At 44.7% G+C, this 144,179-nt stretch overlaps 1 protein-coding gene and 1 pseudogene across 4 annotated transcripts in view; both read right to left on the minus strand.

The window, feature by feature from the left end:
• Positions 1-12,841: 12,841 nt before the first annotated feature.
• On the minus strand, positions 12,842-116,144 carry LOC115101359 (spectrin beta chain, non-erythrocytic 1-like; annotated as a pseudogene).
• Positions 116,145-135,514: 19,370 nt separating this feature from the next.
• LOC115101360 (latent-transforming growth factor beta-binding protein 3-like) overlaps positions 135,515-144,179 on the minus strand; it is a 55,760-nt gene continuing 47,095 nt past the window's right edge. For 2 of the 4 annotated variants that reach the window (XM_065004858.1, XM_065004857.1), the window contains exons 16-29: positions 143,657-143,779; positions 143,352-143,474; positions 143,076-143,195; positions 142,321-142,449; positions 142,027-142,197; positions 141,563-141,646; positions 141,294-141,422; positions 140,495-140,632; positions 140,231-140,371; positions 138,714-138,842; positions 137,519-137,680; positions 137,289-137,378; positions 136,890-137,021; positions 135,515-136,613 (exon numbers count right to left, since the gene is read on the minus strand). In XM_065004858.1, the coding sequence (XP_064860930.1) occupies positions 136,438-136,613; positions 136,890-137,021; positions 137,289-137,378; positions 137,519-137,680; positions 138,714-138,842; positions 140,231-140,371; positions 140,495-140,632; positions 141,294-141,422; positions 141,563-141,646; positions 142,027-142,197; positions 142,321-142,449; positions 143,076-143,195; positions 143,352-143,474; positions 143,657-143,779 (1,847 nt within the window). In that variant the 3' untranslated portion in view covers positions 135,515-136,437. The remainder of the gene's footprint in view (positions 136,614-136,889; positions 137,022-137,288; positions 137,379-137,518; positions 137,681-138,713; positions 138,843-140,230; positions 140,372-140,494; positions 140,633-141,293; positions 141,423-141,562; positions 141,647-142,026; positions 142,198-142,320; positions 142,450-143,075; positions 143,196-143,351; positions 143,475-143,656; positions 143,780-144,179) is intronic. The other 2 variants (XM_065004859.1, XM_065004860.1) reach the window with 2 other exon arrangements.

Genomic DNA, 144,179 nt, shown 5'->3' on the forward strand with positions numbered 1-144,179 from the left:
GGTAATGGAGGTAGAAATATACAGTGAGTAATGATAACCTGGCCGTACACACGGCAGTGCCGAGTGGATGTGCAGGGTACGAGGTAATGGAGGTAGAAATATACAGTGAGTAATGATAACCTGGCTGTACACACGGCAGTGCCGAGTGGATGTGCAGGGTACGAGGTAATGGAGGTAGAAATATACAGTGAGTAATGATAACCTGGCCGTACACACGGCAGTGCTGAGTGGATGTGCAGGGTACGAGGTAATGGAGGTAGAAATATACAGTGAGTAATGATAACCTGGCCGTACGGCACGGTGGAGTGCAGGGTGAGTGGATGTGCAGGGTACACACGGCAGTGAGGTGCAATGGAGGTAGAAATATACAGTGAGTAATGATAACCTGGCCGTACACACGGCAGTGCCGAGTGGATGTGCAGGGTACGAGGTAATGGAGGTAGAAATATACAGTGAGTAATGATAACCTGGCCGTACACACGGCAGTGCCGAGTGGATGTGCAGGGTACGAGGTAATGGAGGTAGAAATACACAATGAGTAATGATAACCTGGCTGTACACACGGCAGTGCCGAGTGGATGTGCAGGGTACGAGGTAATGGAGGTAGAAATATACAGTGAGTAATGATAACCTGGCTGTACACACGGCAGTGCCGAGTGGATGTGCAGGGTATGAGGTAATGGAGGTAGAAATATACAGTGAGTAATGATAACCTGGCCGTACACACGGCAGTGCCGAGTGGATGTGCAGGGTACGAGTTATGGAGGTAGAAATATACAGTGAGTAATGATAACCTGGCTGTACACACGGCAGTGCTGAGTGGATGTGCAGGGTACGAGTTATGGAGGTAGAAATATACAGTGAGTAATGATAACCTGGCCGTACACACGGCAGTGCTGAGTGGATGTGCAGGGTACGAGGTAATGGAGGTAGAAATATACAGTGAGTAATGATAACCTGGCCGTACACACGGCAGTGCCGAGTGGATGTGCAGGGTACGAGGTAATGGAGGTAGAAATATACAGTGAGTAATGATAACCTGGCCGTACACACGGCAGTGCCGAGTGGATGTGCAGGGTACGAGGTAATGGAGGTAGAAATATACAGTGAGTAATGATAACCTGGCCGTACACACGGCAGTGCCGAGTGGATGTGCAGGGTACGAGGTAATGGAGGTAGAAATATACAGTGAGTAATGATAACCTGGCCGTACACACGGCAGTGCCGAGTGGATGTGCAGGCTACGAGGTGAGTAATGATAACCTGGACAATTCCTATGACCTCATGGCTTGGTTTTTGCCCTGACATGCACTGTCAACTGTGGGTCCTTATTTATATAGATAGGTGTGTGCCTTTCCAAATCATGTCCAATCAATTGAATTTACCACAGGTGGACTCCAATCAAGTTGTAGAAACATCAAGGATGATCAATGGAAACAGGATGCACCGAGCTCAATTTCGAGTCTCATAGCAAAGGGTCTGAATACCTCTGTAAATAAGGTATCAGTTTATTTTCTAATTTGCAACAATTTCTAAAAACTGTTTTCGCTTTGTCATTATGGGGTATTGTATGTAGATTGATGAGGAAAATTAATAATTTAATCTATTTTAGAATAAGGCTGTAACATAACAAAATGTGAAAAAAGTCAAGGGGTCTTAATACTTTCCGAATGCTCTGTACATACAGTATAGGTAGGGGTAAAGTAACTAGGCAACAGGATAGATAATAAACAGCATATGTGATGAATCAAAATAGTTAGTGCAAAAAGGGTAAATGCAAATAGCCCAGGTAGCTATTTGGTTAACTATTACCAGTCTTATGGCTTGGGGGTAGAAGCTGTTCAGGGTCCTGTTGGTTCCAGCCTGTGGGTGGATCGGTACTGCTTGGCGTGTGGTAGCAGAGAGAACAGTCTATAACTTGAGTGGCTGGAGTCTGACCATTTTTAGAGCCTTCCTCTGTGCCTTGTTTAGAGGTCCTGGATGGCAGGGAGCTCTGTCCCGGTGATATACTGGGCCATACGGACTACCCTCTGTAGCGCCTTGTGGTCAGATGCCTAGCAGTTGCCATACCAAGCGATAATGCAGCCACTACTCTCAGTGGTGCAGCTGTAGACTTTTTGATGATCCAAGGGCCCGTGTCAAATCTTTTCAGCCTCCTGAGGGGGAGGAGGCATTGTCGTACCTTCTTCACGACTGTGTTGGTGTGTTTGGGCCATGTTATTTCCTTAGTGGTATGGACACATAGGAACTTGTATCTCTCGACCACTACAGCCCCATCGATGTGGATGGGGGCGTTCTCGGCCCTCCATTTCCTGTAGTTCACGATCAGCTTCTTTGTCTTGGTGACGTTGAGGGAGAGGTTGTTGTCTTGGCACCACACTACCAGGTCACTGACCTCCTCCCTATAGGCTGTTTCATCGTCATCATTGACCAGGCTTACCACCACTGTGTCGTCAGCAAACTTAATGATTGTGTTGAAGTCGTGCGTGGCCAAGCAGTCATGGGTGAACAGGGAGTACAGGAGGGGACTAAGCACACAACATTGAGGGGCCCCCATGTTAAGGGTCAGCGTGGAGGATTTGTTGTTCCCTACCCTCATCACCAGGGGGCGGCCCGTCAGGAAGTCCAGGATCCAGTTGCAGAGGGAGTTGTTCAGTGCCAGGGTCCTGAGCTTAGTGATGAGCTTAGTGATGAGTTTGGAGGGTGCTATGGTGTTGAACACTGAGCTGTAGACAATGGACAGCATTCTCACATAGATGTTCTCTTGTCCAGGTTGGAAAGGGAAGTGTGGAGTGCAATAGAGGTTGCGTCATCTGTGGATCTTTCTTGTGCATGTTAACCTGCTTAAAGGTCTTACTCACATCGGCTACAGAGAGGCAGCTCTAGCCTTTAGCTCAGTGAGGATGTTGCCTGTAATCCATGGCTTCTGGTTGGAATATGTACGTGGTCACTGTTGGGACGATGTCTTCAATGCACTTATTAATGAAGCTGGTGACTGATGTGGTAAACTCCTAAATGTTATCTGATGAATCCCAGAACATATTCCAGTCTGTGCTAGTGAAACAGTCCTGTAGTATAGCATCCGCTTCATCAGACCACTTCCGTATTGAGTGCATCACAGGTACTTCCTGTTTCAGTTTTTGCTTGTAAGAAGGAATCAGGCGGATAGATCTATGATCAGATTTGCCAAAGGGAGGGCAAGGTAGTATCCATTTCTGTGTGTGGAGTAAAGGTGACCTAGAATTTTGTTCCCTCTAGTTGCACAGGTGACATGCTAGTAAAATGGATTTCAGTTTCCCTGCATTAAAATCACCGGCCACAACAAGTGCCGCCTCGGGGTGTGCATTTTCTTGTTTGCTGATGGCCCTATACAGCTCATTGAGTGCGGTCTTAGTGCCAGCATAGACAGCTATGAAAAATATAGATGAAAACTCGTTAGAGCGTTAGAGATCGTGCACCAGTTGTTGTTAGAAAACTTCTTCGGGATCTGTGTCCCTTTCACGGGACGGTTGAGCTAATGTAGGCTAATGCAATTAGCATGAGATTGTAAGTAACAAGAAAGCTTAAATTCAAGAAAGCTTAAATTCTTGTTAATCTAACTGCACTGTCCAATTTACAGTAGCTATTACAGTGAAATAATACCATGCTATTGTTTGAGGAGAGTGCACAATTTTGAACATGAAAAGTTATTAATAACCAAATCAGGCACATTTGGGCAGACTTGATACTACATTTTGAACATAAATGCAATGGTTCATTGGATCAGTCTAACATTTTCCACATACACTGATGCCATCTAGTGGCCAAAATCTAAATTGCACCTGGGCTGGAATAATACATTATGGCCTTTCTCTTGCATTTCAAAGATGATGGTACTACAAAGAAATATATACAAAAGAACGGTTGTTTTTTTCTTTGTACTATCTTTTACCAGATCTATTGTGTTATATTCTACTACATTCCTTTCACATTTCCATAAACTTCAAAGTGTTTCCTTTCAAATTGTACCAAGAATATGCATATCCTTGCTACAGGCAGTTAGATTTGGGTGTCATTTTAGGCAATAAAAAAAAAGGGGCTAATCCTTAAGAGTTTTTAACAAAGAGACACACCCCTCCCCCCTCATCTTACTCAAGGCTGCTGACCGGTCTTGACAATACATTGAAAAACCCAGCGAGATGTATATGACCAATGTCCGTGTTCAGCTACGACTCTGTGAAACAGAATATTACAGTTCTTCAGGTCCCGTTGATAGGATAGTTTCGAACGAGCTCAAAACATTAGCCATGATTTAAGATAAGAATAGTGATTACCACTATGTGCTCTTTTAGCAACGACAGCAAACACGTGGTGAACATGAGGTATAGTACAATGACGGCAGCATTTGAAAAATGCAACAACCCTCCTCTGATAGCTATTTGGGCATTGATTCAACAAACATGTCATAACGTCTGTTTTTAATGACATCTGAACTTCAACCAAAGCATGTGCAGGCCATTTCTTAAGGATTTCATAACCTGTAAAAACAAAGCTATTCATACAATCTGAGTATGGGTTGAAGCAGATTTTGAGTAGAGGCCTAACTAACAAGGCTGTAGAGGGAACAGTTCTGGTCCGGATAAGGGCAGACTAACTATTGTATTTTCCGCTACCTCCTTTCCATACAGCCCAGATGTTGGGGAATGTTTTTTTCACCAACCTGTGTTCATGCGGTAGCCTGAGCTTTAGTCCTTTCAGGATCTGTTCTTTTAGTTTCTTTCCCACCAGGTCCTTGGATTGGTAAACCGAAAAAAGACATGTGTACTTTCAGCTCTCCTGTGTTCAGACTGTTTTCATCTCCCCTCCCAGTGCTTGCCTTGCTGTCATGCATAATGCATAAGAGCTTAAGCAAGAAAAAAAAGTACTTTCAATTGTTGGGAAAGGGCTCGTAAGTAAGCGTTTCACGATAAAGTCTACATCTGTTGTATTCAGCGCATGTGACAAACACAATTTGATTTGAAAGTCATGCAAACACAAGCCTACACATTTTTGCTAACTAGAGAAAGTATGAGTGATTATGAAACCATTTCAATCAAAACAGTTAACTAGGTTTCTGGAAAATCAAAACACATTTTATAAATCCATTTACACTCAAGAAAACAATGTTTTTCAGTGTGAGATGATAAAAAGGCTAATTGCATAACTCACACAAGCTTTCTCAGAGCACACAAATAACATTATGTATGATCATACTCTAAACTCGCTTACCAGTTTGATTGAATAGGATCCTGAGTGTTCAAAACCCAGTCAAAGACACATTCATATCATCATCAACCTTTCATGAAGGCATGAAAAACAAGAGTTAGACAACTTACTGAACTATTTCATTTTTTAACTCCATTATACAAAATGTATCCCGTTTTCTTTTCTAATCATGTCAAAGTTTTTAAATGTTGATATTCGGTTGATCAGTACTATGCCAAAGGTAATTTGTTTGGGAGAGCTGAATCCTTCCACAGCAGTGTGACCTCCTTGTCTTTTCTCTAGGAGCTTTAACGGTCGCTGGGTAACAGGCCATTGTTAGGTTAATAAAGTGGGGACCTAAAAGAAGGGGGGCTCAAGCACTTTTTAAAATTGCCTCAATATATTGTAGCTAGTTGCCAAGTTATTCAAGACACTTGATTAATTGAGGTTGTTAATGGCCATTGACAGAAAGAATGAAGATTGAAAAGTGACAGTTTAAATTAGAGTTTATATCATGCCTACAAGCTCTTAGAACACCATGTAAATGCCATTGACCCTCCTATTCCCATCAGAATTATGAAGCAGAGAATGAAGAGTCTTCATTCGCTTACTCAAAATAGAAATCATCCAATGTATGACCACCGCACTTAAATCAGTCCTCCACATACTGGTACAGTTAAATAAGCTATCAACTGAGAACGCTCAAATATTATATAGACCCCTAATACTAACTGTGATCAAACAAACTCAGTTCCTGCTCTTCTCAGTCTTCTCCACGGGGCGGCAGGGTAGCCTAGTGGTTAGAGCGTTGGACTAGTAACCGTTGCAAGTTCAAACCCCCGAGCTGACGAGGTACAAATCTGTCGTTCTGCCCCTGAACAGGCAGTTAACCCACTGTTCCCAGGCTGTCATTGAAAATAAGAATTTGTTCTTAACTGACTTGCCTGGTTAAATAAAGGTAAAAAGCTCTTTACAGCTCTTTACAGGTCTCTCCAGAGATGTTAAATTGGGTTCATGTCTGAGTTCTGGCTGGGTCACTCAAGGACATTCAGAGACTTGTCCTGAAGCCACTCTTGCGTTGTATTGGCTGTGTGCTTAGGGTTGTTGTCCTGTTGAAAGGTGAACCTTCGCCCCAGTCTGTGGTCCTGAGCGCTCTGGAGCAGGTTTTCTACAAGGACACCTCTGTACTTTGCTCCGTTCATATTTCCCTCGATCCTGACAAGTCTCCCAGTCTCTGCCGCTGAAAAACATTCACACAGCATGATTCTGACACCACCAGGGATGGTGCCAGGTTTCCTCCAGAAGTGACGCTTGGAATCTTGTTTCTCAGGGTTGGAGAGTCCTTTAGGTGCCTTTTGGCAAACCAAGCGGGCTGTCATGTGGCTTTTACTGAGGAGTGGCTTCTGTCTGGCTACTCTACCATAAATGCCTTATTGGTGGAGTGCTGCAGAGATGGTTGTCTTTCTGGAAGGTTCCTCCATCTCCACAGAGGAACTCTGGAGCTCTGTCAGAGTGACCATCGGATTCTTGGTTACCTCCCTGACCAAAGCCCTTCTCCCCTGATTGCTCAGTTTGGTCGGGCGGCCAGTTCTAGGAAGTCTTGGTGGTTCCAAACCTCTTCCATTTAAGAATGATGGAGGTCACTGTGTTCTTGAGGACCTTCAATGCTGCAGGATTTTTTTTGGTACCCTTCCCCAGCTCTGTGCCTCAACACAATCCTCTCTCGGAGTTCCACAGCATTTCCTTTGACCTCATAGCTTGTTCTTTGCTCTGACATGCACTGTCAACTGTGGGACCTTTATATAGACAGGTGTGTGGCTTTCCAAATCATGTCCAATCAATGTAATATACCACAGGTGGACTCCAATCAAATTGTAGAAACATCTCAAGGATGACAAATGGAAACAGGATACACCGGAGTTCAATTGAGTGTCATAGCAAAGGGTCTGAATACTTATGCAAATAAGGTATGTTTTTATTTTGAATAAATGTGTAAGAATGTATAAAAACCTGTTCTCGCTTTGTCATTATGGGGTATTATGTGTAGATTGACGAGGAACATTTTTAATTTAATCCTTTTTAGAATAAGGCTGTAACATGACAAAATGTGGAAAAAGGAAGGGGCCTGAATACTTTCTGAATGCACTGTATGTTTGATGTGTTTGATATGGTTCCATATATTCCATTCCAGCCACTACAATGAGCCGGTCCTCCTATAGCTCCTGCCACCAGCCTCCTCTGCACATTGACCTGGTACTGTTACTCCCTGTATATACAGTGGGGAGAACAAGTATTTGATACACTGCCGCTTTTGCAGGTTTTCCTACTTACAAAGCATGTGGAGGTCTGTAATTTTTATCATATGTGCACTTCAACTGTGAGAGATGGAATCTAAAACAAAAATCCAGAAAATCACATTGTATGATTTTTAAGTAATTCATTTGCATTTTATTGCATGATATAAGTATTTGATCACCTACCAACCAGTAAGAATTCCGTCTCTCACAGACCTGTTAGTTTTTCTTTAAGAAGCCCTCCTGTTCTCCACTCATTACCTGTATTAACTGCACCTGTTTGAACTCGTTACCTGTATAAAAGACACCTGTCCACACACTCAATCAAACAGACTCCAACCTCTCCACAATGGCCAAGACCAGAGAGGGTGTAAGGACATCAGGGATAAAATTGCTACAGGACAATAGGCAAGCAGCTTGGTGAGAAGGCAACAACTGTTGGTGCAATTATTAGAAAATTGAAGAAGTTCAAGATGACGGTCAATCACCCTCGGTCTGGGTTTCCATGCAAGATCTCACCTTGTGGGGCATCAATGATCATGAGGAAGGTGAGGGATCAGCCCAGAACTACACGGCAGGCCCTGGTCAATGACCTGAAGAGAGCTGGGACCACAGTCTCAAAGAAAACCATTAGTAACACACTACGCCGTCATGGATTAAAATCCTGCAGTGCATGCAAGGTCCCCCTGCTCAAGCCAGCGCATGTCCAGGCCCGTCTGAAGTTTGCCAATGACCATCTGGATGAGCCAGAGGAGGAATGGGAGAAGGTCATATGGTCTGATGAGACAAAAATAGAGCTTTTTGGTCTAAACTCCACTCGCCGTGTTTGGAGGAAGAAGAAGGATGAGTACAACCCCAAGAACACCATCCCAACCGTGAAGCATGGAGGTGGAAACATAATTCTTTGGGGATGCTTTTCTGCAAAGGGGACAGGACGACTGCACCGTATTGAGGGGAGGATGGATGGGGCCATGTATCACGAGATCTTGGCCAACAACCTCCTTCCCTCAGTAAGAGCATTGAAGATGGGTCGTGGCTGGGTCTTCCAGCATGACAACGACCCGAAACACACAGCCAGGGCAACTAAGAAGTGGCTCCGTAAGAAGCATCTCAAGGTCCTGGAGTGGCCTAGCCAGTCTCCAGACCTGAACCCAAATAGAAAATCTTTGGAGGGAGCTGAAAGTCCGTATTGCCCAGCGACAGCCCTGAAACCTGGAGGATCTGGAGAAGGTCTGTATGGAGGAGTGGGCCGAAATCCCTGTTGCAGTGTGTGCAAACCTGGTCAAGAACTACAGGAAACATATAATCTCTGTGATTGCAAACAAAGGTTTCTGTACCAAATATTAAGTTCTGGTTTTCTGATGTATCAAATACTTATGTCATGCAATAAAATGCAAATTAATTACTTAAAAATCATACAATGTGATTTTCTGGATTTTTGTTTTAGATTCCGTCTCTCACAGTTGAAGTGTACCTATGATAAATTAGACCTCTACATGCTTTGTAAGTAGGAAGACCTGAAAAATTGGCAGTGTATCAAATACATGTTCTCCCCACTGTAGCTCCATTCTTGTTTATTTTATTCCTCGTGTTACTATTGTATTTTAATTGCTTTTAAACTCATAAGCAAGCGTTTCAAGATAAAGTCTACAGCAGTTGTATTTGGCGCATGTGACAAATTTGACCTGATTAATAATGAAAGACCTGTAAGGTAACTTGGGCCTCTGACATGCATTGAACTGAGTGCCTCAGACGCCACTTTAAGAGTACACAGAGCAGGGCAAGCACAGCCAAGTAATTTTTTTATCAAGAACAAGAGGTGTGTTTGTTCCAGGCCAGCCAACGTGAGACAGGATATATCGAAAATCCCTTTCCTCCCTCAGCTCTCTGCGTCAGCATGCTGTGTACTTGAGGATATGACTGTATTTTCCCAATTCTGCACCTTGAAAGTACATGGACAACTTTTCTTTTACCAGTGCTCAATCAGGAAGGATTCTGTATGCAGGAATGGTCTAAGATCCCTCTGTGTGTTCTCCAACTCATAAATCATTTAAGAAAAAGGCTCAGTGGCGTTATCCTCGCAAGGTGAGGTATTGAAAACCGGGTTGTTAATCATTTTGACCGCTACCTTTCTGACAAATATAATTAATACTTGTTAAACAAAATCTCCTTCGGACCCCACAGTAAAGTATATAGCACAGAATGCACACATCAAAAAGTACTAGTGTTTCAGTGATGAAAGTTCATCCTCACCTGGACACCCTGCATCTCCACAGGCCTTGGAGGGGTGTCGCCAAAGACCATCTGTCCAAGATTAGATGTGTTCGCCACTGATCTCAGGACTTAACCTTCAGAAACATACACAATACCTTAATACATGCTTTAGTGATAACACTGTTCTTGTTTTCCTTTAAACCATGTTTTATTATTCCTAATATTAGATGTAGATACACAAGTCAACAAACATTATTTTCGATCTGTAATGAAAATGCTCCACAGCACACTGACATCTTGTGGAAGGGTCTGGCATTACAGACACGTACCTGAAAATGGACAGCAGTTATAGTTGTAGTTACAAATATGTTGCAGTATTAAGAGTAGTAGTAACAGTAGCAATAATAATAATTAATCATAGTAGTGGTATTCACAACTCGCAATTAGTTAAGTCACAGAAGAAGGAAATGACGTTATAAAAAAAGGAAATGGCAGTGGGTGGAAAGGTTTATCAAACGCTGCAAAACAGATCAGACTACTGGATGAGAAAATACAAGAACCCCGTGAGACATCTCCTGTCTAACTCTAGAAAATGGAAGCTCAAATTTGCCATCAGTCCTCTGGTTAATGTATACTGTGTTTCTTTTTCTCTTCAAATAAGAGACCAAGAAACCTTTTTAGGTGTTCCACTAACTTTTTAAACCAAAATGCTCAAAACCCTCTTAGGCTCTCTCTCACCATCAATAATACAGTCTATCCCTTTATGCTCAACACTCACCAGTAACACACAGACTGCACAACATCAACCCAAATCTGGCACCAAATCACAATCAGCTCCACATCTTTCTGCTTGACTGGAAGGCCAGGGTCATTCCACCTTGGTATATCTGTGTGTGGATATGTGTGAGTGTGTGAGAGTGTAAGAGAGAGGAGAAAGCAAGAGAGAGGTAGTGTGTCTCCAAGTATGTCCATCACATGACCAATTTGTCCAACCCATCTTAAAAGCCATTAACATTAATAAGAATTCATAGTAGAATGGGCCTGAGGAACCTGCTCATGTCTGTGTATAACCTGCCCAGGATTTGAACTGGGTCACTGTGGGAGCAGTTCAGCCAGTAGAGGGCAACACGAGCTACTTTTAGAAGTGCTATGGCCGATCTGGCACCAACTGCCCGATAGTAGTTTTTCACAGTGAATACCACAGAGCGAGGCTCACTCAGCTCTACTCTTGAGCATCGCAGACTTTGTTGTCTCATTTAACAGGTCAGTGGGGTTCAAACTGTAGGCTGAGATCAAGAGCTTAGGCTCACAGCTGGGATACAAACCAAGGCAGACCAAGTAGTCTACAGCCTCTTGTATGGCTTTACTGCTGCTTATTTACCCCAAATCATATGAACTGAAATGGCAATAGTCTTGCCTGTTGAAAAGCTTCACATTTCTGACATTTATTCACTGTGGTTCTTTCCCTCTCTGGTATAGGGTGAGCCATCTCAGTCAAACAATAACCTAACTGGGCTTTGGTAGGCCACACCCTTGCCCCAGATAAGCCTACCACCGAGTAACAGATACCATTGGCTACAAGAAATTAGGATTTTTCTGTGTTTTGAGCAGTTTCTTGTACAGAAACCTTCCACTCATCTCAGACACTAAAATAAATCACTCACTGTGCCAGGACCCGACGTCGCTGTAAATGTCATCTTTACTTTGATTAAATTATATCAAATAATAGTATTTTCTTTTTGCCCAATGTGAATTCTTTCCAAACTGCTGGGGAGGGGTACTAATGATACACCTGGGCATTCTGGTGTAATACACCACCTTCCACAGCATGGGCTTCATGGTATCATGGGCTTCATGGTATCATGGGCTTCATGGTATCATGTGCTTCATGGTATCATGCCATGCTGTACATCGCTTACGGGTGAATCTCATGTACCAATAACATCAAAGTAGAAGAGAATTGGCGACAACAACGAGACACATACAAGTACAATCCTACATGAAGTCATGCCACATATGGAGGAGCTCAAAGCCCTCCAGAAAAACAATTTAAGACTATTCTCTCAGTCACCATCAAGTGAGGAAAGCTCTCCATGGTTACGCCTCTTCCAATCCAACACAGCTATGCTAGCATTTCTCTTCCTTCAACCGCTGATGCGGGTGAGCCTGTCCGTATACGCTCAATGGAACCTGGGTACAGAATCCATATACATACACTGAGTCAATGCCAAGGGGCACATATTAAACATTCTTCTGAGATTTGTTTTGTGATCGATAAAGCCTCCTTTGTGATTAAGCACTATTCAAATAGAAGGAATCTCAGCCCTCAGCGTCCAACCCTACCCCATCTGAAATGAACCCTCCACCCTCCTCTTCCTACTAGCCAACCTCTGCAACCCTATGCCACATTGATGTGCTTCTGCTTACAATCCTCACTAGTGTTTGGCAATGGCAGTGGTAACCAACAGTGATAACCTGCCCCAGCCATCCCATTAAAAAACAACAGAGGGATCAGGAGGAAGTATGTGAAGTCTGAAAAGCATCTAGAAGGAATGTTTCATTAATTAGCATTGTCATCTACATATTCAAACCAAAAAAACAAACAAGAATCCTTAAAGAAAGCCATCCCAACAACTTCTTTGAGCGTTTGTGTGTGTATATATGGTGAGTGTGTGTGTGTGTATATATGGTGTGTGTGTGTGTGTGTATGTTAAGTCAGAAAAGCAGCATCCAACTGGACGCTTCGGATTTAGAATAACCAAAAAAAAATACACATGCAAAACCCATATCACCATAACTCCCACTCTCACCCTTACTAGAAAACAAACTCTCTCTGGTTTGAATAGAAACAACAAAATTCAAAATCAGAAATAATCCCTCAGCAGAACAAAATCAAATACAGGCAAGATCCAAGTTAAAATAAAACCACTTTAAATATATATAATTTCCCACTGGTGAAAATCACTTACTGCACACTGCTAAAAGTTACTGAGCATTATTTTAAACACCTCAATAACGGTCTTTCCTCAACAAAAGAAACAAGACCAACATGGTCCCGTAGATCAAACTCTTGTTTTGCTCTGCAACATGACTAAAGAAATCTACTGACATACTCTTTAAATTATTTATTTTAATGTTCCCCCTCAAAACCTGCAACAGCAAAAAGATAAATAATAATAACACCAAAACCAAAAAAAAGAAAAGATATGGGGCTTCCCAAGGAGCATGATAGAGAAAAGGAGAGACTGGAAGAGGGGACCTGGGGACAGCACTCTTTACAACAGTTTCTCTGTTATTGGTAAAACAGCATTAAAGTATTTTGCTTGTCTAAAGATTGGTTGAGCCGGGACTAATTTAAACCAACAAATGATCCAGTGTGGGTGAATGAAAGAGAATTGACTTTGAGGGTCCTCTTAGCCCTCGGTTCTAATGCTAACCAACCCCTGCCCTCCCCTCTCCCAACAAACCCCTTGGTTTCCCCCGATGATGAGGCCAAAGAGAGTTCTTATTAGTGACTCTGATCAACAAACGCTGCGTATCGGCTGAAAATGCAACTAAAGCTATGGACAAGGGCTTACATCGGTAGGATGAAGCCAAATGTGAGAGATGGAGAAGGAAAGAGAGATATAAAAGAGAAAGAGATGACAAATGAAAATAGAGAGGAGAGAGCGAGAAAGAGCAAACTCTGTGTGAGCCAGAAATAGACAAACCCCTCAGGACCCCGGCCGACAGCGATGCGTTTATGCAACAAGAGTGCTTTCATTTCTGCCTGTTTCAGTTTGTTGGAATTTTGAGGAATATAATTTTCCTTGATGTTGTTGTTTTACAAATGTTTTATTTCTTCTTTCCAAAGAAGCTGAACCTCTTCTCCCGGTCCCTCTCCTTGCCCTCCTTGTTGCGCATGGTGACTCCGGCAGCGTCTGCTGAGCTGGGGGAGATGGGGGCATAGTCATGGCTCGGCTCAGGGCCCTGGGGCCTCTGGGGGAGTGGTCTCCTGACCCCCCTGCTGGGATGGAGCTATGAATGGAGTGGATCCACGAGGCCATCTCCGTCTGGGACAGACAACACAGGGTTAGTCCTCAGTAGATCACATACATCAGAGGAGCATCAGAATCTTGTTTGGTTTGAAATGTGACACTCACCTCATCTTTAGCTTGGAACAGGAACTCCTTACCGTCCCCTAGCCTGCAGACACACAATGTAGAACAGAAAACTTGGGTCAGTATAGATGCATATCACACTCCCTTGCTTTTAAGTTAAGTTTACAAGACTATTCTCTATTCAAACCGGCCAGTTCCCCCTCCCTCTCCTCTCACCGTAACTTGAAGACGTGTTTCCTCTTCTTGTAATCGTGTGCCACCTCACACACAGCCTCTCCCAGGCTGATGGGGACTTCTCCGTGGTAGGGGATCCCGCTGGAGGCGCTCTTCTGGTCCTTGTAGAAGCCAAGGCTGCCCTTACGCAGAACACAGTACACATTCTGCCAGGACCTATGGGAAGAGAGAGAGAAGCTGTTGGCGGAAGGCATGCAGGCATGCGCCTGAAAAGGTTAGGGACATCACCAAAGAGTTCATGGCGACACACCACATACAAAATGTAATTTTCTGAAACAAAAGCATGTAAATTTCATAAATTCTATTTAAATTGAACTTAATCTTAAATTGATATTGCATTTGCTTAAATTAATCCCATCCTTCAACAGAAGTCTATATGAACTAGGGCTCTCCATTTACCCTTCAGGGAACTCTCACTCTCCCTCCAAGACGGCCCTCCATGCCCCCTGCCCCATTCCCCTCCTGATGTCTTACCTGCTAGCTGCCTTCTTGGCATGGGACTCCATCTCCTGCTTGCGGTAGAGCATGCCCTCCATGGCATCTGTGCCAGGGTCAGCTCTCTTGCTGGGTAGCGTGGCAGACGGGTCCAGGCGTGAAGACGCCAGCCCGCTGTCTCTCCCGGACCATTCACAGAGTCAGAGTCAGAACCCTGTTGTCCAAGATGGAAGACACACGGCAGTCAGAACAAAACCATTCCAAAAGCCTGTAAGTCCAGTCCATTGACTGTCGGTCTGAAGTTGACAAAATTATCAATGTTTTAGGGACACCAGCAAAATGGCCATATTCATATGGTAGCTTTGAACATGGTGTAGAAAACATACAGGACTACACAAAGACTGACACAGAAACACACCAACAGACACATGGAGAACAGAACAGCTACAAGCCCACAGATGGAGGGTCAACCTTCATCTGGACGTCATATCCTGCCTTACAGGGCAACTGAGAAAAATGTTGAAATATATGTTTACATTTTTACAATCAAGACTTGAACATGACAAAAGCAGCACAACGTGTTCCAATGGTGTTGCTATGATATGCTTAAAGGGGGTGTGGCATTGTTATCTTCGTTTCCTGGCACACAACATCAAATTCATTTGGAAAGGAAATCAACATTTCCTCTCGTCAAGAAAACTTTTCCTACTAACATCGCTTTCAAAACCACCCACCCAAGCTAGGCCCACACCACCCATGGACCTGTTATGTAGGAGACAGCTATGGTTTCCAATTTAGGACAACACTCACATCGTACTAACAATAGCTTGGTGCTGAAACTACTACAGCAACTAACTGCTCTTACAAACACTCATGTCCTGGTCCTTTTGAAGATGAGCACAAACGGAACAGCACCCAGAAAGGCTTGAGAGCCCAAGATTCCTTCATTGAGACATAATGACATCATTATTGTAATCTGTGTAAGGCATGGAAGCCTGAACATCAATGGGACTGTGTGCTTTTCCTCAATCAAATAAAGCAAAATGGTACAGCAGTGACAGACTGATGGCGCCCTCTATTCGGCCATGCTGAGGTACTGCAGTAGACCAGGAGCTGAGTGAGGGCAGTGATGGGGGGGATGAGGAAGCTTGGCTAGGGCTAGGATAGGTACTCACACGCGGCGGATGCTTTGGCTTAGACACAGGTTTAGAGACAGGTTCACATTTCTCTTTCTTTCCCACTGACACTGATGATACTGATAAAGACTGCAGGTAAAGATGCAACAAGACATTGTTAAGAAGTCCTTGTGCTTGAAAATAGCATGCTACACTATGCTAACGTTTTTGAAAGAGACCCTGACACACACACATACACACACAAATAGATATTACAATTTGACACACACACTTATATCATAAATAGACAAACAGTGACTCACGTCTAACGTACAGTACCAGTCAAAAATTTGGACACAGCTACTCATTCAAAGGTTTTGCTTGATTTTTACAATTTTCTACATTGTAGAATAACATCAAAACTATGAAATAACACATATGGAGTCATGTAGTAACCAAAAAATGTGTTAAACAAATCAAAATATATTTTATATTTGCGATTCTTCAAAGTAGCCACCCTTTCCCTTGATGACAGCTTTGCACACTCTTGGCATTCTCTCAACCAGCTTCACCTGGATTGCTTTTCCAACAGTCTTGAAGGAGTTCCCACATATGCTAAACACTTGTTGTCTGCTTTTCCTTACACAGCCTGAAGGTGCGTTGGGTCATTGTCCTGTTGAAAAACAAATGATAGTCCCACTAAGCGCAAACCAAATGGGATGGTGTATCGCTGCAGAATGCTGTGGTAGCCATGCTGGTTAAGTTGTGCCTTGAATTATAAATAAAATTGGCGACAGTGTCACCAGCAAAGCACCCCCACACATGACACCTCCTCCTCCATGCTTCATGGTGGGAACCACACCTGCGGAGATCATCCGTCCGCCTACTCTGCGTCTCTGAGACACTGCGGTTCGAACCAAAAGTCTAATTTGGACTCATCAGACCAAAGGACAGATTTCCAGGGGTCTAATGTCCATTGCTCGTGTTTCTTGGCCCAAGCAATTCTCTTCTTCTTATTGGTGTCCATAATTATTGGTGTCCTTAAGTAGTGGTTTCTTTGCAGAAATTAGAACATGAAGGCCTGATTCACACAGTCTCCTTTGAACAGTTGATGTTGAGATGTGTCTGTTACTTGAACTCTGTGATGGATTTATTTGGGCTGGTAACTCTGGGTCCCTGGTAACTCTGGGTCTCTTATCCTCTGCAGCAGAGGTAACTCTGGGTCTCTGGTAACTCTGGGTCTCTTATCCTCTGCAGCAGAGGTAACTCTGGGTCTCTTATCCTCTGCAGCAGAGGTAACTCTGGGTCTCTTATCCTCTGCAGCAGAGGTAACTCTGGGTCTCTTATCCTCTGCAGCAGAGGTAACTCTGGGTCTCTTATCCTCTGCAGCAGAGGTAACTCTGGGTCTCTTATCCTCTGCAGCAGAGGTAACTCTGGGTCTCTGGTAACTCTATCTCTTATCCTGCAGCAGAGGTAACTCTGGGTCTCTTATCCTCTGCAGCAGAGGTAACTCTGGGTCTCTGGTAACTCTGGGTCTCTTATCCTCTGCAGCAGAGGTAACTCTGGGTCTCTTATCCTCTGCAGCAGAGGTAACTCTGGGTCTCTTATCCTCTGCAGCAGAGGTAACTCTGGGTCTCTGGTAACTCTGGGTCTCTTATCCTCTGCAGCAGAGGTAACTCTGGGTCTCTTATCCTCTGCAGCAGAGGTAACTCTGGGTCTCTTATCCTCTGCAGCAGAGGTAACTCTGGGTCTCTTATCCTCTGCAGCAGAGGTAACTCTGGGTCTCTGGTAACTCTGGGTCTCTTATCCTCTGCAGCAGAGGTAACTCTGGGTCTCTTATCCTCTGCAGCAGAGGTAACTCTGGGTCTCTTATCCTCTGCAGCAGAGGTAACTCTGGGTCTCTGGTAACTCTGGGTCTCTTATCCTCTGCAGCAGAGGTAACTCTGGGTCTCTTATCCTCTGCAGCAGAGGTAACTCTGGGTCTCTGGTAACTCTGGGTCTCTTATCCTCTGCAGCAGAGGTAACTCTGGGTCTCTTATCCTCTGCAGCAGAGGTAACTCTGGGTCTCTGGTAACTCTGGGTCTCTGGTAACTCTGGGTCTCTTATCCTCTGCAGCAGAGGTAACTCTGGGTCTTCCTTTTATGTGGCGGTCCTCAGAACAGCCAGTTTCACCATAGCGCTTGATGGTGTTGGGTTCACCTTGGGGTCATGAGAGGGGCTCTACCAATTGTTTGATGCATTATAATAACTGATTATGCCTATGTGGTATTAATAGAAGGGAAAGGGTTATAAGACTCTTTACATTTATAGGGTCCTAGAACTACAGATGAATAATATATATATGCATTATAAGGTTTAATATTGCTCCACAGTTATTTTCTAGTCTCTGCCTCTTATAAAGAAACGGTCTGAGAGATGTGTGAGTTATGGCAGTCAAAACAGGGTGTCTGTGAGAATGAATCCTGCAGGGGAGTGAAAGAGATAAGAGACTAGTCAGACATTCCACTATATATCAACTTGGGGAGTGGACGTTCACTGCTGAGCCTTTAGATAAAACTGAAACTCTTGTTTGTATAGCTGTGTAGGCATGGGCTTGGCCTCATGAGTCGAAGGTAATGACGTAGGCAGTGACATCACTAAGGCTGGACTTCGGGCTTAATAAAATAACTTGGACCCTTTACTATTTTGAAGAACTTACTAGGAAACATGCATGCTATGTTCCTGTTGTAAACTTCTGTCTGCAATTGCATTAATAAGTGAATAATTGATTTACTTAAAGATATTGTCTGAATGCTAATTTCCCCAATAAGCAAATGATTGACAAGGAACAAGGAACGAACCCCAACAATGGTTTTTGTAACAGCACTTGAAGAAACTGTCAATGTTCTTGACATTTTCCAGATTGACTGACCTTCATGTCTTAAAGTAATGATGGACTGTCATTTCTCTTTGCTTATTTGAGCTGTTATTGCCATAATATGGACTTGGTCTTTTACCAAATAGGACTATCTTCTGTATACCACCCCTACCTTGTCACAACACAACTGATTGGCTCAAACGCATTAAGAAATGCGGACACCTCATAGGTAAGGAAAGAAATTGCACAAATGAACTTTTAAAGAGGCACACCTGTTAATTTAAATGCATTCCAGGTGACTACCTCATGAAGCTGGTTGAGAGAATGCCAAGTGTGTGTAATGCTGTCATCAAGGTAAAGAATCTCAAATATTTTTTGGGTTACTACATGATTCCATATGTTATTTCATAGTTTTGATGTTTTCACTATTATTCTACAATGTAGAAAAAAGTAAAAAATTAAGAAAAACCCTTGACTGAGTAGGTGTGGCCAAACTTTTGTATACTTAAAGGTTTGGATCCAGTTATCCACATGAGTTATACTAAATACATTCTCTCACACATAGAACATAAAAAAATGATTTCATTCAAATCTCCTCAAAACATATGGACAAGACAACATGAAGAGGAACAAGACATAAAACAACACTTTATGGACTTACATTCGGAAAGAATTCAGACCCCTTAAATTGTTCCACATTTTATTATGTTACAGCCTTATTCTAAAATGGATTAAATTGTTTTCCCCCCCACATCAACCTACACTGAATACCCCATAATGACAAGGCAAAAACGGTTAAAAAAAAAAAATGTTTGCAACTGTATTAAAATAAAAAAACTTAAATATCACATTTACATAAGTATTCAGACCCTTTACTTAATACTTTGTTGAAGCACCTTTGGCAGCGATTACAGCCTGGAGTCTTCTTGGGTATGATGCTACAAGCTTGGCATACCTGTATTTGGAGAGTTTCTCCATTCTTCTCTGCAGATCCTCTCAAGCTCTGTGAGGTTGGATGGGGAGCGTCGCTGCACAGCTATTTTCAAGTCTCTCCAGACATGTTAGATCGGGCTCAAGTCAGGGCTCTGGCCGGGTCACTCAAGGACATTCAGAAACTTGTCCCGAAGCCACTCCTGCGTTGTCTTGGCTGAGTGCTTATAGTCGTTGTCCTGTTGGAAGGTGAACCTTCTCCCCAGTCTGACGTCCTGAGCGCTCTGGAGCAGGTTTCCATCAAGGATCTCTCTGTACTTTACTCTGTTCATCTTTCCGTTCATCTTTCCCTCTAAAAACATTACCACAGCATGATGCTGCCAGCACCATGCTTCACTGTAGGGATGGTGCCAGGTTTCCTCCAGATGTGACGCTTGGCATTCAGGACAAAGAGTTCAATCTTGGTTTCATCAGACCAGAGAATCTTGTTTCTCAGGGTCTGAGAGTCCTTTAGGTGCTTTTTGGCAAACTCCAAGCGGGCTGCCATGTGCCTTTTACTGAGGAGTGCCTTCAGTCTGGCCACTCTATCATAAAGGCCTGATTGGTGGAGTGCTGCAGAGATGGTTGTCCTTCTGGAAGGTTCTCTCATCTCCACAGAGGAACTCTGGATCCCTGTCAGACTGATCATCGGGTTCTTGGTCACCTCCTTGACCAAGGCCCTTCACCCCTGATTGCTCAGTTTGGCCGGGCGGCCAGCTATAGGAAGAGTCTTGGTGGTTCTAATCTTCTTCCATTTAAGAACGATGGAGGCCACTGTGTCCTTGGGGACCTTCAATGGACCTGCAGAAATGTTTTGTACCCTTCCCCAGATCTGTGCCTCGACACAATCTCTCAGAGCTCAAAGGACAATTCCTACGACCTCATGGCTTGGTTTTTGCTCTGACATGCACTGTCAACTGTGGGACCTTATATAGACAGATGTGTGCCTTTCCAAATCATGTCCAATCAATTGAATTTACCACAGGTGGACTCCAATCAAGTTGAGGAAACATCTCAAGGATGATCAATGGAAACAGGATGCACCTGAGCTCAATTTTGAGTCTCATAGCAAAGGGTCTGAATACTTATGTAAATAATGTATTTCAGTTTTTTTTATACATTTGCAAAAATGTTTAAAAACTGTTTTCGCTTTGTCATTATGGGATATTGTGTGTAGACTGATGAGGACATTTAAAAAAATAATAAATCCATTTTAGAATTAGGCTGTAATGTAACAAATCATGGAAAAAGGGAAGGGGTCTGAATACTTTCCGAATGCACTGTATAATGTGGTGAAAATCTGGAATATTTAAATACGAAGTTTAATAGGGGGCTTTTAAATTGTTTAATTTGAGTATATTAAACAGGAGGTAAGAATATTTGTCTAGATTTGACTCAATATGGATATTCTGCCTCGCAATGTCCTCTCTCACCTGTGAGGTGTCCTGGTCGCTGTGGATTCCATTCACTGATACTGACTGGTTCAGTGTGGTCTGGTCCAGGCTGGTCCTGGGTTACACAGGAGGAGGAAAGGGAGTGAGAACGACATCTAGCGGGAAAATATGAAGGAAAGAAAACCATCAAATATCTCTGGTTACTAGGAGTTCCTCCAGTCTTACCTGGCATCATGTGTTTCAGCCTCAGACGGGGCCACCTCTTCTGTAGGTGGTGGTGTGGGGGGTCGCCTCGCCCTCTCCTCCTCCTCTCTCTGCCTCTGGATCTCCTGCTCCTCTAGCTAAAAGAGAAGCCCAGGTTAGTGGCTGTTAGAGGAGACACTACCCTACCTTCCTAACAATGCCAAGCACATGAATCCTCCCAACTCCTACCCTGGTCCACCATCATCCAATTTACCACCTCTTAATTAACCTTGACCCATTTTCTCCTGCCACTTGTTCCCCTCCTCCCTCCAGTCCTGCCCAGTCCCCCTCCTCCCTCCAGTCCTGCCCCCACCCCGTTGCCCTCCTCTCACCGTAGTGAGTTTCTCCAGCAGGGTGAAGCGCTCCTCCCAGCCGGCGGCTAGCTTCTCAAAGGCCTCGTGGCGTTTGATCAGGCTCTCCACCTCATCCACGTTAGAGCCCAGCTCGGCCCCTCGCACCAGGGGCTCCTGGCCTGCCAGCCATGTCTCTGCCACATATGCATCCCGGCCAAACTGCAGCACCTCCAGAACTGAGACAGAGGGACAGGAGAAAAAAAATGAGTAACCATGAAAGGACCCCTCCCTCCCTCCCCACAAACACAGCTGAAACACAAACATGCAAACACACACCCAAACACACATGCTAAAACACACCTGAACAGACAAGCACTAACACACGCGCGCTAACACGCGCGCACACACACACTTGTAAGTCGCATCTGCTAAATGACTAAAATTAAAACATTTAAAATGTATTACAAACACAAACAAATGAAGAAACACCACCACCACAGCCTGAAGTACACATACCGATCTGCAGGTGGTCCATCTTGTCCTGCCATTTGTTGTTGATCTCGTCTCTCTTGCCTTGGAGCTGGTCCAGTTTCTCCCGGATCTGAATTGAGGCAGATCAATAACACCACATGAACAAACTGCACAATACAAACCCTACTCACACGTTGCGTAAACACACCTTTGACATTGGATTTAGTCCTAATCCCTTTTTTAATGTTTATTTCATCTTTATTTAACCAGGTAGACAAGTTGAGAACAAGTTCTCATTTACAATTGCGACCTGGCCAAGATAAAGCAAAGCAGTTCAACACATACAACAACACAGAGTTACACATGGAGTAAAACAAACATACAGTCAATAATACAGTAGAAACAAGTCTATATACGATGTGAGCTAATGAGGTGAGATAAGGGAGGTAAAGGCAAATAAAAGGCAATGGTGGCAAAGTAAATACAATATAGCAAGTAAAACACTGGAATGGTAGATTTGCAAATGGAAGAATGTGCAAAGTAGAAATAAAAATAATGGGGTGGAAAGGAGCAAAATAAATAAATAAATAAAATAAAATAAATACAGTAGGGAAAGAGGTAGTTGTTTGGGCTAAATCATAGGTGGGCTATGTACAGGTGCAGTAATCTGTGAGCTGCTCTGACAGCTGGTGCCTAAAGCTAGTGAGGGAGATGTGTTTCCAGTTTCAGAGATTTTTGTAGTTTGTTCCAGTCATTGGCAGCAGAGAACTGGAAGGAGAGGCGGCCAATGAAAGAATTGGTTTCTGCTGGAGCGCGTGCTACAGGTGGGTGATGCTATGGTGACCAGCGAGCTGAGATAAGGGGGGACTTTACCTAGCAGGGTCTTGTAGATGACATGAAGCCAGTGGGTTTGGCGACGAGTATGAAGCGAGGGCCAGCCAATGAGAGCGTACAGCTCGCAATGGTGGGTAGTATATGGGGCTTTGGTGACAAAACGGATGGCACTGTGATAGACTGCATCCAATTTGTTGAGTAGGGTATTGGAGGCTATTTTGTAAATTACATACCAGTCTAGGATTGGTAGGATGGTCAGTTTTACAAGGGTATGTTTGGCAGCATGAGTGAAGGATGCTTTGTTACGAAATAGGAAGTCGATTCTAGATGTAATTTTGGATTGGAGATGCTTATTGTGAGTCTGGAAGGAGAGTTTACAGTCTAACCAGACACCTAAGTATTTGTAGTTGTCCACGTATTCTAAGTCAGAGCCGTCCAGAGTAGTGATGTTGGACAGGCGGGCAGGTGCAGGCAGTGATTGGTTGAAGAGCATGCATTTAGTTTTACTTGTATTTAAGAGCAATTGGAGGTCACGGAAGGAAAGTTGTATGGCATTGAAGCTTGCCTGGAGGGTTGTTAACACAGTTAACACAGAAGGGCCAGAAGTATACAGAATGGTGTCGTCTGCGTAGAGGTGGATCAGAGACTCACCAGCAGCAAGAGCGACATCATTGATGTATACAGAGAAGAGAGTCAGTCCAAGAATTGAACCCTGTGGCACCCCCATAGAGACTGCCAGAGGTCCGGACAGCAGAGAAGTAGTTGGTGAACCAGTCGAGGCAATCATTTGAGAAACCAAGGCTGTCGAGTCTGCCGATGAGGATGTGGTGATTGACAGAGTCGAAAGCCTTGGCCAGATCAATGAATACGGCTGCACAGTAATGTTTCTTATCGATGGCGGTTAAGATATCGTTTAGGACCTTGAGCGTGGCTGAGGTGCACCCATGACCAGCTCTGAAACCAGATTGCATAGCAGAGAGGGTATGGTGAGATTCGAAATGGGATTTGAAGACCTTAGAAAGGCAGGGTAGGATAGATATAGGTCTGTAGCAGTTTGGGTCAAGAGTGTGTCCCCCTTTGAAGAGGGGGATGACCGCAGCTGCTTTCCAATCTTTGGGAATCTCAGACGACACGAAAGAGAGGTTGAACAGGCTAGTAATAGGGGTGGCAACAATTTCGGCAGATCATTTTAGAAAGTAAGGGTCCAGATTGTCTAGCCCGGCTGATTTGTAGGGTCCAGATTTTGCAGCTCTTTCAGAACGTCAGCTGACTGGATTTGGGAGAAGGAGAAATGGGGAAGGCTTGGGCGAGTTGCTGTGGGGGGTGCAGTGCTGTTGACCAGGGTAGGGGTAGCCTGGTGGAAAGCATGGCCAGCCGTAGAAAAATGCTTATTGAAATTCTCAATTATAGTGGATTTATCAGTGGTGACAGTGTTTCCTATCTTCAGTGCAGTGGGCAGCTAGGAGGTGTTCTTATTCTCCATGGACTTTACAGTGTCCCAGAACGTTTTTGAGTTAGTGTTGCAGGAAGCAAATATCTGCTTGAAAAAGCTAGCCTTGGCTTTTCTAACTGCCTGTGTATAATGGTTTCTAGCTTCCCTGAAAAGCTGCATATCACGGGGGCTGTTTGATGCTAATGCAGAACGCCATAGGATGTTTTGTGTTGGTTAAGGGCAGTCAGGTCTGGGGAGAACCAAGGGCTATATCTGTTCCTGGTTCTAAATGTATTGAATGGGGCATGCTTATTTAAGACGGTTAGGAAGGCATAAAAAAATAAATAAAAAAAAGGCATCCTCTACTGACGGGATGAGAACAATATCCTTCCAGGATACCCCGGCCAGGTCGATTAGAAAGGCCTGCTCGCTGAAGTGTTTCAGGGAACGTTTGACAGTGATGAGTGGAGGTCGTTTGACCGCTGACCCATTACGGATGCAGGCAATGAGGCAGTGATCGCTGAGATCTTGGTTGAAGACAGCAGATGTGTATTTAGAGGGCAAGTTGGTTAGGATGATATCTATGAGGGTGCCCGTGTTTATGGCTTTGGGGAGGTACCTGGTAGGTTCATTGATAATTTATGTGAGATTGAGGACATCAAGCTTAGATTGTATGATGGCTGGGGTGTTAAGCATGTTCCAGTTTAGGTCGCCTAGCAGCACGAGCTCTGAAGATAGATGGGGGGGCAATCAGTTCACATATGGTGTCCAGAGCACAGCTGAGGGCAGAGGGTGGTCTATAGCAGGTGGCAACGGTGAGAGACTTGTTTTTAGAGAGGTGGATTTTTAAAAGTAGAAGTCCAATTGTTTGGGTACAGACCTGGATAGTAGGACAGAACTCTGCAGGCTATCTTTGCAGTAGATTGCAACACCGCCCACTTTGGCAGTTCTATCTTGTCTGAAAATGTTGTAGTTTGGGATGAAAATTTCAGAATTTTTGGTGGTCTTCCTAAGCCAGGATTCAGACACAGCTAGAACATCCGGGTTGGCAGAGTGTGCTAAAGCAGTGAATAAAACAAACTTAGGAAGGAGGCTTCTAATGTTAACATGCATGAAACCAAGGCCATTACGGTTACAGAAGTCATCAAAAGAGAGCGCCTGGGGAATAGGAGTGGAGCTAGGCACTGCAGGGCCTGGATTCACCTCTACATCACCAGAGGAAAAGAGGAGGAGTAGGATAAGGTTACGGCTAAAAGCAATGAGAATTGGTCGTCTAGAACGTCTGGAACAGAGAGTAAAAGGAGGTTTCTGGGGGCGATAAAATAGCTTCAGGGTATAATGTACAGACAAAAGGTATGGTAGGATGTGACTACAGTGGAGGTAAACCTAGGTATTGAATGATGATGAGAGAGATATTGTCTCTAGAATCATCATTGAAACCAGGAGATGTCATCGTATGTGTGGGTGGGGGAACTAATAGGTTGGATAAGGTATAGTAAGCAGGACTAGAGGCTCTACAGTGAAATAAGCCAATAAACACTAACCAGAACAGCAATGGACCAGGCATATTGACATTAAGGAGAGGCATGCTTAGTCGAGTGATCAAAAGGGTCCAGTGAGTAGTGAGGTTGGTTGGGGTCACGGCGATTCAGAAAGCTAGCCGGGCCATCGGTAGCAAGCTAGCATAGGATGGAGGTCTGTTTTTAGCCAACTCGTGTGTTTCCGTCGGTAGGATTAGTGGGGTTCCGTGTGGTAGAGGGGATCAATCCAATTCGCAAAAAAATAGATATAGTTATAGAGGCCCAAGAAAAAAGAAAAAAAATTGTCCGATAGGTCTATTCAGATAGCAGCCGATAAGACAGCTAACGATTAGCGGACCGCAGATGGGCGTTCAAGTAACGTCGCGACGGAGGAGCCAGCTGAATAACTCCCTCGGGCAGATAACATCGGTAGTCCAGTTTTGAAGGCCCGGTGGGGCTCCGCGTTGGCAGTAAAATGGGTCCGGATAGGTGATTGTAGCTCAGGAGTGACTGACGGAACTCTTCAGCTGGCTAGCTCCGGAATAATTGATGTTTGCTCCGGAATCGACGTAAGCCGATAGTCACACGGATAGCAGCTAGCTAGCTGCGAGATCCAGTTATAAATGTCCAGAGCTTGCGATTGAAATCCGGGGACATGGAGAGAAAAATAGGTCCGGTATGTTCCGGTCCGAGATGCGCCGTACAAAACTGGCGATAGATTTTCGAGCTAAAGGATAGCTGATGACCACAAACCGTGGTTAGCTGAATACTAACGATTAGCCAGTAAAGAAGCTAACTAGCTTCTGGCTAGCTTCTGGTTAGCTTCTATGGATGATTACAGATGAGGTAAATAATATATATATATTTTTTTACATATATATAAATTGGTGATGCGGGTTGCAGGAGAGTGTTTTGAAGATGAGTTTATGGAAAGGAAAAAATATATATAAAAAAGGTATGCGAAGAAAGTTGTAAATATATATATATATACGGGACACGACAAGACGAGGACAAAGGACGTCTGACTACTATGCCATCTTGGTGACAAAAGGATGACTTGACTAAATACTAGTGTGTGTGAATTGACGGGAGTGTGTACTGTACTGTATGTGGTGTAACGGTGACATGCCCAGGCCCATACCTCATCAGCTGCATAGTGGTTGTTGTTGATGAGAGAGTGTCCCATCTCATTGCAGGCTGTGAAGCTGTCTGCCCGGGTCTCGATCTCAGACTTGATGTCCTGATGGTTGGCTATGACCAGCCCTGCAGAGGACACGTCCCTGAGAGAGAGAGAGAGGATTGGAGGGTGGGGCGGGGCGGGGAGCGGAATACATTGGTGAAAGGGATTTTAAATTGGGGCCCTAACCATTGACCTTAATAAAACTAACATTGGAGAACAACAATGACACACAACAGAAAGATGATCAGGTCTGACCTGGGGCTGTCGTGGGCGTCGATCTGCAGGTTGACCCCGTCCATCCACAGCATGAGGTCACGCACCATGTTGAAGAAGCGGAACTTCTCCACGGTGTCCAGCAGGAGGTGTCGGCGAGCCTGGCCGGCCCCCAGCAGATCCTCCCAGGCCTCAGTGACAGAGTGCTCACTCCGGTGGATCTCCTCAGCCTTCTCCCCAGCGTAGGCCTTCTGCAGCCGTGCTGCGTCGTCCTGCACCTGGTTCACCTGGGGATGGAGAGGGACAGGGCAGACGGGAGCTTAAAAACCATTAACCTTTTGCTCTGACAAATTGCTAATATCACATAGTGTCTGCATTAAATCTAATATTTTAGTGTGTTCAGAGTGTGTGTAATGACTGGTGTTCCTGTAGGTATCCCTGTACTCCCGTTGTATGGTGCCAAATGAATTCAATGCAACTTCTTTATTGTCCCTGAAGGGAAATTCATGGTGCAGTCAACAGTTAAAAGCAGCAGGCTACCTGTCCACTGAGGGCCTGGATGTCGTGCTCATAGGCATTGTGCTGTCGGTGGAGGTGCTGGACGGTGTTGAGGTCACGGCCCAGGTCAGAGGGCAGCGCCTCCTTCTTCTCCCGGACCCTCCCCATGGCCTCACGGGCGTCCTGGTGGAAGCGGTGCAGCTCGTAGGAGGCGGCCAGCATCTGGGTGCGCGTGTCGATCAGCTCCAGCAGGTCGGCCCACGCCTCGTTCAGCCCGTCCTTCCACTCTGCCACGCTGGCGTTCTCAGGGTGACCCGACTTGTCCAGCGATGAGGTCATCGGCCTGACCTGACTTGTCCAGTTAACGTCCAGCGCATCCACGCGAACATCCTGGCCAATGGTGCTGGTGTCCATCTAAGGAGAGAGGGATTACATATGGTTGCAAACTCCAGCAGCATCTAAAGAGAGAGGGATTACATATGGTTGAACATCATAACTTGTCCCTAAGGAGAGAGGGCAGCATCTAAAAAGAGAGAGGGATTACATATGGTTGAACATCATACTGACTTGTCCAGCAGCATCTAAGGAGAGAGGGACTACATATGGTTGAACATCATACTGACTTGTCCAGCAGCATCTAAAGAGAGAGAGGGATTACATATGGTTGAACATCATACTGACTTGTCCAGCAGCATCTAAGGAGAGAGGGATTACATATGGTTGAACATCATACTGACTTGTCCAGCAGCATCTACTGACTTGTCCAAAGAGAGGGGATTACATATGGTTGAACATCATATCTAAGGAGAGAGGGATTACATTGGTTGTGACCAGCAGCATCTAAGGAGAGAGGGACATATGGTTACATATGGTTGAACATCATACTGACTTGTCCAGCAGCATCTAAAGAGAGAGGGACTACATATGGTTGAACATCATACTGACTTGTCCAGCAGCATCTAAAGAGAGAGGGACTACATATGGTTGAACATCATACTGACTTGTCCAGCAGCATCTAAAGAGAGAGAGGGATTACATATGGTTGAACATCATACTGACTTGTCCAGGATTACATATGGTTGAACATCATACTGACTTGTCCAGCAGCATCTAAGGAGAGAGGGATTACATATGGTTGAACATCATACTGACTTGTCCAGCAGCATCTAAGGAGAGAGGGATTACATATGGTTGAACATCATACTGACTTGTCCAGCAGCATCTAAGGAGAGAGGGACTACATATGGTTGAACATCATACTGACTTGTCCAGCAGCATCTAAGGAGAGAGGGGGATTACATATGGTTGCACATCATACTGACTTGTCCAGCAGCATCTAAGGAGAGAGGGATTACATATGGATGAACATCATACTGACAAAGAACAAAGTGTTGTTGGTGAGAAATCAGTGCCTGTGTGTGTTGTGTTCCTAAGTGTATGTTGTGTTCCTAAGTGTGTGTTTGTTTGTGGATTACTAAGTAATTGAAGGTCAGTAATTGATGCTCTACAGATGGTCATACTAACAAACTATCTGTTGATAAGCAACTGCTTGCTACGGTTACAGTTAGGTTTAGAATAAGGGTTAAGGTTAGTGCTGGGGTTAGGATAAAGGTTAAGTTCAGGGTTAGGGCTAGTAGATAGTTGAAATGTCACTGATAGTCTGCAGAGTAACTACAGTAGAAAAGTGTTACTCACTGTGACATGTTCGTAGTCCTGTCCCAGCTCATGGGATCCAGCCACCACCTCCCTCTCAGCGATCCACTGCTCTAGGTCGTCCACCTCTCTCTTCAGCTGGGTCAGCCTCAGCCTCTCCTGGAGACGCCCACGACGCTCCTCAGCCAGGTCCTTCAGCCCTGCGTACAGCTTGTCCACCTGGGCTTGCCGTAGGTTGATACGCTCGCTAATAGTAGTGGCGAATAAGAGAGAGAGAGTCAGGCCAGTTGTAATGAGAGAGTCAGGCCAGTTGTAGTGAGAGAGTCAGGCCAGTTGTAGTGAGAGAGTCAGGCCAGTTGTAGTGAGAGAGTCAGGCCAGTTGTAGTGAGAGAGTCAGGCCAGTTGTAGTGAGAGAGTCAGGCCAGTTGTAGTGAGAGAGTCAGGCCAGTTGTAATGAGAGAGTCAGGCCAGTTGTAGTGAGAGAGTCAGGCCAGTTGTAATGAGAGAGTCAGGCCAGTTGTAGTGAGAGAGTCAGGCCAGTTGTAGTGAGAGAGTCAGGCCAGTCGTAGTGAGAGAGTCAGGCCAGTTGTAGTGAGAGAGTCAGGCCAGTTGTAGTGAGAGAGTCAGGCCAGTTGTAATGAGAGAGTCAGGCCAGTTGTAATGAGAGAGTCAGGCCAGTTGTAATGAGAGAGTCAGGCCAGTTGTCATGAGAGAGTCAGGCCAGTTGTCATGAGAGAGTCAGGCCAGTTGTCATGAGAGGAACATTGTGACTGTAGTTAAATCATATTGTAAACTTTTAGCTTTACGTATTGAGCTATTAAAGCATTTTTTAAAAAATGGTCACATACACCGTATATGTGCAGTGAAATGTGTTGTTTTACAAGGTCAGCCATAGGAGCAAATTGGGATTACGTGTCTTGCTCAAGGGCACAGACAGATTTTTCACCGTGTCGGCTCAGGTATTTGTACTAGCAACCTTTCGGTTACTGGCCCAACGCTTACTTGGTTACTGGCCCAACGCTTACTTGGTTACTGGCCAAACGCTTACTTGGTTACTGGCCCAACGCTTACTTGGTTACTGGCCCAACGCTTACTTGGTTACTGGCCCAACGCTTACTTGGTTACTGGCCCAACGCTACTTGGTTACTGGCCCAACGCTTGCTTGGCTATTGGCCCAACGCTTACTTGGTTACTGGCCCAACGCTTACTTGGTTACTGGCCCAACGCTTACTTGGTTACTGGCCCAACGCTTACTTGGTTACTGGCCCAACGCTTACTTGGTTACTGGCCCAACGCTTACTTGGTTACTGGCCCAACGCTTGCTTGGCTATTGGCCCAACGCTTACTTGGTTACTGGCCCAACGCTTACTTGGTTACTGGCCCAACGCTTACTTGGTTACTGGCCCAACGCTTACTTGGTTACTGGCCCAACGCTTACTTGGTTACTGGCCCAACGCTTACTTGGTTACTGGCCAAACGCTTACTTGGTTACTGGCCCAACGCTTACTTGGTTACTGGCCCAACGCTTACTTGGTTACTGGCCCAACGCTTACTTGGTTACTGGCCCAACGCTTACTTGGTTACTGGCCCAACGCTTACTTGGTTACTGGCCCAACGCTTACTTGGTTACTGGCCAAACGCTTACTTGGCTATTGGCCCAACGCTTACTTGGTTACTGGCCCAACGCTTACTTGGTTACTGGCCCAACGCTTACTTGGTTACTGGCCCAACGCTTACTTGGTTACTGGCCCAACGCTTGCTTGGCTATTGGCCCAACCCCACATTATTAACCTGTTGTGTTCTCTCACCTCTCTGGGTGTTCGCTGGTCATCATGGTGCGGCTGCTGTTGGCCAGCTGGTGGATGGGCTGGGCGTAGTCCTCCAGGGCCTGTTCTAGTGTCTGGTGCTTCTTCACCATCACCAGAGCACTCTGCTCATCCTGGGTCACACACATCACAGATATGGAGTCAGCATCATTAAGCAAAGGATAAACAAAGCAATCGAGTGTGCAGAATGGACATCATTATCATCATCATTAACACAGAAAGCTTTTTAACTACAGCCCGTCTTTGCTACAGCCCGTCTCTCCACTCACCTTGGCCTTGTCCTCTGACATCATGTGTAGCTCCTGCTCTCCCATCCAGGCCTCGGCCTCGGCAGCGTCAGTGTAGAACTGCTGGGCGCGGTTAGCTTCCACTAGCCGGGCGTGGCGCTCATCTGTCTCAGCGATGAGCTGGGCCCAGGACTCCCGGAGCTCCACCAGACGTTGCTCCAGAGCAGACTGCCACTCCCCGTCCACCTCCTCCTTCCCTGGGGACATCCCCCTGCGGTGGGTCTGGATGTCATCAATACGGGGCTGGTGGCCCTGGATCTCCTTCTGCAAAGTCTGGGAGACAAAACAAAGGTTTAGCCAAATGCAACTTCTCTTCTCCAATGTGAATTATTTCCTCCCACTGTCCTTTCACTCTGATAGAAGTCCAGACTTCCTCCCTCATCTTTGCACCTGGTTCTTCTTGATGAGCAGCTGTACACTGGGCAGGTCCTTGCCATGGTCTGTGGAGGTGGCGAGGGGCATCCTCTCCTTCACCCACAGCTAAGTGACGGAAGAAAGTAAACAAGAATTACAAACAGGAGAAAACTGTGCATACACATGATGATTCAGTATTAAAATCTCTGAATTTAGAGTCAGGTGGTCCCACTCACAATCTCATCCTCCAGGTCTCTGTTGAACTGGTGGGCCTCCTTGGATGCCAGCAGTTGCTGCCTCCTCTGGTTGAGGGGGTCCTGGAGCTGGGAGAAGCTGTCAGTGACTCTCCTCTGCTGGCCGTCCACCTCCACCACTGCCACACCAGCATCGTCCTGGGACAGCGCCAGCGCCTGGGACTGCAGCGACTGCACCTCTTTCTCACGCACCTCCATCTGGTGCTCCAGCATCTACACAGAGACACGGGAGAAGGAGAGCATGTTTGTTATTACCTCTTTTATATTGAAGTGACACTTATCCATTCAAATGGTCACAAAGGAGTATGACAACTGAGGACTTGAAGTGGTAAAGATGATGCTTGGACTGGACAGTGTAATGTCACCCACCTGGTGCTTCTTGAGCAGGATGTTGACGGATGTCAGATCCTTTCCGAAGTCGTCACTCTGCAGCTGTCCTGACAGGTTCTTCAGCCAAATGTCCAGGGCAGAGCAGCTCTGGGTGAAAAGCTCTGCCCTGTTGGCATCGAAGAGGCACTGTGCCTTGGCGCGCGTAGTGCTCTCTAGCTCCTCCCACTGGCTCTGCAGGCCTTCAAGAGTCTGTTGGACAACAGGCTGCAGCTCCGGCTTCTCTGTCACCAGCACTTGGCCCTCCTAACGGGGGAGAGGGGAGAGAGAGTCAGACAGTAAAATACTGGCACACACACCTTTTCTGATTTATTTTTCAGAATATTGAATATTGAATATTTAATCCTTCATAGTCATACTGTACCTTGTCGATCTTGTCCAGCCAGTCCTTGTTGGAGGCCAGCTCAGCCATGAAGGCCTGGTGTTTCTGCCACTTGCTGTGGAGGTTCCTGGCCTCGTCATATGACATGTCCTGAGCTGTCAGCATCTTCTCATTGATCCACAGAGTCAACTGCAGAGGAAAAGGAGAATGATATTACTCAATGAACTGTACCTCAGGTTAATTACCTTGACTACTGATTTGTCAGATTTCTGAATACGGGACAAAGAGCGTCTCAATTAAATGTATCACACCACCATTATTATAGTAAGAGTTAGTTGATGGTTTGTACCTCCTGTCCGTCCTGCAGGAAGTGCTGAAGTTCACGGTTGTCCTTCAGTTTAGAGAGGAGTTCATTTGCAGCTTCCCTATTCTTCTGATGTCTCTCCTGGATGGAGTCGGCCTTCTCCTGGATCTTGTCAGAGTTGGCGTTGAGGTCGTTGACCAGACGGCGTCCAGCCTCCACCACGCCCGTGATCTTCTCCTCGCTGGCCTCCATGGTGGTCAGGAAGTCCTCGTGCTTTTTGATGGCCTCCTCTGCTCCCTGCAGGCTGGAGGGCATCTCAGTGTGGGACAGCACATACTCCTACAGAGGGAGAGAGAACTATTAGTAATTTCATCAAGATAAACAGTATATTTGTATGTTTCTTCTCCTTCCCTGGTCCTCACCTGGCTGTTGAGGAAGCCCTCAGCCTGCTTGACGTCTCTCAAGAAGGTCTGGAAGTCGAAAGCTTGGGCCAGCAGGCTGTGGCGGTTCTCCCACATGCGGCGCAGATCTTGCCAGCCGGTGTCCAGCGCCTGCAGCCTCTGGGCCAGGAACATATACTGGGCGTCCGTCTGGCCCTGAGTCACCTCATCACCCACCGCCCGCATCTTCTCATAGTCCTCCTTGTAGTTGTCCCATTCGTTCTTGATGCTCTCGTGCTGGGAGAGCAGGCGCTCAGCCTCTGGCAGCGAGGTGGGGATGTCCTCGGACGCCACGGCAGTCTGCGTGCGGGACAGCCAGGACTGGAAGTCATCCAAGTCTCGGAGGAATCCCTGCAGCTTACTGGCTTCGCCTAGAGACTCCTCACGACGCTTCATGGTGGCGTTGAGCTCCTCCCACACCTCCTGGATCCCCCCCAGGTGGGCATGGATCTCCTCGGCCTGGTCCGGGTGCTCCTCAGCCAGCTTCTCTGCCTCATTTCTCAGGTCGTCCAACTTACCCTGAAAAGATATGGAAAATATACCTGGTTGTCATCAACATGTGACATAAAATTATTCAAAGTATTGATGATGTCTTTAACAGTTAATACTGATCATCTCTTTAAAATGATCTGATGCTGTGGTTTCATTAGGTTTACCCTAAGTCTTTGTCCACCTCCATAACCGTTGACCCTGCCGTACCTGAATGGCCTCCAGGTCTCTCTCCATGCCGGTGAGTTTGCGCTGCAGGGCCATGACACCAGCCAGGTCGTTGCCCAGGCTCTCGGTGGACTCGATCACCTTGGTCTTCTCTCTCATCCAGCTCTGGATCTCGTTACACTCCAGGTGGTAGTTCTGGATGTTGAGGGCCGACTCCAGGGCATGTTTCCTCTGGTCCGCCAGACGCTGGAACTCCTTCCACCTGGGGACCAGAGCAAGGGGAAGTCTCAATACCTGTTCCCAGTGCTAACTTTATACAGAGTATTGGCTGTGTATCAGATGGTATGTGTGTTTTTCATGTCCGAGACATGTCGAGTACTACTAACCTATTGTTAAGCTGGTCTTGTGTCTGGTGGATCTGCTCTTTGCTGCGGTTGTCTGATCCCAGGAGCTGCTGGGCCACCTGGTTGACATCAGAGATACGAGTCCCCAGGTTGTTCATCTCAGGCTCCAGGGTCTCAAACCTGCAGACACACAGATACATCAGACAGTCTCATTTTGCATCACTCATATTTCCATTGCTTTGTCTCTACAAGGGAGACTAAAGGTGAAATATTGTCATACTCAAATGTTGTTTTGATGTTAAAAAGAAGAGACATATTCAGTTTGATATCCGCTTCATTTACCGGAGCACAGTGAGTATGCAGATCGATATCGCTCAAGGAAAGGCCATTTAAATCATTGTCTAAGGATCATGTCTTTCTTCTTATAACATCATTCTAACACTCCTCCCTTATTCCTCCCTTCCCCAGCTCACCTCTGCTGCACCACCTCCAGGTCTTCCAGTTTGGTGGGGATCATTATGCCGTCCAGCCACTGTTCCTTCTCCCCCACCCACAGCTGGCAGGCGCCCGCCTCGCTGTACATGCGGTAGAGGGCCAGCGCCCCCTCCAGGGCCTGACGCCGCGATGCAGACAGAGACACCAGCTCCTCATAGCGCTGCTCAATAGCAGGCAGACGCCCCTCCACCTACACAGACAGCAACAATCAGTCTGGTAAGAGAAGCATCTTCTAGCTGTGTCAATAACAACCAGTCAGCCAGAAGACGCTCCGTTGACCAGAGTCAATAACAACCAGAAGACGCTCCTCTGACCAGAGTTAATAACAAGTCAAGACATACAGAATGGGAACGATAAATAAAATATGTCTCACTTAAGCGGAGACATTGAGAGTCTGTATGTAATACGTATGGGCCAGTGTCTGTATATATCAAAAAGAGAGAGAAACATCGGGAGAGTGTGCAGTAGTGTAGAAAGTGGGAGTTGGTTTGGTATACTGTTCCAGGGGTAACTGACCTGAGGGGCGTTTGCATGGACCGGGGGCAGGCCGAGGGCCTGCTCATGCAGGGAGTCGATGAGGGTGCGGTGGCTCTGGATCTCCTCCTCCACCTCCCTCTGCTTGCGGGCTAGGGTCTGGGTGGAGAACTCGTCGTGGCCCACCTCCTGGCTGGACACCTGGCGCAGCGTCTCCAAGATCCAGGCCTCCATGTCATTGGCGTCAGTCTGGAACTGGTGCAGGGCCACCGCCTCCTTCAGCTGCACTTCCCTCAGCTGGGATGTCTGGGGACGCAGGGAGAGAGAAGGAATCAGAATACAAACAGAGGAAATACATCAACTTCTGAAATACTAATACTCTATATATTAATTGTTTGTGGACTGACTACTCTCTAGACTTGTCCATCTCCTTTTCCTTTCCCCTGGCCACTGACCTCCTCCAGGTGTGCCCACTGAGCACGTACGTCCCTGATCCTCTCAGTGCACTCTGGGGCTCCAAAGTGTCCCTCCTCCACCAGAGTTTGTCCGGCGGCAATGCTGTGGCCGAGAGGACCGTAGCGGGCTGCCATCTCATCCCTGAAGGCCTCGTGCTTACTGAGGAGGTGCAGGGCGGAGGTGAGGTCGCGACCACAGTCTCCTCCTGACAGGATCTGCTCCTGCTCTCTGATCCAGGCCGCCTCTTCTCCCATCTCCCACAGGAACTGCCAGAGGCGCCGTGAGGCCTCCAGGCGCTCCCTCCGCTCCCCAGCCAGCTGGCCCAGCTCCTCATAGGCCCGGCCCAGCAGAGACACCTTCTCTCCCACCAGCGCCGGGTCACACGGCTTGTAGACTGAGAGAGAAAGATGGAGAAAAATAGCTAGTTATTTAGTTAGCAGTGGAGGGGCAACCAAACAAATGTTGCATAGTAGTCAAATGTTATCTTTTTCATAATTACTCAAACAGTAACAATGTGTTTATAACACTTGTGTAGTCTCACCCTGTTGGTCGGAGGTGAAGCGCTGAGCAGCTCTCTGGACCCCGCGGACCCTCTCTGCCTGGGCTGAGATGTCTGCCTCCACCAGGTTGTGAGTCTGCAGCAGGTCCTCCACATCATGCAGATGTTTCCCACTGTCCTGGGACTGCAGACGACCCTGGGAGAGCACATGGCAGGAAGACATGTTAGAAACACAGTCATTCACCACGTCTGGACTCTGTAGGCCTATAGTATAATTATCTCTGTTATCTCAGTACAGAACCTTTATATTATCATATACATGCATGTAGCTCTGTCCTTGAGCTGTTCTTGTCTATCAATGTTCTGTGTGGACCCCAGGAAGAGTAGCTACTGCATTAGAAGCAGCTAATGGGAATCCTAATCAAATACTAAATTCTCTACCTAGTGAAGACATGCTCCTAATGAGATGGTAATGAGGAGAGAGAATTGGTAAGACATTATGGTTCCAGCAGTCACTGAGAGTTTTAGATTAAGCAAAGCTGTCAATATCGTAAATGAGGGGCAAGCTTTCCCGGTGACTGATAAGCAAGACTTTATCTTGACAAAATAGAGTGCTCATTTGGTATTGATGAGGCAAGGCTCCCTGAATCACAACATAATCACAATAACATCAATCTGTTAAAGGGCAATTCTACCACTTTTCAACTTCATTTCTCTAGCACAATACCAGTGTCTACATATGTGAAAACGGCACATTTCTAAAATTTAAAATAAATAAATATAAAGTTAAAAAGCTCTATCAAAAATGAACCCTTTCCACTCACAGTCCCTGTAATCCCGTATAAAGGTTGAAAATGGCACATTTTGTCATTGATACAGTCAGTGCCTAAATTGGATCCGAGTGGCTGTACATGATGTCAGAGCTCAGGTTCTCTGCTTCACAACGCTGTATGGCTTTTGACTGACAGTCATTATAAACTTGAGCACCGCGTGCGACAGGAAGATGTCCCCATCCCTTCTGCTACTTTTGCACATTTGTTGTCTGAGTGAGGGAAATGCTGTGAATCGAAAGGACTTGATGTGTTCTGAAAGACGAGACATTGAGAATTATAATGAATACCGCTTTGACGTCGTACAAGCAAACCACACAGCCATGAGTCCAAATGTGCACTTCACATTTCCATATTAGAAAACTTACATTTAAAAAATGTACAGTATCAACGTTTATGATCGCTATGTTAGATCCACAGTTAGAAGGCTGACCTGAGTTATACCCTGGGTTGTCCTGAAAAGAATGAGCCCGTTAGTCGAATTGTGAAGAAAATTATTAGCAACAGAACATTCACTTGGATGCACTTGACTCCATTCTATGCACACCAATATTACGATCTGATTGTCTGCAGTGCCTTTTGAAAGCCTAACACTAAGATTTGTAAAACTTAGCTAGCCACGTTGGTACTAGAATAATCTTCCAAAATGATGCATCCAGAGTATTTTCAGATTTCGTTATTGACAAATGAAAAGTACAGTAAATGAAATGCACATAAAATCAAGAGTGTAATGTTTGGATTCAGTCTTGTGTCAGGTGAACTGTTGTTCTGATAATTTCCCCATAAATCTCCAAAGTGTTCTTTCAATTGCTACCATGGTCATGCATATGCTTTTTGTAGTTCTGTTAGAAGCATATCCATTTGGCCCTATCCATATAGGCCAATTTCCACAAGTGTAAGGGATTAAAACATTTTAAAAACAGTTATTTTCAAACACTGAGATTCACGTGGCCATGGCTTGCTGTATAAAACAGTCAGACAGGCATTGAGTTACTGTTCTATTGAACGTTAGAATGGGCAAAACAAATGGCCTAAGTGACTTTGAGCGTGGTATGATCGTCGGTGCCAGGCGTGCCAGTTCCAGTATCTCAGAAACGTCCGGCTTCCTGGGCTTTTCATGCAAGACAGTGTCTGGGGTTTACAGAGAATGGTGTGACAAACAAAACACATCCAGTCAGCAGCAGTCCTGTGGGTGAAGACAACTCGTTGATGAGAGGTTAAAGGAGAATGGCCAAAATCGTGCAAGCTAACAGGAGGCCACAAACAGGCACATTACACCACAGTACAACAGTGGTGTGCAGAACGCCATCTCGGAACGCACAACTCGTCGGTCCTTGTCACAGATGGGCTATTACAGCAGACATCCACACCAAGTTCCACTCCTATCAGCTAAAAACAAGAAGACGTGGCTCCAGTGGGCACAAGATCACCAACACTGGACAATTGAGCAGTGGAAAAACATTGCCTGATCCGACGAATCCGGTTCCTGTTTCATCATCCTAATGGCAGAGTCAGGATTTGGAGTAAGCAGCAGGAGTCCATGGCCCCATCCTACAGGCTGGTGGGAATGGTGTAATGGTGTGGGGGAAGTTTCCCTCGAACACATTAGGTCCCTTGATACCAATTGCGCAATGTTTCCATGCCACAAATAATTCAGTCTGTTCTGGAGGCAAAGGGGGGGTCTGACCCGGTACTAGATGAGTGTACCTAATAAACAACTTTGAATTTCACCCTCATTTCTAAATCAAACGGTTTTGACCAGTTTGTGAGTGATCATCTCCTCTCGATTCGGCCATGCTGTGTGCCTTGCAAAAGTGATTGCTGTCCTCGTTATGAAATTATCAACTTTACCCTGTATATCAAAAAATTACGATATACACATTGATTATTTAAAGAAAAACTACCAAAACTACTGCTGATGGTGATCCTGAACAATCTAAATAAAATGAATTGTAAGCAGGTATAGCCAGATGAGAGTTGTCTCCAATAGCTTACTTTTATTCCGGTAAAAACCACGTGCAACAGTGCAGGGATAACAATAACGTATTAAATTACATAGTAGGCTTTATTAGTTGAGTGACAACCTATCACCCAAGACATCTCTGAAGGTGCTGCGCAGATGTGCAAGTTCAGGAACAGGCCGTATACCTCACATTGGTCAATGCACTAAGCTGGGCATAGTGTGCAGTTCGACAAGGCCTGGGGTTATTCGGCATGCAAAATTACTCAGATCAATGACTGTCAACACAGTTACATGCAGTTGGACACTGAAAGAGAGGACACATCAGCTGTCACAAAAGATGAGGTCTTTTCGGAAGGTAGAAATAATGTACTAGGAGCAAGACATTTTTGGGAACCCGCAATTCGTAACATTTGAATTGATTTTCTGACTGATGAATGCTACATTTGGATCGGGTTGGGGTCCGCAGACAGATGCATTTGTATCTTAAACATTTTAATCAGCGACAGATGTGTATCGGTGAATTGTTACATCCCTAATTTTCACCTAAATTTATATAGACACTGGTATGGTGCTGGAGATAATGAATACAGCAGGGTTGAAAAGTGGCGGATTTGCCCTTTAAGGTAGTCAGGGGAAAGGAATCAGCTGAGGCTAAGAATACACTCAGACAGACTTAATTCACCCAGTCAACCTCTGTAAACCCATTACACCCAGGAGTAGCAACCATTTTGAAAGGAGTACTCGCATGCAGGGTTGATAGTGTGAAATGTACAGGATTACAGAAGGTTGTCAATGACCAAGAGTACATATTCTACACTGGGAGAATATACAGTGGGGCAAAAAAGTATTTAGTCAGCCACCAATTGTGCAAGTTCTCCCACTTAAAAAGATGAGAGAGGCCTGTAATTTTCATCATAGGTACACTTCAACTATGACAGACAAAATGGGGAAAAAATCCAAAAAATCACATTGCAGGATTTTTAATGAATTTATTTGCAAATTATGGTGGAAAATAAGTATTTGGTCAATAACAAAAGTTTCTCAGTACTTTGTTATATACCCTTTGTTGGCAATGACAGAGGTCAAACATTTTCTGTAAGTCTTCAAGGTTTTCACACACTGTTGCTGGTATGTCGCTCTGGATAAGAGCGTCTGCTAAATGACTTAAATGTAATGTAAATGTAAATTTTGGCCCATTCCTCCATGTAGATCTCCTCTAGAGCAGTAATGTTTTGGGGCTGTTGCTGGGCAACACAGACTTTCAACTCCCACCAAAGATTTTCTATGGGGTTGAGATCTGGAGACTGGCTAGGCTACTCCAGGACCTTGAAATGCTTCTTACGAAGCCACTCCTTCGTTGCCCGGGCGGTGTGTTTGGGATCATTGTCATGCTGAAAGACCCAGCCACGTTTCATCTTCAATGCCCTTGCTGATGGAAGGAGGTTTTCACTCAAAATCTCACGATACATGGACCCATTCATTCTTTCCTTTACACCAGTGGTCACCAAACTACGGCCCGCGGGCCGGATACGGCCCGTCAGCACATTTGGCCCGGCCCTCTGAACAATACCAGAGACGCTATCGAATTTTTTTCCTATTTGGCCTCCAGAAAAAAAATCCTAGGCCCGGCCCTGTCAAAGAGAGAACGGAATAATGGCGAAAAGGTTAGGTAAGAGAAAAATTGATTCAGAATGCGTTCGGGCCAGCTTTCGGGTTGCTAAACTGATAGCAAGAAGCGGTAAGACTTTCACTGACGGAGAGTTTGTTAAGAAATGTATGGATGCTGTCGCGGAGGAGGTGTGTCCCGAGAAGAAAGATGCATTTAATGCCGTAAGTCTGTCGGCGAGTACAATCACCAGATGCGTTGAAGAAATCGGGAGTAATGTATATGCCCAGCTGCAGCAGAAGACGAAAGAATTTGACTTTTTTTCATTAGCACTGGATGAGAGCACGGACGTGCAAGACACAGCGCAACTGCTCATTTTTATTCGTTGAGTTAGCGCAAACTTTGAGATATGCGAGGAGCTGGCAGCCCTCCAAAGTCTCAAAGGGACTACAACGGGAGAGGATATTTTTGACAAAGTGTGCCAAACCATGGAGAAGTTGGACCTGGACTGGTCAAAGCTAGCTAGCATCACGACTGACGGGGCTCCTAGCATGGTGGGCGAAACTCGCGGTCTAATAGGACGATGAACCGGGAGTTGGAAAAAGGGGTCTCACCGCCCGCTACGAGTCCACTGCCTAATTCACCAGCAAGCACTGTGCTGCAAAGTGTTGAAGTGGGATTCTGTAATGAAGGTTGTGGTGTCGTGCATAAACTTCATCAGAGCAAAGGGACTTAAACACAGGCAGTTCCAAGAATTCCTGTCTGAACTGGAGTCTACGCACGGAGATGTGCTGTACTACACAGAGGTCCGATGGCTGAGCCGGGCAGAGTTTTGAGGCGTTTTTACGAGCTGCTACCCGAAATTAACGCATTTCTTCATTTAAAAGACAAAACGGTCCCAGAGCTGATCGACCCAGAATGGAAATGGCACTCGCATTTTTAACAGACGTGACAGAAATACTTAACAGCCTTAACTTGCAGCTACAAGGCGAGGGGAAACTCATTTGCGACATGTATTCACACATAAAAGCATTTGAGGTGAAATTAGCGCTGCTTTTGGAACAAGTGAAAAGCGCAACTTCGTCCATCTTCCTGCTACCCAAAACCTGTCGACAGAGAACCCAGCGGTCCCGTTCCCAGCTGAAAAGTGCATGGAAGCACTGGAAATGCTGAAGGCGGAGTTCGGTGTGCGATTCAGTGAACTACATGTTCATGCAAAAGAAATCCGTCTTTTTCAGAACCCCTTTGTTGCCGACATTGATGAAGCCCAGCCTTCATATCAGTTTGAGTTGGCTGAGTTACAGAACTGTGATGTTCTGAAAGACGCATTCAAGCCCAACAGTCTCATTGACTTCTATGCCGCCCTCCCAAACGACACATATCCAAACATCAAAAAACACGCAATGAAAATGTCCACAGTTTTTGGCAGCACGTATATCTGCGAGAAAACCTTTTCTCGCATGAAACTGCTGAAAACCCAGATGAGATCAAGATTGACAGATGAACATTTGCATCAGTGCTTGAGACTGGCTGTAAACTAGAATGGAACCTGATATTCAACTTCTCACCAGCCAGATGCAGGCCCACAGTTCACACTGATGAACATACATAGGTAAGCTCACTTTTCTGACTTGAATGAGTCATTCTGAGCATAAACAAATATAATCATAATAAAATCTACTGGGATAAAATCCATCTTTACAACCATACTGGTAGTGAAATGTATTGTGCTGTGTAGGTGCTGTATCACTTAGTTCAGTTTCTCAACCTGCTTCTTTTGTGGTTTTCACAGGAAGTTGATGAGAGAGAGCTGCAAACAGCGGTGTCTACAAGCCTACTGGAACCTACAAAAGGATTATAAGGAAGGAACACAAGAACTTTAAGAGACTGCTCATATGTGTCAGAGAGATTCTGCTCTGACAACTGAGCTGAACTTTTATCTGTTAAGATTGTGCATGGCACGACAGAAAGTTAATGTTCCATGGCTTTTTTTTCTATGAAGAACCCAGAGAGTTATTTAGTTATTATTTATTTCCTGTTTTTTCTGTGAAGAACTCAGAGAGGGTTATTTAGTTATTATTTATTTCATTAATAGTGTTATTATTTGTTTCCTGACTTTTTTTCTGTAAAGAACCTGGAAAGGGTTATTTGGTTATGTGTGGCTTTCTGGAAAACAATAAATTTTTTAAGCTCCCCTACGATCGTCACACTTTTTCTGTTACAAACTGACACCGGCCCCCCATCAGAGAAGGGAAAAGTTATGTGGCCCTCACAGGAAAAAGTTTGGGGACCCCTGCTTTACACGGATCAGTCGTCCTGGTCCCTTTGCAGAAAAACAGCCCCAAAGCATGATGTTTCCACCCCCATGCTTCACAGTAGGTATGGTGTTCTTTGGATGCAACTCAGCATTCTTTGTCCTCCAAACACGACAAGTTGAGTTTTTACCAAAAAGTTATATTTTGGTTTCATCTGACCATATGACATTCTCCCAATCTTCTTCTGGATCATCCAAATGCTCTCTAGCAAACTTCAGACGGGCCTGGACATGTACTGGCATAAGCAGGGGGACACATCTGGCACTGCAGGATTTGAGTCCCTGGCGGCGTATTGTGTTACTGATGGTAGGCTTTGTGACTTTGGTCCCAGCTCTCTGCAGGTCATTCACTAGGTCCCCCCGTGTGGTTCTGGGATTTTTGCTCACCGTTCTTGTGATCATTTTGACCCCACGGGGTGAGATCTTGCGTGGAGCCCCAGATCGAGGGAGATTATCAGTGGTCTTGTATGTCTTCCATTTCCTAATAATTGCTCCCACAGTTGATTTCTTCAAACCAAGCTGCTTACCTATTGCAGATTCAGTCTTCCCAGCCTAGTGCAGGTCTACAATTTTGTTTCTGGTGTCCTTTGACAGCTCTTTGGTCTTGGCCATAGTGGAGTTTGGAGTGTGACTGTTTGAGGTTGTGGACAGGTGTCTTTTATACTGATAACAGGTTCAAACAGGTGCCATTAATACAGGTAACGAGTGGAGGACAGAGGAGCCTCTTAAAGAAGAAGTTACAGGTCTTTGAGAGCCAGAAATCTTGTTTGTTTGTAGGTGACCAAATACTTATTTTCCACCATAATTTGCAAATAAATAAATAAAAAATCCTACAATGTGATTTTCTGGATTTTTTTTCTTCTCATTTTGTCTGTCATAGTTGAAGTGTACCTATGATGAAAATTACAGGCCTCTCTCATCTTTTTAAGTGGGAGAACTTGCACAATTGGTGGCCGACTAAATAGTTTTTTTGCCCCACTGTATAGTGTGTGCAGAGTTGACATGTTGATATGTTCCAGTACCTTCATATCTCCCATCCAGTCCATGATGTATCTCATCTCCTCCAGCAGTCTCTGCAGGTCTCGGTGTGCGTGGAGTCTCTCCCTGCGAGCGGCTAACAGGTCCTTCAGGTACTCCCAAAGCCGCAGCACGTTGTCCCTCCTCGCCAGCACGCGACGCACGTCATGGTAGTTCTCTGCCTCCAGCTCCCTGGCCACCGCCTCCACGGCCGCCACCCGCTCCCCGTACGCCCCGATGTCCGTCTCGATGGCCTCGTGTTTACGGGTGGCGGCCTCCACCGCTCCCAGGTCAACGCCAAAGTTGTCCTGAGGGACAAGAGGACAGATTGAGGTTAGAAGTGGGAGAGGTCAGTGTGTACATTGGTCATAAATGTATATGTGATAGAAAGAGTCAATGTGTTCAAATGCATACAAGGGTATTAAATTGTCTATTAAATTGCTAAATTCACTCTCACTTCTAGAAATGAAAGTGATATCAAATTATAGTTGTAAATGCCATTAAAATGGAGATCAGCTAGCTACAGTGTGTCTGTAGTCATTTATCACTCCCCTCCACATTACTAGATAATTAGACTGGCTGGTCTGCAGTAAACATGTCTCGTCAAAATAATGTAATCACAACCATCACTTATGATTACTGATATCTCTGGTCTGTGGACACCTGGGAGACAAATATAACCACCCTCCTCCTCATTGTGAATACATTATCAGGTCTCAGCCAGGGATGTTACCTGAGAGACGAGCCGCTGGTTCTCGCTCAGCCAGGTCTCCCTCATGGCGGCCTTGCGGTCGAAGCGAGCAGCAAGCATCTCCAGCTTCTCCTGTCGAATCAGCTCGTTCCTCAGCGCCAGCTCCCGCTCGTGCTCTGCCTTCTCCAGACGCTCCCACGCCTGCAGAGCCAATCAGAACACAGCTAGTCAGAGAGGTCCCTTAATCAAACCAGGGGTGTTATTCAAGATCTTAAACACCTGCAGGGTTAACTGTTGTTTATCCAAGCTCTACTCAGGACAAGTAATGCATTTAAACAGCGAGTAACTGGAGCCCTGTGGGTGATACCTTGTTGATGTCAGAGATGAGCTTTCCCTCCCTGGGAATGTACACCTTCTGGTTGTTGGCTCTCATCTTGCTCTGAATGGTGAACAGCAGCACCTCCAGGTTGCCTTTCTCTGTGAACCTGAGGAAAACCAACACAGCCAGGTAAGATACCTAACATGGAATATGCACAGTTATGATTCCAACCTGCTAGAACATCACTCCCGTTCTTAAATTCTAAATTCCCCCCCAGCGTGTCTCCCTGTCGTACTTTGGGGGTTTCTCCGCTGTGCGGTAGGTATTGAAGGCCTGCAGCTGGTTCTGCACACCGTTTAGGGAGTTGGCCAGCTGCCGGTCATTCAGAGTCAGGATGGTCTGCTCAATCCACTGCAGCAGCTCTGAAGCCAGGCTCTCATAGTTCCCTACCAGCTGGTCAGCCTCAATGGCATAGTCCAGCACCTGGGAGGAAGGGAGGGAGAAAGAGAGGGGTTAGACAAGCTCCAAAGACAGTGACAGGAAGACATGCACGTACGCACTAACACACACACATAAAAAGTTAAACAGCCGTTGCACCCCACCTTGCCAACCCTCTTGCCCTCCACAGCCAGGGCCTTCATCTTGGAGAAGTAGTGGTAGTAGGTGGCCACATAGGTGATGATGGACTTCTCATCTGGCTGGTCAACGTTGACATCTGGAAAGAGAGACATTTGATCCTCATCTCCTCTCCACATACTACCCACACAGTCAGACACACACTGACACAAACATGCACACACACAAACTTCCAATCCCAGTCTCACACACACAAACACTGACACAAACACTGACACACACACACACACACACACACACACTCCCATCTTAACCCAGTCAATTCATCCTAAACACACATGGTGCTTGTCTCTAAATGTGCCCTGATTGATGGCCCCAGAGCGTTGCCAACCCCTCACCATGTATGGACTTCCTCTGTGATGTCAGAGGGCATCATTAAGCTCTGCCCCATGGCCAGCCTGGCCACATAGACCCTATTCTCACTTAAGTTGTAATTCATTCCAGTAATCCTCCTCCCTTCCTGCTCCCACACCCCATCCAGCTCGCCTGGTATATGACAGGAGCACTGTGTTGGTGACAACTAGCCAGAGGGCGAGGGCAGAGACCACATACAATCCCGACACTTGTCCAGTCTGAGCTCTGACCTCCCTGACTCACCTTCCGGGTCGAGGAGTTTGGTGAGGCCTAGCTTATTCTCTGCTGTGTTGAAGGCATTCTGGAGGTTATAGTGGGCGTTGGACCGCTTCAGGGTGTCAAACTCAATCACGTCCGGTCTGGACGGGGAGGGGAAAACAGGTGTTGCTTTTAATGAAAGGAATCTCATGTATAAGGCATAAAGACAGCATCCTAACCACTACATGTTGAGTTCATCAACACGTGACCATGATTTTGTACATTCTAAGATGTGTAGGCAAAGTCAACTTCAACATTGTTCCATTTATTCAGATCGACTCCATTCTAATCAGATAAGGAAAATGGCAGCGACAGAATGTACATGATTGCCTTGTAGCTCATTCAGTCCACATTTCAAACTACTCGTACTTTGAGTCTCAAGTGAGCAATATACACTAGCTGCAGGCATACATTCAAATGTGCCAGTACTTAACTGATGAGCATCATCCATGGGCCTCCATTTGTTACAGTACTTGTCATGTTAAAAATCACACTCTAGGGGTCTGAGTCCCACCGTAATGCAGTAGGAGTCACCAGCAGAGGGCAGTGGTGAGTCACCCGGCATGGCCTTGCATGCAAAACGAGTTGGTTTTATTCGTTATCTAGGTCAACTAACTCCTATTTTATTTTCATCCATTTATGGGGATACAGACCCCCCCCCCGTCAACAGGCCTATTCCTCAACGGCACTGCAAGGACAACAGGCCAAGGTACTGGACATCTAGTCACGGACAGAATAAATATATCACTTCACACGGACAGAGTGCCAGGTGAAGGACAATGTCAGGGCCTACAGTTAACATGAGTGACTAACTTATTTCATAGTGTGACAGGCAACATGGACAAAGGGGGAAGGTAATTGACCTGTGTTTGTGCACGATGGCGTTGAACGCCAAGCCATCTCTCCAGCTGGTGGTAAAGTTGTGAACGTTGACGTTGGGGTACCTGCAGAGTCAAGGTAATAGCTCATTAATCATCAACTCCGTACCCAGGCTCTTTTGGTGTCGACCAACACTGGAAATTATTAAAATAACTCATCATTTCACATATCTTCATCATACAGTCACATTACTGGACACATCCTAGAATCTCTCCCTCTCTCCCTTCTCACCCAGCGGTCTTCATCTGGCACCAGAGCAGCAGAGCCTCCTTGGCTGACTTCCTCTCCTTGTTACCCTCAGTCTCCACACTGATATCCTGGATCTGTTAAGCAGAGCACCCTCTCAGTCAGACACACTGCCTACATATATATTTTTTTGACTCTCTCTCTCTCTCTTTCTCATTAAGACCTCACTGAAATCATCGGTCTTACATACAGCTCTTTGTTAAGTTTGATGATGAAGCACATCCGTCTAACAGGAGAATATGTCATTGTCATGAAAAGAAGATGAGGGGAAAAAAGAACACTGAAATCTAGTTAGAATATTAACATTCTCTGAAACCAAAGTGGCCTCAGAAAACCACGGAACAGAGGTAATTGCTTCCATTCCCATTAGTTTTGAACTAGGCAGGGTGGGGTTGACCCAGGTGAGGGTGGTGAACGGGACACAAGTGGGCTGGGATGTGTAATATTCACTTGCGCCATCTACTCTCTAGGAAGGCCCATAGAAAGGCATTGCACAGAACATTACAAGGAGTCACACGGTACCTGGAAGCGGAGGATGATGGTCCAGATGAGACCCAGGGTGAGGCGGTGGTTCCCGTCCACGATGTCGTGGGAGCCCATGTTCTCCAGGTGGACCTTCTGCTCCTTGAGGAACTGCAGGGCCTTGTCCACGTTCTCCAGGCAGTGGATACGCATACGCCCCTTAGTGGGCTTCGGCTGGACAGAGACAAGAGAAAGAAGGGGGAGAGAAGCAGGAGAGAAGGGGGAAATTCAGGATGGTGTGAGAGAGTGATGGAAAGTGACATGAAAAACAGAGAGGGAGAGGAAGAGGGTATGAGAATGAAAATAGATTTCATGTTAAGCAGAATGGAGCACAGCGAGGGAAAAACAACGAGAGAGGACAAGAGAATACAGGAATGAGAGAGGGTTAGTTCAGGACAAACAAGGTGAGCCATGAGTGATCGGTCAGGGTTAAGGTTAGGGTCAGGGTTAGGAGGACAGATAGAGGTATTCTGAGATACTGACCAGCTGTTCTCCTGACAGCACCTCCAGCAGGCGGATGAGCATGCGTCCATCTCTCAGGTCAGTGTACAGGTCCCCGATGCGGCACGTCACACGGCCCAGGTGTGAGTTCACCCACTTAGTAAAGGTCTTCTTCTGCACTGCTTCACGCTCATCTGGAGAGGAGAGGAGGGCAGGTTGATGTTAAACCAATCATCTGGAGAGCAGAGGAGGGCAGGTTGATGTTAAACCAATCATCTGGAGAGCAGAAGAGGGCGGGTTGATGTTAAACCAATCATCTGGAGAGCAGAGGAGGGCGGGTTGATGTTAAACCAATCATCTGGAGAGCAGAAGAGGGCGGGTTGATGTTAAACCAATCATCTGGAGAGCAGAAGAGGGCGGGTTGATGTTAAACCAATCATCTGGAGAGCAGAGGAGGGCGGGTTGATGCGAGGGTAAACCAAATCAGAAACCAGCTCATAGGGACTGGCAGGCAGGTGTGAAGTCATTCATTGCTTTGTAATAACCTATTCCATGTTCAATAATCCAATACTGTCAGCAAAATAAATATTTTGAGGGGATGCAATTTTGTTGGAGAAAAACACTTATGTAGTCTTATACAGCCATTAAAAATGCCTGAATCACCCCTCAGACTGAGACGGATGCCAGTGAATCATGGGGACCTGAGCTCCGCTACGCAGCACTTCATTTCACAGATGAGCTACGCCATTAGGTCGTTGGGATTACTGCGTTGACAGACAGCGTAGTAGAGAGTTCTTTAGGCCTCTAACTGAACCTAAGTGACTGGGCTGCTGACGGGGCGTTCGTCAGTCGCCTGGGACTACACCATCTGAATAGAAGACCAGTCTTGAATAGCCAAGCTAACGGTTCACAATGACGCTAACCCACACATAAGTGAAAGACCGAGAAAATCAATGATGCAATATTGCAGGAACGAGCACAGAATTGTGTTGGGTCTGAAGAGAATAGTTCCCTACAATGTTACAGGAAGATAAAGGGGACACAATGAATTAAACAGTAGCAGAGGCAGCACATACATATGCAGCAGAGTAAGATGCTAAACATGCCTCCAAACAAGGTGACCTCAATTCTAGGTCTGTGTGAGTAAGATCTAGGGCAAAATATAGCATTACAGTCTAGTAGCTAGAGGCTCACACATCAGAAATGAACTGTGAAAATAAACTACAATTGTATTACAATGCAATTCAAATCAGATGAGCTATGAGGTAAGAAAGCAGTGAGGTAAAAGAGCAGATCATTTGTGAAACTGTGTGATGCTAACTGTATTAAAGATTAGAGCATCTCCAAATCCTATCAGAAAAAGGTCATGGCTTCACAATCTTAAAATTCCTGGTGGGCTTCCCGCTATCTCTAAGACATAGTGAAATGGTTCTCCATGTGAGAGAGAATTAGTGTGCGTGAGATACATGGAACTCCTGGTGAGATGTGCCATGTGACACAGACAGGCCTCTGTGATGGACAGGTGCAATAGGTCATGCTCTGTTGGAAAGAAACACCGCTATTTAGTAGCTGTACTGTGACATATAGTTGAAGTCGGAAGGTCACATACACCTTAGCCAAATACATTTAAACTCAGTTATTCACACTTCCTGACATTTAGTCCCAGTAAAAATTCCCTGTTTTAGGTCAGTTAGGATCACCACTTTATTAAGAATGTGAAATGTCAGAATAATAGTATTATTTATTTCAGCTTTCATTTCTTTCATCACATTCCCAGTGGGTCAGAAGCTTACATACACTCAATTAGTATTTGGTAGTATTGCCTTTAAATTGTTGAACTTGGGTCAAAAGTTTCAGATAGCCTTCCACAAGCTTCCCACAATAAGTTGGGTGAATTTTGGCCCATTCCTCCTGACAGAGTTTGTGTAACTGAGTCAGGTTTGTAGGCCTCCTTGCTCGCACATGCTTTTTCAGTTCTGCCCACACATTTTCTATGGGATTGAGGTCAGGGCTTTGTGATGGCCACTCCAATACCTTGAGATTGTTGTCCTTAAGCCATTTTGCCACAACTTTGGAGGTTTGCTTGGGGTCATTGTCCATTTGGAAGACCCATTTTCTACCAAGCTTTAACTTCCTGACTGATGTCTTGAGATGTTGCTTCAATATATCCACATAATTTTCCAACCTCATGATGCCATCTATTTGGTGAAGTGCACCAGTCCCTCCTGCAGCAAAGCACCCCCACAACATGATGTTGCCACCGCCATGCTTCACGGTTGGGATGGTGTTCTTCGGCTTGCAAGCCTCCGCTTTTTTCCTCTAAACATAACGATGGTCATTATGGCCAAACAGTTCTATTTTTGTTCTGTCAGACCAGAGGACATTTCTCCAAAAAGTACAATCTTTGTCCCCATGTGCAGTTGCAAACCGTAGTCTGACTTTTTTTCTGGCAGTTTTAGAGCAGTGGCTTCTTCCTTGCTGAGCTGCCTTTCAGGATATGTCGATATCAAACTTGTTTTACTGTGGATATAGATACTTTTGTATCCGTTTCCTCCAGCATCTTCACAAGGTCCTTTGCTGTTGTTCTGGGATGTTGTTCTTTTCGCACCGAAGTATGTTCATCTCTAGAACACGACTCTAAACTAAGTGTATGTAAACTTCCGACTTCAACTGTAGCCTTCAGCATGAGGACTGTAGCCTATGTTACTTGTGAAGGAGGTATAGGCTATGTCTGACAGAATCTCTCTCCCCAGGGCAGAGTCGTGTCACATAGTGACTTAGGATAAATGACCAGGACCAGTCCCATCTGGACTGACGCTACCCTGCAGTCTCAGGCCTGGAGCAAGAGGTCAATTAGGCCGAGCCGTGCCCCACCTCAGTCCAGCTTAACAGTAGTGATGGGGGGGGGGGATCAATAGTTACATATCGGGATATTATCTTTGACGATATGTTGTATCGGTGACAATATCACAATATTATTTTTGCACTAGTTAGCAGTACCTGCACTAAAACTCCATTTTAAATAGAGAGACAATTAGTTTTCAGCATTTCTATTTCCATGACTGATCAAAACTCTCATGGCTCACTCTGCAGCAGACATATGGGGAACAATATGTTTGGAACATTGAAACAAAATCACAGTATCGAATCACAATACATGTAGAATCACAATACATATAGAATCACAATACATATAGAATCACAATACATATAGAATCACAATACATGTAGAATCACAATACATATAGAATCACAATACATGTAGAATCACAATACATGTAGAATCACAATACATATAGAATCACAATACATATAGAATCACAATACATATAGAATCACAATACATATAGAATCACAATACATATAGAATCACAATACATATAGAATCACAATACATGTAGAATCACAATACATATAGAATCACAATACATGTAGAATCACAATACATATAGAATCACAATACATATAGAATCACAATACATGTAGAATCACAATACATATAGAATCACAATACATATAGAATCACAATACATGTAGAATCACAATACATATAGAATCACAATACATATAGAATCACAATACATATAGAATCACAATACATGTAGAATCACAATACATATAGAATCACAATACATGTAGAATCACAATACATGTAGAATCACAATACATATAGAATCACAATACATATAGAATCACAATACATGTAGAATCACAATACATATAGAATCACAATACATGTAGAATCACAATACATATAGAATCACAATACATGTAGAATCACAATACATATAGAATCACAATACATGTAGAATCACAATACATGTAGAATCACAATACATATAGAATCACAATACATGTAGAATCACAATACATGTAGAATCACAATACATATAGAATCGTGAGAATCACAATACATGTAGAATCACAATACATATAGAATCGTGAGAATCACAATACATGTAGAATCACAATACATATAGAATCGTGAGAATCACAATACATATAGAATCGTGAGAATCACAATACATGTAGAATCACAATACATGTAGAATCACAATACATATAGAATCGTGAGAATCACAATACATAATCGGCACCTAAGTATAGTGATAATATTGTATCGTGACATCCCTGGCAATTCCCAGCCCTAGCTAACAGCTCGCATGCTGGGGCAGGGGACAGAGACAGGCGGCACCCCACCCGGTGCCCTGCCCGATGACAGGGCCGGGGAGCAGCTGGCTGGGTGGCAGAGTGGTGGTAATCCTGAGGTGATTTATGGCAGTACTTGAAGGATTAGGGGGGCCACTTTACAAGGTTTAAAAAAGCCCATTCTCCATGCTGAGGATCCTTTCAATCAAACACTAATGGGTTTGTTCAGGAGGAGAGAGAGGTAGAGGGGGGAGACAGTGACGGGCAGGGAGCCAGGTCAGACAGGCAGGCGGTCAGGCAGAGAGGTCTCAGAGGTCTGGAGAGGGCCCGCGGCAGCTCACTCAGAGATCACCTCCTGCAGACTTCCCAGCTCTCTTTGGGTGACACTAGGAGGCATGTGGAGGAATAGTATTGGTGTGCATCCCTTGCTTTAACATGGGTGTAACCTATCAGGGAAGGAGGGTTTTCAACTTCAAACACTCCACAGTGCATTCCAAAAGTAGTCAGACCCCTTGAATTTTTTCACATTTTGTTACGTTACAGCCTTTTTCAAAAACGGATTCAATTGTGTTTTTTTAATCGTCAATCTACACACAAAACCCCATAATGACGAAGCAAAAACAGATTTTTAGACATTTGTGCAGATATATTAAAAATAAACAACTGAAATAATACATTTACATAAGTATTCAGACCCTTTACTCAGTACTTTGTTGAAGCCCCTTTGGCAGTGATTACAGCCGTCTTCTTGGGGAGTTTCTCCCATTCTTCTCTGCAGATCCTCTCAAGCTCTGTCAGGTTGCTGGTCATTGTCTTGTTGGAGGGCGAACCTTCGCCCCAGTCTGATGTCCTAAGCAGGTTTTCATCAAGGATCTCTCTGTACTTTGCTCCGCTCATCTTTCTCTCGATCCTGACTAGTCTCCCAGTTAATGCAGCTGAAAAACATCCCCACAGCATGATGCCGCCACCACCATGCTTCACTGCAGGGATGGAGCCAGGTTTCCTCCAGATTTGCCAAAGAGTTCAAATTTGGGTTCATCAGACGAGAGAATATTGTTTCTCATTGTCTGATAGTCTTTGGGTGCCATTTGGCAAACTCCAAGCAGGCTGTCATGTGCCTTTTACTGAGGAGTGGCTTCTGTCTGGCCACTGTACCATAAAGGCCTGATTGAAGGAGTGCTGCAGAGATGGTTGTCCTTCTGGGAAGATTCTCCCATCTCAACAGAGGAACTCTGAAGCTCTGTTAGAGTGACCATCCGGTTCTTGGTCACCTCCAATGCCCTTCGCCCTTGATTGCTCAGTTTGGCCAGGACAGCTCTAGGAATCGTCTTGGTGGTTCCAAACTTCTTCCATTTAGATGGAGGCCACTGTTCTCGGGGACCCTAAATGCTGCAGATATTTTTGGATACCCTTCCCCAGATCTGTGCCTCAACACAATCCTGTCTCGGAGCTCTGCGGAAAATTCCTTTGACCTCATGACTTGGTTTGTGCTCTGACATGCACTGTCAACTATGGGACCTTTATATATACATTTTATTTATTTAACTAGGCAAGTCAAATCAGAACTAATTCTTATTTACAAATGATGGCCTAACAGAAGGCAAAAGGTCCCCTGTGGGGATGGGGGCTGGGATTTTGTCATTTCTTTTAAAATACAGTTGAAGTCAGAAGTTTACATACACTTAGGTTGGAGTCATTAAAACTCGTTTTTCAACCACTCCACAAATGTCTTGTTAAGAAACTATAGTCTTGGCAAGTCGGTTAAGACATCTACTTTGTGCATGACACAAGTAATTTGTCCAACAATTGTTTACAGACAGATTATTTCACTTATAATTCACTGTATCACAATTCTAGCGGGTCAGAAGTTTACATGCACTAAGTTGACTGTGCCTTTAAACAGCTTGGAATATTCCAGATAAGGATGTCATGGCTTTAGAAGCTTCTGACAGGCTAATTGACATCATTTTGAGTCAATTGGAGGTGTACCTGTGGATGTATTTCAAAGCCTACCTTCAAACTCAGTGCCTCTTTGCTTGACATCATGGGAAAATCAAAAGAAATCAGCCAAGACCTCAGAAAAAAATTGTAGACCGCCACAAGTCTGGTTCATCCTTGGGAGCAATTTCCAAACACCTGAAGGTACCACGTTCATCTGTACAAACAATAGTACGCACGTATAAACACCATGGGACCAGCTGTCATACCACTCAGGAAGGAGACGCGTTCTGTCTCCTAGAGATGAACGTACTTTGGTGTGAAAAGTGCAAATCAATCCCAGAACAACAGAAAAAGGACCTTGTGAAGATGCTGGAGGAAACAGGTACAAAAGTATCTATATCCACAGTAAAACGAGTTTGATATCGACATATCCTGAAAGGCAGCTCAGCAAAGAAGAAGCCACTGCTCCAAAACTGCCAGAAAAAAATATATATTTTTGGAGAAATGTCCTCTGGTCTGATGAAATAAAAATAGGACTGTTTGGCCATAAGGCAGGCTTGCAAGCCGAAGAAGACCATCCCAACCCGTGAAGCACGGGGGCTGCTTTGCTGCAGGAGGGACTGGTGCACTTCACAAAATAGATGGCATCATGAGGGAAGAACATGATGTGGATATATTGAAGCAACATCTCAAGACATCAGTTAAAGCTTGGTTGCAAATGGGTCTACCAAATGGACAATGAGCCCAAGCATACTTCCAAAGTTGTGGCAAAATGGCTTAAGGACAAAAAAGTCAAGGTATTGGAGTGGCCATCACAAAGCCCTGACCTCAATCCCATAGACAATTTGTGGGCAGAACTGAAAAAGCATGTACGAGCAAGGAGGCCTACAAACCTGACTCAGTTACACCAGCTCTGTCAGGAGGAATGGGCCAAAATTCACCCAACTTATTGTGGGAAGCTTGTGGAAGGCTACCCAAAACGTTTGACCCAAGTTAAACAATTTAAAGGCAATGCTACCAAATACTAATTGAGTGTATGTAAGCTTCTGACCCACTGGGAATGTGATGAAAGAAATGAAAGTTGAATACTATTCTGATATTTCACATTCTTAAAATAAAGTGCTGATCCTAACTGAAATAAAACAGGGAAATTTTACTAGGATTAAATGTCAGGAATTGTGAAAAACTGAGTTTAAATGTATTTGGCTAAGGTGTATGTAAACTTCTGACTTCAACTGTATAGGACAAAACACACATCACGATTAGAGACACCACAACACTACATAAAGAGAGACCTAAAGACAACAACATTTCATGGCAGCAACACAGCATGGTAGCAACACAACATGACAACAACATGTTTGGCAGCAGCACAACATGGTAGCAGCACAAAACATGGTACAAACATTACTGGGCACAGACAACAGCACAAAGGGTAATAAGGTAGACAACAATATAGACAGGTGTGTGCCTTTCCAAATCATGTCCAATCAATTGAATTTACCACAGGTGGACTCCAATCAAGTTGTAGAAACATCTCAAGGATGATCAATGGAAACAGGATGCACCTGAGCTCAATTTTGAGTCTCATAGCAAAATGTCTGAACACTTATGTAAATAAGGTATTTCTGTTTATTTTTTATATATTTGTAAAAAAAATAAAAAAGTTGTTGCTTTGTCATTATTGGGTATTGTATGTAGATTAAAGAGGATTTAAAAATATATATTTTAGAATAAGCCTGTAACATAATAATGTGGAAAAAGTCGAGGGTTCTGAATACTTTCGAATGTATTGTATAATAGTATAAACTCAGAATACCTCTTCCATAATGCAACATTGTGTACAGTATAAGAATAACTACTCATAGCGTGGAACAACTCTACTCATAGCATGTAACAACTACTCATAGCGTGTAATAACTACTCATAGCATGTAATAACTACTCATAGCGTGGAACAACTACTCATAGCATGTAATAACTACTCATAGCATGTAATAACTACTCATAGCATGGAACAACTACTCATAGCATGTAATAACTACTCATAGCATGTAATAACTCTACTCATAGCATGTAATAACTAATCATAGCATGTAATAACTACTCATAGCATGTAATAACTACTCATAGCATGTAATAACTACTCATAGCGTGGAACAACTACACATAGTATGTAACAACTACACATAGCATGTAACAACTACACATAGCATGGAATAACTACACATAGCGTGTAATAACTACTCATAGCATGGAACAACTCTACTCATAGCATGTAATAACTACTCATAGCATGTAATAACTACTCATAGCATGTAATAACTACTCATAGCGTGGAACAACTACTCATAGCATGTAATAACTACTCATAGCATGTAATAACTACTCATAGCATGTAATAACTACTCATAGCATGGAACAACTACTCATAGCATGTAATAACTACTCATAGCATGGAACAACTCTACTCATAGCATGTAATAACTACTCATAGCATGGAACAACTCTAATCATAGCATGTAATAACTAATCATAGCATGTAATAACTACTCATAGCATGTAATAACTACTCATAGCATGTAATAACTACTCATAGCGTGGAACAACTCTACTCATAGCATGTAATAACTACTCATAGCATGGAACAACTCTAATCATAGCATGTAATAACTAATCATAGCATGTAATAACTACTCATAGCATGTAATAACTACTCATAGCATGTAATAACTACTCATAGCATGGAACAACTCTACTCATAGCATGTAATAACTACTCATAGCATGGAACAACTCTAATCATAGCATGTAATAACTAATCATAGCATGTAATAACTACTCATAGCATGTAATAACTACTCATAGCATGTAATAACTACTCATAGCGTGGAACAACTCTACTCATAGCGTGGAACAACTACACATAGCATGTAACAACTACACATAGCATGTAACAACTACACATAGCATGGAATAACTACACATAGTGTGTAATAACTACTCATAGCATGGAATAACTACACATAGCGTGGAACTACTCATAGCATGGGTTCCATGCTATGAGTAGTTATTATAGTACTCATAGCATGTAATAGCTAATCATAGTATGGAACAACTACTCATAGCATGGAACAACTACTCATAGCTTGGAACAACTACTCATAGCATGGAACAACTACTCATAGCTTGGAACAACTACTCATAGCTTGGAACAACTACTCATAGCTTGGAACCCATACTATGAGTAGTTCCACGCTATGTGTAGTTATATAAAAAGGTACCTTAAAGGTCAAATAAAAATAAATCAAAAATAGCATGGAACAACTACTCATAGCATGTAATAACTAATCATAGCATGTAATAACTTCTCATTTACATTACATTTAAGTCATTTAGCAGACGCTCTTATCCAGAGCGACTTACAAATTGGTGCTTTCACCTTATGACATCCAGTGGAACAGCCACTTTACAATAGTGCATCTAGGTCTTTTAAGGGGGAGAAGGATTACTTTATCCTATCCTAGGTATTCCTTAAAGAGGTGGGGTTTCAGGTGTCTCCGGAAGGTGGTGATTGACTCCGCTGTCCTGGCTGTGAGGGAGTTTGTTCCACCATTGGGGGGCCAGAGCAGCGAACAGTTTTGACTGGGCTGAGCGGGAACTGTACTTCCCCTAAGTAATTTTCAATTACTTATTTCAAATGCTATTTCTAAATACCTGGGTAAATGCTTTGGAGTGTATCTGAGTATTTTCAAATACTTTCCAATTGCATTTCCAAATATATTAAAAAAATATTAAACTAGTTGTCTTTTCAAACAACAAATATCTAAATTACAAATGTAAAACCTTAAATAGTATTTGAACCCAGGTCTGGTATACACTAGCACAGACAGAGAGACACACACACTCTCACCTTGAGCATGTAATAACTAATCATAGCATGTAATAACTACTCATAGCATGTAATAACTAATCATAGCATGTAATAACTAATCATAGCATGTAATAACTTCTCATAGCATGTAATAACTAATCATAGCATGTAATAACTAATCATAGCATGTAATAACTACTCATAGCATGTAATAACTAATCATAGCATGTAATAACTACTCATAGCATGTAATAACTACTCATAGCATGTAATAACTTCTCATAGCATGTAATAACTAATCATAGCATGTAATAACTTCTCATAGCATGTAATAACTAATCATAGCATGTAATAACTTCTCATAGCATGTAATAACTAATCATAGCATGTAATAACTACTCATAGCATGTAATAACTTCTCATAGCATGTAATAACTAATCATAGCATGTAATAACTACTCATAGCATGTAATAACTACTCATAGCATGTAATAACTAATCATAGCATGTAATAACTACTCATAGCATGTAATAACTAATCATAGCATGTAATAACTTCTCATAAGTGTCATCTTATCCAATCACAAATTGTGTATGAAAAATGATTTAATCAATTTTAGAATAAGGCTGTAACTTAACAATATGTGGAAAAGGTGAAGGGGTCTGAATACTTTCCCAAGGCACTGTATATATTTTTCATCAAAGACCAACTCAGAGATTGGCTGTGGCAGGTGTTTTATTTGAAGTGTGGGGTCTGGGAGGAGCCCTTCATAATGAGTTAGGCTCGGCTAACTATGTTAACTCTATACACATCTTCTTGTTGCAGGGTCTCTACTGCTAGACCAGAACAGACAACACACAAACTCACACCAGACAAGTCCACACATCCCAAACGTTTATTTTAAACTATGTTACAGTAGCGCTATATAGTCATTGTGTATGATGCCCGAAGGCTCTATTGTGGAGCATATAAGCTCCTTGCAGGCCTTCGCAAACTATTGTTGTAAAGCAGGATTGCTTGGAATGAGATGGACTGAGGTTAGTTGTTATCAGACCAGATACAGAAATGCACAGAAGATAATGGAGGACCATTAAATCTAACTGAACTCCTATTTACTGAGCACGTCCCATGACGACATGCTAAATGTCTTATCTGAAAGCTCAGACAGAAACCAGTTCAGTGAGTTGTCGCCCTGTAGTCAAGCTCGGATGGCAACCCAAATGACTGAAACGTCTGCTCTCCCATAAACAACTAACCAAGATACCAAATAAAAATGTACTCATTCTGGATAATCAGAAACCACCAGCGTAACCACTCGTTGGTGAGATGAGAAAATCTCCTTCAGCCATCCCAATTAAATTCCCCCAAACTGTGCTTGACCCTTTGAAGCAGTTCTGACACCTCCTATACCCCACTTCTACTACCCCAGACTGGGAGGGCTGGAATATAGAAACAGTGCTAAGGGGTACAAGTGATGCACTGCAGTTGGTCACTATTTGGCAGGCTGGGATTATAATGGGATGTTTGACGTCCATATAAATTCTTAAACATTAAATATTTAGCAACAGAACACTTGCCACGGTTATCTGGGATTCATGGAGGTCTTAGAGAGGTGGTGGGCTTGTGTGTGTTCTTGTGGGTGTGTGTGTGTGTGCCATCATAACCTCACCCCTCCTGGACAGAGTCTAGGCCTGGGTCTGGCAACCTTGACTGTTGGAGTGGAGCAGACAGACAGACAGACAGACAGACAGACAGACAGACAAGCAGAGTGGCCTGAACTTCAATTCTGTACATCATCAGCTTTTCCAAGTGCCATTCCTATTAGTCTCCATGATGTGTTTTGATAGCGCCAACAATCCACAGCTCAGCAGTTGAAAACTTGGCTGGGGAAAACGAACACACTCTGCAGAGAGATCTAGACAGAAACAGGTCACTGTGAAATGCAACGGTCAGATGGGCCACAGAAAACAGTCAAGAGTCAGAGCACAGAGAGAGACAGAGAGAGAAGGGCCAAGTGTGCAGTGCAGTGATGACCCATTTCATCAGGACAGGGCTGCTTTGCCATGCAAATCAGTCAAAAGAAATGGTCCTCATTTGCCAATAACCTCCAAACAAAGCCCGGAAGAGAGATTTTCCACAGTTTAATCAGTTATTCACAGGAGTTTTCCAGTAGAATGGTCATGGTAAGTTAATATGTTCCATGGTCAGGGTAGGTAATATACTACTGTCTAACTGTAATAAATTTGTCATATTCAAACTTGTTAAAAAAGTCAAATGTGCTGTCCTGAGGTGTTCCTACAGTGAGGGGCTAACTGAATGTTCTAAAGTGTTCTAGAACATTCTGACCACAGTGGGGGGGGGGGGGAACAACAACACATTCTGCCCCACAGAATTCCAGCTCCGCTTAGGGGGATGGATGGGGGGGTGTCAGGGACAATGACTGTCTGAATAACAGGCAACACAACACAAAGGACGGTCACTCCATCTGGCCTTTAGTACACTGCAGGCCTATTATTAATTACACAGCAAACATACCTAGAGACACACATGTAGTATACAAACATTTGTGGACATACAGCTACATCTATTTCATGACCCTAGGGATTACTAGATGCAGCACTATTTGTCACGCCCTGACCTGAGTATTCTTTGTTTTCTTTATTGTTTTGGTTAGGTCAGGGTGTGACATGGGTGATGTATGTGTTTTTTGTACTGTCTAGGGGTTTTGTAGGTTTTTGGGGTTGTTTACTATCTAGGTGTTTTATATGTCTATGGTTGCCTAGATTGGTTCTCAATTAGAGGCAGGTGTGTAATCATTGTCTCTGATTGGGAACCATATTTAGGCAGCCATCTTCTTTGGGTATTTCGTGGGTTATTATCTATGTCTAGTTGCCTGTGTCTGCACTAGTTTTATATAGCTTCACGGTCGGTTTGTTGTTTTTGTATAGTTTGTTAAGTGTTCTTCGTCTTCATTAAAAAGTATGTATTCTAATCACGCTGCGCTTTGGTCTCCTCCGTACGACGAACGTGACAGAATAACCCACCTTAAAAAGGACCAAGCAGCGTGATAAGGAGGAACAGCGCTTTGTGGAATCGAGGACTCTGGAAGAAATACTGGACGGTAAAACATCCTGGACCTGGGAGGAGGTAATGGCAGGGGACAAGACCCTGCCATGGAAGCAGGTGGAGAGAGCACAGGAGGAACGGCGACGGTATATGGGTACAAGGCTAGCACGGAAGCCCGAGGAGGCAGCCCCAATATTTCTTTTGGGGGGGTGGCACACGAGGAGTTTGGCTAAGTCAGGTAGGAGACCTGAGCCAACTCCTCGTGCTTACCGTGGCGGGCGTCGTACTGATCAGGCACTGTGTTATGCGGTGGGGCGCACGGTGTCCCCAGTACGTGTGCTTAGCCCGGTGCGCTACATCCCAGCATCTGCCGGGCTAGGGTGAGGATCCAGCCAGGGCAGATGGTGCCAGCCCTACTCTCCAGACAGCCAGTGTGTCTCCTCGGGCCAGGATATCCTGCGCCGGCATTGCGCACTGTGTCTCCCGTATGCCTGCACAGCCCAGTGCGTCCTGTGCCTGGGCCCCGCACGTGCTGGGCTAGAGTCACCATCCAGCCAGGACGGGTTGTGCAGGCCATTAGCTCGAGACCTCCAGTGCGTCTTCACGGTCTATCCAGTACCACCAGTGCCAACACCACGCACCAGGCCTATAGTGCGCCTCGGCAGTCCAATACGCCCTGTTCCTCCTCCCCGCACTCGCCCTGAGGTGCGTGTCCTCGGCCCAGTACTACCAGTGCCGGCACCACGCACCAGGTCTATAGTGCGCCTCGGCAGTCCAGTACGCCCTGTTCCTCCTCCCCGCACTAGCCCTGAGGTGCGTGTCCTCGGCCCAGTACCACCAGTACCGGCACCACGCACCAGGCCTACAGTGTGCCTCGCGAGTCCAGAGCGTCCGGCTACAGTACCCAGTCCAGAGCGTCCGGCTACAGTACCCAGTCCAGAGCGTCCGGCTACAGTACCCAGTCCAGAGCGTCCGGCTACAGTACCCAGTCCAGAGCGTCCGGCTACAGTACCCAGTCCAGAGCGTCCGGCTACGGTACCCAGTCCAGAGCGTCCGGCTACGGTACCCAGTCCAGAGCGTCCGGCAACAGTCTACAGACCGGAACCTACCACGACGGGTCGCAGACCGGAACCGCCAGAGTCTCCCTCCTGTCCTGAGCCGCCAGAGTCTCCCTCCTGTCCTGAGCCGCCAGAGTCTCCCTCCTGTCCTGAGCCGCCAGAGTCTCTGTCCTGAGCCGCCAGAGTCTCCCTCCTGTCCGGAGCTGCCAGAGCCGCTCCTCAGTCCAGTAACGCCCTCTACAATGATCTTCAGTCCGGGGCCCGCTGCGAGGGTCCCCACTTCAGAGGCACCACTTAAGCGGGCCAAGACTGAGGTAGAGCGGGGTCCACGTCCTGCACCCGAGCCGCCGCTGTGAAAAAGGCCCACCCGGACCCTCCCCTTTAGATTAGGTTTTGTGGCCGGAGTCCGCACCTTTGTGGGAGAGTACTGTCACGCCCTGACCTGAGTATTCTTTGTTTTCTTTATTGTTTTGGTTAGGTCAGGGTGTGACATGGGTGTATGTATGTATGTGTTTTTTGTACTGTCTAGGGGTTTTGTAGGTTTTTGGGGTTGGTTACTATCTAGGTGTTTTATATGTCTATGGTTACCTAGATTGGTTCTCAATTAGAGGCAGGTGTGTATCGTTGTCTCTGATTGGGAACCATATTTAGGCTGCCATCTTCTTTGGGTATTTCGTGGGTTATTGTCTATGTCTAGTTGCCTGTGTCTGCACTAGTTTTATATAGCTTCACGGTCGGTTTGTTGTTTTTGTATAGTTTGTTAAGTGTTCTTCGTTTTCATTAAAAAAGTATGTATTCTAATCACGCTGCGCTTTGGTCTCCTCAGTACGACGAACGTGACACTATTTTCGTTCCTAACCTAAAAGTGACCTCTTGCTGTCACCAATTAGGTTCTTCACAAGGCTCTGTGCTGAATGAACCATGGGCAGCAGCAGAAACCGTTGCTGTTGCAGAGGAAATTGCACCTCTTCTTGCGTTAAGACTTTGCATTAAAAAAGGGACAACGACAGAAATCATGTTTCATCATCTCCCAACAAACAGTAGTTTCCTCCAGTTTACACAATACAGACACTTAAAATAAATATCCAGACAGTACAGTGCATAAACACACATGCAAATAAGGGACTCTGTCACTTCAGTGATAGCCACACCCTTTAGCCTAGATTGCAGTGAAAAATGATAGGTGTTTCCCGGTGTTGAGCACATCCCCCCCTAAAGAAATATTTGGTGGTGAATGCATCTCTAGACTTGAAATGACTATTCTACAGTATCCAGACAGAACAACTATGATGAGTAACAGGAGTCTAGATGAAAAGCTTTTTTTAATACTGGTCATCACATCCCAAGCCCCCCTATCTCCCCGGGCACACGAAGCAGAGGAAAAGACAGAGGAACGACATGCAGGCAGACAGACAGCAGGCAGACAGACAGACAGACAGATTGGCAGCAGGCAGGCACAGGCACGAAGACAGCCGGCAAGCAGGCTGAGACAAGTCCACGGCTACACGGTAGTCTATAACCCGGTCGTCACTAGTTACCACCGCCACAAAGTCATAATGGCAAAGGTGCATAAAGATGGCAGCCTCCATGTACTTACCACAAACGCCTCATCTGCTAAATTGGCCAAATTGTGCAGTGCTCTGTTACACTTTTGGGGGATTGGCATTAGCACAGTATACAGGATCCCAATTCTAGCTCCAAGACAGAGTCAATTTGAAAAGAAAGTAAATTGTGCCGATTTATACTGCAGGCATATTGGAACATGTTGTGCGCCGTAGTTGAAAAAGTCTGGATAGTGCTCAAAAGGAAGATGTTATATCTGAATTCCTCCATCTTTATGCACCATTATGTCTAAGCCACGGCTATTTCTACTATTTCTCATTTTAAATTCCGATTTTAAACCTAACCCTAAACACACTGCTAACCTTACATTTTGTCTTCATGAATTTTTACTATATAGCCAATGTTGACTTTGCGGCTGTGGTAACTAGTGACAAGCCTATTATAGGTGTTTCCCGGTGTTGAGCACATCCCCCCCCCCTAAAGAAATATTTGGTGGTAAATGCATCTCTACACTTGAAATGACTATTCTACAGTATCCAGACAGAACAACTATGATGAGTAACAGGAGTCTAGATGAAAAGCTTTTTTTAATACTGGTCATCACTTCCCAAGCCCCCCTATCTCCCCGGGCACACGAAGCAGAGGAAAAGACAGAGGAACGACATGCAGGCAGACAGACAGCAGGCAGACAGACAGCAGGCAGACAGGCAGACAGGAGGCACGCAGACAGTGGCGGCTGTACCTCACTGTAATCCAAGTGTGAATCATGACATTTCGAGGTGACCTTTTTAAGCAGCAAAACTATTCGTCTTTCCTTTTTTTTAAACCCTTAAGTCCCTCCCTCCCCCTCTTATTTGTGCGTTTGCCTCAAGGCTTGGCCAGAGAGGAGTAGGACAGGTAGGCACACAGCAGCAGTACATCAAAACACAGATGATTATCTGCAGCTTAAGGACTGTTATCAGGGGCGTCATGCACCCCCAAAATCTGAGGGGGGCACAAAGTACGTGAGGATAGCTGGGCGGGTGGTCCAGATGGGTGCTATGTCCCCTTGTCCATAAGTTGGAGAATTTTCATTTTTAAAACACCTGAAACAGCTTTTTCTGCAATCTAGAGCCATAATCATTATGCTTAATTCTATGTAAAAAAACAAACATTTATTTTTATGGATATCAAAGCTTACCTCTTGAGCTGTCTGTATCCACCTGACTGGAGGTTATTATTTTTTAAATAAACTAAATATGCCTCTCTGCATTTCTGGGTAAAAGATTGAAAGGAATGTGAGTCTTATTCAGTACATTTAGTAATTGCTTTTTCTTTTTTGTCTACCAACCTTGCCAGCAGGCATGCCAGTTAAGTTAGTTAGACAAGCTAGCTACTCGATTGATAGCCTGAAATTACTTATTGGTAGCTAGTTATGAGGTTGAGAAATGTTAAACCTATTATTATTATTATTATGATCTTTTTTTTACAGGACAAATCTGATGGGGCATGAAGCCAATGACTTCTATGACCTGACTTGACACAGAAGTACACAAACACGGAACTTGAATTGAATATAGAAACACTCAAAGACCCACCCACTTTATCTCACTGTTCTCTGACCACAGACAGCTAGGGTCAAACTCAAGGAAACAGATAAGGTCGATTAGATACTAGCCGTACTTGGAGACTTGGGACAGAAAGCTGTGGGGCCTGGTATCAGAGCACAGGAGTCAGGAATAATGAAGTCATTCTCAAGGCCCTGCCACAAGGTTCGTAGCCGCCACCGTAGTCATAGACACACAGACTTACTCTAGCCTGTCCTGCTCTCAAGGTAAACACCGTGATAGGATGGAATAATATGCTACTGAGATACAATAATGGATGCAGAGGCCAGGGAGGTTGTGTGTACCGCACAAGGCGGAGGGCACTGTTGTTGTTTGTCCAGGGTCTTTGTGAGAACATCTGCCATGTCACACATAGGGTTGCAAAGGGTCGGAAACTTTCCATTCAATTTCCAGAATTTTCCCGGGAATTTCCGTGGGTAAGCCCCGAAATTTGGGGAATTTTGCTCAAATTCATCAAAAACGTTAGCTTATAACAGTGAACCTTTTTAATGGGATACCTTTTTAATGATTGTTTGTTAACTAGTAAATAGTAGCCTACAGCAAAGTGTGTTCAAATAATTTCTAACTTGTTAATTTCTGCTAGTTTAGTTTTTGCTACCATGTGGGTTTTAGCTTTCTAACTGAGGAGTGTTAATTCACCTGTTTCCATACATGTTTCATTTTAAAACATTTGTCTTATAAAGGAGTTGTTTAATCTAACTGCTTAACTATTTATCTGTACATGGAATTGTATATATATATTTTTTCACATTTTTTTTCTAATCTTTACAGGAAAATGCCACGGGCACTTTCTGATGTGTGGAGACATTTCACTGCAGCTAATGTAGAATGAAAAGCTGTGTACATTCGCAAATACTGTCCCAAATCATATGTGAAGAATGCAACAAAGATGCAGAATCATCTGGCCAAGTGCATAAAGTTCCCTCAGCACTCACAAATAGCAACCTCTGACAAAAGTCCCTCTACTTCTATTTGAGGTGAAAATAATGAATCAGACACCTTATCGATAGCAACAACTCATGTTTTTTTTGGACTCAATAGAGGAACGTGTCAGAGAAATTCTGATGAATGTCTTGCTCGAGCTGTGTGTGCAACTGGTCCACCTCTGATGCTCACAGGCAATGTGTATTGGAAGAGATTTCTGAATGTTCTTCGCCCAGCATACACCCCTCCAAACAGACATGTTTTATCTACTAATTTGCTGGATGCAGAGATCAACAGAGTTCAAGTGAAGGTCAAGCACCATCTCTGATGGGGGTTGAATGTTCGTGGGCAGGGAATAATTAACTACATCATCTCCAAACCTCAACCAGTATTCTACAAGAGCAGACACAAGGGACAATAGACACACCAGTCTCTACATTGCAGATGAGCTGAAGGCAGTCATCAATGACCTTGGACCACAGAAGGAATTTGCACTGGTGACAGACAATGCTGTGAACATGACGGCTGCTTGGTCGAAAGTGGAGGAGTCCTACCCTCACATCACACCCATTGGCTGTGCTGCTCATGCATTGAATCTGCTCCTCAAGGACATCATGGCACTGAAAACAATGGATACACTCTACAAGAGAGCCGAGGAAATGCTTTAGGTATGTGGAGGGTCATCAAGTTATAGCAGTAATCTACCTCACCAAGCAAAGTGAGAAGAATAAGAGCACCACATTGAAGCTGCCCAGCAACACCCGTTGGGGTGGTGTCATCATGTTTGACAGTCTCCCGGAGGGGAAGGAGTCTCCAAGAAATGGCCATATTTGCCGATATGGACAGCCCCATCAAGAGGATCCTCCTGGATGATGTATTTTGGGGGAGAGTGGTAAGCAGCCTGAAACCTATAGCAGTAGCCATTGCACAGATTGAGGGAGACAATGCCATCCTGTCTGATGTTCAGACTCTGCTTGCAGATGTAAGAGAAGAATTACATACTGCCCTGCCCACTTCACTGTTGCTCCAAGCAGAGGAAATTGCCATTCTGAAATACATCAAAAAGCGAAGACTTCTGCCTGAAGCCCATACATGCCCCAGTGTACATGTTGGACCCCAAGTATTCTGGCAAGAGCATCCTGTCTGGTGCAGAGATCAACAAGGCCTATGGTGTCAACACTACCGTGTCTCACCACCTTGGCCTGGATGAGGGCAAGTTTCTTGGCAGTCTGGAGAAGTACACTTCCAAGCAAGGGCTTTGGGATGGAGATGTAACATGGCAGTTGTGCCACCATATCTCATCAGCCACCTGGTGGAAGGGACTTTGTGGATCTGAGGCCCTTTCCCCTGTTGCCCCAATCATCCTCCAAATCACACCAACATCAGCCGCCTCAGAGCGCAACTGGTCCGTGGTTGGGAATACACACACACCAAAGCACGCAACAGGCTGACCAATACAAGGGTTGAAAAATTGGTGGCCATCTGGGCAAATTAGGCTTTTGAGCCTGACAACGAGCCATCCTCAACAAGGTTGGAAAGTTACATTTAAGATGAGGCCTCAAGAGTCTGATGTTCAAGAAGTGGACATTGAGGAGGTCCAGGGAGAAGACATGGAAGCCTGAGAGGAAGACAACCAAAGCTTTAGTTTCTAGACTAATCATTTTACAGATGTATGTTGAAAACGTTTTTGGGAGATGTGATTTATCATTGGGGATCATTCAATATTCCCTTTATTTTTGTTGTTCAGTGAAATCATCCCATGAGAAGAGTCAACTCACTTAATTAAAGTTACATTCGTAACTAAATAGTTTTTTAAAAATTATATTGGAAGGATTTAATAATTTGCAATTATGTTACTTATGTAAAAGGTATATTTTTCTGTCTCCATCTGATATGGTAAATATAGCCAATGCAAAAAACATTATCAATGTCAGTATCAATATTAGTTTGCATATATTCCCATTAATTCCCAAAGTTTCCACCTCTGAATATTCCCCAAAATGTGCAACCCTAGTCACACACCTAGGAGTTCTGGGAAACCAGGGAATTTATTGAAAGTTCCCAGAATTTTGCAACTCAACACTCCCCCTCCCCTCGGCATCATACCTGCCCTGGCACTCCCAAAAACAAAATTGGTAATAATAGCTTCTTTTCTCTCACACAATAAGCGCCACACAATAGCATGTGGGTTTCCCTCTGAGCTGAGCCAAGTGTGCGGTTACCTTTTCAGAGGTAGGGTGGGGAGCTGTAGGTGCAACCTTGTCAATGGGCCACTGGAGGTGGATTACACTGCTGCTGGGAGGCTGTTGGGTGGAGGTGGATTACACTGCTGCTGGGAGGCTGTGGGGTGGAGGTGTATTACACTGCTGCTGGGAGGCTGTGGGGTGGAGGTGGATTACACTGCTGCTGGGAGGCTGTGGGGTGGAGGTGGGCAAATTCCTCCAGACACAGGTCATGTTGTGACAGCACCCAGAGGAGGTGGTGGTGGTAGTATCAGGGGGCTAACAGAAACCAGGACAATTGTCTAGCTGCTCCACTTCTCCTAATAACAGGATCGGTCATAGAGGATACACACATACGTTGCGTTTTCAATTTTGTATTTATTTTACCTTTATTGAACTAGGCAAGTCAATTAAGAACAAATTCTTATTTTCCATTACGGCCTAGGAACAGTGGGTTAACTGCCTTGTTCAGGGGCGGAACAACAGATTTTTACCTTGTCAGCTCGGGGATTCGATCTTGCAACCTTACATTTACTAGTCCAAAGCTCTAACCACTAGTCTACCTGCTGCCTCATGTCACTAAGAGCACACAAACCCTTCATCAGCTGTGTTTTAGAGCAAACTGTACCACTGTCATGTCATAATGACTCCAAATCACCTGTTTTCAAAGTGTATTTGTGTGACGTGTGTGTGTGATATTCACATGCATTCTAGGGTGTGTATGTATAGGCTAGAGGTCGAACGATTATGATTTTCCAACGCCGATACCGATTAATCGGACGATTTTTTAAATGTATTTATTTATTTGTAATAATGACAATTACAACAATACTGAATGAACACTTATTTTAACTTAATATAATACATCAATAAAATCAATTTAGCCTCAAATAAATAATGAAACATGTTCAATTTGATTTCAATAATGCAAAAACAGTGTTGGAGAAGAAAGTAAAACTGTAATATGTGCCATGTAAAAAAGCTAACGTTTAAGTTCCTTGCTCAGAACATGAGAACATATGAAAGCTGGTGGTTCCTTTTAACATGAGTCTTCAATATTCCCAGGTAATAAGTTTTAGGTTGTAGTTATAGGAATTAGGACTATTTCTCGCTATACCATTTGTATGTCATATACCTTTGACTATTGGATGTCCTTATAGGCACTATAGTATTGCCAGTGTAACAGTACATCTTCCATCCCTCTCCTCGCCCCTACCTGAGCTCGAACCAGGAACAAATCGACAACAGCCACCCTCGAAGCATCGTTACCCATCGCTCCACAAAATTTCACATCGGTTACACCAGCCTAATCTCGGGAGTTGATAGGCTTGAAGTCATAAACAGCTTAATGCTTGAAGCACAGCGAAGAGCAGCTGGCAAACACACGAAAATGCTGTTTGAATGAATGCTTACGAGCCTGCTGCTGCCTACCACCGCTCAGTCAGACTGCTCTATCAAATCATAGACTTAATTATAACATAATAACACACAGAAATATGAGCCTTAGGTCATTAATATGGTCAAATCCAGAAACTATAATTTCGAAAACAAAACATATATTATTTCAGGGAAATACAGAACCGTTCCGTATCCATATCAGGTGGCATCCATAAGTCTAAATATTGCTGTTAAATTGCACAACCGTCAATGTTATGTCATAATTATGTACAATTCTGGCAAATGAATTACAGTCTTTGTTAGGAATAAATGGTCTTCACACAGTTCGCAACGAGCCAGGCAGCCCAAACTGCTGCATATACCCTGACTGCTTGCACGGAACACAAGAGAAGTGACACAATTTCCCTAGTTAAAAGATATTTTAGCAGGCAATATTAACTAAATATGCAGGTTTAAAACGTGTATTGATTTTAAAGAAAGGAATTGATGTTTATGGTTAGGTACACATTGGTGCAATGACAGTGCTTTTTTCGCGAATGCTCTTGTTATATCATCACCTGTTTAGCGAAGTAGGCTGTGATTCAATGAGAAATTAACAGGCACCGTATCGATTATATGCAACGCAGGACAAGCTAGCAGGACAAGCTAGATAAACTAGTAATATCATCAACCATGTGTAGTTAACTAGTGATTATGTTAAGATTGATTGTTTTTTATATGATAAGTTTAATGCTAGCTAGCAACTTACCTTGGCTTCTTACTGCATTCGCATAACAGGTAGTCAGCCTGCCACGCAGTCTCCTCGTGGAGTGCAATGTACCACAATCGGTGCCCAAAAAATGCAGATTACCGATTGTTATGAAAACTTGAAATCGGCCCTAATTAATCGGCAATTCCGTTTAAAATCGGTCGACCTCTAGTATAGGCACATTGATGGTGTTTGTGTCAGGCAGGCAGCTATAAGTATTTGCCCTTGCTCCAGGCTATAAATGTTACACAATGGTACCTTGTGTGGTGTCCACTGCATAGCAATACTGCCTGAGTCTGACTTGCTACCCTCCTAATTTAACCCCCCAAAAACCTGATGGTATCTGTATTGCAATACTGATAATAATAATGGTGATCAGGAGATAATCCAGGCAGAAATGCCGCCAATATTAATCCTGTGTCTGTGAGGCCCATACAGGCTGAGCCTGGAGCCTAGACTGGAGACTTCAGTTCAGATGGGCAGATAATGAACCTCCCTGGTAGGTAGCTACAGTAGTACATTGTAACATGTAGTTCACATAACACAGTTTGACCCCTTTGACTATACCCTGAAATCTCACTACTGTATGCCATCTACTGTCAGAGCAATGGTGGAAGAATAATGACAAGCCGTCAAATAATAATGTGTTGGGTGCTTATATTTGTCCTGTTTCAAATGGAAATTAGTTTCTGTGTATCCCAACTCCCCGAGGCACCCTTGGATTGTGGAGTCACGGCCATTGTCAGCCTCAATCAACCGTGTGGATGATTATAGATGAGGGCAAAGTGGACCTTCATCATCTGAAGTTTAGGAAGTGAGTCCACTTGAAAACATCATGATGCTTGACTGCCCTGATATGGTTTATAATTTCAGAAATCACTTCCCTGCCCTTAATAAGTCCTCTGCTACCTGGTTCCTTGGCATGGTCTCAACAGGGTATTACTTGTTCAGAACATAAAGTTGTCTGTCTTTAGGAACGCCTCCACTTGGCTTCATGGAGCCTGACATGTTAGATCTCGCTGCTTTACAGCAGCTTTAGTAACTAACTCATCTCTAGAATCTTCATAATCTTAAAGCCTGCTACACCGTCGTATACGGTCAGTTCCAAAAATTCAGCGCCACAAAAGTACATAGAACCACACCGAACAAAAATATAAATGCAACATGCAACAATTTCAAAGCTTTTTGTTACAGTTCATATAAGGAAATCAGTCGATTGAAATAAATTCATTAGGTCCTAGTCTATGGATTTCACATGACTGGGATTACAGATATGCATTTGTTGGTCACAGAGGATATGGATCAGAAAACCAGTCAGTATCTGGTGTGACCACCATTTTCCTCATGCAGCGCGACAACTCCTTCGGATAGAGTTGATCAGGCTGTTGTTTGAGGCCTGTAGAATTTTTTAAATTTCACCTTTATTTAACCAGATAGGCCAGATGAGAACAGGTTCTCATTTACAACTGCAACCTGGCCAAGATGATGCAAAGCAGTGTGACAAACTACACAGAGTTACACATGGAATAAACAAACGTACAGTCAATAACACAATAGAAAAATCTATATACAGAGTGTGCAAATGTAGTAAGATTAGGGAGTTAAGGCAATAAATAGGCCATAGTGGCGAAATAATTACAATTTAGCAATTAAACACTGGAGTGATAGATGTGCAGAAGATGAATGTGCAAGTAGAAACACTGGGGTGCAAAGGAGAAGAAAAAAAAGAAAAAGAACAATGAGGTAGTTGGGTGGGCTATTTACAGATGGGCTGTGTACAGGTCCAATGATCAGTAAGCTGCTCTGACAGCTGATGCTTAAAGCTAGAGAGGGAGATAGAAGACTGCAGCTTCAATGATTTTTGCAATTCGTTCCAGTCATTGGCAGCAGAGAACTGGAAGGAAAGGCGGCCAAAGGAGGAGTTGGTTTTGGGGATGACCAGTGAAATATACCTGGAGCGCGTGCTATGGGTGGGTGCTGCTATGGTGACCAGTGAGCTGAGATAAGACTGGGCTTCACCTAGCAAAGACTTATAGATGACCTGGAGCCAGTGGGTTTGGCGACGAATATGAAGCGAGGGCCAGCCATTTATTTTGTAAATGACATCGCCGAAGTCAAGGATCGGTAGGATAGTCCGTTTTACGAGGGTGTTTAGCAGCATGAGTGAAGGCTGCTTTGTTACGAAATAGGAAGTCGATTCTAGATGTAATTTTGGATTGGAGATGCTTATTGTGAGTCTGGAAGGAGAGTTTACAGTCTAACCAGACACCTAGGTATTTGTAGTTGTCCACGTATTCTAAGTCAGAACCATCCAGAGTAGTGATGCTAGAAGGGCGGATGGGTGCGGTCAGCGATCGGTTGAAGAGCATGCATTTAGTTTTACTTGCATTGAAGAGCAGTTGGAGGCCACGGAAGGAGTGTTGTATAGCATTGAACCTCGTCTGGATGTGTGTTAACACAGTGTCCAAAGAAGGGCCAGAAGTATACAGAATGGTGTCATTTACTTAGAGGTGCATCAGAAAATCACCAGCAGCATGAGCGACATCATTGATGTATACAGAGAAAAGTCGGCCTGAGAATTTAACCCTGTGTCACCCCCATAGAGACTGCCAGAGGTCCGGACAACAGACCCACCGATTTGACACTCTGAACTCTATCTGAGAAGTAGTTGGTGAACCAGGCGAGGCAGTCATTTGAGAAACCAAGGCTGTTGAGTCTGCCGACAAGAATGCGGTGATTGACAGAGTCGAAAGCCTTGGCCAGGTCAATGAAGACAGCTGCACGGTATTATCTTTTATCGATGGCGATTATATCGTTTATGACCTTGAGCATGGCTGAGGTGCACCCATGACCAGCTCGGAAACCAGATTGCATAGTGGAGAAGGTACGGTGGGATTTGAAATGGTCGGTGATCTGTTTGTTAACTTGGCTTTCGAAGACTTTAGAAAGGCAGGGCAGGATGGATATAGGTCTGTAACAGTTTGGGTCTAGAGTGTCTCCCCCTTTGAAGAGGGGGATGACCGCATCAGCTTTCCAATCTTTAGGGATCTCAGACAATACGAAAGAGAGGTTGAACAGGCTAGTAATAGGGGTTGCAACAATTGCGGCGGATAATTTTAGAAAGAGGGGGTCCAGATTGTCTAGTCCAACTGATTTGTAGGGGTCAAGATTTTGCAGCTCTTTCAGAACATCAGCTATCTGGATTTTTTATTTATTTTAATTTTACCTTTATTTAACTAAATCAAATCAAATTGTATTTGTCACATACACATGGTTAGCAGATGTTAATGCGAGTGTAGCGAAATGCTTGTGCTTCTAGTTCCGACAATGCAGTAATAACCAACATCTAAATAACAATTCCAAAACTACTGTCTTATACACACAAGTGTAAGGGGATAAAGAATATGTACATAAAGATATATGAATGAGTGATGGTACAGAGCGGCATAGGCAAGATACAGTAGATGGTATTGAGTACAGTATATACATATGAGATGAGTATGTAAACAAAGTGGCATAGTGATACATGTATTACATAAAGATGCAGTAGATGATATACAGAGTACAGTATATACGTATACATATGAGATGAATAATGTAGGGTATGTAAACATTATATTAGGCAAGTCAGTTATGAACAAATTCTTATTTTCAATGACGGCCTAGTGGGTTAACTGCTTTGTTCAGGGGCAGAATGACAGATTTGTACCTTGTCAGCTGGGGGGTTTGAACTTGCAACCTTCCGGTTACTAGTCCAACGCTCTAACCACTAGGCTACCCTGCCGCCCATTTTGGGTGAAGGAGAAATGGGGGAGGCTTGGACATGTTGCTGTGGGGGGTGCAGAGCTGTTGACCGGAGTAGGGGTAGCCGGAGTAGGGGTAGGGGTAGCCAGGTGAAAAGCATGGCCATAGGTAGAAAAATGCTAATTGAAATTCTCCATTATTGTGGATTTATCGGTGGTGACAGTGTTTCCTAGCCTCAGTGCAGTGGCCAGCTTGGAGGAGGACTTTACAGTTCTCCAAGGACTTTACAGTGTCCCAGAACTTTTTGGAGTTTGTGCTACATGATCCTACAGGATGAAAAAGCTAGCCTTTGCTTTCCTAACTGCCTGTGTATATTGGTTCCTAACTTCCCCGAAAAGCTGGACTATTCGATGCTAATGCAGTATGCCACAGGGTGTTTTTGTGCTGGTCAAGGGCAGTCAAGTCTGGAGTGAACCAAAGGCTATATCTGTTCTTAGTTCAACATTTTTTGAATGGGGAATGCTTACTTAAGATGGTGAGAAAAGCACTTTTAAAGAATAACCAGGTATCCTCTACTGACGGAATGAGGTCAATATCCTTCCAGGATACCCGGGCCAGGTCGATTAGAAAGGCCTGCTCGCTCCTGAGGGAAGTTCAAGTTATAAGGAATAAAAATAGCAGATCCTTACCACATTGGGTGAGGCGGGTTGCAGGAAAGTGTATTTAGTTCGTAGATAGAAAGTGAGATTAAGATATATATGAAAAAGGCCGGCTATTTATACGGGATACGACAAAGACAAACACACATCCTACTGCTACGCCATCTTGAATGTTTTCCCACTCCTCTTCAATGGCTGTGTGAAGTTGCTGGATATTGGCGGGAACCGGAACATGCTGTGGTACACGTCAATCCATAGCATACCAAACATGCTCAATGGGTGACATGTCAATTCTGTTTGTTGTCCGTAGCTTATGCCTGCCCACACCATAACCCCACCATGGGGCACTCTGTTCACAACGTTGACATCAGCAAACCACTCACCCACACAATGCTATACACGCTGTCTGCCATCTGCCCGGTACAGTTGAAACTGGGATTCATCCATGAAGAGCACACTTCTCCAGCGTGCCAGTGGCCATCGAAAGTGAGCATTTTCCCACTGAAGTCGGTTACGATGCCGAACTGCAGTCAGGTCAAGACCCAGATGAGGACGATGAGCACTCAGATGAGGTTCCCTGAGATGGTTTCTGACAGTTTGTGCAGAAATTCTTTGGTTGTGCAAACCAACAGTTATATCAGCTGTCTGGGTGGCTGGTCTGAGACAATCCCGCAGGTGAAGAAGCTGGATGTGGAGGTCCAGCTCTGGTGTGGTTACACGTGGCTTTGGTTGTGAGGGCGGTTGGACGTACTACCATTGGAGGTGGCTTATGGTAGAGAAATTAATATTCAATTCTCTGGCAACAGCTCTGATGGACATTCCTGCAGTCTGCATGCCATTTGCAAACTGTGGCATTGTGTTATGTGGCAACTGCACATTTTAGAGTGGCCTGTTATTGAGTGGCACCTTGTGGTGCTCATGCTGTTTAATCAGCTTCTTGATATGCCACACCTGTTAGGTGGATGGATTATCTTGGCAAAGCAGAAATGCTGACTAACAGGGATGTAAACAAATTTGAGAAATATGCTATGTGTGTGTATGGGACATTTCCGGGATCTTTTATTTTAGCTCATGAAACATGGGACCAACACTTTACATGTTGCATTTATATTTTTGATCAGTATACGTAGAACTACACTCCGTCGCTTTGTTCGCGTAGTGTCTAGAGCCCTTTAGGGTCTGTTATTCTCGTGACGGTCTAAGACGAATGGTGTCATTTTGAAATGGTCTTCTTTACACCATATTGACAACCAACTTATTGATGCGCTGTACAGACAACACGCTCTCTGTGGCCCAACACAATATGTCAGAACAGTCCTTCAGCCATGTGCCAGTACTGATGAGTACATTATGTCTACCAGAGACACAGAGAGAGATGATTGATGGGTTTTATTCCCTCCAACAGTCAGAAAGTCTAGTGCCTCGAATTGAACATTTACATCTTTGCCACTTCTTACAGCTTCTACAGTATTCTACAGTCAGCTCCTTGTCATGGCTTATCAGTTGTATTCTGTCCAGCCGTCTGTCATGCCGTGGCAGGTGCAACAGAACATATAGTGGTGCTGGTGCTGTAACCCTCCAGTCCTGTGCCAGGTGGCTCTGCTGACTGATCTAAACAAGCAGGAGGGCATCCCTCAGTGCTCCAGGCCTGGCACCTCTCACCAGTCCACACAGTGGACTTAGGACTGAGGGAGATTAGTAAGATTACTAAGGTGCAATAAATATCTAGGTACAATTGATATTAGAAGCAATTGATTAGAACTCAAAACGTCCGGGGCCTCCCGGGTGGCGCAGTGGTCTATGCCACCAGAGACTCTGGGTTCGAGTCCAGGCTCTGTCGCAGCCGGCCGCGACTGGGAGGTCCGTAGAGCGACGCACAATTGGCCTAGTGTCGTCCGGGTTAGGGACGGTTTGGCCGGTAGGGATATCCTTGTCTCATCGCGCACTAGCGACTCCTGTGGCGGGCCGGGCGCAGTGCGCGCTAACTAGGTCGCCAGGTGCATGGTGTTTCCTCCGACACATTGGTGCGGCTGGCTCCCGGGTTGGATGCGCGCTGTGTTAAGAAGCAGTGCGGCTTGGTTGGGTTGTGTTTCGGAGGACGCATGGCTTTCAACCTTCGTCTCTCCCGAGCCCATACGGGAGTTGTAGCGATGAGACAAGATAGTAACTACTAACAATTGGATACCACGAAATTGGGGAGAAAAGGAGAAAAATACGTCCTGTGTGTGTGTTTCCTTAGTACTGTTTTCCTACTACCACTGACCAGTGAATTGGTTCACAACATTACCCAGAACACATAAGCAAAACAAGCATCTAGCCAGCCTGCCTGGTATTGTCTCTCTGCTAATCATTAATCTCCTGAGTCCTCTCCTTCTCTTTTCATCTCTCTCCCCCTCTATCACCCTTCAGTGTTCCTTCAGACTGAGGAATTCATCCCTACTGCCAAAACTGTCACGCAAGTGATTATTATTATTATTATTATATGTTTTTAAAGATCTGTGATTTTGGTTAGAAAAATTAATTCTGGAAATCTGTTCCCAAGTATTCCTACAAATAAAGAGAGATACATATGTGATCGTGTCTCAATGTAATCAAGGTATGAAATTATTGTTATTTTCAAATACAATCTCATTGGGTTCATTTGTGGTCAATTTGATAGGTACAAATTTGTATAAGTATGTTCCCGGCCTCCCTCCACTCAGACAGAAATTGGACCGTGGTTGAATCTAGTTGCCTAACCCTGCCCTACCTCCCTCGTATTACTACTACTGGGCTGCCTGCTTGTTTACCAGTACCAGCACCTCTGGTCAAACGGAAACTACCAGCATCAATCAGTCAGTCATCTTTTACGGCCATCTGTCACACACTCCAAACTGATATTATGGGGATCCTGCCTAAGGCCCGAGGGCACTACGGAGGCCCTCGCCACCAGCCCCAGTCTGACAGCCCTCGCTGACCCTGGCCTTATAAATTCCTCTCTGGTGCCTGGAGAGAAAGAATCTGGCTGTTATTTATGGAGACAGGTAAGACCACATCATGACGTTAGACTGAAGACATCTGTTTACTAGAGGCTTTATTCGGCATTCATTTGAATTCTAATAAATTATTGGAATTCTGTTCATTGTAATTCTGTTCTGTGTAGTGACATTTAGCTTTCTGATGTGTTTGCTTGTTATTCTGTATTCATGTTAATGTTCAGTTCTGGAAAAAGGGTGCCTTGACTTGTGATCCTTGGTCAATTTAAATGGGGTGTAAAAGTGATGGATGCTGGGCTAGAAGTATGTATGTGTCAGAGGAATATGCAGCGTGCTGATAGACCTACTGTATGATCATTTGTTTATCAGTGTCAAATCCAATTGTATTGGTCACATATTTAGCGAAATGCCTGTGTGTGTGTGTGTGTAGGTACCCCCCCATCAGAAGAGCAGAATTAGTGCAGTCAGATGCTGATCCTCCAGCTCCGTAATTGAACCTTGAACTGGGCTGAAGGATCCATTTTTCAGCCTGCTCCCTCCAGCTGCTGCCATGCAGCCTGTGATTAGAGGCTAGAGCCAGGGTACTCATTAAACACACACAGACACAGACACAGATGACACAGACAGCGTACAGGATAAGATATGATCAAACATAAAACAGATACACATATAGAAATCCGTCATGTCTGATGGCACCAACACACAGGTGTCTAGGTTCTGGGAGGAATTTTATTGTCTCTCACTACCTTATCTAACAGAGGACGTAACAAATGATTTGTTTGTCTTTATAATGATACACCTATAAAAACATGGAAAGTAAACATGGGAAGGGAAAAGAAAAGGGAAAAAAAGCATTTGTTACGTCCTCTGAAGTGGAAAACACGTTTGAAAATGCAGTTAGGTCGAGTAACGGTTTGGTTCACATGACCAGTTTAGGCAATAAAGGCATCACAGGAAATGTTGCATCCAACCAGGTCCCTCTGAGTATGATACCTGGGTTGTATAAAAATCAATGGAGACAAACCCACCTAGAGGAAGTGAGGGAATTGCAGGCATCCACCACACCCTCATGTCAGCACTAACCGCTTCAACTGTCACTACCCAAACAGATATCTGAGATCAAAGGCAACCTAAACCACACACACACCACTTCCTACATACACACACAGAGAAACACACACACAGTTTCCTCACACAGGCTCCACCAAAACACTGAGTCTCTGAGCAAGACTAATGTGGCAACGGCTGGGGTTGTAACATACCCAAAAGCCTTAGAATTGGTACAGGGATCAATTTAACTGATGGCATTTTTCTTCAGCCACCATTTATAGTCCCCTGATAGTACAGTGCTACATCTTTGTTGGACACGGCTCACCTGTCCTCTGTGGGTTAGCCAAGGACAGTACAGCAAGATGGCTGGCTGAACAGGCACAGTGTGCTACTGTCATATTCACTATACTAGCGCCATGGCAAGGACTTCTCCTGAAATTCACATTATAGCATGACAGCAGGCTAAATATGTCTGCAAAAGGATAGCATGCTGAAGGACAAATGCAGAAGGACACAAAAACACACCTCCTCCCCTCTACAATAACAGAACCGCCCATACTGCTGAAGACTTCAGAGAGTAGGGCTGCTCCACCAGACTAGCCACGTGTGATGCCGGTTATTTTGATTTCTTTACAGTTTGTGGGCACAGGCATAAAAACAAATGGAGCGTGTCGCCTGATCTAGTGCCAGCTCTGTCCACGTAAACCCCAATAAAAACACAATGCGAGAAACAGAGAGGGCAATTTAGAGTAAGAGAGGTTAAAATTTTCTTGACTTAGTAGGCCAGTCTTATGGTGACTGAGAAAGGTGGAGCTATGGACCCTGCCCAGGTCAAGGCTTCTCTCTCTGCCATGTGCAGCTGCTCCTGATAGTGGGGAGAGAAGGAGCTGCTAGTGGGGAGAGAAGGGGCTGCTAGTGGGGAGAGAAGGGGCTGCTAGTGGGGAGAGAAGGGGCTGCTAGTGGGGAGAGAAGGGGCTGCTAGTGGGGAGAGAAGGGGCTGCTAGTGGGGAGAGAAGGGGCTGCTAGTGGGGAGAGAAGGGGCTGCTAGTGGGAGAGAAGGGGCTGCTAGTGGGGAGAGAAGGGGCTGCTAGTGGGGAGAGAAGGGGCTGCTAGTGGGGAGAGGAGGGGCTGCTAGTGGGGAGAGGAGGGGCTGCTAGTGGGGAGAGGAGGGGCTGCTAGTGGGGAGAGGAGGGGCTGCTAGTGGGGAGAGGAGGGGCTGCTAGTGGGGAGAGGAGGGGCTGCTAGTGGGGAGAGAAGGGGCTGCTAGTGGGGAGAGGAGGGGCTGCTAGTGGGGAGAGGAGGGGCTGCTAGTGGGGAGAGAAGGGGCTGCTAGTGGGGAGAGGAGGGGCTGCTAGTGGGGAGAGGAGGGGCTGCTAGTGGGGAGAGAAGGGGCTGCTAGTGGGGAGAGGAGGGGCTGCTAGTGGGGAGAGGAGGGGCTGCTAGTGGGGAGAGGAGGGGCTGCTAGTGGGGAGAGGAGGGGCTGCTAGTGGGGAGAGAAGGGGCTGCTAGTGGGGAGAGAAGGGGCTGCTAGTGGGGAGAGAAGGGGCTGCTAGTGGGGAGAGAAGGGGCTGCTAGTGGGGAGAGAAGGGGCTGCTAGTGGGGAGAGGAGGGGCTGCTAGTGGGGAGAGGAGGGGCTGCTAGTGGGGAGAGGAGGGGCTGCTAGTGGGGAGAGAAGGGGCTGCTAGTGGGGAGAGAAGGGGCTGCTAGTGGGGGAGAAGGGGCTGCTAGTGGGGAGAGAAGGGGCTGCTAGTGGGGAGAGAAGGGGCTGCTAGTGGGGAGAGAAGGGGCTGCTAGTGGGGAGAGGAGGGGCTGCTAGTGGGGAGAGGAGGGGCTGCTAGTGGGGAGAGGAGGGGCTGCTAGTGGGGAGAGGAGGGGCTGCTAGTGGGGAGAGGAGGGGCTGCTAGTGGGGAGAGAAGGGGCTGCTAGTGGGGAGAGGAGGGGCTGCTAGTGGGGAGAGGAGGGGCTGCTAGTGGGGAGAGAAGGGGCTGCTAGTGGGGAGAGGAGGGGCTGCTAGTGGGGAGAGGAGGGGCTGCTAGTGGGAGAGAAGGGGCTGCTAGTGGGGAGAGGAGGGGCTGCTAGTGGGGAGAGGAGGGGCTGCTAGTGGGGAGAGGAGGGGCTGCTAGTGGGGGAGAGGAGGGGCTGCTAGTGGGGAGAGGAGGGGCTGCTAGTGGGGAGAGGAGGGGCTGCTAGTGGGGAGAGGAGGGGCTGCTAGTGGGGAAGGGGCTGCTAGTGGGGAGAGAAGGGGCTGCTAGTGGGAGAGAAGGGGCTGCTAGTGGGGAGAGAAGGGGCTGCTAGTGGGGAGAGAAGGGGCTGCTAGTGGGGAGAGAAGGGGCTGCTAGTGGGGAGAGAAGGGGCTGCTAGTGGGGAGAGGAGGGGCTGCTAGTGGGGAGAGAAGGGGCTGCTAGTGGGGAGAGGAGGGGCTGCTAGTAAGGGAGAGAAGGGGCAGAGGGCGGCCAAGGCCAGTCCTGTAGGATGAAGGCAGAGCAGAGGCATCCCTCAGTCATAATAACATCTGGACACAAAATGGGCATCAACCAGCAGGCAGGGAGCAGCTAAATGCCCTCAAGCCCCCCAAAACATCATTCTTCTTCTACTTTCTCAAGTAGGAAACAGTAAATAAAAATACAACTGTGTCAACAAAAGCATTCTTGTCGATAAGGTATCGTGTGTATGTAGGATATATCCTAACCTTGGAAATGTGATTCTGAGCTGGAGGCCTCTAGCTGGAGCTGCCTTCACTAGGAGGTTAGAGTTACTATAGAGTCTATGGATAGCCTGCTAATACATCTGTAATGTGACACTAGAATGGGACATGGATCTCCTTAAGTGCCTATTCACTTCTTAAATAAAGTAAAGGAACAAAATGCTGAGAAAATGGAGCCTAAGCGTGCCAATGGCCTGAGGAAGGAAGACCGGACCAAGTCTCATAATCCCTTAACATTTACGTAGACTCCACAGGGCTTAAATGCTCCAAATGGGCACAATCGCGATTAGGTGACAAGAACTTAATCTGTATCTACATAAGTAGCCTACACTACTACAGTGCATCAGGTTGCCTGAGACCAAAGTTAGCCACAATGATGGCCTCTCTCTGCCCGACCAACTCCAATTACGCTAACACAGCCAATCTGGTCTGAAGAGGATTCAAAAAGCCCCTGTGCTGTGACCCTTGGTTTGACAGTTCTTTTCACTTAGTCAAATATCTCTATGGACCATGCTATCAGTTTAACCATTACATTCTACCCTACAGGAACTAGCATTCCACTGTTATCACATAGATCACACTCCAACCTCACCCTTATGTAAGATGTGACAGTGCAAGATCATTATTTTCAAATCAATTCCACAAGGTGTGTAATGACTGTTGGAATGACCCTTATCCCCAGTCGAAGAAACGGACATTCTCTGACCTCTTATCTGGTCAACAGCAGGATTGAATCAATGGTTTTATGGTCCTAAGTGTGTTTCAATCAGGTAGACCAGCTCCACTCTATAGTTGTACGTGTTGAAGGTACGAATGGCAGACGAACGCAAGATCCACATTTGGTGCGAGGTGTGCGAGCCTTTAGTGACACTGGACTAAAGCATTGTTCCCTGGACTAAAACATTCCTGAAAACGTTGGTACCAAATTGGCCATAATATATCCTTTGACAAGCTCCCGAACACAACAGCTGTGTCTTGCTGTCTAAAAATGAGTGTATCTATTCCTGTCCTTTCCTTCTGTTTGAATAGAGCCACACTACTAACGGCCACTGAGCCCACGTCAGTGTTTACTCAGACAGCGGTGGAGGCAGAGGTGACTGGCACCAGGGATAGTGACCCTTTAAATCATGACACACTACCGAACCAAATTCACCATTGCCTATCACCTTGGCACTCAATATCTTTAACGCTTTATTAAACCAACATTGGGTCGGTTAAAGTGATGATTGTATCACTTACTGTAGCAGGTGTGTTGTTTGTGTTGAGGCACTAGGTCACCAGACTGGTTCCGGATGGTTTTGTTTACCATGTTAAACAACCAGGGCTCCTAGCTCATCTTATTATGATGAACACACAGCTGATATGATCTGTACTGTGGTGCTCGGGGGAGGGAAGCATTCTCCCAAGAAACAACAAACACTCATCAACAGTACTTTCAACCGTTACACATTCACCCAGTGTTGGTGGTTAATTGTTTACCATGTTGAGTATGTTTTGCCAATGGGAAAATTGTATTTCACATTCTTGACGGTCAGGAAAGTCATCGGGGGTAGAGGGCTGCATTCCCGCGGGATGCCCGAAGGACCAGCGGGTCACAACAGAGATTATTGCAGTGCGGTCTGCATTTTTCATGCTGCGGGAAGGAGCGGGTGGTCAGACAGACAACTTTGGGATGAAAATATCTGTTGGTCCCGCAGATGATTTGGAAACGGTCATCGTTCTGCTTTGCTTACCATGCATTACATAGCCATTTTATGAGGGGGATCTCACACAGACAGACACACAGGACTGAACTGTGGTGAGAGGGGGATCTCACACAGACAGACACACAGGACTGAACTGTGGTGAGAAGAGGGGGATCTCACACAGACAGACACACAGGACTGAACTGTGGTGAGAGGGGGATCTCACACAGACAGACACACAGGACTGAACTGTGGTGAGAGGGGGATCTCACACAGATAGACACACAGGACTGAACTGTGGTGAGAGGGGATCTCACACAGACAGACACACAGGACTGAACTGTGGTGAGAGGGGGATCTCACACAGACAGACACACAGGACTGAACTGTGGTGAGAGGGGGATCTCACACAGACAGACACACAGGACTGAACTGTGGTGAGAGGGGGATCTCACACAGACAGACACACAGGACTGAACTGTGGTGAGAGGGGGATCTCACACAGACAGACACACAGGACTGAACTGTGGTGAGAGGGGGATCTCACACAGACAGACACACAGGACTGAACTGTGGTGAGAGGAGGGAGAGTCAAGGAGGTTATACAACTTTGGTAATTTAAAGGAGTAAATCAATCCCAAACTCTATCTTAGGGCTCAGAAACACCAATAGAGTTTGCTGGCCGAAGAGTACTCAGCACCGTGAACGTAATTTGCGAACAGATTTTCCATGTAGAATCGTGTGAAAAATGTCAGATGTCTAAATCCAATCAAATGTTATTTGTCACATGCTTGGTAAACAACAGTTGTAGACTAACAGTGAAATGCTGACTTACGGGTGCTTTTCCAACAACGTAGAGTTAAAGATAAAAATACAAAATAATGACGAGGAATAAATAATGAATAACAATAACGACTAAAGCGGGTGGTCCCTAAAACACAGTTCGCTGAGCGATCGGCAGAAGAACGCGAGATCAACATTCCGTGCCATGTGTTTGAGCCTTTAGTGACACTGGACTGATTGCCCAATCCAGGAGGTGAAATATCATTAAGAGCACACAAAGAATGTCAAACATAGGGTGTGTGTTGACTTGCCCCACAAGTCAACTCGTTGAACACGCTCCATTCCAGACGACATTTCTTAAATCTTTACGACAACGAGGAGGCAGAGAAAACCTGCACAATGTTGTGATCTTTAGTGATTGCTTCATTGATTGACTGCATAACACTCTAAACCTGCCAATCTAAACCTGCCCAATGGCCCATGACTAGGGAGTAGTGCAGCTCATAAGAACCAGGCACACCTGGTCACACACAACCCAGATAGACAAAATAAACAACAAAACACACCGACACTACACTGTTCCTTACTGCTAGTCTGCTATAGCACCTCAACCCTATTATGGCCATCTTGAAAAAGGGGATTACCATATTTGCATAAGGGGGATAAGCCCTAAATGAATCACCAAGTGCATGAGTAAATCTCCCTTTGCCACAAAATATGGCAAAACCTTAGCCTCCAAGGCTAGATGTTAGTCAGCTATTGACTTGTATTCATCTGACTGTGTGCCTGCGTTACTATAGTCACGGTGATGGCGTAGGCCACAGACGGAGGCCAGGGCTGTAATTGGATATGGAAGGCCAGGTGGCCTGGTGATCAGGTGGAGCTAATCTGTCGGCCAGCCAGTCAGTGTCTCTAACTGACCTGAAGACGCTGGACCTGGGACAGGAACCTGGAACTACCCTCTGAAATACAGCCCACAAAAACAGGGACACTCTCCAGGAGCGGGCCAGTGGTTACCACGGACACCAGGAATAAAGGAGACACATTGGGGACACATTTCTTCACTCTCCATCTCTCTGAACTGGTGAATATTGGATGGACTTTCTGCACTCTAGCCCAACATAATATATAATACATCAGGAGCCAAAAAGCTCTTAACATCTTTCTTTCATTTCTTATTCAAGCAGGTTTAGGAGATTCCAGAATAGGTGTTAATCCAGCCTAGTATAGCAGTTGGCTCTTACCTTGCAGCTGTTTAAACCTCCCCTCCAGGATGTTGGAGTACTGCACCTGGTTAACAAACGCTGCCGGGGAGAGACAGGGCTCCTTTGCTCTCTGGTGGTCCAGCTCCATGTTGGAGCTCTCCCTCTCAGCCTAAATCACCTCCTCAGGCAAGGCGCTCTGCAGTGTGGCTGGGCCAGTGGGCTCTCCAGCATAGCACAAGGCCAGCAGGGCTGTCCCCAGGACAGGAGGTAGCTATCTACCCGTAGATTCTACTCAATAATCTATAGGTTTCAGTTGAAGAAAATTCTGTAAAATCCCAAACAAGCTTTTATTGGACAGTTTTCCCTCCTCAAATCCCAGTCCTTCTTCTCTACTTGAGTGTAAAGGCAGAGCACGCCATCCTGTCTTCCACTTTCAAAAAATGATTCCTCCTTTGTTTTCTTCCCCCTCTCACTTCTTTACTGAAAAAGCAGTAGTATGTGCAAGGGTGGAGAAGTTGTATTTACTAAGAACAAAATGTTCTCTTCTTTTCACCTCCTGTTCTGATGTCCTTGCCACACTCCTCTCAGCAAAGTAGAAGCCTTTAGGGCAGCACAGGTTCTCTTCACATTCACACTAACACACACTGGCTCTGCGGTTCCTCCTAACTTTGAGCGCATTCAGCCTCACACACACCTTGTTTTCAGCACAGCAGGAGAACCGGCTGCTGTCGGACGGCTGTGTAAACAGAGCCTGCTGCTCTCTGAAAGCTGGGGCATTAGCATAAGGTGTGTTTTAGGGAGGAGCCTGAGGGAAGAGCAGGCAGAGGGCTGGATCAGTGGAGGAGGGGCGACAGGAGGAGTGGAGAGGTGGATTAAACCATTCTGCAACGTACAATAGGGTGAGGCAGAAGGTATATCATTCCAATCCTTTTAAATGCCAAGTAGGTAGTGTAGGAGGTGTGGTCAGCCAGTGAGGTGTATCACAGTAGCCATACTTGTGTTGTTCTCTCATTCTCTCCATCTCTGGTTTACATCTGATCTCTCTAGTCCTCTTTCTGCTCCACTGCATGGGACTAAAATAAGGTGTTAAGAAAGGAAGGAAGTAGTTGAGAAACTGTCAGCAGCAGCAACAATCTCTTTCCTGCCAGAGCAGGGGAGAGAGAGAGAATGTATGCGTTTGTATACGTGTGTGCGCGTGTGTGGTTTCTCTGAGCAATCACAGTCCACTGAGACCCACCTAATCAAAACCTCTCAGCAATGATTTTCAACATGTCTTTTAACACAAACAATGATTTAATGCTACTAAAATAAAAATATCAATAGAATGTCCTCTAGTGATCTGGATATGGCACACCAGAGCCGTGTTGTTCAGTAGAAACGAACAGGACAAAATTAAATGAGCTTTCTTACAGCAAAGGTTTGGGTAAACTTGTTTCGCAGAGGTCAGAGCCAGTGTCTGTGCTAATCATACAGGAGCCCCTAGGGTATAGGCCTACAGCCTGCCCTATCCAGGGGGCACTGGTCTTCAGTCCGTTGTTTTATAGGCTGTGTTTGGCCTGCTTTGGTTTAAGTTTGTTAAGACGGTAGAGTACAAGGGACATGTGGACTGCAGAAGATCTAGGGGCCAGGGGCTTCAGAGTGACCAGGACTTTATAGAAGGAAGTGGCCTAATGAGTCTCAGAGAACAGACGCAGGGCTCTCACTGGGGGTTGAGGGATTCTGTCACAGTTGCCAGGGGTGATGAGAAGAGCACAGAGCTCAGTGACGGACGCATCGCAGCCCAGACCATATATCAAACATCCCTGTTAACATTCAGGCCTGTAATGAGGAGGGCAGGTCTCTCTCTCTCTCTGTGTGTGTGTATGTATGTGTGTGTGTGTGTGTGTGTGTGTGCGTGCTCATGCCTTGGGATAAAGAGGCTTCCTTCCTCTATAAACAGCTTGTCTGCTTGCTGTGCAGATGGCTGGATAAACAACCAGGGATAAACAACCACTTTCTGCAACTTTTGAAAACAAAGGGGGAAAAAAGTATTCAAGCAACCATTTGGCAGGAGCTCCTGTATGAAGCACACTGCAATTACAGATAATGATCTGGCCTACGGATATGAGTGAGACAGTGGAGCAGAGAACAGGAAGGGAGAGAAGTGAACCATCTGACAGGGGAACAGAGGAGAGGGATTCCAGGGATTCCAGTCAGTGAGGAGATGTGGAGAAAGAGAGAGAGATAAAGATGTCTGTTACGGCCACCACAGGATTGAAACAACCACACTCTGCAGGTCAATAAGAGGCATCATGGTCGAGTTGAGGCTGTCAGTGTTCTGGCTCCACACTGAGGGCCATTACCTGCACTTTCATACCCTCCACGTTTTCCTCTCCCTGTCCCTCCGATGGCTCTCTCTGCCCGAGTCTCTCAGTCTGTCATGTTTTACCTTGGCTCTTACCTGCCATGTTACCTTCCAGACATTTCACACTCCACAGCTTCCCCATGGCCAAGATACACCAGTCAGGTGTGTGAAGACATCCCGGGACGTCAGATATTATTAGGCCACGAACACAGTTGGATGAATCACACCAACACACACAAACAGAAGCCGGAAGCATTTAAACGAACACCTGAGGGAAGGAGGCACTACTAGGTCATAACAGGAAAAAAGGCAGGTAACCAGGGAGCTGCTGATCGAAGTCACAGTTCTAATAGCTCGTAGAGTAATGAACCTTAGAGGCTACACATAATATATAGACTCTGTCCTCAGACTACAGAAGTCTAGTTAGGACATTTAGAGCTAGCAGTGCATAGAGGAGTCCACAAATTGAGAGCCAAATCCATGCAAATGAGCCTGGGCCCAGGAGATGATATCAGCTCCTTCACTGTGTAGGGGGAGTAGAGGATGAAAAGAGAGATGAGACAGGTGGACTGATCATAGATCCTGTGACCGATGGACTGACTGATCATAGATCCTGTGACCAATGGACTGATCATAGATCCTGTGACCAATGGACTGATCATAGATTCTGTGACCAATGGACTGATCATAGATCCTGTGACCAATGGACTGATCATAGATCCTGTGACAAATGGACTGATCATAGATCCTGTGACAAATGGACTGATCATAGATCCTGTGACCAATGGACTGATCATAGATCCTGTGACCAATGGACTGATCATAGATCCTGCGGGCTATGGACTGATCATAGATCCTGTGACCAATGGACTGATCATAGATCCTGTGACCAATGGACTGATCATAGATCCTGTGACCAATGGACTGATCATAGATCCTGTGGGCTATGGACTGATCATAGATCCTGTGACAAATGGACTGATCATAGATCCTGTGGGCTAAGGCTGTTTCTCCTAGGACTGTCCTCAACAACAACAAAAATATTAGTCAATCGATTCATCTCAATGTATTTTTCATATATTATGCACACCCTATGTGTTTTCATAAAATCAACTATATGTACTGAAATTGTATGATGCTTTAAGCACGCCATTTGATTAAATAAGTCTATTTTCGTGGAACAGTTTCATTTATAATAATCTTTACCTCAAAATCATTGTAAAAAAATGTAACTTTTATTCCTAAAAGTAACTTTTATTGCCATTGTCAACTATGTAAAAAATGGCCTACAGTAGCCAAAAAATAAGAACATTGCAGCCTGCAGGTAGAAAATATCCTGATAAAAATAAATATCCTATAAATCACATTGGCTATGCATGGCCTGTCTACAGCTAAATTGAAACATTGTATCAACTATCAACTGGGTCGGCACGAAACGCACACTAGCTAACTTGCAACATTGCATAAAATATCCATGCCAGTGAGCTCAGGACAGACACAGCTGTGGGCTATTTGTGCATGGGATAAGAAGTAATCAGGTATTTTATGAAATCTCCACTGGATCAGAGCATTACATTTTTCCCTTTCATGTCGAGTGGCTATTGAAAGGGAGAGTTGGAAATATTTTTCTAATACTTTGAGGAACTATTGTCCTACAGGAACTATTGTCCTATATTTTTCTAATACTTTGAGGAACTATAGTCCTACTTCTATATGAGTAATCGGGTGCGCGTCCTTACTCAACATTGACAGGAGCATTTCAAACAAGACGATGAATAAATTGACAAAACTCAAATGGAATTTAAAAAAAAAAACTGTTTCTCACAAGTGGAGCATAGGTTGTGAGTTCTGCAAACAACGTGTCCACTCCGACCATGACAACGGTAAACAACTGTAATAATATATATGCATTAACAGAAATGACAATAACCAAACAAATTATTATAGAAATGATGGGAACTAATGGTAAATGTAGGCTACTACTGGTGATATATGTAAAAGGCAATTGATGAACAGCAAACAATGCACATAATGAACTTATGAACCAATGAATATGCAGGAAATAGCGGGAGAAAGTGCATTCTGAAGAGCGACGTGCCTTGTGCAGCTTAGCCACACTCCACTTTTTCTTGGACCGTGGTACCCCCGCGGCCTCCTCAATGGATTAGTCCACCACTACTACTGGTGAACCCCCGCGGCCTCCTCAATGGATTAGTCCACTGAGACAGGTGAAAATCAGACAGGTGTCTTGTGTGCCACGAAAAATAATGATTTATTTGCCACTAAAAAAATCTTGGTCAACCAACAACCTATCGACCAGATGACAAAATGGGGCCAGCCCTAGTTTCCCCTATGCTATATCTTTTTAAATAAGATCATCTTGGAGAAGTAACAAGCACCAAAATAAAAACTAGACAGTCAGGGAGAATGTAAAATTAAAATGAATCAAATTAGCTTTGAAACGGCAATTTTTCTCTCAGACCCATGACAAAACGTGTAGAATTGCAGGGAACTCGTTTTAAAACTACAACATTTTCTCCACCCCATGTGTAACCCCAAAATGTGTAAAATTGCAAGAAAATTGCTTTAAAACAGCAAGAAAAGGGCCTCTAAAACCGTGCCATTTGCCACACTCACCCAAGCTAACCTTGCAACTGCACCATTGGCCACACCCTCCCCAGCCCGCCAACTTTGCCACCACTGCCCCAAAAAATCCTAGGGGAATCACTGAAAAAGTGTAGAAGAAATGCAGGGTGCTGTGGGGGAGGGGGAGCTACTGTAGCTGTTGCAAAGTGTCAAAGAATGTGCACATCAAGCCCCTACTTGTAAAAAGGAGACGTGTCAGCAGCATTCCCAGGGAGTAAAGAGCACACACACCCACACTTATGGAGTCTTGTGGAAAATACTGTATGAATACACAAACACACACAGCTCCTCTAACTACACACACACACATCTCCACAACTCGGGTCATACTAGTTTGTTAGTCAGTTCAGTGTGATCTATTGCCGAGGTGTTATGAAGTTATGTCGGAGAAGATGACAAACAGCCAACACACAGCTCTGTTCTCCTTTCCATAACTGATCCATAAGGCATTTGGTTAGTGGTTAAACATCTACATACATATGACATTATGATGGTGACAGGGTCTGAACGGGTCTGTTACCACTGAGAGAGTGATTGCTTTTCAATGTGTGATGGTGAGACTAACCTTTTAACAGTATACTAGTATCAGTGTACTATCATGTACTCACAGTCTGGGGTTGTGGTGTCAGTTGTTTTTCCTCCAGTGTGGTGTGGTGTGTCTGTGAAGGGTGGGGTGTATTTGAGACTGTGACTACCACAGAGAGATCAGTATTTTTGCAAAACAGAGGTGCCTGATGCTGCTGCCTCTGGTTGCCTGTTGCACCCTCTGCTGGGCCCTCCACACTACTGCAACCTGCATGGCTGGTCATGTTCCAGCACAGGAGGGTGTACTTGGAACACATATCTCGTCCTATACCCTGACACACATCACATGTATGCACAATGCACACACACTAACACATTGGGTTGTCCCACCTGCCAGAGCTTTGATGCGCGAGCGCTCAAAGAGGCGTGCCGAGCTGTTCTCATTGTCCCAATTGGTCTCTGCGGCCAGGTCCCAGCGGTTGTTGATGTCATTGTACTGCTGCTGGATCTCCTGGCTGTCGAAGTCGGTGGGAGAGATGGTGCTCATGGTGACCGGGGCTGGGGGAAAACCATCCAACCTGCAGGGGAACAGAGAGAGATGGTTATCATGGTGACCGGGGCTGGGGGAAAACCATCCAACCTGCAGGGGAACAGAGAGAGATGGTTATCATGGTGACCAGGGGGAAAACCATCCAACCTGCAGGGGAACAGAGAGAGATGGTTATCATGGTGACCAGGGGGAAAACCATCCAACCTGCAGGGGAACAGAGAGTGATGGTTATCATGGTGACCAGGGGGAAAACCATCCAACCTGCAGGGGAACAGAGAGTGCTGGTTATCATGGTGACCAGGGGGAAAACCATCCAACCTGCAGGGGAACAGAGAGTGCTGGTTATCATGGTGACCAGGGGGAAAACCATCCAACCTGCAGGGGAACAGAGAGTGACAGCAGCGGTGAGAGAGTGAGTTTTTAAACGGTGTGGAGTTACTTTCAGAGCCTAACAAATGCTTTTTAATACCCCAAAGTTGACTTTGGAGAACCCCACATTCTATTCCTAACATCTCCCGCTGTCTAATAGGCTCACACTTTAACTTGGCACATTTTCTAGCATGACATGACAAGGTCGATGAAAATACTAGCGCGAACAGATATGGTCGGTACAAATGAGGCTGAGAGTGGGAGGGAGAAAGGTGAGGGAGGGAATGGTACAATACCTGTAGTTTAGCTTCTCTAGTATACAAGTGTAATATTTAGCTTAGTAAACGGCCAGTTGCATGGCAATTCATTTCATTCATATGCAGACTTGGCAAGGGGAGTAGACCTATGGTTTTAGCACAGGAAAGTTAACACACACCCACACACGTACGCAAATGGATGACGTGAGCAGCAGATCCTTATATAACCATAACGTCTCACAGTAAAATCTGTTTGAAGGACGCAGGCGAAACTGCTTCATTAAAGGACGCACACGCCTCACAAACAAACACACACATCAATTTCTCAATCCACTCTGGCCTGGTGCCAGGGGTCAATGTCACCTGACCTGTCCAAACTGCCTCCACAGAACATAAATATCTGTCCATCACCAACAGCTTTTGAACCTGACCCCTGTGGAAAAACTGCTCATAACTTCCTGGATCATGTCCCTTGCTGTTTTTGAATGCGATTCAAGAGTATATCATCAAATTCATGAAAACGCGGTCATTTAAAGGTTTGGGGTCACTTAGAAATGTCCTTGTTTTTGAAAGAAAAGCCTTTTTTTTGTCAAATTGATCAGAAATACAGTGTTGGTGTGGGGTGGAGTGTGGGTGTTGGTGTGGGGAGTGGTGTTGGGAGTTGGTGTTGGTGTGGGGTGGGGAGGGGTGTTGGTGTGAGTGTTGGGAGTTGGTGTTGGTGTGAGGTGTGGAGGGGTGTTGGGAGTTGGTGTGGGTGTTGGTGTGAAGTGGGGTGTGGGTGTTGGTGTGGGGAGTTGGTGCGGGGTGGGGAGTTGGTGTGGGGTGTGGGTGTGGGTGTTGGTGTGGGGTGTGGGTGTTGGTGTGGGTGTTGGAGTGGGGAGTTGGTGCGGGGTGGGGAGTTGGTGTGGTGTGGGGTGCACTAGACTAACTCCTCCATGTCGTCCTGGCCAGAGACAGATCCCAGGAGAAAAGACTGAACTCCGATCAGGAGAGACTGCTGATGAATATGTCAGAGCAGAGCCGCAGAGCAGCCGCCCAGAGAAAAAAAATCAGGTAACAGCCAGGAGAGGAGAGAGACACACCATGGCCATGCACTGCTCCTGTCCAGAACCTCTTCCCATCCACTCCCCTGTGGTCTGACTGAGCTGTGGCATGGTCAGAGTTAAGGCCCTACCACCATGGGGAAGGAGGGGGGGGGGGCATTCTCTCATTCTCTACAGGCGAGGACAGGACAGGATTTCTCCCTGGTTACAGTGAGCCCCCCCCCCCCCCCCCCCAGCTATGCGGCCTGGTCCCTCTCCCCTCCCGTGAAGGATCTATCCAGATTAAAACCCCCAGACAGACAGTTAACTAAAAGGCCCATTAGCTGACACAGCATGTTTGTTTAAGGGGTCAGATAACAGATTGGATCTGTCTATTGTCTGTTGATCAAGGCCTGTTTATTTGTTTGTTCTATTGTGTCTGTCGTAATTCTCTCAGTGGGATCCGGGTATTGGGGTGGAGTGATAGGGCTGCTGGGGGTCTTTAGGGCGGAGCAACGGTGAGGCTGCTCCCCCTCGCCTCCTGCTGCAGGCTCCATGCTCTCTCTTCCTGCCCTACGGGAGGCTGTCTTAATCCAGAGGATTGGGCCAGAGTATGCTGCCTCCCTCCCTCCACCAGGATAGACAGCTCCATCAGTCACTGGCCTGCTACTCCATGTTCTGCTATAGGACACCACTCGTCCCCTGAGCTAGTGGCAGCACTACTCTACCACATCTACTAGGAAACAGGGAAGAGGTGACCTGCCAGGGGACAGTTTACCTGCTACCAGAGCTATTTTAAAATACTGGTAAATATTCATGGAGGTAAGTACGCACACACACTGACTCACCCCCTAATTCAGACATAAAAATTGGGACTAGTCAAATCCATACTCCAACAGTGAGTCCCCTTTAATACACAGACGTCGAGATGCACAGGCAGATCTGGAAAAAACAGAGGAACTTCAGGCTCATATACTTGGCAGATACAGCAGAATGTGATGCCTTGCAGACAGTGAGCATCCACCGTCTCACATTGAGTATTCACAGTCTCTCTTCTCCTGGGTCTGTCTTCCCTCAGCTAAATTCCCTCTAATATAAGCAGGAAGCATAATGTTGAGAAATGTGGACATTATTCCAATGAAAGAAAATGTGGCCTTCCCAGTCCCTCCTCTAAATGAACTGACAACAGATAAAGGCCACGTGTGATGGGGAGAACGGAGAGAGTTCATGAGGGGTCACCTTGGAGGATGACGGGAGGATGGGGTGTTAAATCTAGTCTGAGAGGTGTGGAAGGAGTCTGTGACAGGGAGAGCCAGGAAAGCTTCAGACAAAACTCCTAGGGAGGTGGCGAAGGAAGATATTGTGTCCTAGAACAGTAGTTCACAAACTGTAGATCGGCGGGGGGGGGGGGTCCCCTCTGAAAAAATAAGACTGATGTAATGTCAGTCATTGCATACAGGGCCTAAAAATGTACAGATTTTGGCATTGCCGGGTAAGATGTTTATTTCACCGGGTGGTGTGGTGAGGACTCCACATTGCAAGCATTTCACTCGCATTTGTGAATAAAAATGGGCAAGTATGATCACATTTATAGTCAAATAAATGCTGCAGTCGCTGTTTTCAAAGTATTTCCACTGTTTTGTTTTATAGCTGGTAAATTAAATCTCACAAAGTCAAAGAACTACAACTACAACGCCTATTCCACCTCACACTGTAACACAGCCTGCCTCGGGGATGTGCGCATGTGAAGAGCTGAGTGAAAAATTCATTTTCAGAAGCGCTGCACACAGGCATAAAAGTTGGTCTAATTTACTTGAAACTTGAGACTTTGTCCTTGTGTTTCTTGGCTATTTACATTGTTTTGTTCACAAGCTGGGTTGTTTTTCAATGTTTGAGTTTCAACTGCTAGAGAAGAAAAGACTACGCTTCTACTAGTCAGACTCAATCTCACAGGCACAAACACGACTCAAGTAGCGCTACCACAGGTAAAGGGACAGGTGAACATTTTTGTCTCATTTGTGATATTTTGATTAAAAGACTCAGGTAATTAAACAATATACCACATTACTTGTTACTAGTAATACATGTATTGTTTTAGAAACATAAAGCATGCTCATCTGTTTTTTGTCGGTGTAATTTTTGCGTGAAAAAAATATTGTGGCTAGTAGATTTTTCTTTTACATCTACCTGCCATAGTAGCTGGTAGACCAAAACGCTACTTTGATGCCCTGACTGCATACCTTAGAGAGCTATGTATAACTTGACAAAAATGTCAAGATCAACTAGCCCATGTCAGCTCACATTTTTTCGCTAGGTTTTCAAGCCCTTAGATTTTGTTGTAATGTTTGACTACCTCAAATATCACATCAATACACATTAGACATGACAAAATGTGTAGAATTGCAGGAAATAAGCTTTAAACCTGCAACATTTTCTCTCCACCCACAAGAGGGGTGTGAACAGTTTGTGTCATGGACAGTGCATTGTGACCATAGAAATAGACATGGCGTGTATGCACAGGGGGGGGGGGTCAGGATGTTCCCCAATGCTGGAAGAGGGGCCTGAGTGAAAAAGTGTGGGAACTCCTGTCCTAGAGGGCCAGACAATACAGTCCATCCAGTAATGGATTCATTTGATAGGACTGCAGCTAGCAACCTGGTGATGCCATATAATAGGGTTGTCACGATACCAGTATCTTGATACTCTGAAGTATCGTGACAGGGAAACAATTACAAAACATGCAGAGAAAAACGTTCTAATGTTTCAAACACACAGCCTTCTGCTGTCTTCCATAGTTACATTTGCCCCCCCCCCCCCCCCCCTCACACAAAATATATATCACACAATATTTTACATACAGCAGGTTTTTAAAGGACCATAGAGTTCATTCTGCTTCGTGTTTATTTTTTTCCCTGGAAAATAACGTTTTGTGGTGTCACAATACTGATATCATGACAACTCACAGGACCATCTATTCTACTGCCGATGTGCCTCATCTCAACGGCCTTATGCTGAAATCACATTTCTAAATCAAATGGGGAAATCAATGTGTCAGCCTAGCAGTGGATAGAACACACATCATGCTGCAACACATAATGTAACAAGCGTGGACGCCGCACTGCTCCTCACACATGTAAACATCCAAATAAAGAAAGAAGCAGGGTAAATCCCATTAGGGTCAGATTAGGAAGTGGCTCAGAATAGAAACCCAGCAGATAGTCATTATCCTCAAAGAAAGACAGGAGGAACATTCAGCAATACTTCCATTCCCTCCCTCCCTCCAGTCCACTCTGCCCCAGAACCCCATAACCCCCAACAGACACCCATAATGGACCTTCTGGGGCTGACTGACTTACCAGGACGCTACAGTCCACTCTGTCCCAGAACCCCATAACCCCCCTACAGACAAGCACCCATAATGGACCTTCTGGGGCTGACTGACTCTGTCCCAGAACCGAATGTTATATAACAATCTCAGCTCTGCAGATTTTTCTGTGAAGAAACAGAATCATGAGATCATTTATTCTGGTATCGTTCCCATGTAGCTTGTTTCCGGTCACAGGTTCTCTCAACCAACTTTACCTGGAATGCTTTTCCTTCACTCTGCGTCCAACTCATCCCAAACCATCTCAATTGGGTTGAGGTTGGGTGATTGTGGAGGCCAGGTAATCTGATGCCTGTTTTAGGGCACTCCATCACTCCCCTTCTTGGTAAAATAGCCCTTACAAAGCCTGGGAGGTGTGTTGGGTCATTGTCCTGTTGAAAAACAAATGATAGTCCCACTAAGCGCAAACAAGATGGGTAGGCGTATCGCTGCAGAATGCTGTGGTAGCCATGCTGGTTAAGTATTCCTTAAATTCTAAACAAATCACTGACAGTGTCACCAGCAAAGCACCCCCACACCATCACACCTCCTCCTCCATGCTTCCCGGTGGGAACCACACATGCGGAGATCATCCGTTCACCTACACAGCGTCTCACAAAGACACGGTGGTTGGAACCAAAAGTCTCAAGATTTCCACCGGTCTAATGTCCATTGTTCATGTTTCTTGGCCCAAGCAAGTCTCTTCTTCTTATTGGTGTCATTTGGTAGTGGTTTCTTTGCAACATTTTGACCATGAAGGACTGATTCATGCAGTCTCCTCTGAACAGTTGATGTTGAGATGTGTCTGTTACTTCAACTCTGTGAAGCATTTATTTGGGCTGCAATTTCTGAGGCTGGTAACTCTAATGAATGTATCCTCTGCAGCAGCTATTCCTTTCCTGTGGCGGTCCCCATGAGAGCCAGTTTCATCATAGCGCTTGATGGTTTTGGCAACTGCGCTTGAAATGTTTTTGTTTTTTTTAAGTTCTTGACATTTTCCAGATTGACTGACCTTCATGTCTTAAAGTAATGATGTTGTTTCTCTTTGATTATTTGAGCTGTTCTTGCCATAATATGTACTTGGTCTTTTACCAAATAGGGCTATTTTCTGTATACCACCCCTACCTTGTCACAACACAACTGATTGGCTCAAACACATTAAAGAGAGAAATTCCACAAATGACTTTTAACAAAGCACACCTGTTCATTGAAATGCATTCCAGGTAACTACCTCATGAAGCCTCTTTGTTATGTAACTGTGTAAAAAAATTTACCATGTATGTAAAATGTTTATGTAACAAACAAAAAAATATATACACACACAGCTGAAGTCAGAAGTTTACATACACCATAACCAAATACATTTAAACTCAGTTTTTCACAATTGCTGACATTTAATCCTAGTAAAAAATCCCTGTTTTAGGGCAGTTAGGATCACCACTTTATTTTAAGAATGTGAAATGTCAGAATAATAATGGAGAGAATGATTTATTTCAGGTTTTATTTCTTTCATCACATTCCCAGTGGGTCAGAAGTTTACATACACTCAATTAGTATTTAGTAGCATTGCCTTTAAATTGTTTAACTTGGGTCAAACATTTCAGGTAGCCTTCCACAAGCTTCCCACAATAAGTTGAGTGAATTTTGGCCCATTCCTCCTGACGGAGCTGGTGTAACTGAGTCAGGTTTGTAGGCCTCCTTGCTCGCACACACTTTTTCAGTTCTGCCCACATATTTTCTATAGGATTGAGGTCAGGGATTTGTGTTGGCCATTCCAATACCTTGACTTTGTTGTCCTGAAGCCATTTTGCCACAACTTTGGAAGTATGCTTGGGGTCATTGTCCATTTGGAAGACCCATTTGCAACCAAGCTTTAACTTCCTGACTGATGTCTTGAGATGCTGTTTCAATATATCCACATCATGTTCTTCCCTCATGATGCCATCTATTTTGTGAAGTGCACCAGTCCCTCCTGCAGCAAAGTCCCCCACAACATTATGCGGACACCCCCGTGCTTCACAGTTGGGATGATGTTCTTCAGCTTTGAAGCATCCCCCTTTTTCCTCCAAACATAACGATGGTCATTATGGCCAAACAGTTCTATTTTTGTTTCATCAGACCAGAGGACATTTCTCCAAAAAAGTACGATCTTCGTCCCCATGTGCAGTTGTAAACAGTAGTCTGGCTTTTTTTATGGCAGTTTTGGAGCAGTGGCTTCTTCCTTGCTGAGTGGCCTTTCAGGTTATTTCGATATAGGACTCGTTTTACTGTGGATATAAATACTTTTGTACCTGTTTTCCTCCAGCATCTTCACAAGGTCCTTTGCTGTTGTTCTGGGATTGATTTGCAATTTTCGCACCAAAAGTACATCTCTAGGAGACAGAAAGCGTCCCCTTCCTGAGTGGTATGACGGCTGTGTGGTCCCATGGTGTTTATACTTGTGTACTATTGTTTGTACAGATGAACGTGGTACCTTCAGGCGTTTGGAAATTGCTCCCAAGGATGAACCAGGCTTGTGGAGGTCTACAATATTTTTTCCTGAGGTCTTGGCTGATTTCTTTTGATTTTCCCATGGTGTCAAGCAAAGAGGCACTGAGTTTGAAGGTAGGCCTTGAAATACATCCACAGGTACACCTCCAATTGACTCAAATGATGTCAATTAGCCTATCAGAAGCTTCTAAAGCCATGACATCATTTTCCAAGCTGTTTAAAGGCACAGTAAACTTCTAACCCACTGGAATTGTGATACAGTGAATTATAAGTGAAATAATCTGTCTGTAAACAATTGTTGGAAAAATTACTTGTCATGCACAAAGTAGATGTCTTAACCGACTTGCCAAAAACAAGTTTTAATTACTCCAACCTAAGTGTATGTAAACTTCCAACTTCAACTGTATAGAAATAAATAAATAAAAGGAGAGGATGGCCATGGCGACCACAACTTCCTGTACGTGGACCAGGGGTATGACTGGGAGAGTAGGACGGAGAGGGGACTAGGGAAGTAGGGGGAAGGAGACGGGACTGGGAGAGTAGGGGACTAGGGGACAGAGAGGGGAATGGGGGAGTAGGGGGAAGGAGACGGGACTGGGAGAGTAGGGGACTAGAGGAGTGTGGTACAGAGAGGGGACTGGGAGAGTGGGGGAAGGAGAGGGGAATGGGGAAGTAGGGGGAAGGAGACGGGACTGGGAGAGTAGGACGGAGAGGGGACTGGGGAAGTAGGGGGACGGATACGGGACTGGGAGAGTAGGGGACTAGGGGAGTGGGGACGGAGAGGGGACCGGGAGAGTGGGGGAAGGAGAGGGAATGTGGGAGTAGGGGAAGGAGAGGGGACTAGGGAATTAGGGTACTGAGAGACGACTTGGGAAGTAGGGGGAGGAGACGGGACTGGGAGAGTAGGGGACTAGGGGAGTGGGGGATGGAGAGGGGAATGGTTTAGTAGGAGAAGGAAAGGGGCTGGGGCAGTAGGGGACTAGGGGGAAGGAAAGGGGACTAGGGGAGTAGGAGAAGGAAAGGGGACTGGGGCAGTAGGGGACTAGGGGGACGGAGAGGGGACTGGGACAGTAGGGGACGGAGAGGGGACTGGGGAAGTAGGGGGAATGTGACGGGACTGGGAGAGTAGGGAACTAGGGGAGTAGGGGACGGAGAGGGGACTGGGAGAGTGGAGGAAGGAGAGGGGAATGGGGAGTAGGGGGAAGGAGAGGGGACTGGGAGAGTAGGACGAGAGGGGACTGGGAGAGTAGGGAACTAGGGGAGTGGGGGGCGGAGAGGGGACTGGGAGAGTGGAGGAAGGAGAGGGGAATGGGGGAGTAGGGGGAAGGAGAGGGGACTGGGAGAGTAGGACGGAGAGGGGACTGGGGGAGTAGGGGACTAGAGGAGTAAGGAGAAGGAGAGGGGACTACGGGAGAAGGAGGAAGGAGAAGGGCTGCCCCCAGGTGGTGAGGGTAGGAAACAACATCTCCACTAGAGGTTGACTGATTAATCGGAATGGCCGATTAATCGGGGCCGATTTCAAGTTTGCATGACAATCGGAAATCTGTGTTTTTGGGCGCCGATTTTTTTTTTTTTTTACACCTTTATTTAATCTTTATTTAACTAGACAAGTCAGTTAAGAACACATTCTTATTTTCAATGAAGGCCTAGGAGGCAGAACGACAGATTTTTAACCTTGTCAGCTCGGGGGATCCAATCTTGCAACCTTACAGTTAACTAGTCCAATGCTCTAACACCTGATTACATTGCACTCCACGAAGAGCCTGCCTGTTAGCGAATGCAGTAAGCTAAGGTAAGGTGCTAGCTAGCATTAAACAAAACAATCAATCAATGACTGTCATTGCTCCAATGTGTACTTAACCATAAATATCAATGCCTTTCTTAAAATCAATACACAAGTATATATTTTTAAACCTGCATATTTAGCTAAAAGAAATCCAGGTTAGCAGCCAATATTAACCAGGTGAAATTGTGTCACTTCTCTTGGGTTCATTGCACGCAGAGTCAGGGTATATGCAACAGTTTGGGCCGCCTGGCTCTTTACGAACTAATTTGCCCGAATTTTACGTAATTATGACAACAATGAAGGTTGTGCAATGTAACAGGAATATTTAGACTCATGGATGCCACCCGTTAGATCAAATACGGAACGGAATAAACATTTTGTTTTCGAGGTGATAGTTTCCGGATTAGTCAAAGGTATATGGTTTAGAGAGAGATAGTCGACGCGTTATAATTCCTGTAATAACTTGCAGCTGAACATGAAAGGGGTTCCTTCGTTATTTTACCGTTCATGTCTTCCATAGAGAATGTCTTGATCTACTTCCAATAAGGTCTGTGTTTTGTTCAGGCTTAAACCGCCTCAGCGTTTTGATACCCATGTAAATCTCACTAGGATAAGGTAACGTTTGTCAACATATTTTCATAAATCCACTCTACAAAAAAAAAGATCTTCGCTTATATTTAGCCAATATTTATCAGTTACCTTGTCCTATGGATATCTACACAGTTATAAAATTGGCACGGTAGTGTAAGCCTACATGAAACACAGACCTTATTTTAAGTGAATATAAAAATATCCTATGGAATAAATGACCAGATTTTGGTTGGTTGTCAATTCTTACCATGCCCATTATTAAAAATAGGATTTCCTGCATATAGCAATTAAAGTTTTTGTTATCAACATTCATCACAGGTAATTTAAAACTATTTTTATTCAAACAGTTGAGAGTATTTGTCTCCTAAGCAAACTCTTCAGTATCATTGTCACTTCAGAGCTGTGTGTGTGTAACGGTTTTCTTCTGGTGAAAGGAGGCGGACCAAAATGCAGCGTGGTTAGTTTTGTACATCTTTAATAAAGATGAAAATACAACAATCTACAAAACAAGAAACGTGAAAAAACTGAAACAGTCCTATCTGGTGCCACAAAGACAGGAACAATCACCCACAAGACAGGCTACCTAAATATGGTTCCCAATCAGAGACAATGACTAACACCTGCCTCTGATTGAGAACCATATCAGGCCAAACATAGAAATAGACAAACCAGACACACAACATAGAATGCCCACCCAGCTCACGTCCTGACCAACACTAAAACAAGGAAAACACACAAGAACGATGGTCATAACGTGACAGTGTGTGTGTGTATTTATGTATTATATTAAGTTTAAAATAAGTGTTAATTGTTCATTCAGTATTGTTGCAATTGTCATTATTACAAAAATGTGTGTGTGTGTGTGTGTGTATGATATATATATACATATAAAATATGTTTTCTCTCTCTAATAAATCGGCCGATTAATCGGTATCAGCCTTTTTTGTCCTCCAATAATCGGTATCAGCGTTGAAAAATCATAATCAGTGGACCTCTAATCTCCATCCTGCTTATCCTCAACACTGGGGCCCCACAAGGGTGCTTTCTCAGCCCTCTCCTGTACTCCCTGTTCACCCACGACGGTGTGGCCATGCACGCCTGCCTCCAACTTAATCATCAAGTTTGCAGACGACACTACAGTGGTAGGCTTGATTACCAACAGCGATGAGACAGCCTACAGGGAGGAGGTGAGGGCCCTCAGAGTGTGGTTGTCAGGAAAATAAGCTCACACTCAACGTCAACAAAACAAAGGAGATGATCGTGGACTTCAGGAAACAGCAGAGGGAGCACCCCCCTATCTACATCGACGGGACAGTAGTGGAGAAGGTGGAAAGTTTTAAGTTCCTCTGCGTACACATCACGGACAAACTGAAATGGTCCACCCCCACAGACAGCGTGGTGAAGAAGGCGCAACAGCGCCTCTTCAACCTCAGGAGGCTGAAGAAATTTGGCTTGTCGCCAAAAGCACTCACAAACCTCTACAGATGCACAATCGAGAGCATCCTGTTGGACTGTATCACCGCCTGGTACGGCAACTGCTCTGCCCACAACCGCAAGGCTCTCCAGAGGGTAGTGAGGTCTGCACAACGCATCACTGGGGGCAAACTACCTGCCCTCCAGGACACCTACACCACCCGATGTTACAGGAAGGCCATAAAGATCATCAAGGACAACAGCCACTGCCTGTTCACCCCGCTATCCTCCAGAAGGCGAGGTCAGAGCGGACTAGGGGCAAGGAGAGGGGACTAGGGGGAAGGAGAGCGGACTGGAGGGGAAGGAGAGCGGACTAGGGGCAAGAAGAGCGGACTAGGGGCAAGGAGAGGGAACTAGGGGCAAGGAGAGCGGACTAGGGGCAAGGAGAGGGAACTAGGGGCAAGGAGAGAGGACTAGGGGCAAGGAGAGGGGACTAGGGGGAAGGAGAGCGGACTAGGGGCAAGGAGAGGGGACTAGGGGCAAGGAGAGGGGACTAGGGGGAAGGAGAGCGGACTAGGGGCAAGGAGAAGGGACTAGGGGGAAGGAGAGCGGACTGGAAGGGAAGGAGAGCGGACTAGGGGCAGGGAGAGGGGACTAGGGGCAAGGAGAGCAGACTAGGGGCAAGGAGAGCGGACTAGGGGCAAGGAGAGGGGACTAGGGGCAAGGATAGGGGACTAGGGTTAAGGAGAGGGGACTAGGGGCAAGAAGAGGGGACTAGGGGCAAGGACAGCGGACTAGGGGCAAGGAGAGGGGACTAGGGGGAAGGAGAGGGGACTAAGGGACTGGGGGAGTAATCCCCATTGTGGCTAGGAGGAGTTGGGGCTCAGTGTCTTTACTAATCACCCCTAATCCAGACACACAATCCCCTGACCCACTATGACACTGACTCCCATACAGGACACAGCCTACAATACATACATTACACATCCTACAACACAGGCTATGACGTAGGCTACGACACACAGCCTCCGTCTGACACAGGCTCTGACATAGCCAGCCTCCCTAGAATAGATACAACCTCAGAACACAGCCTCCTCCGACACAGCGTCGCACACCGGCTCACAACCTCTAAAACAGCATCCCAAAAGTTCATCAGGCAAAAAGAGCTGTCACCACCACTATCCCCCAAAACACATCCTGCGTCAATACACTAATCATATCAACAGACCGTGCCTCAGATAAGACCAATTCATAAATGTAAAAAACAACAGTTTAAATGGCCTTCTCTGCTATCTAATGGTTAATTACAATATTCCCCTGGTCACTAATAAGGTGATGAATTGGAGGGGACATAAATCAATCGGGCTTAGAGCTGGGGAGGGAGGGCCAAACACAGGACCCAGGGGGAGTGTCTGCCTGCCTGCTGGGGATGAGATGACAGGGCTTTGTTAGGACAGTCTGCTCCACACACACTAGCCAGACTGTGGAGAGCCCACAGCTAATACACTAACTACATACCCAGAAATACCCTCTACTTTACAGTCATATTCATTCCCATCACACAAATCATCCGAGTCACACACCACCAACACCTCTCTAATCAACCTTAATGAGACCGTGACCACCCTTAATGAGACAACAACACCTCTCTAATCAACCTTAATGAGACCGTGACCACCCTTAATGAGACAACAACACCTCTCTAATCACCCTTAATGAGACAACAACACCTCTCTAATCACCCTTAATGAGACAACAACACCTCTCTAATCACCCTTAATGAGACAACAACACCTCTCTAATCACCCTTAATGAGACAACAACACCTCTCTAATCAACCTTAATGAGACCGTGACCACCCATAATGATACAACAAGACCTCTCTAATCAACCTTAATGAGACCGTGACCACCCTTAATGAGACAACAACACCTCTCTAATCACCCTTAATGAGACAACAACACCTCTCTAATCACCCTTAATGAGACAACAACACCTCTCTAATCAACCTTAATGAGACCGTGACCACCCTTAATGAGACAACAAGACCTCTCTAATCACCCTTAATGAGACCGTGACCACCCTTAATGAGACACCAACACCTCTCTAATCAACCTTAATGAGACCGTGACCACCCTTAATGAGACAACAAGACCTCTCTAATCAACCTTAATGAGACCGTGACCACCCTTAATGAGACAACAACACCTCTCTAATCAACCTTAATGAGACCGTGACCACCCTTAATGAGACAACAAGACCTCTCTAATCAACCTTAATGAGACCGTGACCACCCTTAATGAGACACCAACACCTCTCTAATCAACCTTAATGAGACCGTGACCACCCTTAATGAGACAACAACACCTCTCTAATCAACCTTAATGAGACCGTGACCACCCTTAATGAGACACCAACACCTCTCTAATCAACCTTAATGAGACCGTGACCACCCTTAATGAGACACCAACACCTCTCTAATCAACCTTAATGAGACCGTGACCACCCTTAATGAGACAACAAGACCTCTCTAATCAACCTTAATGAGACCGTGACCACCCTTAATGAGACAACAAGACCTCTCTAATCAACCTTAATGAGACCGTGACCACCCTTAATGAGACAACAAGACCTCTCTAATCAACCTTAATGAGACCGTGACCACCCTTAATGAGACAACAACACCTCTCTAATCAACCTTAATGAGACCGTGACCACCCTTAATGAGACAACAAGACCTCTCTAATCACCCTTAATGAGACCGTGACCACCCTTAATGAGACAACAAGACCTCTCTAATCAACCTTAATGAGACCGTGACCACCCTTAATGAGACAACAACACCTCTCTAATCAACCTTAATGAGACCGTGACCACCCTTAATGAGACAACAAGACCTCTCTAATCACCCTTAATGAGACCGTGACCACCCTTAATGAGACAACAACACCTCTCTAATCACCCTTAATGAGACCGTGACCACCCTTAATGAGACAACAACACCTCTCTAATCAACCTTAATGAGACCGTGACCACCCTTAATGAGACAACAACACCTCTCTAATCAACCTTAATGAGACCGTGACCACCCTTAATGAGACACCAAGACCTCTCTAATCAACCTTAATGAGACCGTGACCACCCTTAATGAGACAACAAGACCTCTCTAATCAACCTTAATGAGACCGTGACCACCCTTAATGAGACAACAACACCTCTCTAATCAACCTTAATGAGACCGTGACCACCCTTAATGAGACAACAAGACCTCTCTAATCAACCTTAATGTATGTCGTTCTACAGCTAATGTATAAGCTTCTCTCTGTTGTGATCAGATCAGCTTTATGCCTCCCCCCCATTCCCTGGCCCCCTCTCCTTTCAATAGCCCTACCCCTAGCCCTCCCCGGGCCCCCTCCTCTTCCCTAGCCCTCCTCCGGCCCCCTCCTCTGCCCTAGCCCTCCCCTGGGCCCCCTCCTCTTACCTAGCCCTACCCCTAGCCCTCCCCGGGCCCCCTCCTCTTCCCTAGCCCTACCCCGGGCCCCCTCCTCTCCCCTAGCCCTATTCCGTGCCCCCTCCTCTCCCCTAGCCCTTCAACCGGGCCCCCTCTTCTCTTCTCCTCCTCCCCTTCATTGAGCGCCTGCCTCATGTTGATAGCCATTATGGTGCCTGAGCATGTTTACGTCTGCCGAGCCGCTGCAGTGGATTTATGGGACAAACCTTTGACCCCTAAACCCACATAATGGATGATTTACTAAATTTGTCATGGTTGTCCTTAATTAAAGGAACATTTCACCCAAAAACTATCTTTTTTTGTTTCATTAGTCCATTGTTGATATGGTCCCAAAATGTTTTGCATGTGAGCAATCAAGTTAGGATAAATAACTTTCAAAAGACAGAAATACAGCCGGTAAGATGCATTTTGCATCATATGATGAAAAACATAGCATTATATGATGCAAAATGCATCGTACCGGGTGTATTTCGAAAGTTATATATCTTGAAAACTTGATAGCTGACATGAAAAACATGTTGGGAATATATCAACAATGGACTAATGATACAGAAACAAAAAGATTGTTTTGGGGTGGAGTTTTCCTTTAACGTGCTACAATATGACCAGGATAATCACCTTGTGACCCTTTAACAGAGCCATCAGAGGGAAAACAAACACACACACAGTGTAGTGGTCATAATCACACAAACAAGATGTCACAGCTGGAATGGGAGGGGGGCTAAGATGGTGGAGGGCTAAGACACTGAGCCCTACAGAACTCTCCGACACCATGAAAAACAGGATATCCTTTTGTGATGGGACTCTGAAAGATGTGAAATTATACAATAATGGCTCTTAGACATCCTTTATCAATAAGGGTATTATAAAGGGGTAATACATCTGTAATAAAGTAGGCTACAGACTTAGAGATAGAATTGTTAGTGTAGTGACACAGCAGCACTGGAACATGAGAGCAGTAGTCTCTTCCTGCTATGTTGAGCAGAATGAATGAATGAATAATTTGAGACAGGAGAGGGAGGAACGCTCCCAAAGCGCTCATCCTGCTCTGCTGCCCACAAGATAATCCCCAATATAAAAACCCTGCTTTAGGTGTAACAGTTAGAAGGCTGGTGTGTTTGGTGGCAACAAAAACTGTGAAGCTCCTGCCCATCCCCCTGTCAAACACGCAACACATACAACACAGACATAATGTAAGGGGGGCATGTCTGTGTGATGGTTCAGAAGAATAGCTCGTTACTAATGTCAAGCATGAAAACAAGGCATTCAGAAATGCCTCTGGGGGTTCTGAGCTGTGCTGCGTTGAGAGGCCCGCCTAGCCCCTGACCAGCCAGACACCAGGAGAGGAGAGGGCATCACTTTCAGGAGAATGATGCGAGCTCCGAGGTAAAGCAGGACAGAGAAAGCAGCATCACCGCCACCTCTCTTTCTCCCAATCACTACTCTCCCCCCTTCCCTTCTCCCCTCCCTGACCTGCTTTCCTCCTTAGCTGGTCTGTTTTCCCAGATAATCAGGGAGAGGGAGAAATGGAGCCCAGCACAATCGCCTGGAGGTAATTAGCCCAGTGCACAACATGCCAGACGGGCACGCAGGCAACCCTACGCCAGGGGGATGGAGCCACACTCCCTCACCAAGACAGACAGGAACTAGAAGCCCCAACACAACAATTCTTTATCTCCTTTTTCAAGACAGGCAGAGAGAATACAAGGAGTTTTAAGCCTTTCGCGTGCTTCGGTTTGGCTGGCGCCTAGCCAAACTCGACTGGGCGAACAGAATGAGTGTATTCGCATACTCCCTTAAAAGACCTTCACTTGTATAGTACTGTTTGTCCATCTTGAGACGCCGTCGCCACTTCCTCAAGATAGTCAGAATGAATCGAAGATAACTTAATACATTTTTGCAGAGATCTTAGTCACGCAATTTTACATCAAACAAAGATGTTTGGTGCCGTTTTTCACATGTGGAAAAATGTGCATGAAAACACGTCAATAGTTTAATGACAAACACTTAATTGAAGAATCCCCAGGTTAACCAATGATGAAGGGGCGAAGACTTCGGCTACTCAAATGTGGCTTTTTTTGCCGAAAACCAAAATTACAACTGTTCTGAACGTTTTAGGATGGGAAGCAGGCGGACGCCTTTAATAACACACACACTGCTGATCAAATCATTTTGTTCTACCAGTCCAGGAGCTGCATGGCCGCCCAGACCAACCCCCCACAGCCCTGGATGATAGAATTTCTCTATGACTATATGCTAATAAACAGGAATGTTAATCACTGCAGCAAACCCCCCCTCTACACACTTCACATCAGCTGATGGCCTCTCCTCTCCTGGGGGGGGTAACCCCTCTCTGGTTCCATGTCCTCCTGTCAGTCAGGCTCAGATGGGGTAGGACAGAGATGGAGGTGAGATCCCCCAAAAGCCCACCACAAAGCCTATTCCGCCACAGTGGCCCCACACAATGGAGGAGTCAGCAGAGACAGGGGCCAGAAGCTTGCGTCTTTCCTGTTTGCAGAAATGAGGCGGCCAGAGACACACATGTATCACAGGGCCATCACAGAGAGTCTGATCCAGGCCTGAATGCTCTGTTGAAAAGGGTGGCGGCGACCTATTGTCAACCTGTAACATCACATTCATCAAACACTCCAGTGCCCAGCGCTTACATCCCCCCCCCCCCCCCCCCCCGCAGCCTGCTCAACAACACGGTGTCCTCCGCACATACACACACACGTCAGAGATCACACTCTCCATGACATACTCTCATATTCAACTCAATCACTTCAGCACCTCTTAACACCCAAATTCATCTCTCCATCAAATCTCTGTTTCATTTTCCCATCAGTGACCATTCAAAACCCTCTCTCATTAGCCAGATTGATTCACTCATTCAACGACAGTGATCATGCCATTGCTGCTCACCCACGTCATGTGTTCACCCGTGGAACACACACACATACCTTCTTCTATATAGAACCCCCACCTCCTCTACAGGAACAATGTACTAAAGCTCAATACACTAGAACAGAGACTCAGACATAGCCACACAAACGACAGTTCCTATACATGTCATGTAATGTGACCATGACTCACCGGAGACTCACTCATCAGGCCTATTTTCCCATTTGTGATTCAAATGGAACACCTTTAAGCAAAAAGTTGCAAGACCATGACGGCTACAGCCACAGAATGTCAACTGAAATGTATGAAATGCCCAGAGAACGGAGCAGATCAATATTATAGAGGACGGACCTGGATAATCATGAAAATCGCTCAAAATTCTCCACATCGGACAAGCAATAACTGAAGCTACAGTAGGGCTGGGCTATATGACCTAAAAATCAAATCTCCATTTGTTTTCTAACTTATGGGCGATTCACAATATACAGTACCAGTCAAAAGTTTGGACACACCTACTCATTCAAAGGTTTTTCTTGATTTGTACTATTTTCTACAATGTAGAATAACAGTGAAGATCAAAACTATGAAATAACACATATGGCATCAAATAGTAACCAAAAAAATGGTTAAACAAATCTAAATATATTTTATATTTGTCAGAATGGTGGGTGTAACTGGTGTATGCAGTCAGGTGCAGGAGAGCAGAGAATAGGGAGCAACGTAACTTCACTCAGAATAATGAATGGTGCAAGGTAAAACAATACACTTGCCCAAACACAAACACACGAACATCAACTTTTTAGAAATAGCACCAATCGAAATAACCAGTCACCAGCATTACCGAACATGACATAAAACAATCCCGCACAACACCATGGGGGAAACAGAGGGTTAAATACATGAACAATAATTAGGTTGTGATACAGCCTGGATTCGAACCATAAGACCCACTAATAATTAAATGATTTTATCAAAATAGTTCAACCTGTTTTTTTTTTGCAATAGTCACTGATCTGGCTTTCAAGTCTATTAAATGCCATTTTTTGTTACAAATGTAACTAGAACCATGCATAATGCACATTCACTAATAATGACTAACTTCTGGTAACAGGCATTAGGCTATAGAAAATTAACACAGGTCTCATCAACAATCTCTCAAGCCCAGGTACTAGTGATTAGCCAGCTAATCTTTATATTTCAAGTTTAGCCAACTTGGATCTATGTACTAGCTAACAAGGTTGAACAGTTGAATTGTTATTACCTCTCTGTCGGTCTCCAACGGTTTGAAAAGCATGTTAGCCTGTCCACTTTGTTCAGATGTTGAAATCAAGTGGCCTACCTTGTTTCTCGAAATGAGAATGAGTTGTATAATAATTGTGTTTTATGTTTATTGGACATTTATAAAACACAGACTAGACAGCTAGTATAACAGTCTTTGAATAAAATAATGCTAGCGGTACCCGTGCGACAAACTGAGCATTCATTTTCCAGAATCAATGTTCATTGATACTCCCATTTTAGTAGTGTCTGTTCTGTGTGGAATCTGAGTAGTTGAGACACTAAAAGGGTAGAGTTAGAAAAGGTAACTTGTCCTCTTTTACAGTAAAATAATGTCTCTGTGTTTCAGTGTCCATATGACCCATGCTGTTTGACCAAACCTCAAATTTAAATAGCGAGGTGAGACCACTTGTCAGAGAGAAAGATGTGATCTCTCAGCTGTGTTGGTGTGAGAGGCAGGGGGAGGGGCTTGGTGTGTGTAAACCCTAGATATCACTCGCTAAATTATATCCAAAATAAACCCAATGCATTTCTACGGGCTTATTTTGGACCTGAGCTTGTCGCCTGCCTTCCAGGCTTTGGGACAACTACTCCCATTGTTAGGTCGGAGATGCATCTCTTCCTTATATACAGATCTCTGGTGTAAATGGGGAGGTGCACACAGCACCGAAAGAGACAATACAAAAAATACAACACGAGGCCAAGCGGACAAACGCTCATAAAAACGATAAATAGCAAAACCTTGTTTCTTGCGATACAGGCATTTGGAATATCGTGTGAAAACATATATCAAAGTCTATTAACTGGAATTTATCGCCCAGCCCAGACTGAAGCTATCTTTCATTGCTCTACAGTGGGTAACAGAAATGACATGACTGTGCAATAGGCTAATTATATAGTGACTGGCCAGGAGTTGAGCATTTAGGCTACATTCCAATACAGGAGTCAAGTTTAGTGTGAAGCTATTTGTCTGATCTTGACTTCAGTATTGTTCATATAGGCCAATCAGTGCCAATTTCTTTGTGGCCTGACCCACCGCAATGCAATTACAAACCTTGAAAGCACCCCCGCTCTTTAATAGACATCTGTTATATGGCCCCATATGGACTGTCACTTTGAGAGAAGCTATGGTCTTTAAACCAGTGAGCTCACTACTCTCATCCTCTCGATCACCCTCCCTTACTGTACTGTGTTTGAATGAGTAATTTAGCCAATCTGTCAGAAGTCAGTCATGGGATGTTGTCTAAAGCACTCCTTCACAGTCTTGTGACCTTCAACACAAATACCACAGGGCCCGGGTCATGAGACGTATAGGGAAGGTCAGGGTCAGGGTTGGCTCTCCACTTGGGTAACAGACCTTTAGCCTAATCACAGTCACTGAGAACCTCACAGATTCTAATATGGGTTCATTCATCAGATTTCCCTACAGTCAATCATCAGCCTGAGCTCTGGATACACCATGTACCAGCTCTGAACCTCAGGCCCTTCTCCATTTAAGGCAATGTGCACCCTATCAGCTGGACATTGTTGCTTCTTTACTTGAGATGGCTCAAGTAAAGCATGGACTCCAGAGGAAAAAAGAAGGAATCACAAGGCCCAAGGATGTGTCCACAACTTGCAAAATATTCCAACCCCCTTCGCTCACCCACTCTATCAAGAGTGGCAAAACTCCTGCCTGTCTTGGATAACTGGACGGATGATGTGGGAGACAAACTTATACCACCATCTAAAAAACAAAGCAAATTGTTAGAGGACCGCATTTCCCACTACAGCCAAGCTCAATACAAGAGACACGTTGCAGAACGACACAGTACAATGTAATCTAACTTGAGGCAACCCATCTATGAAATGCTTAGGCCTAAACCTAAAACAATCCCATCCTTAAACACGAATGAGTCTATATAATAACAGCCCACCACTGCTACCTCCCATACAGTAGCAGTCTTCGATAGAAGTTGTGTTTCAGCACTACTTATTAAAGACAGAAGGATATCACAGCTCATAATGAGACCAAGCATAGGCTTCTCTATGACAGATCATGAAACACCCAAGAAGCTCCAGTAGATAGCAAGGGCCTTGAAAATGAATCCCTCTAGTCAATGAGCATCATCTAGAGTAGACAAGTAGAGATGAGTAGTGTAGAGTAGTGTCAAGTAATTATAAAGGATGATTTATTGAAGCATTATGGAAAGCCCAGTGAACCAATGACTCAATACAAAACCCCAACCAGGAGGACATCACTCTGTCCTCAAGTAGTCTACGCCTGCAGGTATTCATGTCTTTTCCACCTCTTCAATTTGTTTAAATTTGCTGTGATTGTGGACTATTGACCACACATTGGTACATCATCCACATTCAATCTTGAAAAAAACCAAACAACTTGAGATGATGTCAGAACAGCTATCTTCATTGAGCAGATTATAATGAATCCTGCTGAAGAGGCTGAGAGCAACACTCAAATATCAAGAGGTGCTCGAGTTGATTCAACCACCAAATTCTAAAACCAAAGAATAGGGGAAAACTGTAGGCTATTTGCCTTTTATCTCAATGGCAGACTGAAGCCTGTACTTTATGTTTAAAATGAGTAATTGTTGCCTCAAGACCTGCACATTGGTTCCCACTAGTTAACCCAGCCACAAAGTGGCCACATCGTTCAAATACATGAAGACAAAAATGTGCTTTTTGGTCTTAATTAAAGGTTTGGCATGAGGTTAGCAGGGGAGCAAATGTTTTGATTATGGTTAGCGTTCTGTTTAATATCAGATTTTAATGAGAGAAATAGCTAGGATTTATGCTTTTCTGGCTGTGTTAACTAATGACGAGTGATGACCCTGCACATCTGATAAGGACAATAACATTTGGAAAATTTGGTTGACTGCAGCACAATGATCCTGTGAGTGGCAGGAGTTGAAACAAGCTTGTATAGGAGGGATTTTGAGCATCAGCACTATGGGGGGCACACAGCTAGTGATTTCCAACCATCCATCCATTCCTCGTCCACCCTAGGTAGGCAACAACTGGAGGACACTCATCTGTCCAATAGCCTATCAACAGATCTGAAGTAGTCACTAGCTCTCTCAACAAAAGCATATAAATGTATAGAATAAACAGGTTACCAACAGCATGACTAATAGCCTAACTTCAAGCTAGTCATAAATTCAAACATGCAATCAAAAATAAGAAACATTGGCAATTAGGCTCAGTGATGCACCACGTAAATATTTCATTTCACAAATCTTGAACAAGCCAAACACCAACGGCTGGGCTACATCCATCTAGATTACACAATACTGTACTCATAAAACTGTTAGAGTAGAAAATAGTTGGTCTGTCTAGGCTTGGGACCCCAAAGGTATGCTTCTGAAAGATACAGGATAGCTTTGCTATAAGGTGGTTTTTGCTGTTGGTCCATAAAGGTTCACCGTAGGTGGTCAAACAGTCATAATCATACCTCAAATGGTGACTAGAATTTAACTGACAAAACACCGGTTTAGTTTCCTACTAAATCATAAATGTGGTGTTTTCATAACATTATCTTATTTACGCTACTGCATGCCTCTAAACTGATGCTCTTCATACAGGAAACAAAGGTTCTGTCCAGGAAAAATTACTTGAAGGAAGGAGGTGGACATCAATAAACCACTTAAGCATTATACATTGAACAAAAATATAAAAGCAACTTGTAAAGTGTTGGTCTTATGTTTATTGGGCTGAAATAAAAGATCCCAGAAATGTTCCATATGCACCAAAAGCTTATTTCACTCAAATTCTGTGCACAAATTTTCTTACATCTGTTAGTAAGCATTTATCTTTTGCCAAGATAACCCATCCACTCGATAAGTGTGGCATATCAAGAAGCTGATTAAACAGCACAGTCATTACACAGGTGCACCTTGTACTGGGGCCAATAAAAGGCCACTAAAATGTGCAGTAAAACGATTTCTCAAGTTTTGAAGGAGTGTGCAATTGGCATGCTGACTGCAGGAATTTCCACCAGAGATATTGCCAGGAAATTGAATGTTCATTTCTCTACCATAAGCCACCTCCAAAGTCGTTTTAGAGCATTTGGCAGTACGTCTAACCGGCCTCACAACCACAGACCACATCATCTGGGGGGGGGGGGGGGGGTGCTGAGCAGTATTTCTGTCTGTAATAAAAACCTTTTGTGGGGAAAAACTCATTCTGATTGGCTGGGCCTGGCTCCCCTGCCCAGTCATGTGAAATCCATAGTTTAGGGCGTAATGAATTTAACTCAATCGACTAATTTCCTTAAATGAACTGAAACTCGGGAAAATCGTTGCGTTTATATTTTTGTTCAGCATATATATAGACTTAACAAGCATGCAGGCCAGCTATCTTGCAAATAATGAAATTGTTTATAGTTTATAATATCCACAGGCAAATAACAGTGCAATAGTGAGCCAGCAGCAGATACCTGGGTGCCCCCAGAGAATAATTATGGTGTTGTTTGTTTGTCCTCGTGAGACAGCGCAAAAGCCAGGGTTACCCATAAATACGAATGACATTTCAAAACTCCTATGAAGCTCGTCCAGCAGAATATTTACTAAGGTGTACTAACATTTAATGAAAACGTTTAATATAAGCACCGTGTATGAATTTGAGGGTCAGGTATGAACGAAACATTTATTGAGAGCGAGACAGTTACGTTGGCTAATGTCATGTTCAGCGGGACATCAGATAGTGACACACAGGCAGCCTCGATCCAGAGAGGACAAGAGGAGCTGGCTAGTCATCAAGCTAACTGGCAAACACCGACTCAAACAAAGCCAGTCAACACACAGCATGGCGAGGTGGCCAATAGAAGATACCTTGTTAGCTAGTCAATTTGAGAGCCAATGTTTTATTACTGTATGGATAATATATTTGAAAATAATGTGTCATTTTAAAAAGGGCATCCCAATAACGTCTTTACCTGAACATTAGGATTTGCCCATGTCTGCTAGCTAGCTAACGTTAGCTGGTTGGTGGAGGTGGTGTTGTTTGAGGAAAAATAATCACGCTTACCCGTTCTCGTTGTTTATCTTCGTTAGTGGGAGACTCACTATATTTTTTACCGCGTCACTGATAACATATAACACTAACAGACATATGGTCTCTGGTTACTGGCATTAGTGACTTAATTCAATGTTAATGATAATGTTTAAAATCCCAGTTGACAGCGCATTTTTGTTAAATCCGCATCCTTGAATAAGAGCTGTTCACGCTGATTGTGCAGCGCAGCGTGTTACGAAACATAAGCAGCCTTAGCACCTGACATAATAAAGGTAAAGCAATGTTGGTACAAAGGATATCAAAAATAATGTATAAATCGGCATCAGAGAGATGTCCTTAGCTTCCTATTCCTCCTAACAAACCTCCGACGGTCGTCCACTACTCCAGTTCGTTCAACAGGGAGAAAGAAAATAATGAATGATGGGGAGGGGGAGGGTGGGGGGCTGAGCCTTCTCAGTCAATCACATTCAAATACTGTATAGACACTCTCAAAGGCTCCACACAATAGCAGCGGTTGCGCGTGCGGTGGGTTCCTTGTCAGTGGAGCTGTCCCTGGTGCTATCACTGGTTCATAATACCAGGCTAATTCCAACCTTACAGTCGAAATATTGGGGTCATTTGTGGGCCCCATGCATACACGGTATCCTTTCTGCAAATGTGAACTTGAGAAACATTACGTTTTTGATGGTGGCGGATGAATATTTTAGCTAGGCCTACATAATACTGCAAGTGTAGTGAGGTAGGCTACAAATTGCGAATGTAACTCACGTATTGGGACCCCAATCGTGTAATTCTAACGAGCCTACATCGATATGATCCTCCTGGCAAGTATATGTTTATTAATCGGACATTTAGTCAATTTATCCCTCCAACCTCCTTAGAAATAGAAACGGAACAATATAGCTCTATATTAGCGGTACACCTCCATAGACTAGTGTGTGAATGTACAGCATGAGAAACACAAACCGTATTTAAGAAAATCTTTCAAGGACAGAACATGACAAAAGAAAGCTAGGAAAACTATTGTACAGAGACCTATGTGCAGGATATGCAAGGATATCACTGTATTGAAGAACATCTTTCAAGTCCAGAACATGAGCAACCAGTTTAAAAATTACTGCAGACAGACAGAGAGGGGCAGAACTTGCTCCAATGTATAAAGGGAAAGGTATAAGATATGGCACAACTATGTTTTTGACAAATAGTAGGAGCACACTCTACTAGGAGCACTCCTACTTTCTCTAGTAGGAATACACCTACATTACATATGTGTGTGTCAGTGTGGCCAAAATAGTCTAAACAAAACAATGATCCAACTTTTCTCTATTGTCCCCGTGTTGGTATGTTGGTCAATGGGACCCTTGTGTATGTCTGTGAACTATCTCCCACTTCTCTCCATTCTAAGCTTATTACAGCCTTATAGTGCAGTGAATAGGAGATGAGCGATGACTCAAACGGATGTCTGTTTGTGTGTGTGTTGTGCTGGGCAGGGGGCTGGGGCTGAGATCTAACAGCGGGGGGTGAAGAGTCAAATCTACCAGTCTGTCCAGGCTTTAGAAGATGGGGTGGCAGGAGGGGAAGGCCTCAGGGCTAGACATTCCCCATCTGGACTCTCCCTCTACATCAACAGGACTGACACAGAGTCAGAGAGAGTGACCCAGCACTCATCTATCTGAAGCTGGAATAGGGGTGTGTGTGTGTGTTTTTTTTTTTTTAAGAGGTAGGGTTTCAGATGTTTTCAGAAGATGGACATGGGCCTGTCCAAACCTTAGACAACCATGCTGTTCTACCTCCAAGGTGCTATAGACTGAAACAAATCCTTGCATTTTACAAGTATTCAGTAGAGCCTCCCAACCTTTCATAGCCACCCCAGTCCATTCCTGCCTCTGTCCCACCCCTACCTGCCCCCCTTTTTACCAGAGGGCCCATCCACAATCCACTGTGACAAAGGGAAAGAGCTGAGTGCAGGATATCAGGGTGCAACTGGCAGCCAGACACTGGTCGGCACAGTGCTTACACAGGGGTGCTTTCTGCAGATTGCAGCAGTTTGAGCTAAACCCCCCTCTGTCCACTCACTATGGACAGGACCTAGAGGGGGAGCGGGAGGAGAAGGGCATCATGAGTGTTAGGGATGGGGTGGGGTCTGGGTAGTCAAAATCAATCATTGTTGTTTGTTACTTAGACGGTTTGTTTTACACACCATTTTCATTTTGCTGTCCATGATCACAGCACATGGTTTGCTCTCATAATTAGTGTGTCTATGTTTTTGTGTGTATGTGTGTGTGCAGTTGATAATCCCATCCTCAGGCAGGGCATTTGAAGCATGTGACTCCAGCCCTGACCGTTGCAGGGCCCACCACGCTGCTTAGGCCCCTCAATCACCTGTGGGCCTAACTGCTGCAGCTAACCCCAGGAGAGGGGTAGGAAATGGATGTACAGTATATAAAGAGAGTGAGACACAGGAGGAGACAGGGAGGGAGGGAGGGTGGGTGGGATTATACCCTAGAGAGGCTGTGGCAGAAAGCATTACAGCCCTCTACTTCAATTCCCAACATCAGGCCCACCTTATCTGGCCTTTTCTCACAGCTCTTACCTCAGATGTGTGATTCACTCACAGGAGTCACTCCAGAAGAATAAACTTCCTCAAAATGAGGGCTCTCACAGAATGGGATTCTGTGGTTGAAATTCTACAGTTGAATGGCAAGGTCGGAACCACAGAATGTGAAAATATTATTACTATTGTTATACATGTATTCATCAGCTATATCATTATATACTGTAGATCCTAGGAACACAATTTGTCATTGTGTTAGCCCAGCACAAGATTGTGGATGGAGGTCTTTAATGTCCTCCAATCAAAGAATGCATGTTTGTTCAGGTTACAGAACTATGTAATCCAACTGAGCAGGTGGAGGGTACTGTAAGTGTTCCAGTTACAGAACTATGTAATCCAACTGAGCAGGTGGAGGGTACTGTAAGTGTTCCAGTTACAGAACTATGTAATCCAACTGAGCAGGTGGAGGGTACTGTAAGTGTTCCAGTTACAGAACTATGTAATCCAACTGAGCAGGTGGAGGGTACTGTAAGTTTTCCAGTTACAGAACTATGTAATGCAACTGAGCAGGTGGAGGGTACTGTAAGTGTTCCAGTTACAGAACTATGTAATCCAACTGAGCAGGTGGAGGGTACTGTAAGTGTTCCAGTTACAGAACTATGTAATCCAACTGAGCAGGTGGAGGGTACTGTAAGTGTTTCAGTTACAGAACTATGTAATCCAACTGAGCAGGTGGAGGGTACTGTAAGTGTTCCAGTTACAGAACTATGTAATCCAACTGAGCAGGTGGAGGGTACTGTAAGTGTTCCAGTGACAGGACTATGTAATCCAACTGAGCAGGTGGAGGGTACTGTAAGTGTTCCAGTTACAGAACTATGTAATCCAACTGAGCAGGTGGAGGGTACTGTAAGTGTTCCAGTTACAGAACTATGTAATCCAACTGAGCAGGTGGAGGGTACTGTAAGTGTTCCAGTTACAGAACTATGTAATCCAACTGAGCAGGTGGAGGGTACTGTAAGTGTTCCAGTTACAGAACTATGTAATCCAACTGACTGTACATTTTCCAGTTACAGAACTATGTAATCCAACTGAGCAGGTGGAGGGTACTGTAAGTGTTCCAGTTACAGAACTATGTAATCCAACTGAGCAGGTGGAGGGTACTGTAAGTGTTCCAGTTACAGAACTATGTAATCCAACTGAGCAGGTGGAGGGTACTGTAAGTGTTCCAGTTACAGAACTATGTAATCCAACTGAGCAGGTGGAGGGTACTGTAAGTGTTCCAGTTACAGAACTATGTAATCCAACTGAGCAGGTGGAGGGTACTGTAAGTGTTCCAGTTACAGAACTATGTAATCCAACTGAGCAGGTGGAGGGTACTGTAAGTGTTCCAGTTACAGAACTATGTAATCCAACTGAGCAGGTGGAGGGTACTGTAAGTGTTCCAGTTACGTTAGCATGACTTATTTTATCAACTCCAGGTGACTTACAGTATGTGTCAGTGTCAGTTACATATATGAACCTTTCACTGCAGTTTGTTAAGTCAGGGTCCCACAGAGTGTTTCTTGGTAGTCTTAAACAAATCTATTTTTGAAACAAAAGTATACACCTCACACACATGGTTATGGGCTTAACAAAAAGAGGACACCTGTACCATGTCAGATATAGAGTTGAAATTAGTTGAAATTGAGTTGAAATATTCAATATTAAGTTTGCATCACAATATTACACTTTTTATACATCACGTTAAACTGAAATATAACAATTGGCTACTCATACCAATTGAGGTTGAAATGCTACTGCAGTGCTATTGGTATAGATAGAGCTGAGTAACGCACCGTCATCTGTCACCCCCAAATCCCCATACCTCTGACCAAAAAGGAGAAACTTGCAAAATTGCGGTCTCCAGCAAAACCCTATGAAACAGTATCCAACGGGTTGCTCTCTGGTTGAAACGACCTACTTAAAGATATTTATATTCCTCCCATTGCTTTTTGGAGTAATCTCCCTTGGACGGCCAGCCTATTTCTGGTGTCTTTCTTGCTCATCTTCCCTCTTGCCCTCCCCTCACCACATCTCCCTGCCTCCCCAAACTAGTTGGTGAAGGTCACCCTGCTGTTCTAGTTTGAACTTTGAGAATAATTAGACGGAATGAAACCAGGACAGTGAGGAGGAGAACTGTCGCTACAGCAACGTGACTCAGTGAGATCAGGGGAGGAGGGCCGCAGGTCGGTTACGTATCAACGTTCCTAAGGAAGGAAGACATCCTGAAGCTCAGTGGGCGACGACACTTATACACACCACGCATCTGTTTCATGATTGGCTAAACATCAAACAGTCAGTGAGTTTCAGGATGTGCATCCTCACCATCTTACCCTATGTGTTTGCTAGTGAGGCAGAAGAGGGAGGGGTTGTGTGGGGTCAAAGAAGTTTATAAATGGAGGTGGTGGCTAAAAATACAAGACAGAATGTAGGAGAAATAGAGACATACATGGACAGTATTTCGGAAGGTTCTCCTCCCGACATCTCTTATGACCCCTCCCTGCATAGACTGCAACTAGGTCACCTTCAATGGGGTCTGGGCTGGGTGGGCAGGATACAGCTACTTGTTTACCATCTTCAGTGATCTGATGTGGATATGTCACAGATACTTTCTTTATACAGTACACAAAACATTTCAACAAACACTTACCTTCACCTCATGGGGGCGGTAAGTAGCCTAGTGGTTAGAGTGTTGGACTTAAAACCGAAAGGTTTCAAGATCAAATCCCCGAGCTGAAAAGGTAAAACATCTGTTGTTCTGCCTCCTGAACAAGGCAGTTAACCCACTGTTCCTAGGCCATCATTGAAAATAAAATGTTGTTCTTAACTGACTTGCCTAGTTAAATAAAGGTTAAACATTTTTTAACTTAATTTTATTGCCAATATGGCTGAATTGGCAGCTTAATCTGAGAGGTGCATGATGGGTATTTGGGTGCAATCATGTAATCAGTCAGGTGCATGTGTATAGCTGACAATTGAAGGGGACAGAACAGGCCTTTACTCTCAGTTTACCTTTTGAGGCCAGTGAGATTTCATCCTGGTTTATGACAGAACTAAGAACTTTAACTCCAGGACCAGAACATTTAAATATAAACATTTAAAATAAAAAAAGATACAGGGCCCAAAATTTGCCTGAATCCTAGTTTCCTGTGCCATGAAACAATTACATTTGACCAAGAACTGAGATGACTAAGCAAGCTTTCCAACAAACAGTGCATGTTCTCATTTTAGTCCATATGCCGGTTGCCATCACATAATTAACCTGATTGCTCTCCCTTTTGGGCTCGGCAGTGAAATAAAGTGCCCGGAGAGAGATCCCGTTTCAGAGTGAGGATGTAGTAGAGATCTCGCCAGGATATGACCTGATTTGAGAGCATTGTTACACTTGTGGGTGGAGGGAGGCAATGATTAAATCAGGCCACAGGAGAATCAGCCCGTTGTAGCTTAGAACCTGGTAAACTAAAACGATACATTCGTCTCCACGCACCCTCTGCAAGCTCTTGTTTCCAGGACAACTCCCACAATGGACATCTGATGTGTTCTTATGCCAGGGCATGTTTTTGAGATACAGTAGAATTGAGCGTAACAACTTGTTGCTGCAGCACTGCCTTCCTATGTTATCTTCCAGTCTGAAGTTCACCATCCCAACCATTCATCACTATTCACTGCACCTTTGTGTATGTTCCTCAGAACTTTAGTGCTTAGTGTTCCTCTGCAATACAATGCTCAAACTGATGAAAGCCAGGAACTGCGACTTCTGTCACGTAGTGTCTATTGTGTGTCGGCTTGTTTTGTTTATGTAAGTGGTCTTGCTGAGGGTTTTGGGTACTGGCCTTAGGATGTGCACTGAGCATGTAATGTTAGAGGGTAAGTTAGAATACTCAACAGTGTACTGTATAGGGAAGATGTGTGTGAACAGCAGGTGTGCTAGCTAGTGTTGGTGTTCTATTGGGTAGCAGACAGTGTGTTTGTGTAGGAGTGGTGGGTGTAGCTGAGTACAGACAGTGTGTTTGTGTAGGAGTGGTGGGTGTAGCTGAGTACAGACAGTGTGTTTATGTAGGAGTGGTGGGTGTAGCTGAGTACATTCACTGTGTTTGTGTAGGAGTGGTGGGTGTAGCTGAGTACAGACAGTGTGTTTGTGTAGGAGTGGTGGGTGTAGCTGAGTATTAGTGTACTGTAAGTGTGACCCCGTGTAAAGAGTGTATAATAGTGTGACAAAAGTACCGCCCCACATATTTAACGCCCCCTTCCCTCCCTCCCTTCCTGGGCCCTGCGGACTGGGATCTGCTACCTCCTCCTCATTAGCAAACCTCACTAATTATACCCTAACGAGGTGCCGTGCCTGTGGGGCCTTGATCACTTCAATATTTAAAGAAAGTAGTCTCCGTGGCTTATTTCTACGGCCGCGTTCCCCTGCTCTGACGTTGCATGCATCAACCAATGGTTGCGTGCCACGTCATCGATTGTGTCATCAACTGACAGATTGCTATAACATATGATGTGGTTAGCTGATACTTAAAATACCTATCCAGGCGTTGTAAGATCTGGCAGGCATCAGCCACACCTGGGCAGAGGAACGCACCCTTTATTTGGTCCGTGAGATGGAAGACAGGAAGGTGGGATGGAAGACAAGAAGTGAGACAGTATGGAGGCAAACCTACCACCTCTGGCCTGGTCTCCATACTGTTAGGAATAGTCTTTCTCACTCCCCACTGGGCACAGACGTCAATTCAACGTCCATTCCACATTGGTTCAACTTATTTTTATTGAAATGATGTGGAAACAACGTTGATTCAACTGTGTGTGCCCAGTTGGTCATTACCGTCCAACATTACTTTCATCCCTGCAGTTTGACTGAGAACCAGTCAAATATGGATCCGGTTGCTATGCAACAACAGTATCATTCTCGTTTTTACCAGTGTGCCAGTAGAACATGGAGCTCATAACAGATCATATGAGAACGCAAATCGATACAACATTTATAAATTGGATTTGATTTGATTTGCTGCTCGTCGGTTTGAGTGGCACACAGAAAAAGGTTACGCTTTGAGTAGCCAATTACTACCACAATATTATTGTAAGTATTTAGTTAGTAAATAGGACGGCGGACTCTAAACCTGATCCTCCTAGAATAGTCTTGCCTTTCTTTGACTCCACCCAGCCAAGCACTGACCTGTGACTCCCTCCATCCTCACCCTCTTCACCCTCACCTAAACCGGAGTGATCCAGAATTTTCTATCACAGGAGGCCACTGAAATAACTGCTTCACACTTCCACCTCATCTGACCTCCATGGCCAGGCGATTAGCGATAATCTCAGGTTCCCAGACCTTTAGACTGAGTTGGAGGGAGATCTGAGAGTGGATAGGCAATCCTTGAACTTCAGTAAATTATTTTACTAAAGACTGTGTTTGTTTTCTATGATTGTGTTTTGCTTTTCATGTATTGATGTGTATAATGAATACTGACGTGTATAGTGTATATTGATGTGTATAATGAATACTGACGTGTATAGTGTATATTGATGTGTATAATGAATACTGACGTGTATAGTGTATATTGATGTGTATAGTGTATATTGATGTGTATAGTGAATACTGATGTGTAAAGTGAATACTGATGTGTATATTCAATACTGATGTGTATAGTGAATACTGATGTGTATAGTGAATACTGATGTGTAAAGTGAATACTGATGTGTATAGTGAATACTGATGTGTATAGTGAATACTGATGTGTATAGTGAATACTGATGTGTATAGTGAATACTGATGTGTAAAGTGAATACTGATGTGTATAGTGAATACTGATGTGTATAGTGAATACTGATGTGTATAGTGAATACTGATGTGTAAAGTGAATACTGATGTGTATAGTGAATACTGATGTGTATAGTGAATACTGATGTGTATAGTGAATACTGATGTGTAGTGTATAATGATGTGTATAGTGAATACTGATGTGTATAGTGAATACTGATGTGTAGTGTATAATGATGTGTATAGTGAATACTGATGTGTGTAGTGAATACTGATGTGTATAGTGAATACTGATGTGTATAGTGAAGTGAATACTGATGTGTATAGTGAATACTGATGTGTATAGTGAATACTGATGTGTAAAGTGAATACTGATGTGTATAGTGAATACCGATCTGTATAGTGAATACTGATGTGTATAGTGAATACTGATGTGTAAAGTGAATACTGATGTGTATAGTGAATACTGATGTGTATAGTGAATACTGATGTGTAAAGTGAATACTGATGTGTATAGTGAATACTGATGTGTATAGTGAATACCGATGTGTATAGTGAATACTGATGTGTATAGTGAATACTGATATGTAATGACGTGTGTAAAAGAGACCATCTGTGGCTGTGTGAGGATAACAGAGTTGTTTTAACTTGTCTAATTCAATGTGTAATCCTGACACACCTCACCAACACCACCCCACCCAGACACACCTCACCACCACCACCCCACCCAGACACACCTCACCACCACCACCCCACCCAGACACACCTCACCACCACCACCCCACCCAGACACACCTCACCACCACCACCCCACCCAGACACACCTCACCACCACCACCCCACCCAGACACACCTCACCACCACCACCCCACCCAGACACACCTCACCACCACCACCCCACCCAGACACACCTCACCACCACCACCCCACCCAGACACACCTCACCACCACCACCCCACCCAGACACACCTCACCACCACCACCCCACCCAGACACACCTCACCACCACCACCCCACCCAGACACACCTCACCACCACCACCACCCCACCCAGACACCTCACCACCACCACCCCACCCACACCTCACCACCACACCCCCCACCCAGACCACCTCACCACCACCACCCCACCCAGACACACCTCACCACCACCACCCCACCCAGACACACCTCACCACCACCACCCCACCCAGACACACCTCACCACCACCATCCAGACACATCACTCACCACCACCACCCAGACACACCTCACCACCACCACCCCACCCAGACACACCTCACCACCACCACCCAGACACACCTCAGCACCACCACCCCCACCCAGACACACCTCACCACCACCACCACCACCACCACTCACCTGGTGAGGTGTGTCTGGGTGGGGTGGTGGTGGTGAGGTGTGTCTGGGTGGGGTGGTGAGGTGAGGTGTGTCTGGGTGGGGTGGTGGTGGTGGTGGTGAGGTGTGTCTGGGTGGTGGTGGTGGTGGTGAGGTGAGGTGTGTCTGGGTGGGGTGGTGTGTGGTGAGGTGAGAGGTGTCTGGGTGGTGGTGGTGGTGGTGAGGTGTGTCTGGGTGGGGTGGTGGTGGGGAGGTGTGTCTTGGTGGTGGTGGTGAGGTGTGTCTGGGTGGTGGTGGTGAGGTGTGTCTGGGTGGGGTGGTGGTGCTGAGGTGTGTCTGGGTGGTGGTGGTGAGGTGTGTCTGGGTGGGGTGGTGGTGGGGAGGTGTGTCTTGGTGGTGGTGGTGAGGTGTGTCTGGGTGGGGTGGTGGTGGTGAGGTGGGGGTGTTGGGGGTGGGGTGGTGGTGGTGAGGTGTGTCTGGGTGGGTGGTGGTGGTTACGTGTGTCTGGGTGGGGTGGTGGTGGTGGTGAGGTGTGTCTGGGTGGGTGGTGGTGGGGAGGTGTGTCTGGGTGGTGGTGGTGGTGAGGTGTGTCTGGGTGGTGGTGGTGAGGTGTGTCTGGGTGGGGTGGTGGTGGTGGTGAGGTGTGTCTGGGTGGGGTGGTGGTGGGGAGGTGTGTCTTGGTGGTGGTGGTGAGGTGTGTCTGGGTGGGGTGGTGTGGTTGTGAGGTGTGTCAGGGTGGGGTGGTGGTGGTGAGGTGTGTCTGGGTGGGTGGTGGTGGTTACGTGTGTCTGGGTGGGGTGGTGGTGGTGAGGTGTGTCTGGGTGGGGTGGTGGTGGTGGTGGTGAGGTGTGTCTGGGTGGGTGGTGGTGGTGACGTGTGTCTGGGTGGGGTGGTGGTGGTGGTGAGGTGTGTCTGGGTGGGTGGTGGTGGTGAGGTGTGTCTGGGTGGGTGGTGGTGGTGGTGAGGTGTGTCTGGGTGGGTGGTGGTGGTGGTGAGGTGTGTCTGGGTGGGTGGTGGTGGTGACGTGTGTCAGGGTGGGGTGGTGGTGGTGGCGTGTGTCTGGGTGGGTGGTGGTGGTGGTGAGGTGTGTCTGGGTGGGTGGTGGTGGTGAGGTGTGTCTGGGTGGGTGGTGGTGGTGAGGTGTATCTGGGTGGGGTGGTGGTGGTGAGGTGTGTCTGGGTGGGGTGGTGGTGGTGAGGTGTGTCTGGGTGGGGTGGTGGTGGTGAGGTGTGTCTGGGTGGGGTGGTGTTGGTGAGGTGTGTCATGGGTGGGGTGGTGGTGGTGAGGTGTGTCTGGGTGGGGTGGTGGTGGTGAGGTGTGTCTGGGTGGGGTGGTGGTGGTGAGGTGTGTCTGGGTGGGGTGGTGGTGGTGAGGTGTGTCTGGGTGGGGTGGTGGTGGTGAGGTGTGTCTGGGTGGGTGGTGGTGGTGAGGTGTGTCTGGGTGGGGTGGTGGTGGTGGTGAGGTGTGTCTGGGTGGGGTGGTGGTGGTGGTGGTGAGGTGTGTCTGGGTGGGGTGGTGGTGGGGAGGTGTGTCTGGGTGGGTGGTGGTGGTGAGGTGTGTCTGGGTGGGTGGTGGTGGTGAGGTGTGTCTGGGTGGGGTGGTGGTGGTGGTGGTGGTGAGGTGTGTCTGGGTGGGGTACTTCTTAATGTTACAGTCACTAACAGTATGCCATATCTATAACTAACACATCTCACCTAATTATAAATGTACAGATCAAAATAAATGTACAGATCACAGGAGGCTGCTGAGGAGAGGACGACTCATAATAATGTCTGGAATTGAGTCAATTGAATTGCATCATCTACATAGAAACCACGTTTGATGTGTTTACTATCATTCTATTTATTCCGTTCCAGCCCATCCTCCCCAATGAAGGTACCACCAGCCGCCTGTGATACCAACATATTCCCTGAAGCTCTTGGCATTTTCAAGCAAGGGTTCCACCTAGTGGATGGACAATCAATAAAACATCTACAACTGCAGCAGTCTCATAATTGAATGAACTTATTTTGAGACGTGCATTCTAATTTGTACAATGTATAAAGATTAGGAATAAGGATGTCTTTGTTGTACTTTGCATAGTTAATTGCTTGTGCTTGACATCTTGTGTTTGGCATTTTCACTACTAAGATGAGAATTGTTCAAACCATGTTGTTCTTTCTGGTTTGGCCAAAGTAACAATCAGATGCTGCTGAAAGTATTAACATAATCCTACATTTTGGCATGTGAGAATGTTGTCCTGCATTTGACCTCAGATCTGGGTCTGCTTATGAAAGCTTTTAGACCAGGTTGGTTTCAAGTAACCTGCTGCAATTTGCCTGTGCGGTGCATTCGGAAAGTATTCAGACCCTTGACTTTTTCCACATTTTATTACGTTACAGCCTTATTCTAAAATGTTTTAAATAAAACAATCATCAATCTACACACAATGACAAAGTGAAAACTGTTTTTTAGAAATGTTTGCAAATGTATAAAAAATTTCAAAACAGAAATACCTTATTTACATAAGTACTAAGACCTTTTGAAACAAAACTCAAAATTGAGCTCAGGTGCATACTGTTTCCATTGATCATCCTTGATTGGAGTCCACCTGTGGTAAATTCAAATGATTGGACATGATTATGAAAAGCACACACTTGACTCAAAAAGGCACCACTGTTGACCGTGCATGTCAGACCAAAATCCAAGCCATGAAGTCGAAGTAATTATCCATAGAGATCCGAGACAGGATTGTGTCAAGGCACAGATCTGGGGAAGGGTACCAAAACATTTCTGCAGCATTGAAGGTCCACAAGAACACAGTGGCCTCCATCATTCTTAAATGGAATACGTTTGGAACCACCAAGACTCTTCCTAGATTTCACCACCCGGCCAAACTGAGCAATTGGGGGAGAAGGGCCTTGGTCAGGGAGGTGACCAAGAACGCGATGTTCACTCTAACAGAGCTCAATATTTCCTCTGTGGAGATGGGAGAACCTCCCAGAAGGACAACCATCTCTGCAGCACTCCACCAATCAGGCCTTTATGGTAGAGCGGCCAGACGGAAGCGACTCCTCAGTAAAAGGCACATGGCAGCCCGCTTGGAGTTTGCCAAAAGGCACCTGAAAGACTCTCACACCATGAGAAACAAGATTCTCTGGTCTGATGAAACCAAGATTGAACTCTTTGGCCTGAATGCCAAGAGTCACGTCTGGAGGAAACCTGGCACCATCCCTACGGTGAAACATGGTGGTAGCAGCATCATGCTGTGGGGATGTTTTTCAGTGGCAGGAACTGGGAGACTAGTCAGGATCGAGGAAAAGAAGAACGGAGCAAAGTACAGATGGATCCTTGATGGAAAAAAAACCTGCTCCAGATCGCTCAGGGCCTCAGACTGGGGGTGAAGGTTCACCTTCCAACAGGACAATGACCCTAAGCACACAGCAAAGACAATGCAGGAGTAGCTTTGGGACTACATGTAGTCTCTGAATGTCCTTGAGTGGCCCAGCCAGAGTTCAAACCTGATCAAACATCTCTGGAGAGACCTGAAAATAGCTGTGCAGCAACGCTCCCCGACCAACCTGACACAGCTTGAGAGGATCTGCAGAGATGGATGGGAGAAACTCCCCAAATACAGGTGTGCAAAGCTTAAAGCGTCATACCCAAGAAGACTCGAGGCTGTAATTGTTGCCAAAGTTAATAATTGCCAAAGTTGCTTCAACAAAGTACTGAGTAAAGTGTCTGAATACTTACAGTACCCGTCAAAAGTTTGGACACACCTACTCATTCTAGGGGTTTTCTTTATTTTTCTACTTTCTACATTGTAGAATAATAGTGAAGACATCACAACTATGAAATAACACATATAGATGTAGAAACCAAAAAAGTGTTAAACAACTCAAAATATATTTGAGATTCTTCAAAGTAGTCACCCTTTGCCTTGATGACAGCTTTGCACACTCTTGGCATTCTCTCAACCAGCTTCACCTGGAATACTTTTCTAACAGTCTTGAAGGAGTTCCCACATATGCAGAGAAGTTGTTGGCTGCTTTTCCTTCACTCTGTGGCCCAACTCATCCCAAACCATCTCAGTTGGGTTGATGTCGGGTGATTGTGGAGGCCAGGTCATCTGATGCAGCACTCCATCACTCTCCTTTTTGGTCAAATAGCCCTTACACAGCCTGGAGGTGTGTTGGGTAATTGTCCTGTTAAAAAAAACAAATAATAGACCCACTAAGCGCAAGCCAGATGCAATGGCGTATCGCTGCAGAATGCTGTGGTAGCCATGCTGGTTAAGTGTGCCTTGAATTCAAAATAAATCCCCAATCACCAGCAGAGCACCCCCACACCATCACACCTCCTCCTCAATGCTTCACGGTGGGAACCACACATGCAGGGATCATCCGTTCACTTACTCTGCGTCTCACAAAGACACGGACAGACCAAAGGACATTTTTCCACTGATCTAATGTCCATTGCTCGTGTTTCTTGGCCCAAGCAAGTCTCTTCTTCTTATTGGTGTCTTTTAGTAGTGGTTTATTTGCATCAATTCGACCATGAAGTCCTGATTTTCCTCTGAACAGTTGATTTTGAGATGTGTCTGTTACTTAAACTCTGTGAAGCATTTATTTGGGCTGCAATCTGAGGTGCAGTTAACTCTAATGAACGTATCCTATGCAGCTGAGGTAATGCTGGGTATTCCTTTCCTTTGGCAGTCCTCGTGAGACCCAGTTTCTTCATAGCGGTTGATGTTTTTTGCAACTGCACTTGAAGAAACTTTTAAGAAATGTTCATGTCTTAAAGTAATGATGTACTGTCGTTTCTCTTTGCTAATTTGAGCTGTTCTTGCCATAATATGGACTTGGTCTTTTACCAAATATGACTATCTTCTGGATACCACCCCTGCCTTGTCACAACACAACTGATTGGCTCAAACGCATTAAGAAGGAGAGAAATTCCACAAATGCACTTTTAAAGGCACACCTGCTTATTGAAATGCATTTCAGATGACTACCTCATGAAGCTGGATGAGAGAATGCCAAGAGTGAGCAAAGTTGCCATCAATGCAAAGGCTGGCTACTTTGAGGAATCTCAAATATATTTTGATTTGTTTAACACTTTTTTGGTTACTACATGATTCCATATGTGTTATTTCGTAGTTTTGATGTCTTCACTATTATTCTACAATGTAAAACATAGTCAAAATAAAGAAAAATCCTGGAATGAGTAGGTGTGTCCACACTTTTGACTGGCACTGTATGTAAATGTGATATTTCAGTTTTTAGTTTTTAATACATTTGCAAAAATTTCTTAAAAGCTGTTTTTGCTTTGTCATTATGAGATATTGTGTGTAGATTGATGAGGGGGGAAAAACAATTTAATCCATTTTAAAATAAGGCTGTAATGTAACAAAACGTGGAAAAAGTCAAGGTGTCTGAATACTTTCCGAATGCACTGTACAGATTAAAATAATCCTGAAATTTCAGCTGCAATTTCATATGGAACAACTGATATAAACAGATTTGAAACATCATCCACAACCACAGATACAAAAAACCCATCAACCATATCTGAAAAGTCATCCACCACCACGTTTAGAACATCCCCATCAATCAAACCTGAAACATCATCCACAATTACAACTGAAACATCCACGACTACAACATCCCTATCCCTACAACATCCCAACATCATCCAAATATACAAAATTCCCATCAACTGCACTTGAAAAATCAGTGAAAGTCAGTTCTGATTCTTAAACCTTTACAACAGATAGAACCATACCCATTATTTCATTAGAAAAACTAAACTAACAGCCTACATTCAAACATCTGAATCTGATACATCAACTATAACTACAAGTGACTCTTCAACTATTGCTGTATCTGCGACACGGTTGATAGTTACATAAGAAATTATATCCGGAAGGATCATCCACAGCCACATACACAACATCCTCTTCAACCGAAACAGAAACACCATCCACAACTTAAACATTCCCATCAACCAAACTTGAAACATCATCCATAATTACAACTCAAACATCATCCACAACTACAGCATCCCTATCACCTTAAACTGAAACATCAACTACAACTACAACATCCCTCTCAACCGAAACTGAAACATCATCCACAACTACAGATACAACATCCCAATCAACCAAACCTGAAACATCATCCACAGCCACTACACAACATTCCCATAAACCGGATCTGAAACATCAACTACAAGTACAACATCCCTCTCAACCGAAACTGAAACATCATCCACAACTACAGATACAACATCCCAATAAACCAAACCTGAAACATCATCCACAACTACAACAGCCCCGTCAACTGAAACATTATCCATAACTACATCCCTATCAACCAAACCTGAAACATTTACCACAACCACTATCTCAGCAGAAAAGCTGTCAACAGCCTCCCTTCAAACATTTAAAACCACAAATGCAACTGAGATATCAACTATAACTACTCTTGAAACTCCCGTTTCTACAACAAGTGACTATTTAACTATTACTGTGCCTGCAAGACTGTCTACAGTTACATCAAACTACAGCCCCACCTGAAACTTAATTAGAAATATCCAAAGTTGTGTCTGAAACCATTCCAGTTACCATTCCAGTAACTACATAGATGGAATATCAGCTACAACAGGAAGTGGAACAGCAACAACCTCACTTGGAAATGTACTGACAACTACAATCACATCCTCAATATCTGATTCCCCTATTATTGATGTTGGTTGTTATAACTTTTGTTAAATTTATCTTTAATAAATATCCTTGGAGAGGAAGCTATAATTTATGATATCTTGCTCACAGAATGTATTTTTGACTGAAAGGATCTCATGTACTTGACCATTGCAACCTCAATGAGAGTGAACTTAAGAGATAGATTTTCATTTTCCAGTGTTTATTCTTGCTATGTATAACATTTTCCATTTCTGTCATTTAGCTGACACTCATATCCAGAGCGACGTACAGTAGTGAGTGCATACATTTTGATACCCACAACACTGGCATTGCAAGCACTATGCTCTACCAACTACTCCAATTTAACTTCTTTGCATCTAGTGTCAATGGGTAGTTTCTGGGCACTGTGTCACAACGAATAACCAAGTGACCCTTTCTTTCTATTATTGTATCATGTAATGATTGTAAATAGACTGAAATACTGTACATTGTTTAATTTCATTTAGAGTAAAATACATTTGAATCTTGAGAGAAAGTGTGCTGAATTTGACTCTATATCATTCTATTCTAAATGATGAAGTTTGGCGTAAATTACTCCGGTATAATAAGATTTTACTTCATAAGTACATTAAAATTCTCATAAACATGGATGATGTTGACCATGGGCATACAGTTGAAGTCGGAAGTTAACATACACATAGGTTGGGGTCATTAAAACTCGTTTTTGAACCACTCCACAAATTTCTAGTTAACAAACTATAGTTTTGTCAAGTCGGTTAGTACATCTACTTTGTGCAACAATTGTTTACAGACAAATGATTTCACTTATAATTCACTGTATCACAATTCCAGTGGGTCAGAAGTTTACATATACTAAGTTGACTGTGCCTTTAAACAGCTTGGAATATTCCAGAAAATGATGTCATGGCTTTAGAAGCTTCTGACAGGGTAATTTACATAATTTGAGTCAACTGGAGGTGTACCTGTGGATGTATTCCAAGGCCTACCTTCAAACTCATTGCCTCTTTGCTTGACATCATGGGAAAATCAAAAGAAATCAGCCAAGACCTCTGAAAAAATATTGTAGACCTCCACAAGTCTGGTTCATCCTTGAGAGCAATTAACAAATGCCTGAAGGTACCACGTTGATCTGTACAAACAATAGTACGCAAGTATAAACACCATGGGACCATGCAGCCGTCATACCGCTCAGGAAGGAGACGCGTTCTGTCTCCCAGAGATGAACGCACTTTGGTGCGAAAAGTGCAAATCAATCCCAGAACAACAGCAAAGGCCCGTGTGAAGATGCTGGAGGAAACAGGTACAAAGTATCTATATCCACAGTAAAACAAGTCCTATATCGATATAACCTGAAAGGCAGCTCAGCAAGGAAGAAGCCACTGCTCCAAAACCGCCATAAAAAAGCCAGACTACGGTTTGCAACTGCACATGAGGACAAAGATCGTACTTTTTGGAGAAATGTCCTCTGGTCTGATGAAATGAAAATAGAACTGTTTGACCATTGTTATGTTTGGAGGAAAAAGGGGGAGGCTTGCAAGCCGAAGAACACCATCCCCACCATGAAGCACGGGGGTGGCAGCATCATGTTGTGAGGGTGCTTTGTTGCAGGAGGGACTGGTGCACTTCACAAAATAGATGGTATCATGAGGTTGGAAAATTATGTGGATATATTGAAGCAGCATCTCAAGAAATCAAGTCAGGAAGTTAAAGCTTGGTTGCAAATGGGTCTACCAAATGGACAATGACCCCAAGCATACTTCCAAAGTTGTGGCAAAATGGCTTAAGGACAACAAAGTCAAGGTATTGGAGTGGCCATCAAAAAGCCCTGACCTCAATCCTATAGAAAATGTGTGGGCAGAACTGAAAAAGTGTGAGCGAGCAAGGAGGCCTACAAACCTGACTCAGTTACATCAGCTCCGTCAGGAGGAATGGGCCAAAATTCACCCAACTTATTGTGGGAAGCTTGTGGAAGGCTATCCTAAACGTTTGACCCAAGTTAAACAATTTAAAGGCAATGCTACCAAATACTAATTGAGTGTATGTAAACTTCTGACCCACTGGGAATGTGATGAAAGAAATAAAAGCTGAAATAAATCATTCTCTCCACTATTAGTCTGACATTTCACATTCTTAAAATAAAGTGGTGATCCTAACTGACCTAAAACAGGGATTTTTTACTCGGATTAAAATGTCAGGAATTGTGAATAACTGAGTTGAAATGTATTTGGCTAAGGTGTATGTAAACTTCCGACTTCAACTGTACATACATAAATACATACAAATTACAGACAGTGAGAGCAGAGACCCTGAACTCTGACTGGCACATTCTGAAGTGTGTATTTCTTCACACAGTTTATATGTGGATCACAGTAGAGTTTACCCTCAGCCAGTCACGTTGAAGGCATCTTTCTGACAGAGGCAGAAAACAAACTCATTTCTTCCAGTGGTGAAAAAGTACCCAACTGTCTTACTTGAGTAAAAGTAAAGATACCTGATTAGAAAATGACTCAAGTAAAAGTGAAAGTCACCCAATAAAAGTATTTGGTTTCAAAAGTAAATCTAATTTCTAAAATATACTTAAGTATCAAAAGTACAAGTATAAATAATTTAAAATTCCTTAATATTAAGCAAACCAGACAGCACCTATTTTTATATTTAAATGTTTTTATTGTATTTTTACGGATAGCCAACACTCAGACATAATTTAAAAATGAAGCATGTGTATTTAGTGAGTCTGCCAGATCAGAGGTAGTGGGGGTCTTCCTGGGAAGTGCGTGAATTGGACCATTTTACTGTTCTGCTAAGCATTCAAAAATGTAACCAGTACTTTTGGGTCTCAGGGAAAGTGTATGGAGTAAAATGTTCATTATATTCTTTAGGAATGTAGTGAAGTAAAAGTTGTGAAAAATTTAAATAGTAAAGTACAGATAACCCCAAAAAACGACTTAATAAGTAGTACTTTAAAGTATTTTTACCTAAGTATTTTACACCACTGCTTTCTTCACTAGTTGAATACATCTCTGTCAGATATTCCCTGTTTGATGGTATACTCTGTATCAGAGTTTCACAGCCAGAGGTCTTAATAGAGGGAGAATTTCACACCAATCAATGACAATGAATATTTAAAATGGATTATATTTATATTTTGATTATAATTTCTTTGCTTGCCAGAAGCTCTTATCTTAATCGTCTCACTAAGCGTACATTTAATATGTTATTCATTTATGAAGCAACCTGTTCTATATTGTGTTAGTCTCTGTTGATTTTCTCCTCGTGGACAGAACACGATATGGATGGGAAAGACCTCTAATCCCAAAGAAAGAACAAACCTGCTTTATAAAAAATACACACACAAACACATATTTGGGTGGTTGACTTCTGCCGTTCATTTATTTTTCCTCTCAAAAGCCTCTTTCGTTCCTTACAATGACATGAAGTCACTAAACATGCCATTCCATTTACGTTGGGTTCGATTTACCACCGTACTCCTGAGGATTCCCTCTGAATCCACGAGTTAGGTCTGAATACGACCTCTTTCCCCTTTACCTTTGGTCAGCTTCAATTGTATTCAATGTGCACATGTCAAAAATGTAAAAGGTGTTTAATGGCTTTTACAATTAAGTATAATCTCTTTCCAAAACATCCCACAAAACAGATGATTACAGGAGCATGATAGGTACTGAGCTAACAGTCAACAAAGTCATCTCCACTTTACATACTGTACAAAACTGGACAATGGAGCAGGGCAGAGACAGAGGACGATAAAAAAATGAACGATAATGGTCTGCTACTCATACAGGCATTCAGACATACAGGAAGCGAGAAACCTCCTCATCAAACTGCATTAGAGCTTAAGATTCATGGATGTATAAGATCAATGCAACAAGGACAAAACTCAACAACTAAACAAAACACAAGTTTAACAGTCAATGGAAACAAACATTAAAAAAAGAAGAATAATTACAAAAATACATAAAAAATGTACGAATATGTTCCCTTCGTCTGTATTTTTTCCCCAAATCATTAACTGATCTAGGGATGAGGGACAAATAGTTGTTCAGAGCCAAGCTGGAAGCCTGTGGTGCATCTCATTTCAGTGAAGGAGAAGCCGACAACAACAGCAACACATTTTGTCCATTTCAAACATTTCAAATGAGCCTATTGAAGACACCACAACGTTTTCGAGGGACACTTCAAGGAGAGACAGGTACACACTGAATACTGAACTTATAAGACAGAGGGGTTACATGTGCGTATTTGTGTGTGTTTGACAGAGATAAAGCTGTTATAGAGCCCTGGAACGGATATGTTGGGCCTTGGTGCCTGGTACACACATGTTGGGCCTTCGTGCAGGGACAAAGCCATTTTTGCAGTAGCACTTGAACGAGCCTATGCTGTTGACACAGCGGGCATTCTTGCATGGATTAACTCGGACCCCTGGTTCAGCACACTCATCAATATCTGAAAAGAGAGAGAGAGAGAGAGGGAGGGAGCGAGAGAGAGAGGGAGAAGGTTTGAAACAAAACAGAGAGCTCGCCATCTCTGCCTGTACATCTATTTACATATGAAATCAACAACCAGATGTTCCTTTAAATTCTAAATGAGATTTCAGGCATTGTCGGTCAAAACACTTGAACAAAGGACAACAGCTACAAATTATACAGAGACACTTCTGTTCACAGAATTCATAAGCATCCAATTGACAAGACAGGAAGAATATGTGGGTTGTTAACATACCTGTGCAGCGGGTGTGGGAGTGGTCCAGTCTAAATCCTGTGTTACAATCACACATAGTGCTCAAGTAGGAACGCACACAACGGCCATTGGCACAACTACACTCATCTGAGTCCTCTTCTGAACTGTCACCTTCTGAGCCAAAACAGAAAGAGAGCGCGCGCGAGAGAGAAAGAAAGATAGAGAGATAGAAAGAAAGAGAGAAAGAAAGAGAGAAAGAGAGAGAGAGAGAGAGAGAGAGAGAGAGAGAGAGAGAAAGAGAAATAGAGAGAGAAAGAGAGAGAGAAAGAGAGATACAGGAGAGAGGGAGAGAAAATGTTATTCAAGTGGTAGACTTTGTGCTCTGGGGTGATTTTATTCAGAGAATAATAAAATAAAATATATTACAGGCATTACCAGTACCTGGGTTGTAGTTGGCGAAAGCTGCCAGGAAATCTCCCTCACCATCAGACTCTGTCTCCAAGTGCATGTCACACAGCCGGTTAAAGATCACTGAACGAGAGGAAGAATTAAGATGAACTTAATTAAGTTATTAGTATTAGACTATTTATGTTGATACGGGCTAAAACTGTAATGACCAGCAGACTAGACACTAAAAACCAGTAAAATAATGACTGAGTGCTGGTGCCCACCCGAGTTTCTTTGGGGGCAGGTCCTACACTCAGGGCCCCAGCCACGGCCATAGTGACAGCAGCACTCCGAGTAGGTGAACACCAGGCCGTTTCTGGGGTGGCTGCAGATCAGATCCTCATCCACCTGCAGGAAACACACGTCCTTATGGGCCGCCGTGCGGTCTAAGATAGGGAGAGAGGGGGGAAAGGGAGAGAAAGAAAGAGACAGATAGAGAGAAAGAGAGCGAGAGAGCAAGAGAGAAAGAGAGAGAGAGAAATATTAAGGATTATTCCATCAAATCAAAACGCCAATCTTTGCTTCTACATTATAGAGCAGGCCAGATCCTGCCAATTATAATGACCTCTATGATTAACCAAGTCATTACTCAGCATGTTAATAGCCGGCAGATAGATATGAATAAGTGATGAGGCCTAGCTTGAGGTGGTAGGGGTCAGTGCTATACCAGACCCCTCTTCTGGACATTCATTTACAGTCACACATCACACACAAGGATGGCCCCATAAAAACCACACAGACACAACAAAGTAAAAGCTGGATTGTCAATACAAACTTGTGAGACTTTACAACAAGAATATGCAAAGAAAGTAACACAATCGGAAGAGTAATGTCACAACATCATATCCAAGTGTTACAGCATCACATGTATCGCAACAGTCAACAGTTTGGTTAAAAGGAAAAACAATGCTTTGGAGAAAGGTGCAGAAAATTCCACAAGCAATATCACTTTTACTTATACTCTCCCATTTTACTTATACTCTCCCATTTTACTTATACTCTCCCATTTTACTTATACTCTCTCACTGCGTCTCAGACGCACAAGCACATGCACACAATGAAGGATGAAGTAATGAAGTGTTTTCCTGTGACTATGCAAAGCTTAGTGGGGCAACCACATAAACGGAAACTGAGAAATGTGCAACAGGATCACACTGGACCTATAGAACTGAGATCACATTGACCATCTCAAGTCTCATGATCTCCCTCACTAAACTGAGAGTGTGTTTCTATAGAAACAAGCAAGAGGGGGAGTGCTGAGCCTGTGCATGGAGTCAGTATTGGGGAACGGGGGCTCAAAGGGGGAGGAGTTAAAAAGAGTAGCAGGAGTGGCAGGTGTACAGGTAAGCCAAAACTCAGGTGAGCTGAGCACTGATTGGTTAGGCTCAGGTGAGTTGAGTGCCGATTGGTTATACCCACCGTCATAGACGCACTGTTTGAGCGCTGCGCTGAAGGTGAGGGGCTGGGTACATATACAGTGAAAGGAGCCGGGCGTGTTCACACACCTCCCATTCTTACAGTACGAGGGGTCCTGGCACTCATTGATATCTGCAAGGGGCACCACAGACACCACAGACATGTGTTACACAACCTACGGATGGAGGGACAGACACCAGCCTGGGGCCAGCTCTTATGATGTGATGTCACGTTGAACAGGCCTGCTGGCAGATCACTATGTTACACTACTTCCTGAGAGCATGCACCAGAGTGTTTGGGTGTCTATCGATGGGTTGAGGATCTTCACAATTAACACGGCCCAGCAGTGGCCATAGTATAGGACCAGGGTTGTGTTTGAATTTATCTCTTATCTATCTACAGTATGTCAGGAGTTGACAAACCTTTTGGATCCAGGGACCCATTTTGTGATATAAAATTCATCAGGGACCCCCCCACAAAAGCAGAACACAACTCTGACTTTGGCGTGCGATAAAAATAGCATACAAGGAGTTTACTGTGACAGCTGCAGTGCATGGCCAGACTAACCAAGTCTCAGGCCCTGGGAAATAACATTTTGAAGGCCCCACTCTTTGCATCGGAGACAACATTTTAAAGGTCCCACTCTTTGCATCGGAGACAACATTTTAAAGGCCCCACTCTTTGCATCGGAGACAACATTTTAAAGGTCCCACTTTGCATCGGAGACAACATTTTAAAGGCCCCACTCTTTGCATCGGAGACAACATTTTAAAGGTCCCACTCTTTGCATCAGAGACAACATTTTAAAGGCCCCACTTTGCATCGGCGACAACATTTTAAAGGCCCCACTTTGCATCAGAGACAACATTTTAAAGCTAATTTTCTGCAATTTTACACATTTTGCCATAGGCAGAGAGAAAATGTTGCAGTTTAAAAGCTCATTTCCTGCAACTCTTCACATTTCCACATGGGGCAGACAGACAATTTTGCAGTTTTAAAGCTTAAATGACAGTGCATTTATGTTCAAAACAACATTTTTAGGGAATACAAGAAGTATTTAAAAACTAGATTTTTGTGAGTACTGTGGATCCCTGTGAGCTTCCCAGGCCCTGTTGTGCATCCGAGGGTATATGATAGATACAAAATATTAGTTTGCATTGCACTTTCCAAACTTCTTCCACAGATCCCTTGGACAAATCAGTTGAATTTTTAATATTTATACAAAAAAAAATCTGGCCATGGAAGCCCTGCAGTACCTCCGCGAACCCCAGGTGTCCAGTTGGTGAACCACTTTTCTATGTAACAGATATGAGGTATGTGAATGTAGCGTGTGAGGCTGGAGGGGCAGGCCTGGCTGATTAGTAGTGTTAGACCGGAACTAACATTAAAAAACATTCTCTCATTCATCCTTCCTCGCCCATACACAGAGATTCACCATTGAGAACCAACCCACTGTGAACTACACTACCCAGCCACCTCACACCACCTCCTCCCCTCTTAGACTCCTCTCCTCCACTCACCAGCCTGCTCCTCTAAGGTCACACAGCTGTTGCGGTCCGTGGCCAGGATCCAGGGGGGAGAGCAGATGCAGTAGTAGGACCCAGGGGTGTCCACACAGTGGCCACTCTTACAGTTCAATGGATCCTGGCACTCATCCACACCTGCAGCAACAAAAAACCACTGCTGACTTAACACACGTCCTCCTCTCTGGCCTGGCCTGGCCTGTACCTCCCTGTGTGTGTGGATACAGCATGTACAGTAGAGGGCCTCTAGCCAGACCTCACCTGCCACAGTGGGAATGACACACTTCTTATTGGAAGCATCTGGGGTCCAGGGAGAGTTACAGGTGCAGTAGAAGGAGCCTCTGGTGTTCTTACACTGACCGTTGGTACACAGAGACTCATCGTGGCACTCATTCACATCTGAGGAGACATTAACATACAGGATCTGTGACTAAATGGGTTCATCTGAGGAGACATTAACATACAGGATCTGTGACTAAATGGGATCATCTGAAGAGACATTAACATACAGGATCTGTGACTAAATGGGTTCATCTGAGAAGACATTAACATACAGGATCTGTGACTAAATGGGATCATCTGAAGAGACATTAACATACAGGATCTGTGACTAAATGGGTTCATCTGAGGAGACATTAACATACAGGATCTGTGACTAAATGGGATCATCTGAAGAGACATTAACATACAGGATCTGTGACTAAATGGGATCATCTGATGTGTATTAATTAAGCAATAAGGTCCGAGGGGGTGTGGTATACGGCGAATATACCGCAGCTAAGGCACAACGCAATGCGGCGTGCCTGGATACAGCTCTTAGCTGTGGTATATTGGCTATATAACACAAACACCTGAAATCCCTTATTGCTATTATAAACTGGTAACCAATGTAATTAGAGCAGTAAAAATACATGTTTTGTCATACCCGTGGTATACGGTTTCATATACCACGGCTGTCAGCCAATCAACATTCACGGCTCGAACCACCCAGTTTATAATGTGTAATAATACATTGGTGTGTTTTGGTGCAGGCCTGAGTGAGGTGGGGCTCAGTGGTTACCAATGCACTCCAGTAGGTTGCTGTCGTAATAGAAGCCCTGTTGGCAGTAACATTCATAGCCAGGCTGTGTGTTCATACAGCGGCCCTCCTTACAGATCTCATTGGAGAAGAGCACACACTCATCGATATCTGTACACAGAGAAACAGGAGCAACGATCTCAACACAGACAAACTCCTGAAAACAAATCCTGCCATGTAAATGAATGCTGTAAATCTGACAACAGAAAACCTACTACCGTGGTTGGGGCTGAGGTTGTGTAGCTACTCACCAATATGGACAGACAGGCCGTACTCAGTTAGTCCCTCCTCCTGGTAGAAACCTCGGCCCATCGGACACAGGGAATGGAACTCAGCTGGTTGGAGGAAAAACAACCAGCTTACTTTAGTACTTTAGAGTGACATTGAACAGTGCAATTAACTGAACAGATACCCAACCCACCTGATGGCTCAGAGGCTTGGTAGACTATTGTGTGTGTGTATGTATATATTTATTTATATTCATGCATTTATATATTCTTTATTTATATATTCTTAATTCTATTCCTCTACTTTAGATTTGTGTGTATTGTGTGTATTGTTGTGAAATTGTTAGATATTACTTGTTAGATATTACTGCACTCTTGTAGCTAGAAACACAAGCATTTCGCTACACCGGCAATAACATCTGCTAAACATGTGTATGTGACCAATACAATTTGATTTGATTTGATGTTGTTGGGCCTGAGGTACGTACATGAGTGGTAGACGGGGCAGGGGTAGATCTCACAGTGGTCCCCCCAGCCCACGCCGATGGAGCAACAGCATTCCTGCTTGGTGACGTTGGTGGCCAGGACACTGTCACAGAACACTGTGTCATCCAGGTTCAGGTAACACTCCTTCTTATCCTCCATGTCCACCTCAATCTCTGGATGGAGAGGGAAGACAGGAAATAGATTGGTGTGTGTGTGTGTGTGTGTGTGTGTGTGTGTGTATGCATGCAGAATACAGCTATATAGAGAGAGGGCTGAGAGGATATCAGTAATCTTACCCTCACAGCTGTGCTTGTCCTCAGACAGAATGAAGCCGTCTTTGCACACACACACATAGGAGCCCTGTCTGTTCTCACACACACCATGAGGCTGGCACAGACCCCTGTCTATCGCACACTCATCTATGTCTGCGTGGGTGGAAGGGAGAGAGAGAGAGAGAGAGAGGGAAGGAGAATGTGTTACTATCATCATGACTTCCATTAAAGGCCCAGTGCAGTCAAAAACATTATTTTTCTGTGTTTTATAAATATTTTCACAATAGGAGGTTTGAATAATACTGTGAAATTGTGAAAATAATGATAATGCCCTTTTAGTGTAAGAGCTGTTTGAAAAGATTGCATGAAATATCAGCCTGTTTTGGTGGGAGGGACTTTTGGCCTTCCATGGTGACATCACCATGCAGTAAATTAGTTAATAGACCAATAAGAAAGTGGTGTCCAAAACCTCCTCTGCTAATAACAGCTAAATGCCAGGGTCCCCCTCCCCACTTAAACCACTCTCAAAATGATTGCTTGAGAAATTGCTCTCAAGAAGCTAATTTGGTTTATTTTTTAACATTTGAATTTAAAACAATCACAGTAAGGTACTTAATTGTTACCCGGAAATGATTTGATATGGAAATAAAAACGACTGCATTGGTCCTTTAAGCTTGACTTATGATCATTTCAAATAATTACAGAGCTCCACTGCCAAGTTGGTTGACAGTACATATTTTATTTCCCTGAACTCATAGAGAGGGTGGAGACTGACTGACCTTGGCACCGCCTCCCTCCGACAAGCATGTAGCCCTTCTGACATTCACAGCGATAGGAGCCCATGCTGTTGATACAGCGCCCCCTCTGGCAGTTAGAGGGACGCTCACATTCATTTATATCTGAGGGAGGAAAAGACCACAATCAAAGGGCAACTGTGTGTTTGATCACCAGCTCTATACAGTGGACATGTTACTCATACTTCACTAGTCGTGTAAAAACATTGTTAACATGTCCATGAAGCTATAGTGATGTGATTCATAGGAAGTAGTTCCTGCCTTCACAATGGCTGCCCTCCTGAGTGCGCTGGTATCCTGGGTAGCACTGGCACTGGAAGGAGCCTTCTGTGTTGACACAGCGCCCGTTGGCACACAGTCTTTCATCCTCACACTCGTCAATGTCTGGAGGGGAGAGAAGGAGACACATGCAGTCTGTCAATAAAACCTGTACACCCATTGGTTTTCTTTGTTCAATATCATGAAGAAATAGTGGTAAACACTATACCACTGCAAGTCTGCAGGCATATAATGGTGTGTGTGTAGAACTAAGAGATATTCTACTCCATGTTAACGAGTACACTGACCTCTGCAGCCTTGGCTGTCTGCAGCTGGGAGGAAGCCTTCATTACAGAGGCAGCGGTAGGTTCCTGGCAGGTTCTCACAGCGCCCGTTGGGACACACCCCGCGCTTCTGGCACTCATTAACATCTAGTGGAAAGGTAGAGGGGTTGCAGGCAGTGATTTACACTGAGTATACAACACATCCCTCATTGATGTGACTTGTTAAATCCACTTAAATCAATATAGCTGAAGGGGAGGAGACAGGTCAAAAAAAAATGTTTTTAAACCTTGAGACAATCGAGACATGGATTGTGTATGTGTGCCATTCAGAGGGTGGATGGGCAAGACAAAATATTTAAGTGCTTTTGAACATGGTATGGTAGTAGGTGCCAGATGCATCGGTTTTGTGTCAAGAACTGCAACGCTGCTGGGTTTTTCACGCTCAACAGTTTCCCGTGTGTATCAAGAAAGGTCCACCACCAAAAGGACATCAGACAACTTGACACAACTGTGAGAATCATTGGAGTCAACATGGGCCAGCATCCCT

This window comes from Oncorhynchus nerka, linkage group LG19, assembly GCF_034236695.1.
Source record: "Oncorhynchus nerka isolate Pitt River linkage group LG19, Oner_Uvic_2.0, whole genome shotgun sequence".
Classification (NCBI taxonomy): domain Eukaryota; kingdom Metazoa; phylum Chordata; class Actinopteri; order Salmoniformes; family Salmonidae; genus Oncorhynchus; species Oncorhynchus nerka.